Here is a 143,785-nt window from a genome sequence, read left to right as displayed (position 1 = left end):
CTCCTTGTGTGTAATTTGTCCAAAAACAGAAGTGTAACAAGTACAAGTTGTTGGTTTTACAAGTAGTTCAGTAGGTATTTTTTGTGTACTTGTACTGTTTTGGAATCTCGGACTTAGCGTAGCTGTTTCTCATTTTTCCAATCTTTAAGATAAGCTAATCATTTTTGGCTCTAATCTACAATCTTCCCATCTTCTCATCTCACATTTCTGTTTGATTATGAATTAATCATGAATGATGGCAGCAATTTTTCAGGCTGGAGTTAATGTAGCTTTATTTATTTAAATCACTTTAAAATGCATAACACACATAACACTAATGAATACACATTTTTCATATAGATTCCTCTTTACCTTAATTATTTTTGATCGGTTTAAATCTCCAGAGCTGCTATCATGAACAAATAAAAGCTAAAGTTTCCCCAACAATAAAGCTCTGATAAACCCACTCTAGACTATGTGCCCAGCACCAAATAGCTAACAGAGAAAATTACAGACTGGCTTGTGAACACAGTCAAGTATTTAGTTAGGACTTACTGTCATCAGGTAGATGGCAACCAACCTGCAATTGAATGCTAATGTTGCTGTGTCTGCTGGATGTAAGAGAAGGGAATTATTTTCCTAACTTTATAAGCTAGTGAAAAAGCTGTGTACCTGTAAGCTTGGTTTTTGTCTGTTCGCCAGTGGCCAAAAAATAATTAATGCAGCTTTAAACACACACGAGAAGATATTTTGATTTATTGTCACCCTGAAAAATGTGTATCACATCTTATTGGTTATTTGATTTCATTTTAGTGTAACATTACCACCACTTGCAACAATAATCTCCTTTTTTAAAGGCTCTTTTAGCTTATTTGAATTTTATTTCACTTACAGACGAAATAACAAATGGCCATTGAAGGTGGTGGGGCTATCATTATTATCAAAAGTCCAGGTGTTTGTCCGGAGAGAAATGTACACTTGGTCTCCCACTTCAAGCTGTAGAGTCATGCCATTGGAGACAGTCTCATAGCGGTTTCCAGCTGCATGGTTGAACGCGATAACCATCTGCTTTCCATTCTTCATCAGTTGCAGCCCTATTTGTTTAGTTGATAAACCATGGCCAGTGAAACTGAAGTAGTAGAATCCTTTGACTGGAGCCGTGAAAATACCTGTGGATGATCAACAGAGTCACATCTTATACCATTTTGAGCATAATAGCTGTTGTGCTTTCCATTTTATCCAGATGAACCCATATATCTATCAGGACACATTATAGTAAGTTTACCTGTTGTAGGGTTGTATGCGCCTGTGTTTGAGTAGATATTCTTGAAGGCCAGTATTATCTCAGCGTTAAAAGGTCCAACATTTCCAACATTGCCATAGATGCTCCAAATGCCACTCTGTTACCTTAAGAGGTTGCATGAAAACAGGAGGATATTATGTTTATTTTGTTTAACTAAATCTGAACCAACCTGAAAACAATGAAAATGGTACATAAGACAGAATAGAAATGCATAGCTTTATTACTGTAGGTTCTTACCTTGGATCACTTCAGATCCTCTAATTGTTTCTCAGTGTTTTTCAGTTTGGCCTCCAGTTCTCTTAAGGCACCAAGTTGGCAACAGTTTTCATGGCTCCCTATTATGTCAGGGGTAACTGGCAGCTGGGCCTCAGCCACACTAATGTAGAAGAGGGATAAAGTCAGCAAAGCCACTGCGGTCTTCATCTCTCAGTTACTTCTTGTTTGTCTTGTCCTGATCATCTCTCCCAATTGTGTTTTATATACCGCACAAATAAGGAAATACTTGAATTACTTCTTGACTTTCACAGCAACATTGTTGCACTGGGCAGTGAAAAAATTACAAGAATGAAGGAAATGCCTCTGTATTTACCTGAAAATAAAAACCTGTTTCTCCAGCAGTGCAGGGTCGCAAGAAGAATCTTTTTCTTCACTCGTGATCCCTTACAAAACATTGTGAGCACAAAAACAACATAAAGAAAAACAATGAGCATAATTAGGGAGTAGAAGGAAAATAGGACTGCACATGAACATGTGGTCAACAGTAACAGTGCTGATCTTTGAGAGTAAGTCAAGGCATTTGCCTTGCCTGAGTGACCACAGTGGCCTTCCACTTTAATGGTTTGAATTTTCTAGCAGCGTTGCCTTGCTGCTTGCAGGAGTCAGATAGTGCACAAGTGTGGATGAGTCACTCTGGTCTTGAAAGGAACAGTGAAGAAAAGACCTCACATATCCAGGGACTGAAATAGACTAAATGCTCTACGTCTTCCTCTTACACTGCACACGGAGTGGGAAGAAACAGCAGACAAACAGTGGTGCTCTCAGCTCCTCCACATTCATCAAACATCTTACCTTTATTGTCTGCCCATATGCTTGGATTAGGCCTGTGAATGAGTGATATGTGTTCCTGTTGGTTTGTTGGTGTGTGGGTGTGGGTGTGTGTGTATGTTGAGGTATCCACTTCCAAAAGAATTTAACTGAGCAGGCTTTTTTTTTTCTCGACTCTTCTATTTTTTTATTCGATTCTCTTCGACTGAAGCTTCAACTGAGCTCTTTCCTGATGAGGAAAGAGCTTGGAAATACTTGTTCAATGGGTTCTCTTAAATTACAATCAATCTGGCAAGATAGTGTTAGTTTTTTCTCAGTCGCTTTGGTGCATTTCTCAGATCAGAATTGAAATTCTCAAAACTAATTGTTCAACCTCCACATCAACATCTCGTCACTTGTGCACATCATAAAAGAACTTTCTCATTGTTTTGAACAAATTGCAAATGACTTGACACACTGACGCAAATGATTATGTACAATTGTCTGCTGTTTCCTACATTATCAATTGCTCATGTCCTGCTGATCACAATGAATTATACCAGTGTCTGTTGAATAATCTTACCCCCCAAAACATCTAGGCATAAGTTCATTGCATTAGTCACTACATGCAAAATGGTTGAACACGTTATCAATTAAAATACTTAATACTTTCACTTTCACTGCGTTAAAATACTTTATTCATATCCTTTGCCTACAAGTATATACTCTAGCTAAACGAAATGTTGTTTCTTAAGGACCATAAACAAAGTAAGAATAGTCCAGAACAACATCACAATAGCAACACTCATACCAATACTCAATACCAGTAAACAGTAACAATACACAGTGAGGAGATTATATATATATGTATGTATATATACATACAGTGCCTTGTGAAAGTATTCGGCCCCCTTGAACTTTTTGACCTTTTGCCACATTTCAGGCTTCAAACATAAAGATATAAAACTGTAATTTTTTGTGAAGAATCAACAACAAGTGGGACACAATTATGAAGTGGAACGAAATTTATTGGATATTTCAAACCTTTTTAACAAATAAAAAACTGAAAAATTGGACGTAAAATTATTCAGCCCCATTACTTTCAGTGCAGCAAACTCTCTCCAGAAGTTCAGTGAGGATCTCTGAATGATCCAATGTTGACCTAAATGACTAATGATGATAAATAGAATCCACCTGTGTGAAATCAAGTCTCCGTATAAATGCACCTGCTCTGTGATAGTCTCAGAGGTCCGTTTAAAGCGCAGAGAGCGTCATGAAGAACAAGGAACACACCAGGCAGGTCCGAGATACTGTTGTGGAGAAGTTTAAAGCCGGATTTGGATACAAAAAGATTTCCCAAGCTTTAAACATCCCAAGGAGCACTGTGCAAGCGATAATATTGAAATGGAAGGAGTATCAGACCACTGCAAATCTACGAAGACCCGGCCGTCCCTCTAAACTTTCAGCTCATACAAGGAGAAGACTGATCAGAGATGCAGCCAAGAGGCCCATGATCACTCTGGATGAACTGCAGAGATCTACAGCTGAGGTGGGAGACTCTGTCCATAGGACAACAATCAGTCGTATACTGCACAAATCTGACCTTTATGGAAGAGTGGCAAGAAGAAAGCCATTTCTTAAAGATATCCATAAAAAGTCTCGTTTAAAGTTTGCCACAAGCCACCTGGGAGACACACCAAACATGTGGAAGAAGGTGCTCTGGTCAGATGAAACCAAAATCGAACTTTTTGGCAACAATGTAAAACGTTATGTTTGGCGTAAAGGCAACACAGCTCATCACCCTGAACACACCATCCCCACTGTCAAACATGGTGGTGGCAGCATCATGGTTTGGGCCTGCTTTTCTTCAGCAGGGACAGGGAAGATGGTTAAAATTGATGGGAAGATGGATGGAGCCAAATACAGGACCATTCTGGAAGAAAATCTGATGGAGTCTGCAAAAGACCTGAGACTGGGACGGAGATTTGTCTTCCAACAAGACAATGATCCAAAACATAAAGCAAAATCTACACTGGAATGGTTCACAAATAAACATATCCAGGTGTTAGAATGGCCAAGTCAAAGTCCAGACCTGAATCCAATCGAGAATCTGTGGAAAGAACTGAAAACTGCTGTTCACAAACGCTCTCCATCCAACCTCACTGAGCTCGAGCTGTTTTGCAAGGAGGAATGGGCAAAAATTTCAGTCTCTCGATGTGCAAAACTGATCGAGACGTAACCCAAGCGACTTACAGCTGTAATTGCAGCTAAAGGTGGCGCTACAAAGTATTAACTTAAGGGGGCTGAATAATTTTGCACGCCCAATTTTTCAGTTTTTTATTTGTTAAAAAAGTTTGAAATATCCAATAAATTTCGTTCCACTTCATGATTGTGTCCCACTTGTTGTTGGTTCTTCACAAAAAATTACAGTTTTATATCTTTATGTTTGAAGCCTGCAATGTGGCAAAAGGTCGAAAAGTTCAAGGGGGCCGAATACTCGCAAGGCACTGTATATGTATATATATGTGTGTGTGTGTGTGTGTGTGTGTGTGTGTATAGCGAATGTTGTTTTCCCCTGAGAACGGGATAATTTTCTCGTGATCACGAGATAACAAACCATAGCTGAATACAGGGGCTGGCAGGTACATTTCTTTAGAATAATTTCAAAGCAATTACCAGTGTCACTGGTTAGCTCAGTTGGTATAGCACCAGGCTCAGTTTGATTCCTGTTCTGGTTGACTTTCATTTTCTTCTTTTGTGTGTATTATCCTCTTCAGCAAATTTGTTATGAAGAGATTGAGGGGAATCCAATAACACATTTCCCTACAGCTATTTCAAAGGTTCCGAAAGTGGTCAGGAAATGTGTAACGTTACATGGATTCCCCTGAATGAGAAGCAATTTCCTCTGCCTGGGAATGACAGGGAAATGAAAAGTCCATAGGTTGATGGATGTGGACCAAGAATGCACAGAGTCCAGCGTGTGCTTTACAGTAATGTGAGCATGTGAAACAGTCTTTTCATAAGAACTTTATTGAAGAGGATTATGAAAAATATAAAAAAGAAAAAATTTGCCTTCAGTGAGAATTGAGCACACAACCTTAAACCTATAATTACTATGCTCTACCAAGTGAGCGAACCAATGATACAACAAACCACACTATAATTACCATTATGGTTATCTCGAAATCACGAGAAAATGATGAGTAAAAATATTTGATTAGGGCTCTCTCTCTCTTTTATTTATATATATATATATATATATATATATATATATACACACACATACATACATACATACATACACAACCACTGTGTTTTCTCATTAATGCAATTATCTAATCAACCAATCACATGGCAGTTGCTTCAATGCATTTAGGGGTGTGGTCCTGGTCAAGACAATCTCCTGAACTCCAAACTGAATGTCAGAATGGGAAAGAAAGGTGATTTAAGCAATTTTGAGCGCGTCATGGTTGTTGGTGCCAGACGGGCCGGTCTGAGTATTTCACAATCTGCTCAGTTACTGGGATTTTCACGCACAACCATTTCTAGGGTTTACAAAGAATGGTGTGAAAAGGGAAAAACATCCAGTATGCGGCAGTCCTGTGGGCGAAAATGCCTTGTTGATGCTAGAGGTCAGAGGCGAATGGGCCGACTGATTCAAGCTGATAGAAGAGCAACTTTGACTGAAATAACCACTCGTTACAACCGAGGTATGCAGCAAAGCATTTGTGAAGCCACAACACGCACAACCTTGAGGCGGATGGGCTACAACAGCAGAAGACCCCACCGGGTACCACTCATCTCCACTACAAATAGGAAAAAGAGGCTACAATTTGCAAGAGCTCACCAAAATTGGACAGTTGAAGACGTTGAATGTTGCCTGCTCTGATGAGTCTTGATTTCTGTTGAGACATTCAGATGGTAGAGTCAGAATTTGGCGTAAACAGAATGAGAACATGGATCCATCATGCCTTGTTACCACTGTGCAGGCTGGTGGTGGTGGTGTAATGGTGTGGGGGATGTTTTCTTGGCACACTTTTGGCCCCTTAGTGCCAACTGGGCATCGTTTAAATGCCACTACCTAATAATCCTTTAGGTGAGTGTACAACTGCCTCTCATACTGCACACCAAGTGTGAAGACAAAGCACACAGACTCTCACCTCCTCCACATTCATCCAACATCTTACCTCTATTGTCGGCTGATATGCTCGGATTAGGCCTGTGAATGAGTGATGTGTGTGTTGATATACACTTCCAAAAGAATTTCACTGAGCAGGCTTTTTCTAATGATTTGCTTCTCTTCAGCCGGAGCAGAATTGAGCCCATTCCTAATGTGGAAACAGCTTGGAAATACTTTTTCAATGGGTTCTCTGAAATTATAAACAAGCATGCCCCAATCCGCAAAGTTAGAGTTAAAGTGTGAGATGATCCACGGTTTTCAACTGAGCTGTCTTCAACTACTCATGAATGCAATCTAGTATGGGCCAAGGAAAGGAAATCAGACTCTGCTGCTGATTAGCTTAAATTTAGGCAGCTGGGAAACATGGGCACTTTGCTGCTCAGGAAGGCCAAGTCAGATTATTTTGTTTCAGTAACCACTGAAGACGTACTTAGTAAGCTAACTCTCTTATCTATGTATCAATCAGGCTTCAGGAAAAGGCATAGCAGTTACAGCAGCTATGAAAGTTTTAAATTATATCACTACTGCTGTGGTGGCAGCCCGGCTGATGGTGAGTGTCCTGTTTATTTCTCCTTTTTTTTACTTGTGATTCTGTTTTCCCCTCGTGTTTTGGTCTACCTGTTTGTGTCTCCTCCCCTCTCCCTGTGTGTGTTCTCTCTCTCTCTCTGCTCCTGAGCCCAGCTGACAGTCCGCACCTGCACCTCATCAGCCACCTCCTCTGCCTGCCACACCTGCCAGCAATCAGCCTCATCTCTGCCAGTACTTCAACCCCGGTTAGCCACACAATCTCTGCTTGATTGTCGTTGCTCCTAACCTGGTGCCGCTTTATCACTCAAGTGCTTGTGTAACCTTTGTCATCTCTGTTTCCCTGTCCTTGGTTTTCCCTGTGTCTAACCCTGTCTGTCTGTCTTCCCTCCAGGTTCACTCACCTCCGTTGTGTCGGCTGGGCTCGCCACCCTGCCCTCTCCCCTCAGACCTCCTCCACGGCGTCCTCCCGGCTCTTCCCCGTGCCCAGCCAGTCAGCCTGCCACCAAACTCCTACACCAACCTCCCCGGTCAGTTCCCCCCGTGTCTCCTCTCTTCCTCGGTCCCCAGTGTCCCCCGGCTCCCCAGTCTCAGACTCCTCGGTTCCCCGTGCCCGGGTTTCCCCGGCATCCGCCTCCCCCTCACCTACACTCCCTCAACCCCTTTTTTCCTTAATAAAACCTGTTCATCCTGAACGTTGCTTTTGGGTCCTCTGTCAAACACACCACAACAACTTCTGCTCTTAATAAAAAAACAACACTGTTTTACTTTTACTTGATCCTTCTGAGGCTTTTGATACAGTAGATCATACTATATTGAAACAGAGGCAGTCAAGCATAGGTCTTTATCAGCATGCTGTTTATGGTTTGCTAACTATCTGTCAAATACAACTTAGAGCACACAATTTAATGGGTATCTGATCTATTGCCTTTTCTAAATGGTGTTAGCAGGGCTCTGTACTTGGCCCTCTTTTATTCACTATTTATATAAATAATCTACATCAGAATGTCCAATGGCACTCTTATGCAAACAACGCTGTTATTTATGTGACTCCACAACAGCAATAGCCTTTCACAATTTGCAAACTGCTTTCACTGCAGTTCAGCACCTGTTATGTCAGTGAAAGCGTGTTCTTAATGCAGACAAAACCAAACTTATGGTGTTCTAAAAAGCTAAAAATAGACCTCTAAATCTCCCATGTACCCCTGCTTACCAGGGAAATGTGATTGAGGCAGTAACCAATTACAATTGACGATGACCTCTCCTTTAAATTGAAACTTGCCAAAAAAACTTGTATTTTAGGAATAAGGCTTGTTTCTCTTTAAAAGTCAGACAAATGTATTTCAGCAACTTTTAACTGCCGTGAGCATTCTGTTGTCTAGGCGGCTGCTGGCCACTGTTGAACCGCGTAAAGAGAAGGAGCGACGGAGAGCCGGTTGTTACGGTGTCATTAGAGCATGGGAGAATAGTGTAACTACAGAATAACAAGTGGAGAACAGTCTGCATAGCTTATTCATCTTATGTACACAACTTACCTCTGTTAAGAATGAAAAGAAATACTAGGCTCCTCTGTACCCCGTTTCACATTCAAGGTTAGTTGTGTTTAAACTACCTTCAGTATATTTTGCATTATTACATTATTGTATAACTTGAGAAAGGTAAGTTTGTTTTCTATTCCAGCTTGCTTAAAGAGCTGCTGCAGTGCAGTATGAAGAAATAGACTCGTTTCTCATTATATTATTTTAAATCATGCAATAAGGTAGAAGAAATGCGTAATAAAAATGTGGCTGGCCTTCTGAAGGGTTTTTGATTGAATTACGTCTATTAGTATATTATTTTGGTAGCATATCACAACTGAGAAAAACACCATGATGAATTAATAGATGCCACATGATGTCATTCTTTATTGTAAACTGTTCAGCTCTGTTTACTAGCACTGTAACTTGTAGGTACCCAGCATTTTAAGCTTAATACTTGCATATTGCAAACCAAAAGGAGAGACCAGAATCAAACGGATGAATTTGTTGAAATGTAAATGTTTTATTAATTGCACATTTTCAGCCCCAGTGCCATCGTTCTTTAGTTTGGATTTGCTGCACCTAAAAAAATTTCACAACTGAATTAGATGATTCAGAGTCAGTTTAGTTTTCAATAAATGCTAAAGAAGTTGCCTTAACATCCAAATGTGTCTTTGAGGGTGAACTGATGAATGGCAACCCATCTGTTAATGATCACTGTTCATTCATTGTAGACAATAACAATGAACCCCAGGATGAAGCTGTCCACAAATGTATGCCGTCTTCTTCTTTTCATCCTCCTGTGAGTGATGAACACAGCATGCTGGCGTAACCTCGTTATTGAAATGGATTTGCCTCAGCTCTCTGTGCTCCTCGCTTAAAGTACTTAAGTAGTAGATGTAATGTTAAACAGTAAAATATCAAAAATGTACACTGCTTTTATTTTCTTCACATTATGTATTGTTTGGTTGGTTTGCTTTGGATCATTTGGTTGGCTGAGGGAGTGGTGGAGGTCATTTATAGTGGGGAAAAAAAAATTTAGTGATCCCAAAATGTTGATATTTTAGTATAAACAGCATGTACATACAGTGTTCCTTACAGATGAAATTGCATATTGGGTACCCTCTTCTCTCTCGGTCAGTTGTACCTGCCTGCCCTCTTGTGAACAGAGAGGATACAGCAGCTAGAGCCAAGAAAAACTTCAGTTTTACATTTTCATACAGTATCAAACGTGAAGAGTATCTGTACATTTTGTATTTTGCTCACACAGAAAACACACAGTCTTTCAGAAACAATCATGAAGATGGAACTGGCTGCATTTATACACAGACACAAACCAACCAACAGGAACACACATCTCTCATTCACAGGCCTAAGCGTAAGAGTATATGGGCTGACAATGGAGAATGAATGTGGAGAAGCTAAGAACACCTCTGTTTGTCTTCTGTCTCTTCCCACTCAGTGTGCAGTGTGAGAAGCATACAGAGAGCATTTAGTCTATTTCAGTCCCTAGATATGTGAGGTCTTTTCTTCCCTGTTCCCTCCAAGACCAGAGTGACTCATCCACACAGCAAGGCGACGCATGCTAGAAAAATCAAACCTTCAAAAGTGAAGGCTGCTGTAGTCAATCATGTGTCTTGACTTACTCAAAGATCAGCATTTTTACTGTTTTTTTGTTTTTTGACTCTTTGTTTGCAGCAAGCATGTATCTCTAGTCATATGCAGTCCTATTTTCCTTCTCCTCTCTACTTTTGCTTATTGTTTTGCTTCATGTTGTTTTTTGTTCAGACTTGTCTAAACCTATCATAAAGGGCCATCATTAAATTGGTTACATTACACAAGAAAGATCTTCAAATAATACCCTCTTTAAATATCTTCTTGATACAGCTGTTGTATTTTCAGTCAATTCAAGTTGCAGCTGAGAACAGAATCTGATCCACCTAGTTCATCTCTGTCTGAAAACATTTCCTTAAAGCAAGTGATTAAATGACAGAAACAGAAATTTAGCTAGGTATATTAACAAGATTATCTATTGTGAACACAGATAGAAGGATCTTTTTTAGAGGTGGCAACATGAAAAGTAAACTTAAGGTTACCATCAACTAGTGTTGTAGTACTTGAGACCGGTCTTTTTGATGGTCTTGGTCTCGTCTCGGACACTGAGGACTCGGGATTTTATTTCAGGACTAGTCAAGACCAAAACTTTGGGAAAATCAATGAATAGATTTTGCGTTGTCTGATTTATTTGTTCATATCCTTCCTTTGATTGGATGTAAAACATATTGCTTCAAATGCAACCAATAACCCTAATTAAAAATGTGTTCTTCCCGTTAACGACACCCTTCCCCGCGATTGTAATCATGGAAAAAGAGTGTTGAAAAAAGATTCTTACGTTGATTCCAGCTCTTAGTGTTTGTATGTGGGTGTTTTAATAGGAATGTGGATCTTTCAGTTCAATGTAAGAAGTACGCAGTATGATCGCGTTCCACATTTTACTGTGTCTCATGTAATGTGGTGAACTGGTCTTGGTCTTGACTAGGTATTGCCCTCCCTCGGTGTTGGTCTCGACTTGGCCGCAGCCCCTAAAAGTCTTGGTCTTGTCTCGGTCTCGAAAAACTCTGGTCTTGGTTTGGGCAGTCTTAACTACAACACTACCACCAACACATGGCCTTTGTTCATGGGGGGTCTGACCCCCCTACTTAAGGCTTGGAACCCCTCTAAAGAGGCAAAAACAACAGTTCACCTTACAACTTACCTGTAATTGAAAATATTACAGTATATTTCACATATTCATGCCTTATATTCAAGACTCCTGAAATACGATTTCAGACACCTCTAAAATGGACCATACTATTTCCTAACTTTGATGTTAGTTGAACGGCTTGCATCACTCGCAGCTGCTCCAGTCCAGTTTCGTATTTAGCCTTTCTTTAACTTAAAATGAGCCATGAGCCTAATGTTAGCTAGTTGATTGCCCACTCTATCGTTTCATTACCAATATAAAATGTCATATTTTTTATCTAATTGTCAGCTAAGACTGGCATTTAGGCGTGAGCAGTGAAATTGAGGATTAATTATTGTAGAGAAACATTTTGACATCAATATAGAGTTTAATATTTCATTTTAAGTCTTTTGTGAGTCTTTTTAGAATAAGCAGTCATTTGTTTTCACTGTGGATTTCAGAAGTTTTACCTGAAGCTATATAAATGTAAAAATCCAGGTTTGTTATTTCAAATGTAGGCCTATTCAATTTCAGTTTTATTTATATTGTGCCATGTCATAAAAGTCATCTCATTGCACTTTTTATATAGAGCAGGTCTAGACCGTACACTGTTTAATATTTACAGAGACCCAACAATTCTCAATTCCCCAACAATGTATGACTACTACTTTATTGAACGCAGATTACATTTCATTCACAGTGAACATGAGCAAGAGAAATTGAGATATTTGCAAAAAATGAAATTATGAGAATTAGGAATTAGAGATGATAATGCGGACTATAATTTATGGTGGTCTTTGGTTCTAGTTGAGCATTGTGTAGGTCTGTGTTTGAGCATAAATGATGGTCTGCTGTTGTGTGCCTGACTGACTTGCTAGCAGTTTTGCTCTAGATTACTTGGTGACCTGACAACAAAAGATGTCTGTTATGAGGCACCCATGAGCTGGTGTTTTTAATTTGATCATCATGGACAGACTGCAGACACACTGAAGCACGTGCCTGCACTGTACTGGGTTTCCTTATGACCTGGGAAAAAAGTTGACCCCGAATTGTATAATTCGCACCTTGCCTTTGTTGACAATTTGACAATAAACCAGTAAACCAGTAATAAAACTACACTGAGTGGATTTAATCTAACTGACCACGAGTATGGCTATATGGAGTTGTAAATAAAAATCTCTAGTGTTAAATGCCTTATGTATTTTAGATATTAAAGTGATGAGTATGCTGATTTTGAAAGAAGATAAGACATAATCTTCCTCTTACAAATGAAATGTGAAATGCAATAGCAAAAAAACGCATCCTTCCTTAGTTCAATACACTGGAAGGTTTTGCTACTACAGGCTTACAGGGTCTGGGATGACCAATTTATTGTTAATATAAGGGCTGGTTCATACCTAAAAGTCTGTATCCTGAATCGAACCAGTGTGAGGATGGTACATTCTTTTCATTTTCTGTCTGGTCTGGTTTGCGTTCACAAAGGCAAAACTCAAATGGTTCAGAAATTGTAAACAAAAGCCATGTGGTGGAAATGTTGTCTATATTATATATTGTATTAGTTGTTATCGTATTTTTATAGTATTTTTATAGTATCTCTTTCACATTTTGATGGTAATTTTTCTGTTCGCTATATTCACACTGAAAATCAAGATCAAGCAAGCGTTTGCCCTTCTGCTCCATGGGAGGTTTCTATCCTCCTTGAGCTCGCCTTAGGACACCTGCGTTACCTTTTGAGAGGTGTACCTAACCTACCTGATAAATATGAAATATTATAAAGAACAAAAACATTAAATAATTCAGTAATAGTACAATTTTAAATGGCACATACAATGGTAGCTTCCTGTGATTTGTTGAAATGGTGTTTAGACCAGAAATGAAGTGCTCTATGATCAATCGATTAGCTGACACTTTTATCCAAAGCGATTTACAATTGCTATATATGTCAGAGGTCATACACCTCTGGAGCAACTAGGGGTAAGTTTCTTGCTCAGGAACACATTTGTAGATGGGTCACAGTGTGAATCAAACCCAGGTCTCCCACACCAAAGGCATGCATCTTCTCCACTGGTCCATCGCCACTAGAACTCTTGACAGTGGTCTGAGACCACCTCTTCGAGGCTGACCAGAGAAGTTGTTTGGTCCTCACCAGAGTTCAAGTCTGTTGTTCACACCAACCCAAATGAACTGCACCAGTGGAATAAATGCTCCAGGGTTCGGTTTAACTGGAATAAACAAGGTCAGTGTAAACTAACCTTAATCTTATCTGATCTGTGTCTAATAAAGCAATAACCAAAGAAACCTTTGACCAGCTAATAAACTTATATTATATATATATACACACACTATGACTCATATTCCCGGTAGGAATTAGATCAGAAGAAAACAGCCTTTTCTGTATGTATTTCCTTCTTTGTGTGGTATATAAAGCACAGTGGGGAGAGTTGATCAGGACAAGATAAACCAACAACAAGAAATTGAAAGATGAAGACCCCAGTGGCTTTGCTGACTTTATTCCTCTTTTACCTTTGTGTGGCTGAGGCCCAACAGTTGGTTACTGGAGCAGGTGAGAGCAACAGCAAAGAGATTCCCAAAATCAAATCGCCTTCTCCGCGTGCAGGTGACATAATAGGGAGCCGAGAAAACTGTTGCCAACTTGGTGCCTTCTTAAGAGAACTGGAGGCCAAACTGAAAAACACTGAGAAACAATTAGAGGATCTGAAGGGAGTAATCCAAGGTAGGAACCTACAGCAAAGCTACCAGTTTTAACTCTGTGTATGTACCATGTTTGGTTCAGATTTAGTTCAACAAAATAAATATCATAATATCCTTCTGTTTTCATGCAACCTCACAAGGTAACAGAGTGGCATTTGGAGCATCTATCAGCAATGTTGGAAATGTTGGACCTTTTAACGCTGAGATCACACTGACCTACAAGAATGTCTACTCAAACACAGGCGCATACAACCCTACAACAGGTAAACTTACTATAATGTGTCCGGATAGATGTACGGGTTCACGTGGATAAAATGGAAAGCAAACAGCTACTGCGCTCAAAATGGCACAAGATGTGACTGTTGATCATCCACAGGTATTTTCACGGCTCCAGTTAAAGGATTCTACTACTTCAGTTTCTCTGGCCATAATATATCATCTAAACCAATGGGGCTGCGGCTAATGAAGAATGGAAAGCAGATGGTTACTGTGTACAACCACACAGCTGGAAACCGCTACGAGACAGCAACCAATGGCATGACTCTACAGCTTGAAGTGGGAGACCAAGTGTACATGAGACTCCGGCCAAACACCTGGATTTTTGATAATGAAAATAACCACAGCACCTTTAATGGCCATTTGTTATTTCGTCTGTAAGTGAAATAAAATTCAAATAAGCTAGAAAGAGAAGGCTTTAAAAAGAAGAGGTTAGTGAGTAAACACAACAATCTTCAGCCACAGGCCTCAGTATATTGTTGTGTCAGGTAAACTATAAGATATGATACACAATTTTCAGGGTAACAACTTATAATATCTTTTTGTGTGTGCTGCATCATTTTTTTGGCTACTGGTGAGCAGACAAAAACCAAGCTTACAGATACACAGCTGTTTCACTGGCTTAAAAAGTTAAAAGAATTGCCTATTTTTACATCTAGCACACACAGGGCAACTCTGGCATTAAACTGAAGTCTGGTTGACAGTAAGCCCTAAGTAAATGCTTGACTATAGTCAACTTTCTCTGTTAGCTGTTTGGTGCTGGGCAGATAGTGTAGAGTGGATTTATCAGAGTAAGGCCCTTTGATTTAAGAATATTGTGGAATCTGCCAAAACGCGGATGCATTTAATAAATATCTGGGCTTTCCCTGTGATTATAAGCATTTTTTTCACAATACTTACCGAAAAGATAAAAACTATACTGCTATGTTTTGGTGTCATTTATGGGCACTGCTTCTCTGCTTTCTCTGTTCACGGGGTTTCACCGAGGACGGGGCTCAGTGCTTCCTATGAGCACATACATACATACTCGAACAAAAGCTCAGCACTTTAACAAACTCTGACAAGTATAACCACATTGGCAGATGCAAAGGCACAAGCTCGTTATAGACTTTGTGTCTCTGTCAGTGGCGTTAGATATTTTGGTCTTTTAACTTGTTAACTGTCAGACCCACTTATTACCATGTGTCTGAGCAGCACACGGAAACTGTCCTGCAGAAGATCCATAGGAAGAAATGATCAGTAATCAATTAATAACCTATTTAATAGAGGGCAATTCACGGTATGTATTGCAACAATGCATTCAATGTGAATTGTCCCCTATTAAATAGTAATAGTATTTTAATATCCTACTTTTGCAATACATTTATTGTGAATTGTCCCCATAAATATACGTTTATACATACATGTGAAGATTTCTATGCATATTTGCATGATACATCAAAATCATTGATATTGATTAAATTTATTTAAATACTTTAATTGGATTGTTGAAACTTTATTAATTCACCACATGCTTACAGACTCTTTCTGATGACAAAATGTGCTTGAACTGTAAAACACAGAATTCAGAATTTGGTAAAAATTACAACAGAGGGGAATTATATAATGAATGTGTAAATTGAAAAATGTATATTTATTGATATCATGTTTGTCTTTATAAAGTGATTTTTACAAATAAAGCTACATTGACTCAAGCCTGGAAAAATGCTTCCATCATTCACAATTCATTTATTATCAAACAAAAAGGTGCGGTGGGGTGAGGGGAAACTCTTACCTTTGTGAAGTAGCAAGCTTTTTGTCCCCATACGGCTCCTTCCTCTCTCCTCTGCAGTCACAGGCTCTATTATCTGCAGTAGCTCATAGTCAAGCTTTACAGACAGGACCGAACGATGAGACGACTTTCTTACTTCCACATTTTCTCACATGGTAAACACATTCTTCCTGCTGCTGAGAGTGTGTGTGCATTGTCAGCTGTCACGTTGGTTTGAGTCCATGTGGTTCAGCAGATTTATAATAACAAATACATAAAAAACCTTCAATAGTCTACAGTGAGATGGTGTTTTAGGAAGAGGTGTATGCAGTGGTTGGAAGGTGGCAGTGTTTTGAAGTGTGCGTTTAGATGATTTCTTTGAATGTTACCATATATTTCTCATGTTGTCTGACTAACCGCTCATAGACAAACAGCGTGTCAACTACTGTAAATTAGTGTCATATGATCCTGCTGGCTTCTTTGCTCAAATCAAATCACATGGAGCCATTGCATGCAACACAGCTACACAAGTGAAAAATAATCACCCCTTCCTCATCTTGTCCCTCTCCTTCATTTTAATTCAAATGCTGCCATTCTTACTTTGATATTTTTACGTGTGAAGTTTGGCTCAAGTTTAATAGAGTAAAGGACTTCTCGGAGCATATAGGACTGGGGTCATGTCCTGTGTCATAGGCACCCGATGGAGGACAGGCTGTGACAACGCAAACCATTTATTTCTACATGATTAAGAGGAACTGCGTATCTGTTTTGACATGTTATAGATGTGAGGTGAAGTTACCGCAACACAGGAAGTGCCCTGTCATCCGCCCTTCCTTTCCTTCATGCACTAAAAAAGCCCAACGCATCAGTAAGCTGTGGCCGATGAGTATGCATGCAATGAAACGCTAATGTAGCAAAGTTTATAGGTACAGAGGCTTTAGACTGGACAGGAGAAAATGGATAAGCTGATTGGAAAATTGCTTTTAGCTTACATGCATTACACGTGTTGGATGAAATGCAGCTTGGGAAATTCAGAATGGACAGTAGGGACTGTGTAATATTGCAGTAAGCAGAAGATAGTTTCCAATTTTGGGCAAACCTCCAGCTCCAGAGATGTAGCAGAAGTTGGAAAATTGTTGCCATAATCCTATCAGCTACTTTTATCAACAGCTGTCAGGAAAGCAGCACTTTATTGTTGCAGAATATGACTGAGACACACTATATGTATTTCCACATGTTTTCAAAGCAGCGTGTATAAAACCATTTAGACTCTTATTAACATCCTTCTTTACACCAGCAACACAACAATAATGAGATCTAAGTGGAAATATAGGAGTTTTAGGCTCCACCCGTGTGCACACAATATATCTGACCTTCACAGAAAATGTGGGGTGTAAATGTATTTACTTGGGAAACTCCACCATGGTGACACACCTGCCATGTCATTTGATTGAAGGCCTGCAGTTGTGGAAAAATACATCTCATTATGTAATACCACTCCAAACATCTTTTCTGTTTTTATTCAGTCCTGGGAACAAACAGTACCTCATCAGGATCTTCTTTGGTGTCTGTATGTAAAACTCTTATTAAATTGTTATCACTGCTCAATGTGTGATGTGAAGGAATTTAGGGGTACTATGACACAGGTTTTCCCAGGTCATGTTATGGTCAATTGCTGAGCTAAAGTATGCTAAAAGTGACAGCCAAGGTCAGTCTTTCTCCTGCTTGGTCAACTGATTGACGCAGCTGTCTAGATAATAATGCACTGGTCTGCATTTGTTAAGTAACCCAATGTCAAGATTTTCTTTATTTTGTTTCATTACAGACAGACTGGCTCTATGTAGAAAGTGTTGCATGTGGCTTAAATGAGACACAACGTGTCTTGATTTGAACCAATATCCAATAGAATCTTCACACATGTATAGAGGGAGTGAACAATAACCTTAGTGAATCTCTGTAGGTCTAGGAAGGATAAATTTCCCAGATTGGAAGTATTCTTCAGATTTGGTGTTGGCATGTCGTGTCTTCACGTCGTAAACTGCCACTGTATCTCCTCGTCCGGGCTCAATAAACAAACGCTACGTAATCTTCATCAGTCTTTGAAACGTCTTCATCACACCTGGACCTGGCTCACAATATTCTCCTAACATGTAAGTAACATATTACTGCTGTAGCTGGTTAAGGTGGAGGTAATTTGAAGTACTTTATGTAGAGTTGGGTAGTTTAGTCCAGTTTAGGGTTCGGGCCCCTTCCAGGGGTGTCATGAGATGAATACAGGTGTCAGTCATGTCTGGCACATGTGAGGGGAACTCTGTCTCTGGGTTTTTGATGATGAGCAAATTTCTGAGCCCTAATTGTTAAAGTTAGGTCTTTAGTACTAGAGTTTGACACGTGATTCCTACCTATATTCATGTTCCTACAGTCACTATTACTGTATGTTCCACTTATTCATTCATCAGTATTCATTAAGAACGCACATATTTATTTATGTATTTTAAACTGCCAGTACATTTACATTTACTCATTTGGCAGTCGGTTTTATCCAAAGCGACTTACATCTGAGCCAGTACCTATGTTTATATTTGAACTAACTGGGGAAAGGCAGATGGAAATCCTTCTGTCAGAGCTTAAACTCTTCAGAAATTTAACTTTTTTAAAGTTGAGCACTTTATATTATGTGTATGAGTGAAAACAATAAAAACAATGATTTGGGGTTTAACAAAATGCAGGCATGTGGGAGTTTAATAGGACCATAAAGTCAGCGATAGTTGTTAGTAAATTACAGTAACCACTATTAAAAGGATTGAGTTATGAATTACTGTGCAAAGTGCTTTAGAGTTGTATCTCAGATTATTGTGACAGTTACAGCTACTGCAGATAGTCATTATTAAAATAAAGGTATTACTGGAGACTTAGTGAAGCAACCTTTTCTCTATATAGGACCTGAATGGTGTGAGCACATCCTCCTTAGGGCCCGTATCCACCAAAGCGTTTTTTTCTGACTCCGTCATCTTTTTTCCAATTCATTCCAATGAGAGCATTTTTTCCGCGCTGGCCGCTGAGTGTGAGTGTTTTTTTTCCGGTCGCCAAGAGTTGAAAAATTTTCAACTTTGAGAAAAACGCTGCACTCGTCACTGTCACTTTTTACTCAGCTGTCCAATCACAGTAGAGGAGTGACGGGACAAATACCACACCATAGCAACGGTTACTATCCTGGAACCGAGCTTCGTCGAACCTCAGCTCTTGGACCAAACGGTGGTACTCTCCGAGATGTTTCCTCACCCACAAAATGTCACGAACACACATATGGCGAGTCAGTTCTCTCTTTCTACCTGCTTCAGCCTTCCCTTTATACAGAACAAGGGCCAGAGCAAGTACTGTATTCTGTGTTGACATTTTTACGTCCAGTAAAGTTAGGTAGAACTGCTCGCAACAAATGTATCATAGCAACCAAAGCAGTCGTAAAAAACGCTGCGCCTCAAAAACGCCCGCTAGCACGCTCTGCTGGGCGTTTTCAGAACAGCAGCTGGCAAAAAACACTTTGGTGGACGCGGGTCTTTAGACTCAACGTGGTCATGTGACCTTGAATCACTGTGGTTAGAGGCAGCAGCTGAGTGACCAGTCTACAGCATGTATGGCTGACTGAACTTTGCTGCAGACACAAAAAGCTCTCTCTGTCCTCCACTCCACTGCCTAGAAAACATGCAGCGGGAAGAAGGGAAACGGCGCTCCCTGGCTAAACACTCTTACTGGAAACCCTACCCACTAGCCAAACAACTGGACTAAGACGTTTTTTAATCATGTGAGCCACGATTGATCCCTTACTGTCAAAAATGGCATCTATTGCCACATGATATCTGAATACTAGGAAAAGCCACAACAGTGGAACAGTTACTTAGTTGTCAATTAATCTATTTTTTAGATTAACTGATTAGTGTATAAAAAATGCATCACAAGTGCCCAGGGCCCAAATATATTCAATTAGTAATGATATAAAGCAGAGAAAAGCTGCAAATCCTCACATTAGTGAAGCTGGAACTGGAAAACGTTTGGAGTTTTTCCTTCATATATTAATAACTCACCACTCTGTTGTTGAAACTGTTGCTCCAGTCTGTATTGCTAAGCTGGTAAGGGGAACATGTCCAGCTGAACCAAAGCCGTGAACTTTCAGGGCCCACCCTACTCTGCTTCTGATTGGCTAGTAGTCCTTAACTAGGTACTGTGCATGTGCAACTCCCAAAAAAGATTTTATAGATGTAATACGCATTACTCCATAGCTAAAACGGAGAGTTAGTACAACCCCTAAATAAGAGTTTGAACCTGAAAATGCACATAATATGACCACTTTAACTGATCATCAAAATAAATAAAAAAATCGGTTGACTAATCAATCAATCGACTACTTGTTTCTGCTCTAAAGTTGTTCACAGGGACAATCAAATTCAAAGTAAAAGTAAAATGTAGACACTTTATGTTATCAGCAGACACAAGCACAGCACACAGTGTTACGTAAAATGCTTTTTGTATTACAAGTTTTAAACTGACAGGTGGATGGCAGAAGATTTGTCCAAAGGGAGAATTACAATTAGGTTTAGTCAAGAAAAGTCTCATTAAAAAAGGAAAACATTCTAGATAATACAGACATGGCTTGCCATTCACTGAACCAAAATCCTAGTAAATTAAAGTTACTCTGTTGTTCTTGTTGAGACTAGTACCTCGAGAAACGGCCTGAATCTGACCCTGAAACAGCAGGTCGGTTACAAGCTTAGCTTCCTGACAGTAAAATAGGAAGAGGGTCTCCTCACTTTGACACCAAATGAAACCAGAACGTAAACCGAAAACTACTAAAAAGTTCTGATTGCCATCAAGACGCACTGCAGAGGAAGTAGGGCTCATCAGTTGGCACAGTCACAGGAGTTTTCTTAGGAAGGCACTTGACATGGGGTTGTGTCGTTCCCCATGCAGCGACAGCAATGCACTAAGGTCCTTGTTTGTGCACACTGAGGAGGGACACCGTCAGCTAAGTGCAAGTTCCATGATAAATCCACTTTCACCAGACTGGAGAGGGGAAGAAAGAAAAATACGTAGGCGTAACACAACTCCACCACAGTCCACAGCCTCAAAGTATCTTAGTGGGTGGGTGGGTTCCTCTTGGATCACACTTGACCTTTTGGGGAAAGAAATTATGGAGGTCGGATTTGAGTAACCTGTGCAAGGCTTGAGTGGTGATTGATACGTTTAAGAGCAATTTTAAGCACTTTCAGGTCTCCACTCCACTCTCCAGGACAGATGGACCCAGCCCAGAAGATGCAACAGTACAACTCAACAAATAAATCCACAGAAATAAAAATAAACATTAAAACAAGTGTCTCTTAGGTTTCACAATAAGACATTCCCATTGAGGCACATTTCCAGAGAAGTGTCATATACAAAGCTATAAAAAAACATCCCCAAAACATTCAAGTACTTTGTCATGTAAACACTTTTCCAGACTACTATACATAATCGATTGTTGTTGTCGTCGATTTTTGTTTGTGTGCAACAATAAGACAACAGTGTGAAGAGAGAGAATGGTTTTGCGAGAAGCCTGCAGGACAAGTTATAAGCTCAAATTCAGCCCAGATGCACTGTTTTATGTATGTTGTTGTTGTTGTTGTTTACAACAGGACACATGAACAACACTGGTCGCCACCGCTGGGGACAGTTGAATAGTTCATCTGTCTGACTATTTCTGCAAACAGTTCGTCGACTGATCCTTTATTTTTGGCTGAAGTTTCCATAAACGGGCAGTTCCACTCCTGGGCCAGCGCCTTGCCTTCCCCGGAAGACACCTCTCTTTCTCCCTCCAGGTCCACCTTGTTTCCCACCAGGATCATGGGCACCCTCTCGTACCTCTTCACCCGGATGATCTGGTCTCTCATCGGTTTGATGTCCTGGAAGCTCTGCTGGTTCACCAGGCTGTAAACCAAAATAAAGCCCTGCCCGTTCTTGATGTACAGGTCTCGCATGGAGGCGAACTGCTCGGTCCCCGCCGTATCCAGGATCTCCAGCACCGACGGGGACGAGTCCACCTCGATCTCCTTCCTGTAGAAATCCTCTATCGTGGGGTCGTACTTCTCGATGAAGGAGCCCGTCACGAACTGGACCGTCAGCGCGGATTTGCCGACTCCGCCAGACCCCAAAACAACCACTTTGTACTCCCTCATGGCTTCAGGGGAAAAAAGGCAGACACCTCCTTTTTTTTCCGCGACGAAGCCTGCTCTCTCTCTCCCACCCGCTGACCAGCCCCGATGTTTTCAAAGCGAGCAGGCTGAGAAGGCTGTCCTCTCGCTCGGATAGGAGTCAAATCCCACGCCGGCAAATCCTGCTAGCCTGCTCTGTGACGGCCGCGGGGTAGAGATCCGAGGAGAAGGACCGCTCCTGGACATTAGCGTGGCGAATTAAAGCACATTTTGATCGCACTGTATTGTGCAACGGTGCTGGGAAGCGTGATCGTTTCTCTCCTCTTGCATGGCGTTTCCTGCCCACATCCTCTGCGCGTCAAACACCGAGGCTCAGTTCCGTTTTCTTAAAGGAGCCGCAACCCGGAATCTCAGTCAGAGCAGTGAGAGGACCGCACCGATACTGCGGGGTGCCCGGGTCTGTCTGCGGCTCAAGGCTGCATGACCTCTGCCTTCTTTACACAGGCACGGTCTTGAGGCTCCTGAGTTGCCCGCTGTCGCTGTATTTATGGTTATACATTCATGCTAATGAGGCCACTCATTACCTTATTATTCAATGTAAGTCAGCTTACTTGTCTTCATTATGTGGGCCAGTGCTGGAGGAAGTACTCTGTAGGCCATTTGAGTAAAAGTATGTACAAGGCGCTATAAAATGACTTCATTACCAGTGCTGAAAAGTAATAGCTGCGCAAAAATGTGAGTAGTTACCAGAGAACAAATGAGGAACTAACTGCTGGTGAACCTAGTTAATGAGTAATCACATTTTACAGAGTAGCCAATTAGTGATGGTTAATTATAAAGAGTGTGGAATGAATGAGGAAGGACTTACTAACGAATCGTTATACTTCTCTAATAATTCCTAATGGAGTACTATAGAGTAGACAATGATGAGTAACTAGAGAACAGACTGGCAGATCCTATATTAATGAATCAATTAGTAATGATTAGTTCATTAATATAGGATATCTGTGAATCCAACATACTGAACATGAGTCGTTCCTGATTAATTCCAGGTGAACGCACAAAACTAACTACTCGTTAATTACTAATTACATAAACATTTTTTGCGTACCCCAAGTAAAGTTATACATAATACTGAGTAGTTACTGTTTAGTCCCTAATTATGTGATCATTATCATATGATTACTTAAAGGTTCAGTGTGTTAGTTTTAGTGGCATCTAGTGGTGAGGGTTGGAAATTGCAACGAGCGGCTCACGGTGCATTCACGTACTCCTTGAATAGTCTCATTTCCCGAGTTGTGAAGTCATCCTTCCAACTTCAAGGTGTGTTCATGTGCTCTTAAGTCAGAATGTGGAATCAACATGGACGCTACTACAAAGATGTGTTGGATTAGCATTATCAGAGCATATAAACACATCTAGTTCACTCATAAATATAAAAAATAACTAAAAAAATAGGTGCCAGAACCCCCCAGCAAAATCCTTAACCTGAAGGAAAAACTAGTATAAATTACTGTTATAACATTAAATACAAAGTATAATGATAGTATAATATAAATATATTTACAGACCACACTTTATTTGGATAGTCTGCCTGCCTGTCATTCATTAAATGATTGTGCAAGGAAAATGCTCTACATGGTTTTTAGTCTCTGATTGTCTGATTATCTGATGTCTAGTAGTAACTTGACATAATCAAAACCATTCATGCAGAACAACAAGTTCAACATCTCAAAAGTTAGCTGATTGGGGCATCACTTTGTGTTGTGGTGGAGACATAAGGGCTGAAATTAGGGGTGTGACGACACATTTGGGTCACGAAAACAAGATGAGAAGATATTTATAAATATTTAATGCTGAAATTGTATGTTGTTTGAGTATTAAACACTTAATTTCCTGCATTCTGGAGACATTTTCTGCACCAATTTATGGTGGAAATAGCTTTATTTATATGATGGGATACAAAATTAAGGTGGCAGGTGACAATTCAAAATATAAAAATATGATGGAATATAATGCAGTAATCAGCTTTTGGACAATGCATTTGTTTCTTCTATATTTGTTGTTGCAAACTGTTTTTCAGAACATTTTTAACAAAAGCTTTCAAAAAGATACATTCTGATTCTGACATGGACCCACCGTCCCCAGTGTAAATGACACCTATTTGTCATTATTTTTAAATGTCCCCTCGGGGAAAAAAAGATTCTGATTATTCCAACACCACATGAATGCACCATCACGCACCAGTCACCCCTCCCTTTCTAAGCACACAGAAGAAGCGGTGGCCAACACGCTCTGTTGGGTCTTGTGCTAAATTATATGTGTGGGCCTCCATTTGTCCAAATTTCTCTTCTTTTCTTACTTATAATAAAACAGGAGATTACTACTACTAATATACTAACATTCCTTGCTCTTCTTCTACTCGGTATATATATATATTCAGCGTAGTGACGAGGCACGCTCTGTAGGTCTTCTGTAGAAACATGGCGGTGCAACATGGTGATGTCCATGTAAGAAGACCCGCAGTGTATGTAGATAGAAATGGCTCATTGTAAGGTAATAAAAACACACTGAAAACATAGTTATTTATATTATAATAATGCATTTCTGTCAATAGTCTGTCCTCCTAAATATTACACAGAGAACCTTTAAAGAGGCTATATGTAGTTTAATGAAATTACTTATCAATTAATCATTACAATTATTCAGAATATACAGAATTCGCACGCCAGTCTCGCAAGTATCTTGCTCAGGGACACATTGGTGGATGTCACAGTGGGAAGTTGAAGACATGCATATTATACACTGCGCCATCACCACCCAGTAACCACCTAGTAACCTCACATAAAAATGAACCACACACCTGCTTTCTCTGTCCTTGGAATAGCCACTATTCTGAGTCCTATGTGAATTTCTGCAGGCGTGCTCCCGAGCCTCTTGCCCACTGATCCTAAACTGTACACACAGCTCCAACACAAACTCCACGTAAGGATAAAAAAACAACAAAAAGTTGTATGTGCTGAAGCCTTTTAGGCCAAACGAGAATCAGATCAACCTCAGGCGAAAACACGGCCATTTTCTGAAATGCGTTTGAGTCATGAGAGACCGCTTTGTTTTGGATATAAATGGATATTTTTGGATATAAAAACCAACCCAGAGTTGTCATTCATCCTATTGGACAGGTAAACTGCAAAGCATGTAAAACATATTATTTTGTGCTTAGCTGCCTCAAGTTAGATAATGTTAGCTTGCCGGCAAACGCTGAGCAGTTGCTAACATTATCTGTTGCAAAGTACTACATTTGTAACTTTATGGCTTGCCACATTAGCTAACACGATCCATATCATGCTGTGTACCACAAGTAATATGTCAAAGTTTTGATTTTAACCTAAGAAATGATGTAACAGTACAAAGCAAATGTGGAGGGATTTGTTTGTAGGCTATAGAGATACAAGGCAGGGGCAGCCAGCTGACGGAGGGTGAACATACGTCCTCATTTTCCTGGACATCCTCTTTTTGGTGGCTAAAAACTGTGATCGGCCGGGATTTCTAAATTGCCCAAAATGCCCGGGATGCGGCTTTTGCTTTCTACAGTGGGCATTCATTGTATGCATTTTACATTGACCTTTCTCTTTAGGTTTAGCCTTCTCGCACGCCACCATTGGTTGCTCATGTGAGCCTACACATCCTTCATGCAAACATTGGTCAAAATGTATCTCAATCAATACCCTCAGCACCACAGCAACAGCCAAGAGACAGAGCAGCAGCTTGCTTGTCAACAGTGGCACATGCTGCCTGTGCTCAGACAGAGTAGGGACAAGAAGATGGGGTGCTTTTATATCCAAGCCTGTGCATAAAGATGCTCATCAATGTTGCTTTTGTGAACCAACCAATTACAGCCTGGATGGGGCGGGACATTAAAAACAATTTGAACTCCTTCTGCATGAATGGTTATAATTATTGACAAGTTAGCACTCAGCATAAACAAATTACAGACTATGTACAGTGAAAGTATTCAGACCCCCTTTAAATTTTTCACTCTTTGTTTCATTGCAGCCATTTTCCAAAAATCAAAAAAGTTCATTTTATTTCTCAGTAATGTACACTCAGCACCCCATCTTGACAGAAAAAAAAGAAATGTAGAAATTTTTGCAAATTTATTAAAAAAGAAAAACTGAAATATCACATGGTCATAAGTATTCAGACCCTTTGCCGTGACACTCATATTTAACTCAGGTGCTGTCTATTTCTTCTGATCATCCTTGAGATGGTTCTACACCTTCATTTGAGTCCAGCTGTGTTTGATTATACTGATTGGACTTGATTAGGAAAGCCACACACCTGTCTATATAAGACCTTACAGCTCACAGTGCATGTCAGAGTAAATGAGAATCATGAGGTCAAAGGAACTGCCTGAAGAGCTCAGAGACAGAATTGTGGCAAGGCACAGATCTGGCCAAGGTTACAAAAAAAATTCTGCTGCACTTAAGGTTCCTAAGAGCACAGTGGCCTCCATAATCCTCAAATGGAAGACGTTTGGGACGACCAGAACCCTTCCTAGAGCTGGCCGTCCGGCCAAACTGAGCTATCGGGGGAGAAGAGCCTTGGTGAGAGAGGTAAAGAAGAACCCAAAGGTCACTGTGGCTGAGCTCCAGAGATGCAGTCGGGAGATGGGAGAAAGTTGTAGTAAGTCAGCCATCACTGCAGCAATCCACCAGTCGGGGCTTTATGGCAGAGTGGTCCGACGGAAGCCTCTCCTCAGTGCAAGACACATGAAAGCCCGCATGGAGTTTGCTAAAAAACACCTGAAGGACTCCAAGATGGTGATAAATAAGATCCTCTGGTCTGATGAGACCAAGATAGAACTTTTTGGCCTTAATTCTAAGCGGTATGTGTGGAGAAAACCAGGCACTGCTCATCACCTGTCCAATACAGTCTCAACAGTGAAGCATGGTGGTGGCAGCATCATGCTGTGGGGGTGTTTTTCAGCTGCAGGGACAGGACGACTGGTTGCAATCGAGGGAAAGATGAATGCGGCCAAGTACAGGGATATCCTGGACGAAAACCTTTTCCAGAGTGCTCTGGACCTCAGACTGGGCCGAAGGTTTACCTTCCAACAAGACAATGACCCTAAGCACACCGCTAAAATAACGAAGGAGTGGCTTCACAACAACTCCGTGGCTGTTCTTGAATGGCCCAGCCAGAGCCCTGGCTTAAACCCAATTGAGCATCTCTGGAGAGACCTGAAAATGGCTGTCCACCAACGTTTACCATCCAACCTGACAGAACTGGAGAGGATCTGAAGGAGGAATGGCAGAGGATACCCAAATCCAGATGTGAAAAACTTGTTGCATCTTTCCCAAAACGACTCATGGCTGTATTAGATCAAAAGGGTGCTTCTACTAAATACTGAGCAAAGGGTCTGAATACTTATGACCATGTGATATTTCAGTTTTTCTTTTTTAATAAATTTGCAAAAATTTCTACATTTCTTTTTTTTCTGTCAAGATGGGGTGCTGAGTTTACATTACTGAGAAATAAAATGAACTTTTTTGATTTTTGGAAAATGGCTGCAATGAAACAAAGAGTGAAAAATTTAAAGGGGTCTGAATACTTTCCGTACCCACTGTATATAATTTTTTTGCACAAGGATTTAATGAATGAAAACAACATACCATAATGAAACTGCTGGAATTAATATTATACTAGTGGTAAGCTATACAGGATACAATTATCTGAAATGAAGACACGAACATTAGCCCTAATGAAACCTTAACAAAACAGAACACAGTTTTTATTTGTAGATCAATTGAATTGTTGAAGAAGCTGTTGAAATGTTGCAAATAGGCCTAATATAGGCAGAGGCCAAATAAAGTATAATAAAAAAAAAAAAAAATTTATTGTTACAGTATTGTACTAATACACTCATTTACAAATGCTCCGTATTTGTATAGCATCTTTCTAGTGAAACCACTCAAAGCGCTTTTACACTACATCTGCATTCACCATTCACACACTTTAACTAACATTCACACACTGGCGGAACAGCCAACAGGGGCAATTCGGGGTTCAGTATCTTGCCCAAGGATACTTCTACATGCAGCCTGGAGGAGCAGGGGATTGAACCGCCGACCTTCCGATTAACGGGCAACCCGCTCTCCTGAGCCACAGCCGCCCCTTGTGGCTCAGGAGGTAGAGCGGGTTACTCCCGCGGGTTACTCCCGCTCTGCTCTACTCCTCAGATAGAGACTCTGCAGTTACAGATGTAGATTTAGCCAGAGCCAGGATACCATTGTGCGAATATGTGCTCCTTCTAGCCGCCTCTCTTCACCCCTTGTTCTGTTTTACTAAAATTATGGTTAATAATATAAATTGTGTATGTGTGTCCATGTGAAGCAGAATGCATGACCTGCAACACTTGTCAGTGTTTAAAAAAAGGTGCTGACAATCTTGAAGCCCACATGTAGGCCCTTTTAATCAATAACATAGGCTAGGTTCACACTGCAGGCCTTAATGCTCAATTCCGATTTTTTGTCCCCTGATCCGATTTTTTTGTTTGACACTTCACATTATTGCTTAAATGTGGTCCACATCAGACTCCAGTGTGAACTGTCCGCGGCCTGAAAGTGACCCACATGCGCAGAAGAATAACACAAACTCACACGCAGCAGCACGCTGTTGTACAGAAGTAAACAGAGCCACAGAGGTTAGCTCCGGTTAGTGCCTAACGCTCCCAATTTTCACGGGAGACTCCCGTTTTTCATTGTCCTCTGACGGGTCACATTTCTCATGAATTATGACGTTATAAGTGTTCATAAGTTTGTGTTCTTTTCATTACGGTTTCTGTCGCTGTACAACACATCTGCCCCACAACTCACTTCCTCTCTATCTCGCTCTCTCTCTCTCTCTCTCCACTGTGTCTGCATGGACACAAGCAGCATAGCCCTAACTCAGAAGAGAGCTTGGTGGATTTCAGGTGTGAGAAAGGAAATTTGTGAGCAGATAATAGCAAGGTACACAAGAAGGAGAGCCACATATTTAATTATGGCTTTAGTGGAGCTTTTTCATTCACCGCGGCTCCATCTACAGCAGAACAGCTGCTCTAGAGTGATGTCAAAGTCGTGTCAATTCCGATCTGAGTGTCCAGTCTCAGGTTGCAAAAAGATCCGATCTGTATCGGATTTGGACCACATATGAAAGTGGCCCAATTCTGAACTGGAAAAGATAAGATTCCATGTGACTTCCATGTGTCACATATGAGCAAATAGATCGGATTTGTGTCACTTTGGCCATAGCAATAGTTGTGTGGTTACCCCCACCAACCCTCCCCACATACACATGGTGCCATGGTGCTACCACTTACTTGAATCCCCCCAGCCCCAACCTTCCACCCACTGTGGATGTCTGTCTGCCTCCTGCCCCCAATGTCCTCTTTTCTAAAAACCAAAATATGGTCACCCTAGCGAACGTTAGCACGGATTTGGCACTGTTTCCTTCGCAACGTTCTATTTAGATTTATTGTCGTTTTACCAATACTCAGGTACACAGGATCTTCGCTAGAGGCCACAGAAAACTACACATGGCCCCTTTAACCCCCTCTTGGATTAGCTGGAAAATGCATCGTCGCAAAGCTGAAAAGAGGGCTGTTTGGCTGAGCTCATGAAAAGTTGTTAGAGATACGTGGTTCTCACAGGACCGCAACGCTTCAAATACATGGTGATCTTACAGAATGCGATGCATTGCTGTAGATTAAACTACCCAATGGTATATAAAATAGAATTAGCACAGCCTTAAACATCTGCTGCAATAAAATTCAAGATACATATCAATGCAGAAGCAGTGTTAATTCATAAACATCATATAATAGTAAAACACTGAAAATGACCATTTCACTGCAAGTTGAGTACTTTTACTCTTGATATTTTAAGCACATTTTGCTGATAATACGTAAATACTTATACTTAAGTAAGGTTTTGAATGCAGGGCTTTTACGTGTAGTATTTTCACAGTGTGGTATTGACACCTTTACTTCTTTAAAGTATCTGAAAACGTCTTCGACCACTGTCAAAATATTACATGTGTCACAGTTCTGGGATGTTGATGTTTGTGTTGTGTCATGGTTCTGGGTTGGTTGTGTTTTTATGTTTTCAGTGTTTCCGGTTTTATTTGTAGGTTTTTCTGTCCCTAGAGCATCTTATGATGTTTTACTTCCTGTGTATGTATCTCACTGATTGTCTAGTGCTTTTCCTGTGTGTGATTCTGCTCACCACTGTCTTACCAGTGTGCATGGCGTACAACCCAGTGTTTCATCTCATGTCTTTTGTCCCCTGCCTTCCATATTATTACCTTTTGTTCATTGTCATTTTTGTATTAACACTGTCAGTTGGATTTATAGACTATTCACCAGTTTACACTACGGATTACTGTGTTCTAGTTGTCACACTTTAAAGCAGTCTCACCAGGTTTACCTTTTTGTAAATAAACACCTCACAATTCGTACCTGTTCAGTTTCTGTGTCTGCATCTGGGTCCAAACTCCTTGTGCTTAGTGTCAATTGCTGACTGTAACATCTTTACGTTTCCTGTTTTATTTTGAAGCTGCTCTGTCCCTGGGGTCATTGCCTTGTTTAGCTTTCTGTATGTGTGCGCCCTCATTGTCTGATTAATTTCACCTGTGTCTTGTTATCTCCTCCTCATTAGGGTACTTAATTGGTCTGTTCACCTCACTCTGTGCAAATTCATTCTACTCCTCAGTTTGTGTTTTGCCTTCAGCCCTGTTTCCTGTGTTTTCCAGTATCTACCTGTTGGATCGATTCTATGGATTTTGGATTATCACCCATGTATCTGGCTTAATGTTGCCTTATTTTGGACTGCCTGCCTCACCTCACTTGTAAATTCCACATTTGATTAATAAGTCCTGAAAACTGTATCAACTCTGAAGCTGAAAGTAACAACATATGCAGTATAACGGGAGGCGTGTTGTGACTTCACATGGACTTCATCTAACTTTTTAATGATCAGTTCTGACCCAGATAATGCACACAATCTAATAAAAATTTCCCTGAGCACATTCAGTTTAACCTTGCACATCCGTCATGAAAGAGTCTCTGCGGAGCTGCTCCAGTCTTGGTGACACTGTACCCTCAAGGTGAGGATAATTGTTAATGAGTAAGTTCAGAAACAGTATCGACTTCACTGCCCTAGATTGTCCCCCTCACATATGAATTGGGCCTAAACTTAACGGGAAATAAGCACTTACATGTTAACCTGCAAGGTATAACAGTTAGTAGGTACGTTTTTCAGCAGCAGAATGTTTATGTTAATAAATATTAAGTTGAATTTCAAATACACTGCTCTGAATATCTGGACTTTAACACTGAAATGTCCTATGTGTTAAGCTGAGTCACACATTCAGCACACACAGAGGCGGTGACCACAAGTGTTGCATGAGCAAATCAAATATTTGTTTTATTCAGATTTTTTTCATCCATACAGCAAGAGTCAATTATGGCAACAATAAAATGTGCATAAACAAATCTGAAGACAATATAGTACAATTATTGTGGCAACTGTTAGCAAATACATAATTGGTGGTTGCACTTACAAGTAGAAAGCAGTCAAAGCGTACATATGCCCTCAGCAGGGAAGAGAAACCTTGGTTCTAGCCAGGAGACCGAACATCTGGCTTCGAGAAAATGGAGCTTTGGTTCTGTAGCGACTATACATCAGCCTTGAGTCAGAAGCATGTTGACCGGTGACTGTTACATTCATTTCAAAGACTAATTTGCCAAATACGCATTTGGTGTGGTGAGCCTTCACCTGCTGAGTGCACAGCTTGATAGCAGGAACAACTTCCTGTGAGTCAGTGTCCACTGTAAGTATATGGCTATGAGAAAGTATCTGGGGTGGATGAGTGCTAATATTTTATCTTTAAATAACATGTTTGCTTGGAAAATATTTTATCACACAAGAGTAAGATGACTTGTTTTTGAAGTATTATTTCTCCCCACTGTGGATTTTATCTACTGTATGTATAATTTGAAAAAACAAACAAACATATTATTGTATATTCTGTAATCTGAATGTGTTATCTTTCTTTACATATCTACGCAGTTTGTATGTTTGTACTTTTACATGCAGTCAAATCAAACTATAATAGAATACAAATTTTGATAGTTGTATGTATCAACTGTACCATGGGAGCAGCAATACTGCATGACCAAATCCAACAAATGATATATGGACATCATCGGATATGCCATCCTACAGGAGGGGTGGAGTTAGCATGACATGGGGATATCTGTTCCCCTAAAACATTCCCTGGCAATACTAGCCACTGATAAAATAACACAAAAAGCGCATAGCTTTCTCTGAATGCATTGGCCAAGAAACTAGTGCCCTTCTTTGCAAGCAATTGTTTTAGCTGGTCTTCTAATTTAAGAATTTAAATTAATCTAGCAAAATTCCTTATAATTATAGATCTTTTTTTATTCAAAATAATATCTCAATATGATACACATTTTTTTTTCTCTGTTCATTTGACTATATACAGAAGTGCAAAAAGTCAACCTTCGTCCCTTAGGTTAGAACTCATCATCTGCAGCATTTCTGACTTCTCCAGTCTGGAAAAGTCTTTGCTTTCTCACTCCTAATCTCACATCCAAACACCCGTCAATCTCACTGCTCGTTTTGGCCTGACATTCAGGGCAAACTTAAGAAATATTCAAACAAAAGTACATATCTTTTTTTCTTCTTTTTTTTTTAGAAAATATTTTTTACTCTAAAACATGGACACTATATTTTTCAATACAATATGTTTTCAATATGATCTTGACATGTTACAAGGAAAATTTAAGTTGGTTAAAACATTAGTTTTTTGTCTACTCAGAGATGCTGCAGTGGCAGCAAATTAATTGATCTCATTCCCTGTATCAAAAACGTCTTTCATCAACAAAATTAACTGAGAATGTAACATCAACTGAAAAAGACATCCAGCTATATGAATGAAGTGAATATTTAAAACTGACTCAACACATTATCATTTATATGGTTGAAAAAAGTTATGAATGTCATTCTACCTCAAAATCTACAACGGCTATATCAATGTTGTCAAGTAATATATAGTAAGGCAAAAAAGAAAAATCTACAACTACATATCTCAAATAGATTCAAATCCTTAAGTAGTACATAACACATAAGTTCAATGAAATTTAAGAGAGTAATTGTTACTTCTACATAGACAGAACAAAAAAAGATCATAAGCGGCACGTGAGATAACTATAAAACATCATTGGTGTTCTTTACCTGCATGGTGATTGAAAGTACATTTGATTGGGCTGAGACCCATTAATTGTAATCTAAGGCTTTGTTAGGTACAATACAATCGGTAAAGACACACTACACATCTCTGTGAAAACAGAAAAGGGAAGTGATCATAAAACTAAGAGATGAATCAAAAGATGAAAAACATATTTCCTTAATTGTTTAAGCCTCTGGAGAGATGCCTCTGTAACCCTTTGTGAATATGAGAGACAAACTGTGCTTTGGTTTCTGTTGTCAGATCTACAAATTAATGAGAACCTTCATGTTTTGCTTGGAAACACAAACACATAAAGATGCTGAATTTCCCCAAAAGTTCAAGTTCAAGTTTATGGGTTGTGAAATTAAAACAGGGTGACCAGACAAACAATCATTCAAGTGCACATGCGGTTTAAATGACCTATAGACCTTCAGGTCTGTTGTTTTAAATTCCCATCAACACATGGCTGAACAGTGCTTCTTGGAGACACAGTTTTAGAGTCACTCCTCTTTAAAGGCGGGAGAACAAAGTAACACAATGTCAATTGAAGTTAGACCCTCAACTTCACCAGGCTTTGGAGTCAATGGACTTGAGCAACAACTTAATCCCAACCAACAATAACAACACAAGTCTATGAAAATAGGTATGACAAACTTTAGAAAAACCCTCAATTTTTGATTTTAGAAGAAAAAACAACAAAATAAAATTAAAAAAATGGCGAGAACACCACTTCTAAAACTGATTAATTAGAGAAAACAAAAGTTTAAAAAAACACTTGTAAAGGAGATTCTGAAAACTAAACAATACAAAAAGAGCCATACAAAACTTTTACCTTCGGTAAACAAATAACACTGCTGAGATAACACTTAGCTGTATGGCCTTGATGGCACATGACAAGGTGAGAAAAGCTAGCCTGGCTGTGCTTTCAAGGTACACAGGTATGTTGGTTTACCCAGAACATTCATATGTCCAAGACCATCATTTCAACATCTAGTTTCACTAGTAGCCGTAAAAACACAATACTGTACATGCGTAATTCTTTTGGCGGATAAAATTCCTGTTAGAATCATTGTGCCTTTCAGATTTCAATTCAAATTTAAGGTGCATGTTTGCATTTTACTCGTAAACTATGAAATATGGCTATTAATAAAAAATAATAAAGCAGAACAAATAAAAAAGGAAAGAAAAATCTTGGTCTACTAACGTACCAGACTGGATGTTGCTTTATGCAATCACGCTCTTGACCTTCGGTGCGTGCAGTAATGATAATATAGTTGGAAAAGATTGAGTGCTATGATTTAGTCAGACACAGAATACTGTGAACGATTCCCACAGAGGGAGAGACGCACTGACCCCGGCACCAAGAAATCCTCTTCTTTCTGCTGGACATTGCATTTGACAACAAATTTTTTCTTGACATTGTGGGAAGATGGCACAGATCATGTGTTGCACCCTTAATGTGTGATGAGACCAGCGTTGTGGACCGGCTAAGAGATGGTAGACCCTCCTTGTCCCATTTCTTGACATTCTGAAGGTTATGTACATAAAGGCTGAACTCTTTTGGCTTGGACGGTGCCAGCACACATTCATTTGATCTGCAAGACATGATGGATTTCACTATAAAAAATGCATTAATAGTCTGTAAATTTTGCTACTGAAAGAGACACACGTTGTTCTCTTTGTGCGCACAAAATCAAGTAAATCTCAAACCAGAGCTAAAATTATTCGACACAACACAAACAAACTTTGTAATGAATAGAAAGTATGTGAGGATTGAAATAGGAACTCACTGTTCTTGAGAGGAACTACATTTGAGTCAAGTACTTGTGACTACTCAGATGATCTGCAGATATTATTGGAATCTGGGGGTAAAAAACAGACAGAGATCAGCATCCCAAATCAAAAACACTCAAAAGGGGACGTTGGGCGACAAACAAACACAGATAAACACATTTTAACCAGTTTTAACCACACCCTCTCACATTAAGATGAGTTAATTACTGGAAAAGGACGAAGATGACAATATAAAAAAAAAAAAGCTATTTGGCTACAACAGACAGTTCTGCACAGCAGGGAGGGCAAGAGGATGGAAGGGAAGGGAAGGGAGAAATGGGGGGCTGTCAGTGAGGTGGCTCCCCCATGCAAACCTAAGTCCTCCATGTTGTTGACCTGCACACATCGATAAAATGCAAAACTAGTCCTGGATTAACACTTGTAACATGATGCGTTAACCTACACTTTCATAAGACTACACTTGCAATGTAGCTAACTGCTTACATAATGCCTTCAACAGAACTGAAATCAAAATGTTGGAAATCTTGCAGAGTAGTTTTAGAGCTTTTCTGACTTTAATAATGAGTATGTCCAGCTTTTAAACACGAGGAACATTGTAAAACTTTGCTTTACGTGCTTGAAGCAGCAGTGAATAAAAAGAAAAAAAAGCAAAGCCCCAAAGGGCACAGATAGCGAACTGTTGCACAAGCGGTGCGAATGGCTCTCAAAAATGTGGTGAAAAAACACTACCTCATACATACCAATTGCATGTATTCGTTGGTAGTCAACTTTGATAAGGAAGAGTCCTCAAAATGGGAAAGGACAAAAATCGAGGTTACAATGAGGACAAACATTATATACAATACAGTATGCTGTTCAAGAAAGACAGATAGTTAATCTAAGAAATGAATATTGTGATTATAGTTGAAATGGATATAAATGTATTAAAACTTGTCACAGTATGATATGCGTACACATGTTGGACTCTTGTGTAGGCCAACAAGAGGGAGTACCGCCTTTTACCCAACCCACCCCTTGCTGTAGGATACAAGCACCCCACATCGTCCAGGTGCATTGAAAGACAGAGGTGATGGAGAGAGAGAGAGTGAGAGACAGAGAGAGAGAGACTAAGGCGGTAAAGGTGCAAACCTGATTGGTGGAGGCAGTTGCGAAGGGAACGCTTGTGGCAGATGTGGTGGCTGCAGACACAGTGGCTGGATTACCACCGTGCATCATGGGAACTTTGTTGGAGGGAAAATCATGTAAGCAAAAATACACAGAGGAGCAGTGTAGCCACATACACACCAGGCAAATGAGCGAAGAAGACAGAGGGAGTCAGGGAGGGATTCGATTTAACTGGTTCCCTTTCGTCCCTCTGCCAACACCAATAAGAGGTCTTGTGATTTGAAAACTTGATGTGACACAGTGCTGTGGCAGCGACTTGCTTCCACATTTGTCTGTATTATTAGTAACAACGACATGATCAATGTCGCACTTTCTTGGTAAACACTAGATGAGAACTAATAATGATACATGAGAGTTAAATAGCTACAAAGAAATAACACAGCAAAACTGTCGCCACATAAGTCTTAAGAATAGAGTCATTAAGGCAGAGGAGAAAAGGGGGGGCGTTATAATTGAACTCCCTCAGTTTTTTAATGTTTTTAAAATGGTTTCAAGAGGTGTCAGGTTAGACCAGCCAAAAGCCACGTTTAGATCGAGAGCGGTCAAGCAAATACAATAGGTGTACACAGTGAAATTAACAAAATAAAGGTCATTTAAATTTATATTATGAACAATAACTGCTGTCAAACAGGTAATAAACATTTTACTATCACAATATTTGTCTCCCCTTGTGTGTGCTACTGCTTATGCTTCAAATCACAAAAAGTATCTTCACGCAACCACAACAGTGGCCCTCAGGTCAGCAAAATCTCATGTAAAAATCACAGAGTTACTGTAACTACAGTAAATTTACGTAGATGGTTTGATTTTGATGACGTGTGAGTCACAGACAGGAGTTTACAGATAACTGAAGAAGGAAAGCTGGAACCTACCAACGCTGGCTGCAGGTGTCATGCACAATATTGAGCCTGCCCATCATGCAGTGCAACAGGAAGTGGATTGGACAGGGAAGAGAAATCAAAACAGCCCATCACAAGGTTCGTTAGAGTGAGGGGAGAGATAAGGTGGGAAAAAAAGGTTAATATCTATTGGACACAGTCATCAGTGATTGGAAAAGGCGAAATGATGAACTCATCATAAGGCAATCTGTTAATCAAATCTGAGTGTGAATCTAAACTTTTGTCTGAAGTGCAATGCATCTGAATGTGTAATACAACAAGAGCAATAGCGCGGTTATGATTGTAACTATCAAGAATTAAACATTATTTACACATTCTAGACAGAAGTGAGAAGAACAGCAGAAGCCACACTCTGAAGCCTGCTGCTTATTGCCAAACTGAGGCGGAAGATACCATTAACCAACCCATCGGCCCTGTTCATCCCAGCCCAAGCCAAAGCCCCAGCAATGGTATCTCATCATCTTGAGTGATCACACCGTGGACACTTTAATAAACTGGTGAACAAGTTCTGTCCTCTCTCTTACAAACATCCAGGTCTTCCTCATTCACCCTGCATGTACTAGTAGGAGCAGGTAGCGATGTGGCTTTATATTAAGGCAATTAGTAGGCAGAAAGACTAACCCATTCTTAACACCCAGTGGCCATGCAATGCCATACAAAGCATAAAGCACAAATTTTTAGCCTCTCAACTGCACTCTGACAAATGTTCAACCTTCACTAGCCTAGAATGAAATCTAGAGCTTTTATGTTTGATTGTCTTTGGAAGTTCCCTCTATCATATGACCAAAAAAATGTTGACCGCAACCAAACTGCTCTGTACTGCAATCTACCACTTTTCCCAACCCCAGCATTGCAGGAGCCAGGTTAGACTGATCCAGGCATCCTCTGCGTGGTCAGAGCACTGACGTGGTGGTTTCTTTGGGAGCCATACCTGATGGGAGGAAAGCAGCCTGCTGCTGAAACTGCATGCTGGCCAGGGCCTGTTGGTACTGGAGCATGCTGGTGTTAAACATGGCAGAGGCCCCGTTGGCTTTCTCCAGGGCTGCCCGCTTGGGCAGGGGAGCCATGACATTAGGGGCGATGCCCTGCCCAGCCAGATGGAAGGAGGTCAGTGAAAAAGAAAACAAAAAACAGAGGTAGAAAGAGAGAGAGAAATGTGCGTGGACAGAGAGAGAGAGGGTGTGTTGGAAAGAGGCAAAAAGAAAACAAAAAAAGGTACATATGTTAGAAAACATTATATAGACAGCATCAGAAACATCCTTGTGTATACAACAACAACAACAACAATATCATCATATCATCAGTAGCAAGCAAGCAGCAATCTGACACAAGTACTACACAAGCAGGAGCATGGTGCCTACTGGAGCTACTGGCTAACAAGCATTCATATATTCATTATTTCATCAGGAAGCTTACTTGGATTATTAAGTTTGTACTCCTAGGGCTGACTAAATGCAACATAAGCAAGCATTAACTATAAAAACAATAAGGCTGCTAACACGAGGTTGAACAGGTAGGAAGCACAGAGAAAGGGAGGCTGCACTGCTAGCTCCATGATAAACTGTGTAAGCCATGTTTAAGTGATGGTTCACTCTCAGACAAATGTCAAAAATGGTCTCACGCCAAGGGACACGAGTCAGATATTAAAAAGCATTTTTCCCAGGTGTCAATATTTACACCACAAAACACTCTGTATGTGGGTTTTAGTTTGACATGAGGCCATCTTTGAGGTCTGAATATCTCTGATTTGATGATGGAGTGAACTATCATTTGAACTGTAATCATTTGTTATGGTGGGATCAGAGCTATATGGTTTTAAAGGCTGTTCCTCTTAGCCCCACCCGTATCCATCTGACATGCACTACTAACACAGACACATGCACACATTTGATTGAGCTGCTCCACAACACTGAACACTGACTTGGACGTAAGACTGAAGCCATGCCACCCTTATAGAAGCTCTATTTCCCTAGCCCTTGCTGACTTTTGTTAAATAGACTATAGGTGATGAATTGATTGTGGCTCCTTGTTACAAATTCCACATTTGAATTAGTTTGGTTTGGTGCTGGATGCAACATAAACCCCAAAGAAGCCACAATCATTTTATCACAGGCAATAATGACAGATCAACAAGAAGAAAAAACAGACATTGCACTTAGACAACGACAACAAAAATAGCTAGGTATCTTTGGTTAAAACACTGCTCTACAACAAAGCCACATGCCAAGCTAAAAGGTGAAAGGTCATAGTACCAGGTCAAAGGTTGCGTCGAGGGGTCGCTTCAGTGATTTGACAGCCGACTGAGTCTTAATTAGCAGGCAGCGAGCACATGATGGCAATGGGCCAATGGGGTTCAAGCGCATTAACATAAACCAGCAAGCAGAGGTGCATCATGGGGGCAGCAGTGCAGTTTGGGTATAGGTGAGAAAAAACAAAAACAAATAAAAAAACAAATCATTGGAATGCAATATACAAGGGGATAACAGGACTAAGGCATGCACAGTGTGGACACTAGCTCTACTGCTCAACAGTTAAATGATCATCAATAATCAATGGTAACTACCAATCTACATTAGTTATTGTCACACAAAGATGGATGAATATAGCGATGAGAATATTATTCAATCATTACTTTGAGTGGGTCTCGGTAATCTTATTGGACAGAAAATTACATAAAAGCACAATTCACAGGTTTCTGTTTGACTGTGCACATCATAGTCGGTGTCACATTACAATGATTCACCCCAAGCTCTCTGCCACGCTACGTCGATAAGAGCATGTAGAAAACACCGTGATCAACAGACTGATCTGTGGCTGTACTATTATTCACAGGTGCTGTCACTGTGAGACAGGGCTGAATGCACAATGAATAATTTTTTAATAATGTCAAGAGGAAGAGAAGTAATAGAAAGGAAGCACAGAAACAATGGTGTCACAAATAAGACCAGGCCAACAGAGAGAGAGACAGAAACAGAGGAACTGACTCTCAGCTTGTGGTCTGAGATGACATGAACAAGGAACAAGGAAGACAGTAAGGTTTTGGGTTTTTTTCAGATTAGGAAGACAAAAAGCTAAATGCACTCATTGAGAGCAATGTACCATTGTCTGATCCTTCTTCATGTCATCCCATTTAAAGCAGATTTTACCCAAACCAACTTGCAGACCTTTAAATTTTGACCTGGCAGAAAGCTGAACTTAAAAAGCTACGTAATACCAACCAGGAGGGTGAGACATTGAATTTATAGCCCTGAAATGTAAGAACTTCCTCAAAGTTGCTCCTAAGCCTGCTGTGTGGGTGTGAATGAGAGTGACCACGCTTGTACAGACTGCTCACCATGGCCGCGGCGGCTGTGGCCTGGTTCACCTGGTGCTGGGCAGCCTTAATTTTGGCCTGCAGATGGGCCGGCGGGTGGAAGTACTTGCACTTTTCTCGGGAGCACCGGCCCTTGATGTAGTCCATGCACACGGTGACGGTGTTGTCATTGGTGTCGATCATGGTGCTGTCTGCGGGGTGGGCGAAGCGACAGTCGTTCTCCCCCCGAGAGCAGTTGCCCCTCTGATATTCCCTACACACCTGGAAACAACATGAGAGGAGAGAAATAATGAAAAGACATGCACAACAAGTTCAGTATAGAACATATCCACTGTTTTGTGTATTTGTGTCTTCATGTAGAATATATCCAGTATGATTCACCAAGCCTTTACTTTGTCATTATAGAGGATGTATAGTTACAAACGCACATTAAACTTAAAAAATGTATGAGACCTGCAGTCCAATAAATTGATTAAAATGCTTGGCAAGACTGTATTCCTCTTGCTGGGTAAAAAAGGCCTTCCTACGCAGTGTACTTCCTGTTTAACTATTACTGTTAGATATGGAGTTCCTGAATAAATGGTACACTGAGGAAGGTTCAGACTATGTTGAAGCATTTGCTTCAACAGAGTCTTATGAGTTTTTCATTATAAAGAAATGTGTTTGTTGGTGCGTGAGTCTGAACATTCTGAAAAGTCTGTATGTGAGACACCAGAGGGCAGCACCTTCTCCTAAATTTGAGGTATGGGTATTACATATCTGGTATCTACGCTACTTTTCTTGCCCTGTGTGTGTTAGCAGTGCGTGGTTGAACTCAGATAAATGTGTTTTCCTCAGACAATAAAGTTAACAGTTGTACTTAACTTTTTAAATTTTTTATAACTCTTCCAAAAACACTAAATTGCTTTTTGATGATGTACCTTGCATTTCTGAGTCTACTGTCTGATTATTTTGTTTATGGACAAAAAAAAGATGCTACAAGGAAAGGGGATATTGAGCTATTTTAGATATTTCCAGTGCAGCAACAACAACGATTAATTTTGGTGGACTTTTGCTGGACAGAATCAGAAAGAAAACGCTTCTTTCTAGACTCAATACTGTAACAATCACATCATCAGCCAGGGCAGAGGAGGAAGACATTTCTCTGCTGACAGTAGCCTCGATAGCCATGGGAATACAATGCTGCTACAACAAATGTTATGCTTTGAGCAGGGGTTACAGAACATATTCCTTTGCTGTACTGGTGTTTGCTGTACTGGAGATTATTATTATTATTATTATGGGAATCGTTACTGCTCTTCCCACTCAAATAAATATTCAACAAGTTCAGGCTAAACACTGGTGCTTGTCTAATGGCATTTTGTGAAGCACACTGCACGAAAGCCCGAACTGTACTAGAAACTAGACGAGACAGATTAAGTGAGAGTGGGTTCATCAAAAAAGTAAATATCTCCTAATTACACAGCAACTCTTGGAATGCACTCAACCTCATAAACTGGAATATTACAGCTATTGTTGTTATTATTATATACTTTATGCAAGTCCAATAAAGGGTGCCATTATTGTTATACTCGTTAAACCACTTAAGACTCATTGTCATGGGCGACTCAACTCCACTAAGAAACACATCATTAATTTGAGTTTTCCTGGAACTCTTTGGAGTGGGATGATTTTATGCCACATAGTGCATCCTCACCCCAAGTTTGAGAAAACGAGGTTCTACTACTACTGTTACCTCAAGTCTATCCGTTCTCAGCAGTTTCTGGGCTGCAGCAGCCGCAGAGTTGGGGACTTGGCTGACAGTGTGGCTGGAGGCCATGAGGACGGGGGTGCTGGGCATGATCTCTTGTGGCATCAGGCCTGGTGACACAGGGCTCAGGTAGGGATTAAAGGCCGCAGCTGCAGCTGCTGCACTGGCGTTGGTGGCCAGACCTGGCGTCATTGAGAACATGGGCTGGAAGAGAGCAAAATAAAAGTGGAGGAATGAAATGACTGTGGAAAAAATGTACACACAAACCAGGAGAAAGAGAGGGACTGATAGAAAGACAAATCAAAAGACTGAAAGAACCACGCAGAAGGAGAAGGAGTTGTATATGTGTAAGCTTTTACTTGCATGTAGTCTCACCATGTGGAGTAGCTGTGGTATGTTCATACGTGTGTGTCCCCTCACCATAGGTGGTAGCTGGGTGCCAGGCATCATAGCATTGGCGAGCTGCATCTGCTGGGCCAGCATGGCCATGTTCTTCTGCTGGATCAGGTTGTTCCTGCCATTGATCTCAAGCTGGGTCTTTAGGTGGGGAGGAGGGTGCAGGTACTTGCAGTTCTCCCTGGAACAACGGCCCTGAAGGAGTTATGGAAAAGTGACAAAATGGAGCAACAGTCAGAATAATACATACTGTAAGCTGGACCACATTCACATTGGAAATATGGTATCCATACTATTTATGGATAAGTATTCTATATGTTGAAACAACCAGGGTAAAGGTTTTGTGCGAGTATCTTGAACACCGAACTTCATTGGCTGGTGTTGTTTGTGAGTTGGTGAAGTTTACCTGCAATCTGTCAAACATTTAGCAGGTTTTTACTGTTTAACGCCATGCTAGTGGCATGATTTTGTGAATGGTAATGTTGGTCTGTCAGTGGAGCCAACACTTTGGTCCAGCCTGAAATGTCTCAACAACTATAATATGGATTGGTACAACATTTTGTACAAACACCCATGGTTCTAAGACAATGACTTTTATGACCTGACTTTTCCTCTGCCACCACCACAGATTTGACACAGAGTTGATGTCTATTGAACAGAGTGCTATTACATTTTCATTTTTATTTAACCTTTTCATCTAGTACTTGACATATGAAATACCTGGAAAAACTCATGACATTCTCATTAGCTTCAGCTGTACTTTGTGTTTAGTGCTCATTAGCAAATGTTAGCACGCTAACATGCTTAACTAAGATGGTGAGCATGTAGAGATACTTGCTAAACATCCGCATGTTACCTTTGTGATTATGATGTTGCCATGCTGATATTAGCATTTAGCTCAAAGCAATATTGTGCCTCACAGGGCTGCTAGCATGGCTGTACTGGCACTCCAAGGTCTATGTCATGCAGACTAATTAAAATAGTATTTTGAGCATTAACAAATCACACAGTCCTGTGTGAATATGGCAGAAGAGAACATCATCTCAAAGAGTGGGATTATACTCCCAATAAAAGCATGCTACCTTGTATCTGGCTCAATGTCAGACACTCAAATTAACATTAGGTCTGGGCTGAGTCTAGCACTAATTGTTAACAACTTGCTATTTCTGTCAGTTCCAGCAGGGCAATGTGTACGTGTGTATGTGTGTGTGTGTGCAAGCCCCAGGAGGCCATGACTGACACTGTGATGCTGCTCTCCAGACGTCCAGCTTAGCTACATGTCCAACTAACACTATAAATACTGTCCACTCATATGATCCCAATATATTGTATCAACAGTCATCCGGAGGTCACGCTTCAAAGTCTTCGAATAATTATCTAAGACAGGGATCCTTTTTGCTGCCTGCTCTGTATCCAATTATACATTCAGTCAGGAGAGGAGGAGTCTAGGAAGAAGTCTGACACACATGCACATTCCCATTCAAGCGAGAATGTATACACATTAACGCATGCATGTAGGGTCGTGTTCGTATAACAGGTGGCAGATACACGTCACACAAACATAGGCCCAACACACACACAAACACGTCTACCGTTTAGGAAAGACGTGTATTTACTTTCAGCTCAGTGGCACAGCTGAGCTGACTGTGGCAGCTTGTGCTTTCCCTTGCTGACAGAGATGTCCCCTTGGGATTCATCTTTATTCCCTGTCATGACTTCATTCCCCTTTGCCATCTCCTTCACTTTCGCTGACACTGGAGGACCAGACAGGTGCGAGGGGGAGGGGGTTAAGGAGCAGAGAGGGGAGCACTAAAAAGGCAGGGGGGCCTCTTAAAGATATTTTGTTGTGTCCACTTGTCTGAAGTTTGCTATCTCAAGTTCTCATTGGATCTCTTTTTAAAATTATTTCAGGCAGGTGACAGCAATGCAGAGTCCATTAATTACAGAGGCCTCTATTCTGTGCCCCTGTTACCTTTCCTGCTGCCTCAATAACAGAAGGGAGAACATGGACGAAGAGTCTGTCAGTGGTCTGTTTCCATGTGAAATCTTGGGTATTGAGCTAACTGACAGATAATTTTACCTATCAGGATATCTTTGTGTCTCCTTATTTTTAAATCCTTGTGGAGATCTATATTCTAGTTGAGTTTTTTAAGTTGTTAAAGATGTCTGGGCTAAAATATTGTACATGAAAATGTGCATAAGGTAGAGACAAAAGCACAGATATACACATAAAGGTACAGCCATAAATAATATAATAATGGCATATCTGGAAATAATAACCACTCATTGTGTGCATGATACACCTTCAGTGAATCAAATATACAAGCAATATGTCATAGTTTTGAATAGTATGAAATAAAATGTGTTTTCTATAACTTTGAATCCATTTCAAAGGGGAATTTAGGCAATGTTAACTGATTAAAGGGAAATTCAAAAGAGGCTAACTTTCCATGCCGAAGTGAAGACACAAGAATGACCAGGTTGTGTGTACATGTGTGTGTGTGTGTGTGCGTGCGTGTGTGGTGGGGTGAAGTGTGCGAGTGTGTTGTGCAAGTGTATGGGACGAGAGGCGCTGAAAGATGGTTCTAATAGCACTCATCCAGAGAGTGACAATGGCATGCAGCAAAGGGGGGGCAAGAGAGTGCAGAGCGATAGTGTATGTTTGTGTTACGTGAGTTTGAATGTGTGTGCAGAAGGGGTTACCAGAGGCATGAAGGATCGTGTTGCGTTCACCCCATATGACCCTGTCTGTCGACCACTAGATTCACAAGTGCAGCAGTGTGCATGTAGGTGTGTGTTATGGTGGGGAGGGTGATGTTTGAAAACGTGGCTATGACTACGTTTGCCGAATCAACCAACACCGGCAGCCATTTTGAATAAAAGATCAAGTCCCTGAAGAGGAAACGTCAGGTTTCATGAGTGGACGGGGAGAGAGAGAGAGAGTCATAGTGACTTTAGAACGAGAGCTGGGCTGCGTCAGGGAAATTTTAGAATTTGCAGAAGAGGTGATTAGTGTGGGCCATCACATGCAGGGAGGAGAGAGAGAGAAATGGAGATGCAGACAGAGGGGAGTAGGAGGAGGAGGAGGAGGAGGAGGAGGAAGACGTCACCTCTCTCACATCATGTTTGTGGCTGTTATTGTGACATCAGCGGCCTTGAGGAGCAGCCAGAGACGGTGTCCACGGCAACAGAGCAGCCAGACACTCCTGCTCTAACAACACAGTAATTCCTGGATTCTTCCCAATCGCTGGAAGATACAGGAACTCAGCAAAGAAAACACTACAGATGCTATGAAGAGGAGAGGGCATCCAATTACAACCCCTCTCTGTCCTGTGCCCTGGCCTTTTTTTGTGTGTCTGTGCTGCTTATACAACCATCATGAAAAAGCTTTTTTTCTCACTCCATATGAATGATAAAGATATCATCTTTAACATTTCTTATCGCTGATGGGCTCTTTCGTCTCCATTGAAGGATTCAAAACTGGAGCAGAGAATTCTATTATCTCATTATAACAACACAGTTTAGGTTAGGTAAGGTAATTATGCAAAATAAAAAATTGGATGTGCTATGGAGTTCCATAGAAGGCTTCAAATCCCATTTTTCATGGCACAGTGAGAAAATACCTGATGAGAATGTGATTAGTGAATAAAATGATTTGTCACTGCTCTGTGCATACGACAGAAGTGATCAAATAGCTTCAGAATGATTCATTCACATCATTAGTTGTTAGTGCAGGTTGACGAGCAGAGTTGTAAGTTGCTGCTCTAAGATATTATAGCAAGAATATTATGACAATAAATGCTGGCCATATTGTTTTATCAAGGGCCAGGACTTCAAAATGATAAAATTGAAAGATACAGTAATATTAAATGAATAATTCTAAGAAATTGTTGATAAATAAAATGTCCAAATTGCAATCACAACTAAAGAAGTCATTGGTAACTGTCTTAAACTACAGTACAATACATATTACTGAATAAATACAGTAAGTAAATATGCAATTGTTTTGTTGTTTCATTTTGTAAAATATTTTATTTAGTATTTGCTTTTTATTATTACTTTAGATAAAATTATTGTAAAACATAACTTACTGTAACTATTATTGAACTGACTATTAGAGCTATATTTTGAACTTCTGTTTTCTGATTATTTTCTTTTAATTAGCTTCTACTTTACACAGTGGCAGCTACTTATTACAATTCAGGTTCAGAAACAGTTTATGCAAGTCCAATAAAAAAAATGGTGCTGTTATTCTTAAGCTTGATAAACCACTTGATCATAAAACCATTAATGATGAAGCTAATCTATTACCAAGCCCAGTTTCTTTTAAAATACAATAGGATATTATGTTGCTATAATGCCAACTCCAATGCAAAGTGATCCTTGTTTTTCTCCACATGTTCCTGCTGTCTTGAACGTTCAGTTTCAGTGTTTTGTCTTAATAGTGAGGGTCTGTTTCTCTTGGTGAGATCAGACTTGCCACACTCCAGGCCAAACAATAATCCCACTGGCTACCGTGCAATCTCATTGATGATAAATTATAAAAACATGTCCCACCCTGATCTCTCTCTTTTCTATCACTTTTTTTACCCATAGACACACACACACACACACACACACACACACACCATGCTTTTGTGACTGTGTGGGATTTAAACAAACAATGAACCAATGTATAAAGAATGCTGGGTGGGGCGGCGTCCCATCCCTTTGAGGATAAGAGATGAAGCATGCAGCAAGATGTATTAATGCGCATGTGTGTACGAGAGAGGAAGAGTGAAACAGTGGAAAGGTGAAGAAAAACTGACTTCTACTTAAGGGTTAGAGTAAAATATATCCAAAAACCAGTGTTTACCTACCTTTTTGACTTGCAAGCCCTCATTACTGTTCATTTATGAAGCTCTGAATTGTTTACCTGACCTCTCAGGTAAACCTGACCTCTCAGGTTTACTGGGACAAAGCAAAACATGCAGAAGCAGCGTCCAGTTTCTAGAAACTCTTACTGCCTTTAAATTAAATTAAAATTGGGACTGATCTTCTATTTTAATTTTACTGTAAGTTGTATTTTAATGTGTCTTAATATACCACCTGTTGCTGAAAACTGCTACATTACTTGGGATCCCTTCATTCATCATTGTAACATATCAATTCAAATTTAAAAACTCATTCAAATCCTTTTTGTTACACCAAAGAGCATTAAATTAACTGTGAAGTTACTTTATTTCTGTTTTATATCACTAATTTGAAGCATCATCTATCAATATATATGTATGCTGTCATAATGCCTATAATATCTCATCTCATTTACTTTCCTTCTTAGCTTTGATGCTGCAGTGCTGTGGTGTGATGTTATGGTGCGAAACTCAGCCATGTTTGGTTCTGATGTGACTCTACACTGTTCTCTGCCCTACGTCCCAATTATTTCTGTCTAAACATACGCAGAGATGAAAGTCCTTTCTCCACACACACACGCACACACACACACACACACACACACACACACGCACACACACAGTGAATGAAGCTTTGTTTTGCTGGAGAGCAGCGGAGACTCAAAGGGCCAGGGCCCAGTGGTTGGTCTCTTTGTCTACTGTGCACTCAAATATGGCATGAAGTATAAAACCTCAGTCAATATACTGGCTATGTGCAGATCATCTTACATGGCATGCAAAGTGGAATTTCCTGAAAGTCAGTGAAGTAGCGTGCACATTACTGGCAACAAAGCATACCAAAAACTAAGAATATTCAGACATGGTGGTGTGCTCTTAATTTTGGTGCATTTGCACGCATTTAGCTAAAAAAAAAAAAAAGCAATCTGAAATTCACAATCAATAATACCCTTTTACAGTAAAGTACAATTGATTTTCTTTTTGTTTTTAGCCACTCAATTAGGCATTAAGTTAGCAGTAAAGTTTTGGAAGACAGTGAAGAAGACATTAGAGATCTAAGCAGTGTTGTATGATGCAGGGTCGTCTTCTGGCCGTGGCTTGCTTTTCTATATCAGACCATAAACACACACTCATACCCTTGTGATTATGTCTCTATCTCCCTGCTGGGACTCAATGTAAAGACTGATCCATGCTGCAAAGCTTAGTGGACAGGGAGTTGATGTGACCAGTGGAGCTTGTGGCGATATGGAGGAGGGAGGGAGTGTTACTCTATGATAATAGTTGCAATATGCCCCCGGTGACGCATTACCACCCTCACAAAACAACAGAGAAAAGGATTACAAGTCGGAGTGGAGCTACAACACAGACCACACAGAGAGCAATAAGGTTAGCCAGATAAATACAACATGTTAGTGTGGATGGAAAATGTGAGTGGCTTTTTAGGAAAACATTTAAAGAAGTGCTGTGCAAATTGTAGATGACAGTAGGTAGACACATATGCATTCGACACAGTTGCAGGCACACAAAGCCTAACTTATACACACACACACACACGTGCACGCGCAGCAATGAGTTATTCACACTTGAGATGGTGTTGGTTCTCAGAAATGCCTCAGGTCAGATGTCACGTACACAGGAGATCTGATTCCAAACTTAGATCTCTCTGTCCTCTCTCCTGCTATCTCTCTCTATCTCTTTTCACACAAACACACTTTCATGTGACGTTAGATAAAGCAAAGTTTCTGCACAGTCTCTGATGGGCGCAGTGCTGCTTCTTCTCCTGCAAGGGCTAACAAGGTTAGGGCTGTACTTTTCATTATCAGTAATAACAGAGCAATCACGCAGGTATCGATTTGAGCCGAAGCACTTTATGAAAGCCATCCAGTACTTGCAGTGTGAGTGCGTGAGGCAACCCGGGAGCGTTCATTTAATCATCTCCATGCTCCGCTTTCCAGTGGGAAAGTGAAAGACGAGTCATTGCGCAGAAATCACAAGGTCCAGGTGGCAGTGAGGCGTCAATAACAACGCTGTTTCTGAAATGACTGAGGTACTCTTTTCTCAATGTTTGTAGGCCTCATGGACTGAGGATCAAAGGCAGCCATTTATCTTAATCAACCATTTCAAAACTTAAAAGACCAATAATCTAGTGACATGTGATACTAATTGTTAGACTTTGCTTCTAGTACCTCAGACGTTTCATTGAAGAACATCATCAATAGCAAATAATATAGAGGAATATAAAATCACTACAGATGCATGCTTTAAGGCGAGGATTAGACTACCATAACAGTCCTGAATATCAGTAAAGATCACATGAACTTTATCAGTCAGATAGGAAAAAAGGAGAAAGAAGGGAAAGTGATCCTATAAGGCAGTAACACAGGCACACCAAAAGAAAAATCTTGACTAAGATTAAAAAAAAGAACTATATGCCTTCCCCATCTTTCTTTCATCTATCTTTCCATCTCTTTCCATCCTTGTTTCTACCTCTTCAGAGTGTCAGCTTTGCGATGCATCTTAAAACTTCAAAAGCTGAAATAAAAGTGTAGAGGTATGTACCTACTACTGCTTTTTCTCTTTTATAAACCTTTCATGGATGCCCTCCCTTTCTAACCCTCGCCACTATCTGCACGGGGTTCATTTCCTTATCAGTTTTGTGACCTGGATTGTAAAAACATAGGAAAAGTCCCTTCCATCAATGGCCAGGTAATAACCACCGGGCAGATGATTAATTTGGTCTGCGGCTCTAACAGATTTAATCTGGCATGTATTATGCTAATCTGATCTCACAGACTGTAATCCTATCCATAGCTCTAATCCCACTGTCAACTGGCCTAATCCTGTTTCTGCATGCAATTATCTCCTTCAGACTTGGCACTAGCACAAGCAGCATGCTTACACTCTCTTCCTCTCTCTCTCTCTCTTATTGCAGTTTAAGAAGTGATTCACCAAACCACTTCTATCTTGAAAAGTAAGAAAAAAACAGTGGAAGTTGGATGTTTCAATTTGTTTCTGAGGCTATTTTACTTGTGTCACTAAATCTGTACAGATGTTGGAGGAAGTTAAAATAATAAGTAATTCTTATTAATCTTATTCTTTTCTACTCTGTGAGGGCTGCTTGCAAGTTTTATAACAACATAAATGTATTCTATTTGCAGATGTCTATAAATAAATAGTCTGTCTCCTACATAACTGAACTGAGAGTACTTACAGTAACGAATGATATTTAACCAGATATTCACCTATCAAATCAGCCCAGTCCAGTGCAGAAGTCCAGACCTTTTCACTGGCAATAGTGTAAATAATCTAGAATAACATTTAGAAAGTAAGCCGGCATGAAAAAAAAAATGAATAAAGACTTACTGCTAGTGAGATAAATTATATTGCTACATTTAGGAAAGCAGTGCAATTAATGCTAATGCAAATTCTGCTAGTAGTATGATATATAAAGCAATGTGTCTAAGTAATAGAAAATGTAGAGGGTGCAGTGCAGTATAAGGCAGTGTAAACAGCAGTAGGTCTGGTAACATAAAACCAATCAGGACTAAAACGAATTGGACCTCTCGTGGTGCCACTGTTTCAGGTCAAAAAACAAGGACACACGATGCCAAGCCAAAATATTGACATCATTTGTGAGGATGATGTGTTTCCTTCTTGTTTGAGTTTTAGCTCGATGTCTCATGACTTGATTGAGTTTTAGCTCAATGTCACATAATAGAGCTTTATAAAAGTGCATTTTAAGGTCAGGGTCCATGAGGCCTTTCGTGATACAGGTGCTGTATACTACAAAGAGCACTGAGAAGAAACAGGAACACTGAATGAGAGAAAAAGAGAAAGTAATAAAACCAATGCTGTACGTTTGACAGGCCCAGACACTGTCATTCTGATCAGGAATGCACTTCACACAATCTGTTTTTACAGAAAAAGCAATTGAGCAAGGGAAAAGCAGATGGACAGCCGTCAACTCTGTTCTTTCTTGTTGGCTCACATTCACGTGTTTTTCACAACTGCCACCAGCAGGCATCTCACCATGTATCTTATCTTTCATATTTTGGCATCAACATAGAGATAAGGGGCAGGGTAAACTTCACTGATGGACCTAACAGCTGGCGAGAGGGAGGAGCAGCATGAAAAGGTGTTGAAAGAGTTGAGTCTAAGTGAGTAGCTGTGCCCTCAAGCTCCTCTCTCACCTGTCTAATGGCAAGATAATGGCTGAGCTAACTGACTTAGTGAACCTTAGAGGGAGAGATGAATATAGGTTATTTAGGAAAGCCAGATCAGTTATAAAGATGCAGGAACGTTGAAATTAAAACTGTTTTACCCCTTATCAACCCCTCCCCCTCTTAAATAGCTCTTAAAGTTATAATCCGTATGCCTTCCATGAAATCAAACCCCAGTTTCGATTTATGGTCAACACTTTTTCTGCAATAGCAACAAAATGCATTCACAGTAATTCAGTAATTGTCTCTCTATATAGTAGTTTTTATTAGCAGTGGCGGAGTCCCCCATTATTGTGCTGGATTGAGGTACCTAAGCACAAGGGATTCACAGGAAAACGATGCATGCATGTAATCCAGGAAACATGATGTGTTTGTCATCACAGTAAGCGCTGACCACGAACAAGACAACGGACAGTTTCCTCATTTTTCTTCTGTTAAAACAATGTCAGTTTGTTTGGCTGAATGGTAAACTGTTACATCATCTTCTGTTCAAGTAGCTGCTCAGCAAGTGTTTGCTGTAGTATTTAACTGCACTTGCTGCTTCCATCATTTCCGTGGTTGTCGCCAAATCAACCACAACTGAAATTGTAAAAGGTTGGGAAACTCGTCTAATTCCACACTGTCTGACAGTATCATATACTGTATATATATAAATAAGACGCCATCCACCATTGTGTCCCTGAGCAAGACACTAAACCCCTAGTTGCTCCAGAGGCGTGCAACCTCTGACATGTATAGCAATTGTAAGTCGTTTGGATAAAAGCGTCAGATAAATAAATAAATATATATATATATATATATATATATATATATTCTGTGGTGTATTTGGTATTATCGAAAACTTTCGGATCTCCACCTTTTGCGGTTTGAACAATTTTGGGCTGCATAGGCGTTAAAAGTGCTGAACACAGAAAGGTTTTCAATCTTATGTCTGCGGCCAACCAAAACTTCTAGCTTTAAAATTCTTACATCTAACGTTAAACTGGTATGTATGAAGCTTTCATAAAAATATTTTGAGGGCTGATTCCTTTCTACAGTATGAATTGATATAGCTTTACTTTAAAAGCGTTTAACTAATAAACGCCTGCATAAGATAAACTCCTGGACATAAATCCACTAATGCAAACCACGTGACATCCACAAGACCTGTTAGAATGTATGTGATTATATGAGTTGTAGATTATGTGTATGTAATACTGCACTCCTGGCTTTGATCTGTCAATATTTATTCATTTGTGAGGTAAACAAACCCTCAGGCTATGTGAGGTCTTATGGTATGTCTGTATATGTTAAAGAGAGAGACAAAGAGAGAGAGAGAGAATAGAGAAGTAATCATTGTATCAGTGGTGTTATAAAGGGGCCCAGTGTGATGGAGGGACAGGGACGGCTGACACTGAGAAGAAAAGACAGGCTGTTGTCGCTGATCTTCCGTCACATAAGCACACAGAAAAGACGGACAGTTGCACTGATCTGACAAGGATGCACACACCATGGACTGAACAGACCAAAGAATGTCTCTGTGTATATGTCTGTAAGTGCATGGAGGCCTGGATCAGACTGGTCCAACCACAAATCTCTCTAGCATGAAAGTGAGAAAGACGCAAGAATAAACACCATCAACACCAGCAGTCAAAGACGTAAAAGATATAAATAAAACTCCCTGTAATATGACTGAGCTCTTATCTAGTGACCATTTTAATCAGCTACAAAGAAGACAAACAGACCACACTGTGATATTAACAGTTGCTTTCTAGTAAAAGCTGAATTTTATGGATGACTAAATCCTGGCCACGTTCATTTAAAAAAGGGAAATGTTCATTGTGGATGCACCAACAGATATTCCATTAAAAATCCAATTAGGATGGAGATCCCATGCGTCGACTGCAGAGGAGAGAAACCCATGTGGATCCAGGAAACTGTCTCTGAATTAGGCTATAGCATAGCTGCAGTACGTTGACTGCTTAGATCAGCACAGTGCTACTGAAAACAAACCTTCTCTGATCACAGTAGTGATGAAACCTTCATCCCGAAAACAAATTTGTCTTGGTCAGAGTCAGACATTATAACACAGCACAGCACAGCACAGGTGTCCCATTTCCTTTTCTTCTCAATGTTTCTGTGGGCTTGTGATTTTTGGGTGAAAAGTCAGTGAAGCCAGCAATGTGAAGATCGCATGTCCATGAGTGGCTTTGGATTCCACGAGCCCATCTGCGGCTGTTGCGCAGAATAACTGTGCATTTGGATCTTGTCTGAATGGGACATAGATGTATTTAGACAACATCCAAGGAGGAAATTTGATCTGTGTATGTCAAATACTGCAGACAGTTTAACACATCAGATCATTCCCTCTCAGGTTTATTTATTCTCATGTTCAGTATGGTTTGCAGCATTCAATATGAACATAAGAAAAATTTTTCATTAAATACTGTACAACCAAAAGACATACTGTAATAGGAGACTTTAAAAACAAGCTTTAAACTAGGATAATAAAAAAAAAGTATGCAAAGCTAAATTATTAAAACTAAATTAAACTAAACTGTGCTCTGGTTTTTATTAGTTCATCACAGAAATGACAACTGCGTGGCCATGTGCAGTATCTTTTAAAGTACTGTGCAGCAGTGTCAAATAAACATCAGCCTTTTGAACTCATAACCGTATGAATAGACACACAGAGAGCATGACGTGTTGATTTTACTGCCCAGAGATTGGCTGGATAATTTGTTTAAAATTGGGAAAAAACACTGTCGACTAGCAACGCAGCTAATATTTACCCCACATGTCTGTCTGGCCAACCTTCGCTCAGTATATGTGTGTGTGAGTGTTTAACCTGGCTGTTCCATGTAACCACTGAATATAAATATGCTGTCAAAATATGGTCAGCAAAATGAGAGGAAAGACAGATAGACACAGACAGTGAGAAAGAAAGAGAGAAAGAGAGAGAGACAGTGAGCAATAAATAAGAGGTATTTACCCGCCCTCTGCTCTACAGGAATGTAATCTTGGCTCAGAACAGTGTGGTAACACAAAGAAACCCGCTGCAACAGCACTACTAATACAGATATAACCCGCACACACACACACACACACACACACACTTGGTCTCTTTTCCTCTGAACTCAGACATGATGACAGTGGGTGTGTCATGCTGGCAGGTAGACAGAGTACAAGGTCTATGCTGTGTGCAAGTGAGTGTTTGTGTATCATATTATGTGTAGTATATTGTAGACGGTTACCACTCCTTTTTTATGACATGGGCAGCAGTGTTGGGGGTAAACAAGGACCTGATGCTGGGTTCACACAAGGTCACTGGTGATGTCACACATGCCACACAGTTTTATATTCATTATGTATATATATACATATATATATATATATATTTTATTTATATATATATATATATATAAAATATAATATATGTATGTGTGTGCGCGTGTGTGCGTGTGTGTGCGTGCGTGTGTGTGTGTGTGGGGGGGGGTGTAATGTGAACCAACCATCCTGTCCAGGGATGGGTGTGGCCTGAAGTAAATGAGGCACAAACCAGACTGTGCGGGAAAACAAGTACGAGGAGCTATCAAGTCGGGAGGACAATGAAAACAAGCAACAGAGGAAAGAAAAATGAGTGAAGGAGAAGTGGGCTAGAGTAGGCGTGCATCAAATAAAAGTAGGATGGAAGGACTTGAAATTGGCTCGCAGTTCCCCTCTGTGTGGGTGGACTGGAGCTGCAGTTCATTTACTGTAGTGACTAACCTATATTATTTCAGACTCATTCTAGTATAAACTAATGAGGCAGGCATTAGCTTCTGCAACCTGAGCTGACCATTATACTCCAATCTGATTAGAGTGCTTTAGTGAAGCAAGTAACACAAGTGATTACAACTACTGAAGTTTAAAAGTAGGTTACTTCCTAAACATATCATGTGCACTGTTTTTTTTGTCAGATACCATATGTCAGATATCGCATCGCACTTTTCCACCTGTCTCATCAGTTGTATTAGAGCAGTTCTAAATATTTAGCTGTAAGTATGAATCTTTTATACAGATTTAGAATCAGCATATCTTTCCTAACCTGTCTGCTCAGTGGTTAATTATTAATAGACAAAGTTAAAAAGCTGACTTTAAATCAGGGAGTTCTGGCAGACATTATCCTTCTCCAAATATTTACCCCACTTCAGCATAGCTGAGCTGTCTGTGCTGCACCAACCAGATACACAGGCAACAGAAAGGGCTGTGCTCTGAGGTTAAGGCCAAGTCTAAGGCCAGTGAACACCCCCCCACACACACACACGCATGTATATTGTTAAGTGCATGGATGCTATGCGTGCGCACACACACACACACACACACACACACTCACACACACACACACACACACACACAGACAGACACAGACAGACAGACACACACACACACACACACACACAACCTAGTAAAACCTTAGTTTTATTTCTATGGCCTATATGAAAACGTGGTTCTGATTGATTGTCTTGCTTGGGGGTATATCATCCACATCTGATTACTGCTATTATGATTTCCCCATGAAAAACAGCAATTGAACTCTTGTTTTTGCTATTTCTGGTACAAATATATTCCCTGCTCTAATTCCCTCAGCATGGACTCTTCAAGCGTGGTTTAGTGCAGGACACATGCTTTTTTGTGTATGAGGCTGTCTACGTGTCTACGCATGTATTTAGTATATAGTTTTTCTATGGTGCGCGCACCATGCAAAAAGGAGGCCAGAGAGAGAGAGGAGAGAGAGAGTGGCTGTTGGGGAAATGACTGGGTTTGGGTGTGACCTGCTCAGCTATGCAATGGTGATCATGTGAGACCTGTTCTAATTATACACCTCTCAAGAAGAAGGCCGATCCTTTCTCATGGGCAGAAAGAGTGCGCACATGTGTCCAAGAAGGTGCGGTGTGTGTAAGTGTGTGTGTGTGTGTGTGTGTGTGTGTGTGTATATATGTATATGAGCAATGTGGCTTCATCTAACACAACTAAACTGAAAATTTATTCTATTTCAACAACTCAACCTGTGTGAAAGTGAAGTAGGTTATCCAGCGTGTGGGTTGTGGGTCTATGTGAGAGAAACGTGTCTCTGTGTATGTTTGTTTTATAGGTCTCATCTTTTGGTGTATACATACAACTAATGAATCAACAGCCTTCGCTTCTGATTTCTTCCATCGTCTGTTGCTCTCTCTCTCTTGCTTTCTCCTGCTCTTTCCACTGTGGGTTTTTAGAGACCTGCTCTGTTTTTCATTACCAGTGGAAAAATAGGGCAAAGAGTTAAAAAAAAAGTACCACCCATCTCCATTAATACACAAGTCCTAGTGGAAAATGAACCCAAATCACTAAAATAGGACCCTTGGTTCCTTTAAAAAGCCTCCATATATCTGCCAGCTACTCCTTTCCACTGGCTGAACTTTACCTTAGTGGCAATTTAAATACATGTTCACGCATTGGGACCTTTCTGCCTATAGATAAAAGCTCCACTGTGTTGTCAGCGGATGTCTACATGTGGTCACTATATTGAACTGAGGGGCCCAAGACATTTGTGTTGTTTTGTAGCAGTTACATTGCGGCTGGGAGAACAGTTTGCTAGGTTCTTATTTGTTGATTATTATAACATTTTTTGCACCCAATTAATTTCTGTGATCAGCGAACAGAGCAATATCACTTCAACAAAGTCAGACAGGGACAGAAGGTCAAAACACAGGTTGCAAACAAGCCAAGAATTTAGCCTTATTGCCTACATCTTTATGAGCAGCACATAATCACTCACCGGACAACTATTTTAAGTATGATAAATCAAAGTTGAACCAGGAAGTGGGTCTGTAAACTGCATTGGATGTTTACAGCAGACAGTTTGTGTAAAAATTTTACAGTCTTTGTTTTCCTTTCCCAATAAGTTTTGCTAAGCTGGGCGTTTGTTTGTGGTTCTTGCCCATTCTGACTTCTCTTTAGCAAAGTTGCTGTGTTCCCAGATCTTTCAATTAAATTGGAACGTCTTAGGAGGTTGGGGAGAAAGATGGTGGCAATCTCCACCGAAAGGAATGATGACCTCAACTAAGAAAATACGACTCAAGATGAGATAAACAAGAAAAATTAAATTTAGCTTGTAACACATACACATGCACAGGCGTTAGCATATTGTGAGGAAACTTGGGAAGAGTTCAGCTAGGGCTTGACAATGTTCCTCTGTCCACATCTGGCTATAAACACTGTTCTATGAGTCGACACACGCTGTCCTTATCCTAACCCTGCCCTGCTCACACACTGCCAATGACCACGAGTCACCGATGTCTGCAGGGGCAGAAAACAAACAGAAGTACACAGCCAAACCTGTGTGGGTGTGTGTCAATGCTGGAAACTTTGGGTTGAGGTCCACCCAGCTCTAGAGATCATGTCCTCCGATAAAAAGACAAATTGTGAAAGAGAGAGAGAATGAGAGAAAGGAAAAGAGGTGTTTGCTTTTCTGCTGCTGCCTAAAAATGGAAAATGACTGCATGCACCGCCCCAAATCTGCCCCCAACTTTGCTCTAAAAAACACACACATACATGCATATAGAGATACGCACACACTCACAGACGCCCTCTTACTGCCCCTAGGCCTCTGCACAGGAAGTGGTTTGACTGAGTGAGATCTACATGGTGACAATATCGCCTCGTTCCTCTCTAGCTGTTGAAACGTGTTGCGCTCAGATCATCCATATGAGTCTGTACATGTGACAGCCTATTCATTTGCAATTTCCCCATTCGAAAGCTGGCACACAGCAGTGTTTATCAGTTCCAGAGTGACTGTGCTGACACAGTAAATTCAAGCAACAGTGTTTATGTACAGTGTAATCAGTCAGAAATGCGAATGACTCCTAAATGATTCCTGTTTGAAAGAAAAGGGCAGTCAAAACACCGCCTATCCTAGAAAATTCCACAGTGCAGTGTTACAAACGCCTGACTTCTGCTTCCTGAATCTAAAAAGCTGCAACCCCCCCCCCCCCCCCGTGCTCTTGATCACATGTTGCAGTCACCTGACCAGAAATAGGTGGGACCAAGGAGAGCACATGTCGTGGCCAGATGGTGCGCTCTAGCATGGTGTAGACTGTAGACAACTGCTATTTGTAACTGGTGTTTCCAGTTTGTAACCCCATATATTCCCTCAAACTGCCTCAACTGTCTGAATGTGCTCAGTCTCTTATCTGTGGCCTCTCCGTCTGTCTGAGATCTGACCTCCAGACTTCCTGTCCACCGCCTCTCCTTCCTTACCTTGAGTGAGTCGAAGCAAGCGATGACCCGTCCGTTGTCCACCTGACAGCTCTTGGCCGGATGAGCGAACTTGCACTCCTGGTCAGAGCGCGAGCACGTGCCCCTCTGGAACTCCCTGCATACCTCAAGTGTCAGCCACTTTGTGTCGCGGATATGTGCCATGTTCATCGCCATGGCGACACGCTGGCAAAAAGGTATTCCGAGCTGAAATCTGTTCAAGCGCTAATAAAAGTACCTCTAGTGTTTTAATCCACAACTTTAAGGTCTTTTTTTGTTTGTTTATTTGTTGTTAAAGTCTGTGATATGTGTGTGTAAAGTTGAAATGAAACATTCAAAATAAAGTTCCTATTGATGGTATAGATCCAGAGTGAAATGTTGCAGGACGACGTTATGTTGTGAATGTTATTGGATAACGTTCCTGATCAGACACAGAGTTTATATCCAGGAGATGACTTAGCCTTACACTTGACTTTTCTCCCTCACTGCTGTTTGCTGAACGCTCTCAACATTTGCAAGCCAAGGAGGCAAACAGGCGAACAGACCAAACCCAGAGCCCTCTGGTGAGGTGTGGTGAAGCAGGCAACAAAGGTGATAGTCTGGGTGTCGCCTGCAGGAAGGTTAAGGACACTGAGGGCCGAGTGGAGGCTTAGAGGGTCGAAGGCGAAGGTTAAAGGCAAGGTGGGTGAGATGCTGCGTGGGCCTGGAGTGTGTGTTGGGCTGCTGTTGGAAGGCTGGTAAGGCAGTGGGGCCGTCTGGTGAGAAGAGCTGAGGCTGGAGCCTGGCTGCGAGGAGTGGATGGTGATGGTGATGGACGGACGAGCAGGTCGGAGTGTAGGCTGCGAGGAGGGTGTGGTCACTGTCCTTGTACTCGTGTTACTGTGGCAGCAAGCGAGCGAGGCGGGGGGGGGTGGGCGGGGGTGGAGCTTTAGCTGTAGAAGCAGGTCAAAGCTGCAGCAGACATCAGGGAAGGCACTTCCTCTGGGGAGAGAGAGAGATAAAAAGGAGGGAAAGACAGAATGAAAGATTAGTCTGATGATACGAATCCAAAGAAAACTTTCCGGTTTATTTATCATTCATAGGAAGTTCTGACTGGCAGTATTTTTTTAAAGTTGTGCCACTGCTAAACTATGCAGCTGTGGGAATGAAGAATATGTAAAAAATGTCAGAAATGCAGAACTGTCAGCTAAAACAAATAAAACTTTCACCCACCCCATGCTCTAAACACACATGGTGCACACGCGCTCATCACACCACACCACGCCACACACACACAAATGCACAAAGCAGCCATTCACAACTTTCAACCTCTTCTGGTCAACGCAGGAAAATCAGATCAAATCCTGTATCACTTACAGTCGAGTACAGCAAAGCCGGCCATTGCAAATGTGTTTAGAGGTGAAAGAAAGGAAGAGAGTGAAAGCAGAGGGAAGTTGAGGCAGGGCATGAGGGAGAAGAGGTTAGTCATTTCCCTTCTTGCGAAGCGGTGTGAGAGTTGGGACCAATGAGAGCTACCAGAGTTGCAGCAACATTCTGGGCTGAGCGCCAGGTGAGAGCAGGGGGAGGAGCAAAGAGGAGGCTGACCTGCCTGCTGCTAGAGGGAGACAGAAAGAGAGAGACAGGCTGAACTGTCTCTGCTCACTATTTCTGTGACTACCTGATTTCTCGCAAACAGATGAGGAATTTCTTTCAAACAAACAACCTTTCATGAAAGATCCTAGATAATATTATTTTCCATGAAGTCAAGCATTTCTAAATAAAAAAGCACCATTGACGATCTCACACAGATTTGAACGTGTGACAATATCATGTTTATTATTTCACTCATAAACCAAATTTCCCCAGACATCATGGGTTGCGGAGTGTTTTTTGCTCAGAGTTGTGCCAATGTTGCCAGTGGTTTCTATTTTTGGTGTATTCATTGTACAGAGGTTTGCTCAGGGAATTTGAATGACTGGGCTCCCGGGGGCCCATTCTGCTCTTATCGCAGAGGCAGAGTAACTCACCACACCCTGAGTGAAGAAATCACCTTTCCCACAATGAGCATATGTACCTTCAGCTGTGCTTCGAACCGCTGTTAAAATCATGACACTGCAACACGCTACATCAGAGCCCTGCAGCAGCACAGCCCAAGTCACGATGACCCAGCAATGTGGATCAATATTACAGAGAAAGAGACTGTAGTAGAAAGAAGGAACCGCTTAGTTTTACCTTGGGTGACCCCTACGATAGCAAAAGTAACATTACTGCTAGAAATGACCTTTGGAATGCAAACATAATCATAACAAAAACGCTACAGCTGCCCTACCCCCACCATACACATGAACACACAAACACAGCAAATTATCTCCCATATCATGCAGATCGTGTTTAGAGGGGACACTAAAACTTAAAAAAATAAAAATATATATATACATATACACAAACAGAAAAGATAAATCACCTCACTGCTCAATATTTTCAAATGACAGATAATGACATTTTAGTAAATTCTGCTATTTTTTGTAATTTATAAGCAGTAATATATCCTTGTCAGTTTTATAGTCATTTCATGCCAAAAAACATTTTGACTATGAGAGACTGCATTTGCTTTGGAATGAAACTGGTCCAACATGGCGGTATTGTGTTTACATTACTAAGGGCATGTTTCTATTCTCATTCATGTGAAAATGTCAAGTCTAATCTTCCTGTGTAACCCTGTATACCCTAGGACCTGTGTGCTTAATATCACATAATGTTGATGCGACATGTATTTATTGCTACAGCTCATAGTCTGATAGGGGTGATGGCAACACCCTTTTACGGTCTGAATATCCATTGCAATAAGTTGAGTTCAGGTGAGCAAGGATCATCTCTGAACTCTTCAGACTGAACTCAAGCCACAGCTGGACTTGGACTAATGAGGTGGAATAGAGACACCTATTATCTATTTTTTGAAACTGAAGGCGCCAGGGGCTGTCTTCAATCAAATGAGAGAATGTGATGACTTGATGCATGAGAAGCTGACGCCCCCTGCGTTCTGTCTGGCTGCCTAATCTGTTTCTATGGTTTCTATTAGAGTCAGATGAGCACATATCTCTGAGTGAGAGACGATGGAAGTATGGTGCAAGACAGTGCCAGAATGATAATGAGTGCTCGTTATGATCCATCATGTCTGGACATGGCCGTCCTTCTCCTATTGATTTCTTCATCTCTTTGGTCTTTCTTGTCAGTATGCCACTCCCTCTATCTAATTCCACTTTAACTGTGCTTTTTGTCTCCAAGGCATCCATTCAAATAGATGGCTGTTTAATATGATCTACTTCTCACCGAAAGTATGCTGTATTAGCAAGTGGATCCTACTCTACTTTGGTCTTCCTGCTCTTTCCACCCTCCTCAACTCCACCATGCCTCTGCCTTTGTGCCCTCAATGTGACTGTCTGGCCTGCGTTCTCTTCCAGCATCCTCAGCAGCACTCCCTCAGACTCCAAGGTCTTACAAGCTGGTGCAAGGTCAACAACACTGGAGGAAGGGAAGAGGGCTAAAGAGAGAGCGAGTGAGAGAGAATGTGTGCCTCCTATCACCCATTAGGACACGTGGTAGAAACATTATAGGGCTACAAAAAGAGGAAGTGTGTCTTCAATATCAGCACATCATCATCAGCTTATGGTCATGTGACACCAACATGTGCCTCAATGGCGCTAATAATTTCTGACATGAAAAGCAAGCCTGCCCGTCTTTTACTTTCTGTTGCTTATGAGTCACAAAACAAATCTGTTCTCATCGAGTCGAAGAGGCTGTCGAAATCCACTCTTCACCTCCACCGAAAGCGCAAACTATGCATAAAACCTGCCAGTGATTTGCATGGTGGGCTGTGATGGATGGCACTCAGACATTATGAGGTTGTCTTGAATACAGAGAGTTGTAGCTATTAAGGCATGTCTTAACTGATCGAAAAGTAATCAAAGCAACATGATCGCTGCTAATCTGGGCTGGTTCTGAAGTTGTCACTGTGACTAACTGCTAGAGACAACAAGAAGGAGGGTGTGGTTCACAGTTATGGTAAGACTTCCTGAAAAAATGACTGAGTGGCACATAGTAGTCTTGTTTAGCATAGCTTAACACCACAGGTCATGAGTTACTGGAGGCTCTATTCAGCATAATCACATAAGAAATAATACACTGGGATTAACTGGTGCAGTATGAGTGGAGATTAAACAACAGATATGCTACTTGTTATATTGCAGCATCTGCTATGGCAACCTAACTAAAAAACCATTGACCATTGACTGCAGAGAAAGAGGCGTTGGTATCTTTTGGTTTGCTGCTGTTCTGTAAAAGGAGTGGTTTCAGCATATTGACAGAGGTGGAGTCAGGGTGACAGTGTGCTGAGACAGGTCATCACAGTGGAGGACGCTGGAGGAAATGCACCCCAGGCCTCGCTGCTGTTGCGCCATGTGCTCAGAACATAGCATGTCAATACTGCCCTCACTGACCTTTATGTAGACACATACACACGTGAGCATGCTCTTCTCTCTGGCTCTTGATCTTTTACGTACTGACACACACATACCGAGAGGCTGAGGGCTGCTACTCTATCCACCATAGCCCTGCTACACCACATGCATCCCTGAGTAAACTGCATTTTCTTTGAGGATGGGACCATTCATGTTGGTTGATAGATCACACCCAGTAAGGTCTGCAGGGCTAGGGCAACAGCACATTGCATTAAAAGGAAATGATGAGTATACTATTTATTTAACATTGGTTTGTTATGAATAGAGGTTATTGATGAAAAGAGCTCACATGGACATATTGCAAACGCAAAATCACCGCCATTTCTTTTTTGAGTATCACCATATCGTCATCAGCATGAAATCATCATCTCCTCTACTACTCTAACTATTAGTTTAACTGGCTTATTTGTCATCGGATTAAATAACATGGCTCTGAAAGTGAGTCTTAGGCTAGGAACGCACAACAAACAATGCCCATTGATTCCTCCAAGAGCAAACCTCTGGAGACAATTAGATCTCTTGTTTAGCATACATGGACAGAGCTCTGCACACACACACACACTGACAAGACACACAAAACCTATTCAAACACACAAACCTCTATGTGTCTTGACACAGAGTATTCTTAAGCTATGGTGAATATGTGACTGTATGCAACACTGCATCTTTGTGTGTGTGTGTGTGTGTGTGTGTGTAAGGATGTGGTGATGTCAACGGACAATGAGGATAATGGCTGGCCTTATGGTTTGATAAGTGGGTCATTGGCTCGCATTTATGTTGTCTGTGTCAATGTGGTGAGACATGGTCAGACTGCTTAAATGAGATGAGAAACAGCACATGCGCAAAGGGCTGAATGGTTTGATTTGACTATTAAAATGTTGTGAAGCACATGCTAACACCTTAGCAGTTACTATTATATCTTGGGTGGTGTTCATGCCTCCAGCAGAGTTTAGAGATGTGTAAAATACCTTACTAACAAACTGTTTATTAGGTGGAAAAATCGATACAGCATAGTATCGCGATAATTTCCGTGGCAATATTGTATCGATACACCGGGGTCAAGTATCAGTCTTTTATTATATAAATTGTACATGAGAATTTTACTTTTTGGTACTATAATAATAAAGAGTAATAATAATAATTGCAGTCCAATAGAAAAAGAGTTTTTCTTTTGGGACACAATTTGAAGTTGGAAAAAAGGTAATAAATTGCAATATATCGCAATATTTTTAAAATCGCACTGATCTCATATCATGACATAAGTATCATGATAATATCGTATCGTGGGGCCTCTGGTGATTCCCACCCGTACTGTTTATGATCTTTAACCCCTTCTATTTGCACCCATTTGTCTATATACAGGTACTGCATAACCTAGTGGTTATTCATAGGACAAAGACATTAACAGACATAAACATATACAGTAGGCCAATTAAAAAAACACTATATTTTTGATATAATTGTGCGTGACTTTTGGTCTTTTCCAAACACATTATAGCCGTTGTGTGATTAAAACTTTCTGAAAAGTAGCACAAACTGTCTACACATACTGATACATTCAAATGTTTTCTTTTTGAATCTATCTATCTTTTTCACTCCTGAGCATACACCACAGTGCCTAATCATGTATGCCACTACCCAAAAGGCGCACACAGTACCCGTTCAGTTTCTTTATCAGTATATTACATGCAAACATACTTTGCCAGTGACCAGTTTTATCTTCGGTGAGTTATCTGTGTAATTTCCATTTAGTCAATCGTTTCCATGACGAACGGGCCATGCTAATGTACCCACATCCACTGGCTTGTGTTGGGGTCTGCTTCTAATATACCGAGGCAAACTGACCCAGTGCAGTCCCAGACACAAAAAAGGCTAGGTAGCGAGGTAGCTTGAAAGAGACCGTGAGTGAGAGAATGAGACTATTGGGGCAGGAGCGTGTTATTAAATATCACAGCCGTCTGTCTCTGCTTCAGAGATGTCAGGGCTGTAAGTAGGAGCTGATGCAAATGGGGTGAAGAAAAACAAGAACAGGCTTGTGTTGACATGTGTACCTCTGAACAGAACAACAAAGGAATAACTGGACACTTAATAACTAATTACTAACTCCACAGACAGCAGCTTCAACATGCTGCTTATTAGCACTGTTGTATAGTTCATAGGTAGACACTGACTTTTCCCTTTATACTGCAATAGCTGATTATTACAACAATTATTACTGGCTACCTGAAAGGAAATAGATGCACATAGGTTAATATTGGGGCAGGTTAAAGATTCAACTACGTCTCCGACAGTGGTTGAAGTCAATTTATTTTAGCTTAGCTTGGACTTTTGTTAAGTTTAATGTGTCTTCCTCAGCCAAAGCTGTGTCAAACTGTTGCTCAGAGGGGTTGAAATGTGGTCATGACAAAGTAGGAACATACAGAGACGCACTCGTGTAAAAAAGGCTTAACCTGTCAGCACAAATTCACTCATGAACATAATCGTGTCTGTGGGGCAGGTTGTAGATCATAGGAAACACACATAAATGCAGGGCAATTTGCACCCGAGTTCACACACTCCATATATGTACAAGAATACACAGAGAAAGCAATATTTCACTTTGACATTATTAGCCATAATATTCACAGTGACAACAGCAGCACCTTCATCTGGCTTCTGCTAGACAGAAATGAAACTACCTGCAGCAGAGCTACCATGAGGATTTTAGAGTCTCAACAATGCAATCTGCCACACATCTGTCTGTGCACATGCTTGCATGTGTGTGTGTCTGTGTGTGTGTGTCAGTGCGCTACTGTCTGAGCCACCCTGAATCCCTCTAAGTCACAACAACAACATTCCTCATCATCGCCACAACCACGGACACACCACCAAGAGGAAACCCAGAGAGGCGAGGGTGAGGGTGGGGGTGAGGGCAGAGGTGGTGAGGAGAGGTACAAAGAGGGAGAGGAGGGAAGGAAGGCAAGAGTTTAAAGCTATGAAGATACTCTGGCTTTCTCATACCATATGTATTTTACCACAATCATGTCCTGCTGTTATTCAAACTGTTTTGAGACTCTGAGAAAGAATCTACGCCTGCAAAATAATGTTGAAATCATTGTATTTGAGTCTGACAAACTGCCAGATATTATCGCACGTAAGAAAACACTTTGGGTCTGTTTACCATAGCATGATACAAATAGACAAACTTAACTCCTGGAAGAAACAGAAACATTGCAGGGAAATCTCGCGTTATCTCCCAAACCCGTCAAAGTACGAAAACTACTTACTTTCACTCCAGTTTAAACATCGACAAGTAAAATCCTTCCATTTACTGGGTCTCCTTCTCTCTGTCTCTCTCTCTCTGTCTCTGTCTCTCTCTCTCTCTCTCTCGTTCTTGTCCCCTCTTTCCTTCTCTCTTCAACTTTCTTCCTCTCTCTCAGTTACTCCCCCTCTGTCAGACGCATGAAAACACTCACTTAGTCACACACACACACACACACACTCCCACAGACAGAGTCACCCTCTCACACTCTCTCCTCCCGCGACCCGGAATGCTTGGCAAGATCTAACTGTACTGAAATACTGTGCTCACCATATAAGGTAGCAGCAGCTTCACATGTCACACATAATTTACATGCAGTGGGGCGGGAGTTTGCCTTATACAGAACACACACACACACACACACACACACACACAGACACACAGACACACATGCAAAACCATGCTTCCCCCTTTAGGCTGATGCAGCAAAGGAGGGAAGAGGTAAAAGAGAATGATATTTTTCTCCTTGTTAACCAAGCCCTGCAGGATAACTCCCAACATGTCCAATGTTGAGTCAGATGGAGGGAATGAAAGCTGAGTGGGCGATCTATTGATCCTCTCCACTGCTTCCTGGAACAACCGCGGCCCTCCAAACATACACACACACACACACACGCACGCACACCAGCAAATTTTCTAGCTAACTAGCGCTACCCTCAGGAAGTAGCTATTGTGTGTGAGTGTCTGCTTTGAGCCAAGAATGTGTCTTTCTGTGTGCGTCTGTACGTGTATGTGTGTGGTTATGTGCTAAAACAAGCCGTAACAAACAAGACGTTAACCCTGTGGCCCATATACTAAACACACACACACACACACACAGCCAGCAGGCACTAAGGCAAAAAATCCCCATATCTCTACCTATGCTCCAATGCACAGGCGCTTACTTTGGAAAGTAAAGACTGCAGTACACACACAGGAAGAAAGATCTAGATAAACCAATGAGACAAGGAGGAGGGCTATGAACCAAGCTCTTACCTCTCACATTGCTCTCCAGTGTGTGTGTGTATGTGTGTGTGTGTCTGTGTGTGTCTGTGTGTGTGTGTGTGTGTGTGTGCTTCCGCCTGTCGATTGACTCTGTGTTTATGCGTGTGTTCAGACAGGCCGAGACAGCAGACCCCCAGGCACCGGCTGGACCATTCTCAGGCAGGCAGGCAGGCAGAGCGCAGCAAGGCAGAGCGACTGGCAGAAGAGAGGCAAGCGAGTGAGCGAGTGAATCAGCAGCAAATGAGTAGAGGAGCTGTGCGGAGCCGAGCACCAGAGTGAGAGAGAGAGGGAGAGAGGGAGGAGGAGTGTTTGTCTGTGTGTGTGTGAGTGTGTGCGTTGCAGTGTTGGCTGTGTGCGCTAGTGTCTCCCCTCCCCTGCCTCTTGAAGTGGCTGAGCTGGGCTGTGCTGAGACGGGCTGGGCTGTGTCTCTACTGACTCCCCAGCCTCTGGATCGTCTGTCTGCTGCCCGAGGAAAGTGGCGCTCGCTGGGTGGCAGTAGCAACAGCTGTGGAGGAGGAGGAGGAGGAGGAGGAAGAAGAGTAGGAGGAGGTCCTGACTGCACTGGGCATACAGATCCTGCAGTCCTCTCTCCCTCCCTCTCTCCTTCTTCGCTGAAGGCTGGCCACGCCCCCCTTCCCCCCCCTCTGAAAACAACACCAGGAAGTGCTGGTTCAGTTACAGCAAAACTGCCGTTGCCTATCAAGTGAAGCTGAGGAAGGAGAGAGGAAGGAGGGAAGGAAACATTGGGAAAACACAGCAAGAAGATAAAGAGGGAGAAAAAGAAGGGAAATTAGTAACAGGATAAACATAGAAGGAAGGAACGGCCATGCAGAGTGTCGAAGGATGTAGAAATAAAAAGCTGGGATTGTGCAATTAAATACGACCAGAGCGGAAAGAGTAAGACAGAAACAAGTGAAACAAGGGATTTAATGAAGTAAGGGTGAATAAGAATGAAAAACAGCAGTTGGAAAGAGTGAATAGATTAAAGGGGTGTGGAGGAAAGAATTATGGAAAGAAATTTAGAAGGAGTTTGTGACAGATTAGGTCTGGCTTCTGTCTGGATCCACCCTCTCTCTTTCATACTGCTTTTCTGCTGTGGAGTACAACACCAACACCTCAGCTCAGCCTCACACTCTCACAGCTCTTGCCCAGACTATAAAAGCAGGATACATTGAACTGCACTAAATCAAACTGGACAACGTAGTGGTTATACATTCAGAGTAACAGCGCGTGTAAATACTCTGCAAATGACAATTCAAAAAGATGCAGAGCAGTGCAGTTTGGTTGCAGGTCAGCAGCATATTATTTTAAAAAAGGCTAACCGAGGCAACACTGAAGCAACTGCTGCTGCCATCTCTCCTGTATTGTTGTTGACTCAAGGCTTCCGCAGCCACAGCCAGTGCATCCAGGTGAAAGACAGAGAGGCTAAAGGAGCCTCCAGGAATGTGATTTGGACCTGATGCTGCAATATCCTGTAGCCATGGAGATAGTGGCTTTGGCATCTGTAGGAATCTTTACAGATTTGGAGCTGTGTGCTGACGCCAAGTTTTCTGCATATTGTCTCTGACTCACTTCATTTGATTGTGATCAAGGAGAAAGTGCATTTGTTATGCTGCCTGTTTAGAATATTGAAAATAGCCTTACAATGTATTTGTTTGAACCCTCTCATTCTTATGTGTGCATATACGTATAATATAAAATAATAAAATTATTTATAATATGTATAATAATAATAATAATAATAACAATAATAATAATAAAAATATCATAAAAGGCTGTCATGCGTAAAACTATCACGCCTGTCTTTCTGTTCCACCCCTTCCTTCCCTCTCTGGACCAGTTTCTACTGCTGGAAAGCTCTGTTTAATACAAAGCTGGTGGTAAGTCATCTCTAATTTACACAGCAGGCCCTTAAACCCCAGGTGACAAGCTGCGGTAAAGCCCCAGCTGCAGTGCTAACCCTTTACCAAACCAATATTGTGGTGCAATGAGCCTGTGTACTCTGAGAGAACAAAACCAAACGTGTTGCATACTATATGGAATATGTCATAGCACTAGTTTTCCTGAGATCATGTTTTGATAGACAACGCCATCATTAGCTACAACAGCAAAGTGCATGCCTTGATCTATATCTAACCGTCATTCATTAGTGATGGTAGGAGATCTATTTCCAACCATGGAAACAGCCCTGCTAGAACACACGTCTTTTAGATTAGTAGAGCAATCTGCTTGACCGCTGATCAGTGGAAGCAGCAGGTCACCCTAACCTCCAAACTGAGTTTTCCTTGACCTATAATGAAGAAGCAGGGTGACTGATGCTGCTGTGGCTCAATAGGAGACGCGTTAGCAACGCCTCCAAAGATCTGGGCTCTCTGTGAAACTCAGACACTGACGTGGAATTTCCCCTCTTCTGCTGCAGCTGAGTGAATGCCAGTGCTTCTGCTTCTTTCTGTCTCTGAATCTTTCTTTTACTCCTCTGCCCTGCTAGTTCATATTTCTTATTCATTATCATTCTTCATAGGTTATCTATGAGTCTGTCTTTTCACTTTGTCTCACTTATGACTAAAATATCCAAAAAAACAACCACAACCACTTGTCTGTTTGTCACAACCCACAGAGCCATGTTCCCCTAGTCCAATTAGAGGTATGAATGTAGAACCAAGCTTTACAGTTACCAGATGGTTTGCTCATTCAGTTCCTCAAGTAATAAGTTTTGTTCTGCATCTTTTCTAGTTTCTATTTCTTTGTTAGCTTCCTGCTCCACATGTCTTGTATGTCACTGGTAGGAGGCTGGTGTGGCTGTCGTTCCCTCTAGGAGATCAACAAGGTTATAGAGCTGTTTGAATCAACATACTGGGGTTGAACAAACTGTTCACACACATACTAATGTTAACCAACCGAAAACAGGAAGAGGTGTGTGTGTGTATGTGTGTGTGTGTGTGTATGTGATGTAGTTAAAGGGGAATACCGCCTTTTTTACAGTTGGTGAACTACCCACTGAAAACAGTTGTATACAGTCGTCTGTGGCTCTGGAGGGAGATTTGTGAAGTCTTAGAAAGCAACCCAAATAATGTCAATTGTCTGCTTGTGGAAAGTCCTAGAAATGTATAAAATCTACACAACAGAGTAGTTAAAGTAGTTTTACAAGGATCCTGGAATATTCTCACACTCTTAATCTTCATTAGTCCCTAACCCTTAACCCTAACCCAACATACTCTAGTATGGGTGACCTCTCTGCCTCTGTCAAACCATCAAATCCTAACCCTTCACCTTCATCCAGCCTTATTTTCTCTCCCTCCTCTCCGTTGAATGCAACTTTCCACCTTAAGTTTGCATATCATCTCAGCGCTCTGCTATTTCTCAGCCCTCTGTAAATGACACTGGCTGGCAGATGTGAACTCTCACTCTACTGAGGAAATGTCCTAGAGCTTTCGTGTGCCAAACTCTGACGGCTCATCTATCACTAAGGCCGCAAATACACATTACACTCCCATTACAGACCATCACAGCAACAACTGCAACAGTACACGGTCTTGCATAAAGCCCCACATTAGACTATGGCTTATTTTAGCGGCTACAGAATGAGAAAGCAAAATATTGCTTCGAGGTACTTTTTTTACCCTTCTGCTTATGTTATGTGCTTAAAATATGTGAAGATATATGTTATAACTATCCTACACATTACAAAATATGTACAAGAAAGTGGGACACGCTGCAAATGTGTGTATGCTGACAAATACTCCTTTACTGGTGTGAATTTGCAGTCATGTTTCACTGCTGCGTACTTTGTGGTTTTCTCTTAACTTCTTTCCACTTTGATGCAGTGAGGGGAAGCAGGTGCAATTCAAGCTGTCAGGTTTGAAATACAGAGAGAGGAAATAGCACACTGTCTTGTCCCCATCTGACACCAACGTCGGTGTGTGTGTGTGTGTGTGTGTGTGTGTGTGTGTGTGTGTGTGTGCGTGTGTGTGTGCGTGTGTGTGTCTGTGCACCACCCAAGCATGAGGCTTATCTTGGAGATAAAATAAAAAACGAATGGAAACACCCTCTGCAAAGAGGCTTTTCACTTGAGCTTTCAGCAATTTTTCTGTCTAATTGCAGCCGGCACATAAACTGTTGCAAATATTAAATTAACTTTCCCATATATCCCATACTTCTTACAAACCCTTCACAGTACAGAGACGCATTACACAAAACTGTATAAAAAGAAAAATACTGCAAATGTTGGCTTTCCTACAGCTGAGAAACTTTCCGCTTTTGTAAGTACCAGAGAAACGTTTGTTTGTTGAAAAGAGAGAATTATCACCAATTAAACAGTATAAGACATCTCATAAAACAAGTCAGTAGAAAACGCTGAATAATACCAAAAGCCTTTTAAAGTTATCAACAGACATTAATCCTACAGATAGTGACTTTATAGCCGGTGAGCTTACCTGTGTGTCTGTCTATCGCTGACGTGCCACTGGGACAGGCGAAGCCACTTCAACAAGGGTCACACCGACGCAATGCATTGTGGGATGAACTAACATCTTCATTTCTCTCTTCCTCTGCTCCTCTCACACATCTCTCTCACTCTCATAATAGCACGTTCTGCTTGGCAACGGCCATACCACAAATGTGGTCAGGTTTACAGCGAACCATCACTGCGCAACATCAAGTCTCCATGACAACCACTCCTTATCTCATTTGCATCTTCTGCTTGCATTATGTCCTGATGCCAAATATGGTCACTGTGTTTTTTCCCCCGCCTCTCTCTGCATCCCCTTTTTCAACTTCCTCTTTCCCTCTGTGTGTATGCGCGTTGTGTCTAATCTGTATGCGCACACACACATGTATGTATGTGAAAGCCTGTGTGTGTGTGTATGTGAAAAGAGGAAGTGCCTGTGACATTAGACCAGTTTGCAGCCTGAGAGATAAGCAGTGAAACTGCTTTTTAAATCAGGAAGTGGGGTGTTGTAAAGGATGCTGTTATGGGACAGGGCAGAAAGGGTTTTCATAATCCTCCCATGGCAGGTACATTGTCACAGGATTTCACTTATCCCCTCAGTTCTTCTACTGTGAGGTTGGTGCGGGCATTTGGCCTCCTCCTCTTCCTTCCCCAGGCACCATGTCTATCAAACTATCACTGGAATGTTGAACCAGGCCCCTGGAGCCCACACACAGCAACACTCAGCAGCACTCAGCACCTGTCTCCGACTGCCAGCACAGAGAAAGAGAAACGGTCAATCACACTGGACAGCACAGCAAAGAGGAAAGTGCAGAGGAGAGTGGGAGGCACCATTTTATCATCAGAAAAAAAACATTCTGAGCAGGGTGCACGTTGTGTGCAACACATCACAAGATGGTTAAAGCACTTAATTTCTTGAACGCATATTTACCATAAATAAAGTTGCAGCTGCTGTCTCATGCCAGTAATACAGTGTTTTTCAAATATATATTCTGCATGTTGAAAATCTGCTGCTATCACACTACATACTTCAAGCTACTAATACCAATAAAATGGACATAAGGGAGTTTTCATATGTAGTGACCTTCCAAAATAAAATTTCAGAGACCTTATTTCTGCCGTTTTGGTGACCTTTTATGCACAAAACACGACCTCGGGCTTGGGAGGCAGACCTGCTAACAAAGACACTAAAACCCACTGGCACATCTCTTAAGGCGTCATGGTGTGAGGTTTACTAACTGCACAGCCTAGCTGGCTAACATTAAATATACACATACACCTATATAGTTACAATCAATTAACACCTAGCAGAAAGTGGAGTTGAGGGCAATAATCCGTTGATGTTTCATTCGTTGAAAGTTTAGCAGACTTCCACTTTAATCCAATATCTTTTTGTACCATAAAGCACTGGTTCCCAGCCAAGGGGTCTGGACCCCGATGGTGTTCCATTTTAAATTGGAGGGGTCACTAAATGATTAAAAACATCTAAAGATCTACAAAGATTACATTTCTATTCTGTTTGTTTTATGTTAACTGGCTAATAACCTGTGACCACATTAAGGCCATAGCCTGTAATGTGGGGTCACAAGTAGATGCCTCATTTTAAGGGGTCAAAAAGGTTGGTACCCACTGCAGTACAGCAATAGAGCAGATTTATTTTCACAAAAACCAACAGAGCATATTGTGTTGTTTGTTTGCACTTATTATACTAAAACAAAAGTTAATCTGGTTATGATGTACTGATGTTTAAATTCTCACATAACCTTCATGTTATTCATGTTTCTTTTTCCACTTTCTCAGAATATTATCAAGAGATGCAACCTCTCATCTCAAGCTTTTTAGACATATCATCCATCTGACACTTTAACTTACCAAGGCAGCGGCTGGAGAGGCCCCGAGGAAACATCGGAGGCAATGAACACCAGCCTACCTCCCCTCCTCTGTTGGGACTGGGAATGGAAGTCAATGAAACCAGGCCTAATTTAGCCTCCACTGCTCCACAAGCTGCCAAGAATCAGAGTGAGACTCCTTCCCTTTTTAGGGCCCTCTGGACACTGCAGTCTGCAAGTGGCACTACTGCATACCTAGCTACACTAAGGAGCTGGAGAGACAGACAGAAAGAGAGAGAGGTAACAGCCAAAAGTCACACAGAAGTGCAATTTTAATTATTATCTAGGTCTGAAAGTCAGAAACTTGCATGGCGGGAACTACGTAAATATTTTAATACAGCTCTTATTTATTGAAATTACTCACACTGTGAGCTTATTAAACTGCCAGTTTGGACACTTTGACAATCATCTTATCTTTACACCACTTTCAGTAGATACATGGACAACTCGGTATTGTAAACGACTGACACACATCGTCCACTGTCACAACTGCTTGCCATAAAATCACACCAGTAATTAGGTGTGAAAATAGGACTAATCTAGAGTCTATACTTACGCTATCCATTCAGCCAGGTCCTGACACTGTCACTATCTGTGCAATGAAACTAGATGCTGGCGGTCTAGATGCTGGCGGTCTAGAAGTGCATTTTTTATCAATGTGATCTGGCTGATTTTCATGTGGCAGAGAGAGAGAGCGAGTAGACAGTCAACATCACTTCCACAAGATACATACTATTTTATTTTAGTGTTTACATTTTTTTAAATTATTTGGCACATAAACTGATTAAATTACATGCTGACATGCAATCATTTGCTAAAATAAAATAGCAACATAAAAGTCAACAAGTTGATGAGTGTTTCCTTTAAAGACTTAAAAGACTAAAAGGTACCGGGGGGGGGGGGGGGGGGGGTAAGGCAGCATTATTCATGAAAATGATAGACATGTCACTATTTATTAACCGTGTCAGCCCATGTATTTAAAAATAAATGGATTAGATGAGGATTACTCAATGAGGCTCTATTCCCTTCCCATCCTTGTGTTTTCTACTTGTGAAATGACTTATTGAAAACAGTGATCACATAAGCCATGGTATGGAATACACAATAGGATTATCTGGTGGTGGAGAGATGTCTCATCTTCATCTCCCACCTCCTATGGGGAGCACATAAAGACATTGCTGCTGTTTTACTGCATGGGTGGGGAAAAACCCGATTCAAAGTGACATAATCCCATTAGTCTATTTAAGGTCCCTGTCTGTCCGCCCTGCATAATGAGGAGATAATGGCTACTATGGCAATATCCATTAGTAACTGTTTTATAAAGAGAATTAGTCATGCCTCTTGTGCCATGGACAACTATTAATTCAATTAATCTCCCCTCGCAGTAATTCCATAATTAAAATTTTATAGAAAGTTTTTGGCTGTAAGTCAACCCCCCTTCACCAACGTAAGATGTTTGTTGAGAGTTGTTTATTCTGTGTCTTCCATATCTGTCTCCAGCCTTCTCGCCTCCATATATAGTGCAGTTCCCCAGAAATCTTTGCAGCTCCTTGGAAATCCTTTTATCGAACATTTATGTGAACGTAGGCTTAGCAACTATGATCACCTCAGAATGCAATCAGATAAGGAACTTCATAACTTGAGGCTATTAGTGACATCAATAAAACATTTTATTACAGTCCTCTGATTGGTATTTAAGTTGCATCTGTCTTGCCAGTACATTCAGATAAAAGCCAGTCATCCAGTGTTACAGAAGTCACTGAATAATAAACGATAAATTATGAACCTGATGGGTTGTTTTAAACCATCAGTCACTCAACTGCTCTGCTATTAAAATGCGAACTTGAGTTCTATTGTGCCTTGTGCTGCTTCACATGTTTGTTATTATATGTGGAAAAGAGCAGGGCTTTTCACATCAATTAATTTTATCTAATATTTTCTTCAACAATAGGGCCGGGTAATAATGATGTAGTCAAACATCAAATATTATACTTCTGATCACACATCAGTCAAATTATATTGCTATGCATACTGAAAACATGGCAATATTGTGAGGGTGACTGTAGGTTGGTGCTTTAGAAGAAATTTATAGATACATTTTGAGATGTGATGCCGCTTCTGTACACTCCATAACTTTAATTCACCTGTAACTCTGGTGTATGATTAGTAGTAGCGTTCAGAATTTTTCCAGACTGTCTCAGTCCGAATATGAACATGCTTCCAATGTAAGTGACAACGGGACAAAATTCACAGTCCTCGTTCTGTGCACAATTGTGAAACTATCCTCGAACACAAACAAAATCCCAGACTGTATCTAGTCACATATAACAATATCAGTAATTAATTACATTGCCCACTGTTATGTAACTATGCCTCATTGGCCTGAGGGGTAAGCACAGAAAAAGGGTTCAACCACCAGAAATAGGTCTACTATATATCAACATTTTCTATACACTAAGACCCTCCACTTAGTAACATAGCAACCAGTGAACTCAACATGGCACCTATTGTAATTCTAAAACTAGCTAAGCTGTGCGCCAGACATAATTATATCTCTCTTCAACCAATCACATACGCCTCAGCCATGAATAACAGACTGCTCCCCTACAGAGCACCAGTCTGTGCCGAAAAGTCAACAAACACTTTCTCCAGTAGTGGCTCTTGCTCACTACTGGATTCGTCTTGCTCAGAGGAGGACAAACAGAGGGGGGAAGAGAGACAGAGGGCTATAGGTTTACAAAAAAGAAAGCGCAAGAGAGATAGAGAGAAGAGAGGAAAAGAAAAACAAATGCAGCCTATGATTACTGAGTCATAATGAATGGGAGTGTGGCTATGAGCTATGTCATTAAAGACAGTGCAGAGTGGCTGGAAAACATACAGGTCTCTATTTGAAACACTGGCTTGCTGGAAGGCAAGGACGCATAGACTCAAAATGTCCTTCCGAATGGCTTCATGAAAGTTATTAAAACATTTCACAAATATTACACTAATTATGTCAATAACAGAAGCTCTCTTGTAAGCAGCAAGGGCTTCACTTTCAAGCCTTATTACCCTGAGTGTGTTTTTGCCAGACAGCTACCGCAGCGCTCTGTGAAACAGCTTAGTCTCTGGGGCCTTATATTTAGATTTTACGACCAATATTGAATTCTGACCCAAGATATTTTCACCAAGGTGATTTAAGTTATAGCCGCAATTACGATCAGATCAGATCACATCACGTCAATCACTTGGCTAGAAGAGGACATTTGGACATTTGTTCCGTCCGGGTGATGAGAGATGGGATAGGGAATGTGTCTGCACATACGACATTACCAATGTGTTACAAAGTAACAGGGCACATGTTTTACTTAAGGGGTTTGAGAATGTATCTAACCTCTTAATGTCATATCATCGTGGTGACAAGTCACAATGACAAAATGGCTGCATGTACACACAATGTTTGACCAAGTAGTATGACCAAGTAGTTTCTGAAATATCAGTCAATATGTCCTTTTCTTCAAGGTTTTTTACAAAACACTTTTTGAGGTACATGTGATCTTATCAGCAGAGATGACAATGCTTCTAAAGTCTTGTCACTTATCTCCTGCAATATGTAAACATGACTGATAAAAGGACCATAAGACATCCTTGGCATGTATCACATAAAGAAAAGTAGATCTGTCCTACATTTCTGCTCCACTCATATGCTATTTGTTTAATTTAGCGCCTCTCTTATGGGGAGGTGACACTCTCAAGACCTCAGTGCGACATATCCAGTGAGTCATTAGCTTATCCTTGTTTGTGACATATAAAGCGTATGTAGGAGCACATCTTGATCAGGATTAGGTCAATATTGGTAATATCATATGTCGCCATGATGGAGTTACCTCCCTGTCAACAGCTGCAGTCTCTTCCACTTTGAGGAGGGTAACATTTCTGGGGAAGCAAAAGCATTGCATACTTTTTTTCAAATGTTATGCCTTGAAAAGGGCCAGATTTAGAGCACAGTACTCTTTTAAACCTTAGCAGTGACTGTAACTTTTTATTTTAAGATTTTATGATTGTATCATTAGGATGTTATATAGTCATGACATTATACACAGAATCGTCTGACAATAATTACAGTTGGTAAACCTAAAAGGAAGCAATTGATTGGTGGCATTATCATATTATCTTTCATAGGCAGTACCTAATGCCTTAAAAATAAGAAGAGTCAAATCTCTTTAATGTCTTTATGCAAACCTCTAGGACAAAACTATTCCTGTCGAGTCGAGGAGAGAGCGTGTGATGCTACAGGCACAACAGCATGACCCCACTCTCAGCTCCCAGGACGTTTTCTTCAAGCCTCCCTATTGGGATTCTTGTAGCCTACATTCCCTGCTTCAAGGTCGGCAGCAGTGGCAAATTAAATTACTTGTCCTGTTTTGTGGTGTTGGCGCCGGGTCAACAGCAACTTGGCTAAAATGATGAGTGCGGGACTCTGGAGGGAGCCGCATTTGTCCTGAGCCCAGTATCATGTTTGCAAAGCAAGTAGCAGCGATGAGAAAGGCTGAAATCAAAAGCAGGGTATTAAATTCTGCTTCTGTAATCACTTTGCAAAAAATTCAGTCACCTCTGCTTTGCACCACTTTGTAGAGTTGTCCTTTGGGTTTACCTGCTGCTGGAAGATGTCATGTGCTTGCACATGGAGTGATGCTGGAGTACCGTAGGCCCAATATTTTTAAACTCACACCACCGCGCACGCCACCTGCTGGTAAACTAAACGTTAAATGTATTTTTTTATTAATGCTGTTGTTATCACAGTTGAAAAGGATGACTTTGTGTGTGCCCATCCAGTAATATAACTATTAATTGGCAATACATTAATTTAAGATCCCTTTAGACACGCATCTTTCACTCAGCAGTCTTCATTTCCACAATCACAATGCATTTCTGTCATGTAAGCTGTCTCGTGTTAGCTGTCTCTACAGCAGCATGTGGAGTTTATCTCTCAGTTGCTGAGGGGGTTGTTATCAGCAGACAAACAGCTTACACACCACGCTGTGGAATGGGAGTAACTTAGAGTATGTAATGTGGTGTCAAAACATGACAGAAGCTAATAAGCAACTTGATATTATCGTACACTCGGCTGCTTAAATGTGTGGGATAGAGGTCTGCTTACAATGTCACCAAGCAAAATTATAGGAAAAATAAACGATGAGCTCACACATCACCAAATATTATATATAGGAGTGTTGTATCTTAATGTTTGGAGGATGAAGTCATGTGTAATTTGCTCATCATATGACATTTGCTCTGTTAGATGCACTACAACTGACAAGCCGAATTTACAAAGCTACAGGTCAACACAGAGCTCACCCTCCACAATAACATGACTTCCAAACACACAGATTATAGTTATAGCTGTAGCACTTCCTGTGCCAAAATCACAGTTCACAAGACACCATCATTATTGACAATATCAAAAGATCAGAGGATGCACAGCACTTTCTTATCTAGTTTGTAACTAATTTTCTATAATGTATCATTGTTACACAAACCGTGGCTAGGCTGAGGACAAACATCATGACGGGTGGTCAAGTATTCCCAAGAAGCATCTAATGGAAGGGTCTTTCAAGAGGAAGAGAGCCAAACATGAAGACTGAGTGGACAAGTACTGCAAGCACAGGTAGCATTATGCATAATGTGTGGCCATTAAGGTCTACCAGAAGTACAGTTCTATTGTCACCTCAGACATCCACATCCCCGAAAGCTATGCACTAAGTTTTGGTCATAAGATATAACAAATACACTGTAGCAAAGTTGAAAATATGAACAACCAGAAACACCCACTGGTGATATGTTTAACTGCATCAGAAGGTGCATTTAAAAACTATATAATACTACACAGCCTCCTGGTTGAATTCGGAATAATGAATCTACAAATGGTGTGTGATACTTTAGATCAAACAACTCTGATGTTGCAATATTATGATCTTTTGTATTTGTCTGTAAAGATGGCATTATACTTCCAAACAGTACTACCTTCATCTGTACTTCCCCTAAGTGAATCGACTATTGTTTCTAACTACTGTAACCAGTTGAGATCGTGGAGAGCTTTGAGTACCTCGGAATTACCCTTGACAATAAACAAGGTAGATTTAGGCTATTTATCATTTCACAACACAGGGTTGTATGAAAAGATTAAGTTATAGTTCCCTTTATGCTTTTCACAAAATACAAACGTTTTATAAAAACATTATAGTAGATGGGTGGATGTATAATAAGTCATAGAAATAAAGCAATTTTACATGGTGGAGAGCTGAGGATACTTTTCTCACAGCCTGGGGGGGGGCTGTTATGGATGCTTAGCAAGATCTCTTGGTGTCACTTTTTAAGGCACTGGGTACCCCCTTAGTGTAATTTCTGGATGTGCAGGGCAATAAATATGCAATGTCCGGTCAAGTTAGAACTAATAAATATGCAACATCGAGTTAACTTTCAAAATAAAACATGGTTAGGTTTAGGAAAAAATCATGGTTTAGGTTTAAATAAATTGGTTAGTTTTGTAAGTAAAATTACCAATGTCACATAGCCTACTTACATTGCATAGCTTAACTTAAGTTAAAAAGATTGGTTTCACACAGGAAACAGAAACTGGCCTTCTAGGTGTTTGATATGTGATGATACATTACATCTGGTCTGGTGGTATGACAGGGGATACTTCTGTGTCTCTTACCAGACAGCAACAGGGTGAACAGTACCCACCTCAGCTGTGGCTGGCTCATCAGAATTGGGGAAAGTGCCACAGGGCGGTAGTCGTTTACAGATTTTGTAGCTGCAGGGATGATGGAGGCTGTCCTGAAGCAGGTGGGCACCATCTCTTGTGACAGTGATGTGTCAAAAATGTAAGTAATAACATCAACTATAGCTGATTGGTACTTGTTTTTAGTACATGGACAGGGATATTATCAGGTCCAGCAGCTTTACTCATATTCACTCTCAGCAGCATTCAGTGGCTGTTCTGGAGATGGACTAGACTTTACTGACTCTTTTCTGAGCATATTAAAGAGAGCATAAAATGCGTTTAGCTCATCTGGTGATGTGGCCAAGCACATGATGCGGCACTCCTGCATTTGTAGCCTCTGATGTTTGCCATGTATCTTCTGTGTTGTTGTTGAGGTCTCTCTCCAGTCTCAGCTTGTGACTTTGCCTCCTTGATGCCAGCTTTCAGTCTTGCTCAGGTGGTGCTCTGTGCTTCCTTATCACTTGACCAAAAGGCAGCTTTTTTGGCTCTGGAAAGGGCCCTCACTTCTCCATTGATCCAGGTTTTCTGGTTGGGGAATGAGTGTATTGTCTTTGTGATTATCACATCATCAGCATTTGCTGATGTATGATCTCACTGATGATGTATATTCCTTAAGATTGATGTGGTTCTCCTGGTTTATGGCCTCTTTGAACAGATGCCAGTCTGTGCACTCAATACAGACATCTGACCACACTTTAACTGCTTTTACTGATGGTTTGTCACTTTTTATCATCTGGGTGAAAGTAGGCAGGGGAAGCAAGGAACGACAGAGGCTCCCTCAGTCACACCCCACCTTCTGCTCCTCCTGCAGGAAAATCATAGAACCCATTCTCCCCTACTATTCCACATGCTTCCCCACCATGTTCAGTCACCAACAGGAACAAACTCCTAAAAAAAAAACACACTATGCCTCTAAAATCATCGGTCTCCCTACTCCCAACCTCTTAGACATCATTGACACTACCATCAAGTATTCACTATAGCACACAACCTCAGCCATCCCCTGAACTCATACTTCATTCTACTCCCATCCACCTAAAAAAGCATGTTACAGTAAAAGCTGCCATCACTGCCCTCAACAAACTGTAACAATAAAACTCTAATAGACTCTAGTGTTCTTGTGGCTGTTTGTGTTCCTTGTGGCCATGTTGCTGTGTTAGTTTGATTTGATCTATCTATCTATCTATCTGTCTATCTATGTGTAATCAGACTGACATCACTGTTAGTCTGAGGTACTACAAACTTGACTATTTCAACCAGAAGAGGTCAGAAAAACAGTGGTTTCCTGCTTGGTGTTATGCCGGGACTACTAGACACTAGAGAGCAGCAGAGCACCACCAAACAGACACTCTCTGACTCCTATTCTCTCCTCTGGATACTGTACTACAGTGCACAGGTGTTTTTATTTTAAAGCTTCACACATTAAATATACACACACATAAACACACATAGCAGTCATCTTGTTATTCATTCATGAGTTTAACTGTGTGCGTGCAGTAATTAAATTTGTGTGAATGCAGTCTGCATGAGCCCTAATCATAAAGAGGATATCTGGGTGTAAATTGACAGGTCTATTTTGATATACTTCATATACTAAACAAATTTGGGGCAGAAAGAAGAAACTGAAGGTTTAGATACAAAACAAATAGATGTTAGACAAATGTAAATAATGTCTTGTCCATCTTTATGCATTTCAGCCACAGTGAGGAGTAGTTTGAAGGAGAAGCAGTTCACCCTATCACCTTGATACAGACTGCTAGACCCAAGGCCATCCCTCTCCCAAGGACCTATTGTTGCTTTACGTTGACAGAGTAGATGAATATTTAACAGGAGGAGGGAAAGTGGTAGGCATCAGATCACTAAGAAGAAAATAACACTCTCCCCATCATGTGACCAGACTGTCAATGGTCTGCTGACAGACTGCTGCTCTTGAGTGGCTCCTCATTTCTCTGTTGGCCAAATATTGGGCTTTGAAATTAACTCTGAATGAAAAAGGACATCTGTGTAGACTGGTGTGACTAGTTTACACCTATAAATAGAGATGGGATGTTTACAGGTCAGATGGGGTCGTACGGTGGGTTGGATGCCATTGTGAGAGATGCAGACAGGGCAGAAATATGTTAGCACCATGGAGAGCGAACAGAGGCTTATCCAGGTGATCAGAGCAATGCGGTCCGAAATCAGAAAGCTGGAGCTGGAGAACATGGGCCTGAGGAGGATAGCTGGAGCGAATCTGCGAAAGAATGCAACAGTCCCCACCATGACAGCAGAATGCAGAGGTAGACTGTATGTAGATATTATTAGCACTATGTAGGCCTATTGATGAAAAATCTAGTAAAAACCCAGAAATATCCTCATTAGACAGTAAAATGTGATCATTAGTTTTGAGGTTTTGTGGCTGAATAGCCTACTCCTACTCAGGTTGGTTTAATATTCTGAGCCTAATGGTTATTATGCTATTAGAATTTTTGCTTTGAAATGAATGTCTTTAAATGTTAGAGTCTTTATGTTTTCGTATGAGTTCAGTGGACTCACCTATTTGTCGTTGTTTTTTCCTTTCTCTCATTCAGAGAGCGTCGTCATGACAGTCAGAAGATATTCAGTCTTCCAGCCGTTACCCAGTCATCGAAACTGGCAGTTGAACACTGCCAAAAGTGAGCGGAGGACTGAAAAACAGCAAAAATGAAAATTAGCATGTCATTCTGTAGTTTATCTGACATATAGTGGTCGTGTTAAAAAAAGTTCTAGCACCTGGGGGGCAGGTTTAGCTAATAGCGTCATCTCTATTTTGGAATCTGGAAAATAGTGTATCACGTGCACCAAATAAAGTATTTTCTCTTTTAGTTGAACTAGTTATTTTGTGACTAAAGGGTTCTTGACTACTTACAGCTTTTGGTGGAAATATTAATATCTAAATGTAATACCAATGTAACCGCTATGATATGAGTGAGCAGTTATCAACCTGTGGAATGCACCTGTCAGTGTTCTCTCGCGAGATTTCAGCGTTGCGCAGTGGAGTACAGTCGTCCGCCATCACTGCATACAAGCTAACATTAGCCAAAAAACCACTGAGAAGAGAACGAGTGACAACAACATAACAGAGCGACCTAATTCCCAAAGGGGAGGTCATTGAGTTTCCCTGCCGCTTTCCTGGCGTAGAAAGCAAACTAGCAGATGCCTTTCATGTAGTCTTTAAGTCAACTTAGATACGAAAGTCGTTCTAACTAATCATGTCCAACCTCAAAGGCGGCACCAAGAAGGACACCAAGATGAGGATACGAGCCTTTCCTGTAAGTCTTTACCGGCTCTGTAAGCGCTGAGACGCTAACTATGAGACTCGAGTTCCGTGGATGACAGGTCTTTATGCTAGCAACTGCCTGCTAGCTAGCTGGTCAGACGAGTAAAACATGCCATTGTCATGTGAAAAATGCTATTAGCTGGACACATTAATGAAGCACATTAGTTAGCTGTGTTATCAGTTCAGTTTATTTAACGTTAGCTGGCGTCTTGGTTTTAAAATGCTACCGTCGTTTGACATGAGCTACTGTTAGCATATATAAGGAAACTTCCTCAGGGATATACTAGCTAACACTAGCTAAGTAGCAGGCCCGATGATAATGTTAGCTGACTTGACACCAGCTAAGTTAGTCAGTCAGCAAGTATTGTTATGCTATGGTAACGGCACGCTCTTTCGGCTGTTCGTATTTCATTTCACCACGCATTTTGGCTTTGGCTGTTATAGATCCCAATTAACACATTATCATTAGTGTTAGCTTGGGAGCTAACGCAACATCAACCTATTGTGAGACCAACTTGAGTAGTTAATGTTGTTGACGCTGTCAACCTTAACTAGCTACTAACTTACTGTCACACAATGATCACCAACGACCAATGTGTTCTGTGTGTATTTATGTATATTGAACAGGAAATCTGTTGTACTTTCTGTGTTCGTTTGTGTGCTATTGCTTTTGTACTGATTTTTGTTTCCTGACTACAAGTCAAGTTTCCCATTTGGCATGATAATAATTACTAAACTGAATTCCATATTCACCCATTGTCAGTTATAAACACTGTTGTCATTTTGTATGCAGTCTTGTCCAACTTATGTAGCTCTTGCAGCATCCTTCCATTTCTTGTTAAGATTGTAAGTGTGAAACAGACAAATGCGTTTTCTTCTGTAGGATATTCAGGTTTATGAGTGGGTGTCTGGCAGAATGAGTCAGTAAGCAAATGAGTGAGTGAACAGAGTTAATCCTTTCACAAATGTTGAGCTTACATGCAAGACCAGCCATTAATCCACAGTGTTGCCACAACTGGGTGGTGTAAGTCAATATAATAGTAAACTTGAATTCAGAAATTTATATTATTTAACAGACTGGTGACCAGCCCCCCGCGACCCTGTACGCAGGATAAGCGGTTGACGATGGATGGATGTTATTTAACAGCTCTTGAATTTGTAGTAGCAATTGAGACATGCTCATCATGTGATCTTAAAACTCTGACTAACAATTTGACTTGAGCTGGAATTTGGGCAGGTTAGCTGTGAAGCTAAAGTTAGTTTTCACTAGATGCATCTATCCAAATTTCTTATCTCCTAATTCTAGTTTTAGTGATTACTAATGTAATACCAGTGCTCTCTTGCTTTTCCAAATTCAAATCTGTATGTACCCCGTACATGGAACTAATCCATTGATTGTATATAAAAATAACTAATCATAATGATTTTAATGTAAAGTAACATGAGGCCAAAAACTGGCAGCCCACATGACTGAAATGGAAGTAAGTAATAACTGAAACACTAAATTTTATAGTGACATGAAATAAACCGTTTCATGAAGATCAGTCACATCTGGGTGATGCCCAGTCCGCTTAATAAAGTCTGTATTGGCATTGATACATGCATCCCTACTTTTGTTAGATTTATGTGTGGCAGACAAAAGGTCTTCCCTTCAGGTCAGGTTCTCATCTGCTTCTTGAATGAGTTAAAGAAGTTAAACAATACACTGTGCTTTTCTTTGGTGAAATAACTTGTATGTGACATCTGCACACCTTCATTGTTATTGTAAGGTAGAAATCACAATATATCATGCTAAAAATAATCATTTCAAGATATTAGAAGGTTAACTGTGGTTAAGTATTTTATTTTAGGTTGAACATGTCAAAGTTGGTAGAGAAAATTGACACACTTCGTGGCTGGTTCGCTACCTTCTCTCATTTCTCTGTACAGCTTTGGAGGTACAGTTTGGGAGACATGTCAACACCCAAGGACTTAATGTCTTGGTTTACTGACTTTAATTAAATTTTTTAATCCTTCATGACGTTCAGCAAAAGACTTATGTTGCCAAGGTGTTTGGTTACCTGCATGCTGGAGTCGAGCAGCACTTGATTGTCCTTGGGATTGCAGAGCTATTCACGTTGTGTGTTAAAAACAGTGGCACGGTATTCATGGCCTCAGGTTTTCAACACAACTTGTTATGCACATTGTTTTGATTTCTGTTGACCATGGATTGCCAAAATATCATCACACTGCCGATGTTACCACACTGCCAAAATGTCTGCTTTTTACTTTGCTTTTCCTTCCTTTCTGTCTGCAGCAACAAAACCAAAAGCATGGTGTGTTGGACTTGTACCACAACCTTAACGATAACATGTGTGGAATGTGGAAATCATATCAATGATAGCTCTCTGTTTCTGTTGATATGACAACACAAGTATAAAATAGTGATTTCATGATAACCTTCTGCTTACCAAAGCTAACCGTTCCTGTGCTATTGCACTGAGATGCTTGATCAAATTGCTATAAAATGCAGGCAAAGTTATCTGATAGCAGACAGAATAATCCAGGCATCCCATGACATCACCTGCATTGTGTCACAGAGAGAATTGCAAGTAATAGAAATGTGCCTTGTTTACATCGTTGCTACACTTTAGTTCCCAAGCTTGGCTGTGGAAGTCATCAATAACGGTTTTCCTGTCCACACTGCAAGGTAGAAATTGCTTGTTTAGTGTTTTGTGTCATTACACAACAAAGAACATGTGTTGGACCTGTATTATTCGTATGGCTCTGGTACATTTTTTTGCAAAGAATAATCACTGATGTTACTGTTGTCATCTACTAATGCCATGCGGAAATAATTTTCTGTCCCTCCTAGATGACAATGGATGAGAAGTATGTGAACAACATCTGGGACCTTCTAAAGAATGCCATCCAGGAGATCCAGAGGAAGAACAACAGTGGGTTGAGCTTTGAGGAGCTGTACAGGAACGCATACACGATGGTGCTCCACAAGCACGGAGAGAAGCTCTACACAGGCCTGAGGGAGGTTGTCACAGAGCATCTCATCAACAAAGTAAAGAAACATTTCCATTGTCATTTTTTGGAAAATAAGAGAAATTTGCGGTCATCAGTAATGTGCATTACTATAGTGTCACTTTGTTTTAAGTTTCCATTCTTCTGGCTATTGTCACTTAGAGATGTCCCTTTCTGGTAAACAAAGAGATGTAAAGCTTTAAACAGTAAAGCACAGTTTTGAATGATGTTTGATTATATTAATAACAAAATAAACAAGCTTACATCCCTTTTACCAAGCATAATCCACAAATGGACCGTGAATGTACTTTATATACTTTCATCTGCTTAAATACTTTCACCTGCTTAACTACTTGATGTGCAATACTCTGCTGCTACTATTTATTCATTATTACTGTTCACCATAACAATTCATTTAATTATGTAAATATTGTACATATCCACACTCCCTTATATTTTTCTTTATTTTATATTTTTACTCGGATATTTATATACTTCTTTATATACCGTTATCTTATTTATATTCCTTTTGCCTTTGCCTGAGCAATGTGTGCAACTGTGACACAGAATTTCCCCCCGGGGATCAATTAAGTATTTCTGATTCTGATATATTTCTAGACAACTACAAGGTCCAAAGCTGTTCACCCTCTCTTTACATTTGTCCTTATCACCTGATGTTTACCAGTCACACCAGAGATAACTGAAATATCTGTTTGTATTTTCAGGTACGGGAAGATGTCCTAAACTCTCTTAATAATAACTTTCTGCAAACACTGAATCAGGCCTGGAATGACCATCAAACTGCCATGGTTATGATAAGAGACATCCTCATGTATATGGTAGGTGCGCATTGTTTGTCATATAAATTTATTTTATAGTTAAATCATTTTCTGTGTGTGTGTGTGTGTGTGGTGTGTGTGTGTGTGTGCACGCGTTTTTGTTTGGGAGATGAGAGGGAGGTGGGGGGAGGTTTTATTTGGTGTGGTGTGTTACAGCAACATGTTCTAAATAAATAACAAAATGTTCTGAATAAATGAGAATGTTTAAATTCCAAAGTTTGGACTTATAGCATTGTTTGCTTCGTTGTTAAGTTTATACAGTTATGCGAACACAGGACATTATAATACCATTACACTAGTATATGCTTCTTAAAGAAAACTAAGACTATACTATACAAAAACACTTTGTTAAAAACGTTGCATTTTAAGAAAACACTTTCTTCCTGTCATTCCACTACTCACACACTGGACACTCAGCCTGCCATGCACTCCCTGTTCCCAACCCACATGCCCCCAGACACACCTGGTAGAGATCTGCACTGTATTGAGTTGTGGATGAATTTCCTGTACAAAGATCTCTCCCGTTTCACAATACAGTGGTTGCTGGTTTTTTTTGTTTTGTTTTTTGTCAATGGGAGAAGACCAGAAGTTTGATGTTTCTCCCATGGGTTCTTTTGCCTCTGCAAGTGGATTATGGTGCTTGTTCCCTGTCATGAATAATTATGTGCTTATTGAAGAAATGGTCTTTTGTTTCCAACTCTGGCCAACCTTCACCTACATCCTCTTCTGGACTTTGATTGTAAAGTGCTGTTTTATTTGTGCACTAAACAATGAACCTTTTGTTGCTGTATTTATTTGTTTTGTTGGAAAACTGGCAGAACTAAATGGTTTACCTCAGCCAGCAGCAAGTCCAAAGTCTTCCTGTGGTTGTGTGTGAGTGAGTGAACCCTTGAGATAGACACAAGTGTAGGCTAAACAATGGCACAGTCAGTACAGAGACAACACGGCTCTCCTGGGGATCTTTTCTTCCACACTCTCATTTTTCCTGTCCTGGCCTTACCCCAGGCAGCTGGCCTTGTGTTGTTTGACTACGGCATACTCACCACGTCTGAGCAGTGAGAGTCTGCTGCCTGCTGACCTCTAGAGGAGAGCCAGACAGATGCAGCAAGTGTGACTTTGCTTTTCTCACCAGGTGTATTTCCTTGTTGGAAGCCACAGCCTTTCTTTAGGTCCTGGAGACATTATTTATTTGTCTAGGAGAGGTAGGGTGATTGTACATTTTCACTCTATCCATTAATTTTATTGCTACCCGGAAAATGCATGTATTTTGTTTTTTCTTTAATTTTAGCCCCAGTTACATGCTGTTTTTTTTTTTTAATACAGTAATTTGATCTAATAGATGCAAACTTGTTTACTACTCTAATTAAGCATCAGAAAGCAAAACCCAGTCAAGTTCATAAAACAGCATCTTGGAAACTGGCAGCAGTGAAAGTTAGGTTTTTTTTACACATGCAAAAAAAATGGCAATGCAAGGCACATTATGGTCCCACATAATATCCTGGAAGTTAGTTATCTAGTAAAATCTACCTCCAGTATTTTGGCACTGGCTAATATTTGTAATTCTGTACTAATTTAGGACATTTGTGATGTAAAATCTTGCTACTGAGTGGGAAGGTAAATATTTTATCACCTACATCCCCCTTGAATATTTATGCTTTCTGGAAGGAGCTTATATTGTAACTTTATGTTTTCTGGAAACAATTCAAACACCTACCAGTTATTTATTCTGACTCTCTAATGACCTTATAAAAAGCTTTGCAACCCGTCAGTGGGATTGTATAATGTTTAATGAAAGGTTTGCTGGCATATCCAGCCCCCATAAAAAAGTACTTTGCAGGACATTGAATCACATTGGATGCTCAGCATACAAACCTACATTATACACTACACATCCAAGTGAGGTAAAGTGAATGTCTTTCATACAAACAGGATACTCTTAAATATGTACCTGCGCTTAAAGTTTCTTAACTTTCTGACCATCTCTCGTCTCCCAGGACCGGGTCTATGTTCAACAAAACAATGTGGAGAATGTGTACAACCTCGGTCTCATCATATTCAGGGACCAGGTGGTGCGCTACGGCTGCATTCGAGACCACCTACGACAGACGTTACTGGACATGATTGCCCGTGAGAGGAAGGGAGAGGTTGTAGACAGGTATGCAGGAACACTACTGCACTGTTTGAACTGTGGGCCTGCTCCAGTTTGTTTTAGTTGATCTTAATATTGCAATATGTTATTTTCTGAGCATGTAAACATGGACATTATAATTGTCATTTGAATAATTGCTAATATGGGAGCCTTGCATATTATTTATTTTTTTATCATTCACTGCAGGGGCGCCATCAGAAATGCCTGCCAGATGCTGATGATTCTTGGCCTGGACGGCAGGTCTGTATATGAGGAGGACTTTGAGGGCCCTTTCTTAGATATGTCAGCAGAATTCTTCCAGGTAAGTCTACAGAAGGTTCTCAGTGTCTGTATGTTTTTTGTAACCACTGAAAAATCGACAGCACACAATACCTGCTCTTTCAGATGGAGAGCCAAAAGTTCCTAGCAGAAAACAGTGCCAGTGTCTACATTAAAAGGTAGAGGCCAGAATCAATGAAGAGATTGAGCGAGTTATGCACTGCCTGGACAAGACTACGGAGGAGCCCATTGTCAAGGTGGTGGAAAGGGAGCTCATTTCTAAACACATGAAGACCATTGTGGAGATGGAGAACTCTGGCCTTGTCCATATGCTCAAAAACGGCAAGACAGAAGGTAAAAGCATTTCCTAATAGATTTTTCTCTTTTGAATTAATTCTGATGATGATGAAAATGAAATAATTTCAATCAAGGGATTATCAATTTTCGGCCTTGCCTCAACAATTCTCATTGTTTTTCCCTCTCATGTCTCCCTCTCAGACCTGGCATGCATGTACAAGCTGTTCAGTCGTGTGCCAAATGGCCTGAAAACGATGTGCGAGTGTATGAGCTCTTACCTGAGGGAGCAAGGCAAAGCTCTGGTGTCAGAAGAGGGAGAGGGCAAAAACCCTGTCGACTACATCCAGGTATGCTGGTTTTTATGATTCTTAAAACACAACTTTATGTCTGAAGACTTGCAGAGCCCTGCGTGAAACTGTAAATGAGAGGGAAATGTCATAATAGAATTTATCACCTCTTTGTAATTGCGTCCTTAACAGGGCCTGCTAGACCTGAAGACACGGTTTGATCGCTTCCTCCTCGAGTCCTTCAACAATGACAGACTCTTCAAACAAACCATAGCAGGAGACTTTGAGTATTTTCTCAATCTCAACTCCCGCTCACCAGAGTACCTTTCACTCTTTATTGATGACAAGCTCAAGAAGGGTGTCAAAGGGGTATGTAGCTCCTTTGAGTTTTTTTCAACACAAAGTAAATATAATTATTTTTTTATTTTTTTTTATTTTGTTTTGTATGTCCTGCACGTTGCCTCGTTCATTTTCTCCCCATCTGGTTTGAGCAGTTGACAGAACAGGAGGTGGAGTCAATCCTTGACAAGGCCATGGTGTTGTTCAGGTTCATGCAGGAGAAAGATGTGTTTGAAAGGTACTACAAGCAGCATCTGGGCCGCAGGCTGCTCAGCAACAAGAGTGTCTCAGATGACTCGGAGAAGAACATGATCTCTAAGCTCAAGGTAAAGGGAGTGAGACAGTTTTGCAGCCAGATGTATGTGCACATCCCTCATACTGTTCCCGTCAGTAGTTTCAACTCCCTGTTCTCTGTCTTTCTCCTTCACAGACAGAATGCGGCTGTCAGTTTACCTCAAAACTGGAAGGGATGTTCAGAGACATGAGCATCTCCAACACTACCATGGATGAGTTCAGGCAACACATACAGACCACATCGGTAAGGCAGTGAGACACCCTTTCAGAAAAACTCAAACACAAGTGACTCTAAACAGGGCACACTTAAAAACCCATGTTTGATATGAAGCTATTTTTTGCGCAATTTACATTTATTAGTGCATCAGAATGTCATAAAAAGTAACCCATAGTTGTGTACCACTTATTTTGTAACTAAGAGTCAGTTAGCTTTTATTAATTTCTATTTAACAGAATTTCTTTTATCTCTTTAAGGCATCTCTAAGTGGTGTAGACCTCACAGTAAGAGTCCTCACCACTGGCTACTGGCCTACACAGTCGGCAACACCTAAATGCACCATCCCCCCTGCTCCCAGACATGCCTTTGAAGTCTTTAGAAGGTAATGCTCTTAAATTCACTCAATTTATTTTTTACTATACATAGGCAGGCTAAATTTTGTTGGTTTCTAAAAAACTTGCTCCTGGCTTTTATTTCACAGGTTTTACCTCGCTAAGCACAGTGGTAGACAACTCACACTGCAACACCACATGGGTGGGGCAGACCTAAACGCAACTTTCTATGGAGCTATTAAAAAGGTAGAATGGCATTTGAAAATGCAGGTTTATTGTCAGCCACTTTATTCACGATGCAATGATGCTGTTTAGTATTGGAATCGGGAAGCAACTCGTTTACGTCAAGGCAGTATCATCATTCACAAATCTACTGTCCCTTCTACTTTATCTGCAGGAGGATGGTTCAGAAGTGGGAGTGGGAGGTGCTCAGGTGACCGGCTCAAACACCCGGAAGCACATACTGCAGGTCTCCACCTTCCAGATGACAATCCTCATGCTCTTCAATAACAGAGAAAAGTGCACTTTTGAGGTGGGGACACAGCAAAGCACCTATACCTGGCCATCTTGACCTCACTCTTCAATTAGATCTTTTTGTCTTTGTAGAGGTTATTTTTGCTTTACTGTATGACTTACATGCATCCTTCTTAGCGAGGAAAGAATCTTACAATGATCTGCCCGTTTTTACAACCTCTTCGCCCGTTTTTGTCCCCCCTCTACAGGAGATCCAGCAGGAGACAGATATTCCTGAGAGGGAGTTGGTGCGAGCGTTGCAGTCGTTGGCCTGTGGGAAGCCAACACAGAGAGTGCTGACCAAGGAGCCAAAGTCCAAGGAGATTGAGAGCGGCCACGTGTTTACAGTCAATGATCAGTTCACTTCCAAACTGCACAGAGTCAAAATACAGACAGGTGGGCAAACTTTGTGTGCGATGCCACATATCGTCACTACAGAGAGCTCAAGTTCAACCTCACTTCTGGGCGAGGTTCTGTCCACTACTGTCTGTATACTATGTACTGCGTCTTTGGTTAGAAGGTTTAATTTTTGGAAATCTGAAACATGATACTGTGGAATAACCTTTTCTGTACTGTAAGCTAAATGGTTGAGGACTACTGCACTTGTAAAAGTTGATCATCCTGTGATTTTTTTTAACAAATATAAGTTATTATATAACTACAGTATCAATACCTGGTGTACAGTAGTACATACGTTCAGCTAAGAATATGAACGGAATGCCCCAGTATTGTTTCAGCCTAATGGCAAATGAAGTCTTCTGTTAAAAAATATATTGTGACATGGAAGTGGCCTTTCTGCTAAGATTAAACAGTACATCGAGAGATTTTCTGCATTTTCTCTTCAAACCTCATCTTGTTCCTGTATACTACTTTCCCAGTTGCTGCTAAACAAGGAGAATCAGACCCCGAAAGGAAAGAGACGCGGCAGAAAGTGGATGATGACAGGAAGCATGAGATTGAGGCAGCCATTGTCAGAATCATGAAGTCGAGGAAGAAGATGCAGCACAACGTCTTGGTGGCAGAGGTAAGGAACCCACATGAGAACATGAATTTAGCTCGGTTTCCCTTTTTAATGTATAGCTTTCCATCTGTTCCACTTCTTGATCCCAAAACTTTTAAATATTTTATTGTGACTCCCAAGTTCTGCAGAGAAGTTGTAGGACAGGTGCTGTTTCTTATATTTTGTGACTTTGTCTTCAGGTGACTCAGCAGCTCCGGGCACGTTTTCTTCCCAGCCCTGTGGTAATCAAAAAGCGTATAGAAGGACTTATAGAAAGAGAATACTTGGCGAGGACGCCAGAAGACCGTAAAGTGTACACCTACGTTGCGTAGAAGATGAACTGGTGATGAGAGGAGGAAGAGACTGGATGGGATTTGTTTGTTTTCTTTGGACTGTTGTTACGCATGGACTGGAAGTTTCTTTTAAAGACAAATTCTGGGAACCTGATTCATCGTCCCTTACAAAAACACAGTAAACACACAAATGGGGAATAAAATGTTGGCTCAGAAAAAAGAAAAGAAATCCAACAAAACTTATATTGATGATTTTTAAATCAGGCCCAGTCTTCCTATTCCCTGTGAGTTTTAACATGGATGGATCCAGCTTCAAGCTTTTCACTGTTTTACCCATGTAGAGATCAAACTTGCAAAGAATCCCTTGGGAAAAATGTGAATGCACCACATTTTTTTTTTTGTTTCAATACTGTATAAAAAATAATAAAATTATTAAAAACAGCAAATGTGGATTGTTACAAAAGAAAAATAAAAAAAAAATGAGTATTGATGCTCTGTAGTTTTTCACAGAAATGCTTTGCTCATCTACATTTGACTCTTACATACTTACTTTATTGTGATTTTCACACTGCAGTCAGTATGAAATGTCTGTTCTGTCCAGGTGCTATGTCCAAAAAGGACCCAGAACTGTTATCTACTCTAATTAAAACTTCATAAAATATTACATGAAGAAAATGGCAATATTGAGACCAGTTTTGCTCATTGTGAAGATCGTGCAATTTCTCACATTACATTCATCAGACTGGGCTTTTAATGTTCCATTATAATTACCACTTAATGCAAATATCTAATAACTTCAGAAGTGTCAGCACAAAGCGGAACAGTAACTACTGCACATCTAAGATGTCAGCACTGCAGACTACTGTTCAGACACAAATACACTTCCATGTGTGATCCTCAATGGAATCCTGTTTTATCACATACATTACAGACATGCACGTGTTTACAGGTAACCAGATATAACCATGTTTTGTCATGCATTGCACATGCATTCAGTAACTGCTAATGAGATGTTAATTCCAAATCAATGACTTTTGTCTACAAATCAATAGTTAATTACATGTTCAATGCAGTCCAGATGACACGTTGACATCACAGATATAAGGTGACACTGAGCTATGCACTGTCCTGAAAAATAAGTTTTAAATAAATGGGTAAAATTAGGAGGTGCATTAGACAAAGAAGAATAAGCATGACAAATATGCCAATAGTTTCAGATATTGATCTTACTGTAACTAATGCTTTACTGGATTCGTGACATATGGTGCAACATTAATATCACAGTTCAGACCAAGTGAGGGCTGGAAGAGCTGTCAGGCTTTGCATCAGGTTGTGACTGAATGGCTTTGGCCAGAGTCTCCAGCTGAGTCATGAAACTCTGAATCTCCTCAGCAGAACTGTGAGTCCAGGCCAGAGGCAGGTGGGTGGGAACAGGCCTGCGATCTGCAACACAAACAGTCTGTCTGAACAAGTGATGGCAGGTGATGGAGATTCACCTATGAAGATTAAATAAAAGGGACATCTCCGTTTGCGTAGTGAAAGAACCTGTCAGACTTTGTGCGGCTCACCTTGAAAGAACTGGCCGCTGGGTGTTCTGGCAGCAGCTCTAGACAAGGCCAACCACACAACAGTGTCAGCTCCTTGCTCTACACTACGCAGCCTCTCCCCCATCCTCTGGTGGAACTGAGGCATTGATGTAGAAACAGCTAGAAACCCAAAGTGGAAAATGCATTTTCAAAATTCACTTACTCTTTTCATCAAATGTGGATGATAGGGAAAAAATTGAAATAAAAAAACATGTTCTGCTTTGTAAAGCACTGTAATTCAGACTCATTTACCTTTTCAATTTCAACAATTAAATGATACAAAATGTAGCAAAACTATTTTTAAAAAGTGTAAATACTTCATCTACCTCGTGTCCTCTGTCTCAGCTCAAAATCATAGCTATTAGGTAAATATTAATTTTACCTGAAGGCGGATGTTTATATTGGGGTTTATGTTCACAAATTTGGTGTGTTACAGGTTCAAATTTGGGAGTTTCAAAACAACCACACAGAGTATTTACTAGTCCAGGTCTCAAGATTATGTTTTTTGAAAAACGAAAAATAAGACATGGGAAGGGACAGACTGTATAAATGCTACATTTCTCAGTTACTTTTAATGAAACCTGTTGCAATCGAAGCGCTTCAGATTCTCCCCCTACTGTAATGTCCGGTGAATTTTGGTGTGGTTCTTTTGGTCTTTAAACATTTGCTATAGCACCACCATCAGGAGAATAACTGCTGTGCAAGTGCAATGTGTGCGATTTTCTGTTCATTGAAAGGCTTTTTTTTAAAGATCAATGACAAAGAAAAATATCAGCAGCAAATATAGTTTCCAGTAGTGAGCAAGTACCTGGTGTGTCTACCCAGCCTGGATGCATCACAGAAAAGTGAATGACCGGGTTGGCTTTGGCCCACTGTTGTGTCAGCACCACCTGCTGTCTCTAAGGAGAAACACACACATTGTCGCCTCAGTTTAGGGTTTTACCGCTCCAACTACTACTATAGTAAATGTATTTTGCATTACTACTTTATGTTTCTTTTCCTTCTGTTCAATTACGCAGACAAATCCCAACCCATAGAGATAGTTCATTCAAACTATTCATAAATATTCAGATAGCAATACTAAATACTCAGACGTAAATCAAAATGCATTCAAAATCTTACTTAAGTAAAATTAAAAAGTATTAGCATCAAAATATAATAATTAATTTATAATTAATAAATGTACCAAAAGTGCTCATTATGCAGAATGGCCCATTTCAGAATCATATTGGATCATTTAAAGTTGCAGCTGGTAAAGGTGGGGCTCATTTTAATTACTTTACTGCTGGCCAGTATAATCTATAATAATATATCATAATGGAAAGTACAATACAAGTACCTCAAAATTTTACTTAGGCACGGAACTTGAGTAAAAGTTACATTCCATCCCTGTTGGTTTAGAACCTGTATTACATTCTTCTCTCCTACCTTGTTCTGGGCGTAGACCATGACACCATCAAAGCGGCCCCTCTCTGACTGCAAGTCATTAACTCTGAGTTCCTGGACCAGCATGCCTCCCGAGGACACAGTGATCTAACAGGCAGGGATAAGAGAGGCACAGTGTGCATAGACAACAGCCACTAACAGCGTGGACAGAAGTGGCATTATGCTGTCCACATGATGCAGATGAGCACTTTGCTTGTGTCTATTTGTGTGTGTGTGTGTGTGTGTGTGTGTGTGTGTGTGTGTGTCTGTGCTCTTACCACCCTCGGATCCCGGCTCTTCTGTAGAAGTGGTATGAGACTCTGGGTGAGGATGTACACCCCTGAAGAGATGGAGGAAAAAAAGACACTAATTTAAATCTATACAGCAGTGTGCCGCTGTTTGACCGTCAGAATGAGGTCTCACCCATAATATTGGTGGCAAAGTTCCTCTCCAGCCCCTCAGCATTCACCTCTCTCTTGTGCACCATGCACCCTGCATTATTTATCTGTCCCAAGAAAATGATTTCAGAAGATTTCAAATAGCGGAGTCCACATCAATGTTATTAGTTGATAAAGAAATTGATAACCAGATTAAAGGAGACCGGCAATACCTACCAACACATTCAAGGATGGATACTGCTTCTTGAAGGCCTCTGCAAACTCCCAGACTTTGCGTGTCTCTGACATGTCCACTACATGGATGTATACTTCCTAGAATAACCATGTTACATATGAGTCTCTCTCTCTCTCTCTCACTCTCACAAATCATCATTTTCCCTTCTCTTTCCCTTTTATTTTGCATGTTCAAGGCGAGCAACCCTCACCGTATTCCCAGACTCACTGACAATGTCCACCCTGGCCTCTTCTGCCTTATCTTTGTTCCTGCACACCAAGTGGACTGTCCCGCCTGGAAACAAAACATGAGAGTTTAATTTCTAGTAATTTAAGGGGCATGACAAGAGAACCGGCACTTACCTTTCTTGGCTATAGCCATGGCTGTCGCTCTGCCAATTCCGCTGTTGGCTCCGGTGATCATAAAAGACCTTCCCACTACAGACACATTCAGGTCTTGGGGGTTGAAGTCTTTAGACGCTGTCCCATGTCCCTTCCTAAAGGCAGGCGGGAAAACACACAAATCAATGTGAGCCTCAAGTTAAAATGACCCAAAACATTTTTTTAATCAAATTGTCACAAGACTGAACATTTGTTTTGGTCTCTCCATGTGTTAGCTTCACTAGAGTCAGGTGATGTACATGTCATCCTGAATACACATCAGCTGTCAATGGAACTATTGTAACTGGATATAAAGGCCAGTTTGTGCAGTGATGTGTGCCATACAGTGATCAGACCTTTGATATTCTGTTTAGAAGGTTTCAGGCAAACATAAGATTTACAAACAATAACTCATACAGCCCACTTATAGTCAACAAGCAGGACAATATAGCCTACTGTGTACACGGACTGAAATTCACAAAGCCTCCCCTGACAGCCATTTCTTTAGATCTCTATTAAGCTCCAAAGTAAGGACTGGTCAAAGTAGTGTTGACTGACCTTGTATATTGGTGAATTCCATTCAAAAACCAGATAGCATTTCGATACAGAGACATGTTATTCCCAAAAAGTGTACCAGCTTGCCAGTCCCTGTCAGCCACTGTGACAGACCAGTAGGTATCACATGAATCAGGCAGATGGAGAGAGCCTGCGCTGCTCTCTGCCGACGCTGCGTGGAAATAACACTCGCGGCTGACAGTCAGGTTATGTCAAAAGTTTTATCAACTCATTCATTAAAACGCTTGGCACATTTACGTCACGTGGTCAACCTTAGCATGTCGTGATGGGCTGCTGCTCGGGTGAATCCCTTAACACACATCTGCAATAACCAATCCAGATGGTTGCGAGGTCTGGTGACGCGTCCGACGGGCACCGCTCCTCCGGCGGTCAGGAGGGCGGAGTTAAGCAACTTTCACACTGAGTGGAGTGGACGACGGACAGATATGCGCTCAGCCGCACCAGTTGACCCGCTGTAAGGGTTAAAAGTGTCATATTTTTTAATCGTTTGATGTGTTTATATCTTTTGGCGCAGGTTCAAAATGGTAAGTGTTTGTTTTCTACGCGTGACTATAGGCTAGCTGATAGAGTCAGGCTGTTCACCTGTTGCACCTGTTGTCGCCGTCAGGTAGCTAAAGCTAGAAACTACGCCTTTACACCACTTCCTGTAACGCTGAGGCCTGTTCGCTGTTGTCTGACCGCCTAACAGCAGTTGTAGACCTATTTTGGTTTTTACTGTGAGTTTTTAATTGTCGTCTTCCCCACTTTAAGCGACAGTCGGAAGTAAGGTGTGCGTTTCCTCAACCGGTCCCCTCAGCAGAACAGGTTTCGTCACTTTGCGTCGAGTCCTGCCCAGGTGGCAGTTTAACGCTTTCCACATTGATTTGCCTATCTGTTGGCGCAGGGTTACACACCTGGAAATACCAGTTTTATGGGATTTTATGTGCGCCTGTTTTTCTAGTAGCCTATAGCCCACTGTGGTTTGTGGTTTTATTTTCTGGGAACATTTATTTGGCGGCCTAATCACTCATCTTCATCTTGGTTTTATCAAACATAGGCTACTAAGATTTAGTGCTTAGCTGTGGAGACATTGGTAGCATTCAACTGATCTTTGTAAGACATTAATATGTAGGCTATACATATTAAACCATGGTCTTGCATTGTGCTTTTGTATCTAGCCTAATTTATTTATTGTAATCTCCTATGATTTATGTAGAACCTAAGTCTGAAATAAAGTTTCAATTCAATATACAGAAAAACTGGTATGTCATCTTGAAACCAAGTGAATTCTGACATCGTCCTTAAATGGGGGGGGGGGTTCCCTCACATCACAATGGCCCATATGGTATGGCTGCAGCATTACAACAAACAGGAAATATCTTGTGCTTGTGCATTAGAATGTGCACAATCCCTTGTAATTAGCTGTTTTAGGGGAGTTTTAGTAGGTCTTTAACCATGATTTGTTTCACATCATGAGCTTAAAAAAGATCTCTGCTCTGGTGGGTCTGTGAGGGCTGAAGAGGATTTTTTATTTTACATAGATATTCAAGTAAATTGTTTAAATATTTATATTGACCAAAATCACAAATTTAACTCAGAGGTGCGACACAAAACAACCAACTGCCTTTAAGCTATTATTCCACTTAAGGACAAACTCATATACCTCAACAATTAGAGGAAGACCTAAAGGAAATAGTGTCAGTGTGGTGTGAGGGAAAATTAATGTCCATTTTGATATGTAGCCAAATCTCTTTCTGATGCTAGGAAGCACATTCTCTAAACATCCGTAACTCAACTTTTCCTTACCTCTGTGGAAAATTGTAAAGGAAGTTCCAAACTACCTCTTCCTCAGTCATGTGTTAGCCGACACCCTTCTCCCCCGTTTAGCGTTTGGTCAGTGGAGTTACTTTTTAATGAGCCATGACAACAGCAAACCACTCATTTGACCCTTGGTTTGTGTGTTCGAGGGTAGTTAATAATGTCCTGTGCAATGACTTTGTGTGTGTGTGTCCATACAAGTCATCCCCTCGGTTCGTGCATGCCAAACTAACTCTACGGTGTGTCTGCATTGATAGATGCGCTTCCTGCTGCTCTTCAGTCGCCAGGGGAAGCTGCGTCTTCAGAAGTGGTTCACGCCCATATCAGAACGTGAGAAGAAAAAGATCATCAGGGACATGACCACCATGGTGTTGGCACGCCAACCCCGCTCCTGTAACTTTCTGCACTGGAAAGATCTGAAAATTATTTACAAGAGGTGGGTGCCGTCCCCTGTGTGTTGGTCTACTTTATCTGCGTCTTAATCTACCCCCCACCATCCCACCCCTGGCTCTTTTCTATTCATAGTTAAACCATTAAAACCATTTAACTTCTATCTATCGGCTGAAAAATCACCACTGTCACCTTTTCCTCAGGTATGCAAGCTTATTTTTCTGCTTGGCCATAGAGAATCAGGAGAATGAGCTGTTAGCTCTGGAGGTTATTCATCGCTACGTGGAGCTGCTGGACAAATACTTTGGCAATGTATTTCATTCAGTTTCCCTTCTTTTATTCAGTATGCAACTGTAGCCTGAAGTGTAACTGTTGAAATGCTATGGTAGCTTAAAGGTTCAGTGTGTAATATTTAGGAGGATCCATTGACAGTGAAATGTAATATAATACCCATAACTATGTTTTCAGTGGTGTATAAAGACCTTACATAATGAACTGTTATGTTTTAATTACCTTAGAATGAACCATTTCTATTTACAGACACCACGGGTCCTCTTACATGGACATCGCTCTGTTGCGCATGTTTCTACAGTAGCCCAAACGGCTCTCCAGAGTGTGTTTCATCATTACGTTGAAGACGTACTAAGAGGAAGAAGAAGAAGAACGTTAGTAGTAGTAGTAGTTGTAGTCGTAGTCCAGAGGTTTATTAAATGTAAGAAGAGAAATTTGGACAAATGGAGGACCACATGTATTATTTTGCATAAGAGCTGAAAGAACGTGTCGGCCACCATAGTATCTCCTGTGCACTTGGAAAGCGATGGCTGACCAGTGCATTCATGTGGTGTCGGAATAATGAGATTTTTTTTTTCCCTTCTTAAATCTTTAGTGCAAAAAGAGAAATAATTTGCATGTTGTTTAAATGCTCTGATAATGCTAATCCAAAAAATCTTTGTAGTAGCGTCCATGTTGATTCCACATTCCGACTTAAGAGCACATGAACACCCTGAAGTCAAAAGAACGACTTCACAACCCGGGAAATGGGACCATCCAAGGAGCATGTGAATGCACTGTGAGCTGTTGGTTGCAATTTGCAACCCTCACCACTAGATGCCACTAAAACTTACACACTGAACCTTTAAATCAAGAGCATATTAACTGTTGAAGTAGCCATAAAGATCACAGCCATGTTTATGTAAAATGTTAATAATCTATGTACATTCTATTATTTTATAATAATCGCAATAATAGCCATCATACCTCCTCTCAGGTGTGTGAGCTGGACATAATCTTTAACTTTGAGAAGGCCTATTTCATCCTGGATGAGTTTCTTATTGGAGGCGAAATACAAGAAACCTCCAAACAGATGGTGAATCGCTCCATTGAAGCTTCAGACATGTTACAGGAGGTGAGAAGCGCTGGCACACACTCCTTACACACAACACAACACAAGGTGTGGCTTGTGAGTATGTAACATGTGTTGCATGGCTCAACATAATTAAAGAAATGGTGACAAGTATTGAATGTAGTTCAGAGGTGATTATATCAGCTTTGCAAGTCTCAGCTGTTGATTACTTAGAAAGGTCCAGATGCCTGAAATCGGTTATATACATACATTTAGAAGCAGCATTCTCAACAACATCACTTATGAATGATGCGTCCACCTCCAGTGTGGGAACTTGTGTAGTGTGAACTTACCAGCAAGTGTTGCAAGTAGCCTAGTCATGAGTTCAATTAACAGTGGCGCTGCTAAGTCTCTGGTGTGCCTTCGTCTTTCTCGTAGCTTATAGGCTTGTGGATGTTAGCTGTGGCTCCTTTTTCCATAGATTTGTGTTTGTGCTACTGTTTTTCTGAACCCTCTGTGTGTGAGTGTTTGTGTGTATATTTCTCTCTCTCTCTCTCTCTCTCTCTGCCAGCGTTATTGCGAGTGAGAGACAGATTTTCCTGTAACGTGCCGTAGGTTTAGTATCTGGCTGGTGCTTCCCGCTCTCCCTGTAGGTCCGTGGCTCTGATGGTACAGTAGTTAACTGGGTGTGGTGTTCTGTGATTCTGAGTAGGGCTGACTAACACCATTTAATCTAGAGTTGGACTGTGTGCAGTGTAGCCTCCCATTCATTTTGACCATTATCGCTTCAGGATGACAACAGTGATTGGTATGAGGTGGAGCTGTTTGGATGACCTTGAATATGGACAGAAAGGTTAGATGTTCTGCTTGTGTTAGTTACCTTTTGTTGGTGTGCTCAGCATTCAGTTACCAGCGATGTGTGCCTGTGAATATTAATTGTATCATAATGCTTTTGTGTTTTTACATTTTTGCAACCCGATTTTTGCTCTTCTGCCTTTTTTTTCTAGACCATGGAGGAGTATATGAGCAAACCTGCATTTTAACCCGTGGGGGAAAAAGGACTTAAAGTAACAGCGGGGAGGAATACAGGAACCAGATGTACTGTATATGAGTCAAAGAAGTTTCTGAATATAAAAATAGGATTTACTTTGATTCTATTTTTCATTTTCAAAAGAAGAAATGGGAATATTGAATGCCTGCTTGCCTTCTGCCTGAAGTGTTGCTGCAATGTAACTTTTTTTGAGAGTAAGTCTAATATTTGTTCATAGTCATGCTCTCAATTGAAGGGGGGGGGTTTCTTTGATTACTATTATTAAATCCAAATGAAGCAGTAAAATAGGATAGGGGTTCATAACTATTAAGTGATTTTAGATTGATGAAATTGTTGCATTTATATTTAAACAACCATGTATTAATATATTGGAAGGGAATGGTTTCATTCTGACGCACAACTACAAAAATTGTGTGTTTCTCTGCAAATCCACTAACTGTGTGGGGGGCGCAAAGTTCAGTCTCAAAAACACAAAACGTATTTTAAATTGATGGCCTTAAGATGCTTTATAATTCCAATATGAACCGATAATGGGCTTTGCTTTCATACCGTAAAACAATTCATTTTGAATGAGACTGATTATGACAGTTTTCTTATCATTTTGAATCTGTGTAACCTATGTGTGGCACCATGAGTCATCTCCACGAAGAAGTTGCTGATGTGGATATTACTGCTTTTTATAATGTGCAATTTATGATGTTGGAGCTTATGATTAAAATATGTATTTTGATAAACTGAGTCTGATCTGAGTAATCATTCTTGCAATAATTGTATACTGATGTTTGATTTCACCAAAACCTCATGGAATTTAGTTTGTACTAGTGTCAACATGATTTAAAAAAGTTATTATTTCCTCCCCAGAAAAATGTGATGTGATTTTTTTTAATAAGGCAACACAACTCAGCAAGAAGAAAAATAATACAGCTGATGCTTTATTCATCTGTTATTCATCACACATTATTGAACATGTACAAAATGGTTTAAAAATGAGCATACATAGCACAACCACTGGTAGGCCAACAATACATAGCTTCGCAGTATGAAAGGGTTGGAAGGCAGGCGACGGTCTGATATTAGACTTGGAAATTATCCATAATAACATTAAATCCACTAACCCTGAATATATCACAACAACACTCGTTCTCAGTGCAGCACGCTGCCTTAACGAAAAATCCCTATAATATTCCAGTCATTATACTGTATGCTTGTTTCAGAGGCCCAGTCAGCATTATACTTTGTCATTTACAGATATAAACACATATGTAATTGATGATGAAAAATAAGCATTTTTACCATTACTAAGTTGATTATAATTGAAAATATAGGCTTGTTTTCTGCTGTTTACAAACACTGTTAATGTAAACAAACAAGTAACAACATCACAAAAATTTAATAACTTGGATTTCATTGTAATTTGATATTAGTCATTGAATTTTTTAGGCAATTTAAGAGTGGTGAGGATACTTTTTCCCCTCATTTGTGCACGAGTTGCACCTTTAATCTCCTATCATATCACTATAATATTTTTATAATGTTCTTGCAGCAAGTAGGGACTAGTATTTTTTTAATGCATCGGACCTGTAAGACTTCTATAGTTCATTTTCGTTAGGGTGATATTAGTAATACCAGCTATAGTTCATACAATAGAAATTTGTAAACTAGATCACGTCCACCAAACTTTTATTTTTGAGACAGTATAAATACTATATTCATAATTTCGTGCGTCTTGGAGGGCATCAGGCTACATCCCAGCCACTGTTTTTTCACGGTGCTCCTTCTCCTCTTCTTCATTTGCGGTCTGTGGAGCCGAGGTCTTGGCCGTTATCTCCTCTTTCCCTTCCATCTCTGTGGGATTAACGTCCTCTGTGGCCACCTCGGTTTCCCGCTTTGCCACTGGCCTCCTTTCAGTGTCTGCTTGCCCCAAGTAGTCCTTCAGGGCCCGCTCGTACAGCTCGTAGGGGAACTGTCCCTTCAGCTGCGCCTGGGTATCCCGCTTGGTGATGGTGTTGGGGTACTCTGTGAGGATTTTAGCCGCCAGGTAGGTCGTCACCTCGTCTTCCACATCGCCGCCATCATCATCTTCATCATCAACACCATCGGCCTGACGTTTCAGGGGCATTTTATTGAGCTCGGATAAAAACAGGTTCTCCCTGCGCCCGGAGGGAGGAGGGATTTTAACTGGACTTGAATTTGCAACCGGGTTGGGCGCCGCTGGGGTTCTGTCCGAGGAGGGAGAAGTCTTCAGGGGCCTCTGCACCACAGGATACTCGTTACTAATAGTCTCCACGCCGATGATGTCTAAAAAGTCCTCTCTGTCCATGTCTTCGGGGGTGGTCTTACTCTTCACTGGCAGTCTACGGCTGAAGTACCTAATCTTGGGGGTCTGGCCGGTCGGGTATCGAGCTGACGCGTGGGGAGCGCGGTGGAGCTTCCTGAGCTCCTCTGTGAGCAGCATATCGATAAGGTCCTGCGGAGGGACGTGGAGCTTCAGGGAGAGCTCCAGCAACTCCTTCACTATCCGAGGATCCACGATGGAGGGGCGGATCAGTCTCTTTCTCTGCTCCCCGGTCTTATCCCTCTTCTGCGTCTGGTCGCTCATCTCCAGGACCTTCAACAGGTAGTAATCTACCAACTTGGTGTCATCATCGGCGTCCTCTTGGTTCTGGCTCGCCCGACGTTGTATCTCATCCCTCTCAGCTTCCTCCTGGTCTCCGAGCGCCCTGTCCATTTCTTCGTGGCTCCCGTTGACCATCTCTTCCGTCTCCTCCCTCTCCTCTACGGGGACCCACTCCTCTCCTCCGGCAACATCCTCGTAGGCCTGGTTTCTCAGGCCGAATCCGTCGTCGTCCTCATCATCATCGTCGTCCCCGAACACGTCTCTCTTCTGGCCGGCGACGGAGGGCATCCTCCCAAGCTCTTCAAAGATGGAGCGTAAATTGGCGAGGCTCTGGGGTGTGTACTGCTCGTCCAGGTCCTCTGTGGCCCTCTTGGAAGCGTCTGTGTTCTCCTCATCCTCAAACATCAGCGGGTATTTCTTGTGGGGCCTGGGGAAATTACCGTAGTCTACGGGCGCGCTCTCGGGGACTTCAGTGTCTTTGGTGCGGTGCCTGTGTGTGCGGCGGTCGTTCCTGGGCGCCGATGCGGGGCTGACCTTTGCGTCTTTCCCGGCCTGATCCTGGAGAGACTTGAGCAGGGCTTTCATAAGCTGCTCAGCGTTAATGTCCTGCCTCTGCATGCCGGGGGCAGGCTGACGGTCCCCGGGACTCTCGTCCTGCTGCGAGGCGAGCTGAAGCAGAACCCTGAACTTGTCCACTTCGTCGTAATCCACGGGCTCTGCTCGGCCCCCGTTCCGCTGCTTCAGGTTCTCGATGTACTCCAGGGCTTTGATCATGTCGGAGCTGGGTGGGTAGGCAGCCGGCTGCCCCTCACTCTCCCCGCCTCGGAGCCTGTAGTGGCGGGGGAGAGACGCAGCCTGCACGGCGCATCCATGGAGGAGGAAGGCGAGCAGGACCACGGCTCCCCCCGCGGGCAACTTGTGGTGGAAATGCAGCATTATAGGCTATTTATTACCTGCAATATCAAGAGAGCATAACATATTAGTGTAAGAAGTGGGGGAAAAAACCAACAAAGTAGCCTACATTTACTCGGATTTCTGTTTCTAATTATCCCGGACAAAAACTTACTGGAAAGCAGCGAGCACGAGCCTGAGCGAGTCTGTTTTGTTCTGGGATTTGTATACCGTATACCTACCAGGGAGTCGCTCTGCAAATTGAATGATATGATGCTGTGATGCTGTGCGCGAGGAGATACATTCACAGCACTGGATGAGTCACTCCCCCCGTTGTTATGGGCAACCTCAACATCCGATTTCGTCTTAATAACACAAGCCTTCATTAAAAAGCCGAATACCTTTTGAGGATGCTTTTCATCGCACTGAAAACCCACATCCAACATAGGCTACATCTGCGAAAAGCGAGTGTGGGAAAACAAGGCTATCCTCCAATCTAAGACATTGGGATGTTCATTTGAGCTAAAAATAAATAAATAAATAAAAAATAACTAAAATATAGGCTATATTGTTTAAATTAAAAATATTACCTTTGGCAATAAAGCTCAGACAGCAGTGAAGGTGTATGGCATCTCCTCTGAAGCGGTGCTGTTCTCTTCTGTTTTCAGCACTTGGACAGCTCCACTCGTTATATGAGGAGAACACCTGACCACCGCGTCATCACACAACACACGCAATAGTCTGTCCTTCAACACCCATGATTCAGGTTTATCATATGGCATAGACTACTTAAACCTCGCTGTATTAAAAATAGTTCTCTCCGCTGTCTGTTGTACTGCACTGCTCTGTGAAAGCTACAGACTGGAGAAAAAAAGATCTTTAAAAATATTTACTTCAGGACTGCTGACCATGTCTAATACAGAGCGATATGTGTTTAGCCTATGTGAATATTCATCCATCGAGACATTTAAACTGTTCACCCTGCATGAACATGTTTTTTTATTGAAAGGAGCTCTTATATCGGAGGAACAAGATCCAAATGTTCCTTTCCAACTAACGCAAACATGAGAAGATTAAGACACCACTTTCATGAGACTATCTTAAAACTATATTCCACATGTTCCCAAAATTACACTTTTCCTTTCACATGTCACACACACACACACACACACACACACACACACACACACACACACACACACACACACACACAAAAGCACTTTTGGTCATATCTGTGTAAAACAACATGCTGTTTTTCCATCACTGCCACCCCTTTCCGTGGCAGATGAAGAGTTAAACCCTCTAGCGATGACTCACAAGCTAAAACCACCGCGGAGTTGCTGTCGCAGTTCAGCAGCTCTCTCGCTCTCTCTCTCTCTCTCGCTCTCGCTCTCCTCTGACAGACAGGGCGATAAACAACCTCCTGTCGGCTGGGGGCCAAAGCTCTGGCATTCCGCAGGTCGACAAGATAAAGGGGCCACAGCAGGGCACCTGCCAATAAAAGGTCAGGGATGGGTGGTGGCGAAGTTTGTTGGGAGATCAAAAACCTGACTACTAACTTTCACCAGGTATCACTCAGTGAACATCTGTGGCTACAATCATGATATATTTTGAGTAGCACATTTGCAGTAGATGCAAATAAAGAACAACATAAGACCCACATCAAAATAAAGGCAAGGCCTCTGTCACATTTGGACACAATTCCCTTTTCTCAATGTAATTTCTATGGAATAAATCTTCAGTGTCCAAATCATTAATGCTTTAAAAGTAATATTAAATTCAATGTAGTAGCCTATTCACATTCCATAGGCTTTGGTGGTATCTCCTTACAAGTCAAACAAATGGCCAGTCTATATGCTCCACTCCAGCAACATCTCCTTTATGCTCTTTAAGTGATTCTATTTCACCTAATGCCCTCTGAATCCACCCCACCCCCACCCACATAGCACATCTAATTGCATCCAACGTACTCCATATTTATTCCATGTCCAATTGCCCTCTTAATCTTCACTTCACCCTTGCTGCCAAGCTCACGCTGTATCATCATCTACAGTAGACAACAACGTTGGAGGTGCTTAGATGCCTGCTCTCCCGGGGCTGAAGAGCTGCAGAGACCCTCCTGACGTTAGGAGACACACCTATCTATCTGCCTGGCTGCTCTGTGTGTGTGTGCGCACAAAAGAGAGGGAGGAAAGGGGAAAGAAAACATGAATCACAGATCAAGAGACTGATAGAGGCGTGGTGGTGTTAGTGAGATGTGTTGTATAATCCCACAGCATCACTCCTCTGACATCACATCTCTCCATTCAGAAACAGCCTCCACCCCGAGAGATGGCTTCACCTCCAGAGGTCGTGAACGCCAGCACACTGTAGTATCAATCATTTAAAGGTTACATTCTCCGGCGTGCCCATTAAGGGATTGTTAATAGAATATGCACATTGTCTCATGTCATTATGACTGAGAATGAACTATAGGGCTATATGAAGATGAACTTAGTGGTTATTTTATGGCCAGGTCGTTGACTGATTAAAATGTCATACTTGTGTGGACACAAGAGTTAAAGTGGTAGTGCTGGTGTTTTATTCAGAAAATGAAATTAAATATTTTTTTAAGCTTTCTTGGCAAGATTGAGGGGATATTTACCCAGCTCAAGAGTTAATCTTTGGTTTGTGTCTATAGAAATGCAGGCACACGAATACTTACTTTATTTTAACATGTGTCTGAGTCAGAAATGCTGGAATGTTGTGCTCTTTTCATTGCTAAATATAACTTGTCACATGGTTCCTGTGATGCGTGTGAGTGATTATGCACCACAACAACAAACAAACAGAAATGCATTTTGGTGGGCTGTTATGATATTTCTTCAAACTTTCCTCTGCTATTGTCTTAGCCAGTGGTTCTCAAACTTTTTCACGTCAAGGACCCTTAAACTGACACAAATTAGACCACAGACCCCCATTTGATAAGATTTTGTCCTAGCATCGCCCATCTGATCAGATTTCAGATTTTAGATGTTTTATTCCAGAAAGTGTATGAAATCCATGACCAAAATAGTCATGCGTTCAGTCACTTTGTTACTTATGGATGGAATTACAGTAAAAAAAAAAAAAAAGATTCCTCTTTTTGCTGGGGACCCCCTTGAACCTCCTCAAGGACCCCTTGGGGTCCCCAGACCCCACTTTGAGAACCACTGGTCTAAACTATGGATTAGTTAGGGAAAAGTCTTGGTGGTTGGATATCCATAAAAAGACTACATGTGTGTCTACATCCAGTGGTGGTAGAAGTATTCAGAGCCATTACTTAAGTAAAAGTACCAGTAATGCATTCCGAATCCTACTTATACAAGGTAGATTAATTTGTCACATTACAACAGACTATAAAATGAAAGTGAGTTTGTAACACTCTTCTGCTACATAGCAGACAATATACAGTAATATAAAATCAAATATAAAAATGGTAAACAGAAATAAACTATATTCAGTGGAGCAGTGTTGAGGATTTGAGTTTAAAAGTCTGAGCAGGGTGAACAGGCTGTGGCTGGGGTGGGTACTGTCCTTTAGTATCCTTTGGGCTCTGCGCAGGCACCTCTCCTCACAGATGGCACTGATGCTCAGGAGATGGGTACCAACAATCTTCTGGGCAGTTTTAATCATCTGTTCCAGAGCCCTGAGGTCCTGGGTCATGCACACCACATGCATCACATAGTGATGTTTCCAGTCAGGATGTTTTCTATTGCTCCTCTGTAAAAGCTGAAAAGAACTTGGCACTGAAATTTGGCCTTCTGAAGCTCAAGAAATACAGACATTTTTGATCTTTCCTTACCAGCGTGAAGATGTGAGATGACCATGTCAGGTTCTCTATAATGCTGATTCCCAGGAACCTGAAACGGTTCACCCGCTCCACCTCAGCTCCACTGATGTAGACAGGAGTGTCTTTATGTATTTTTTCCTAAAATCAAAGATCAACTCCTTGTTTTTGGTTTTGCTGACATTGTTCTCTGTGCACCACTCTGCAAGATTATCAATTTCCCCCAGATATGAAGTCTCATTGTTGTTTGAAATCTGGCCGATGATGGTGGTATCCTCCGCAAACTTCACAATAGATGAACAGGAGGGCTGAGCACAGCCCTGGGGGGCTCTGGTGTTGAGTGGAGGATGTGTGTCCACCAATCTGAACTGTCTGGGGTTATATTAAAGTACATACGCATTATCAGCAAAATGTGTTTAAACTACCATGGTCAAAGTACTTGTAATGCAGAAGAATGTTGTCATGACTGAATTATTATTATTTATATTTTATCGTTAGTCCAGATTCCTCTTTACATATGTAGCACTTTACTGTTAGCTCATTTTAAGAATTTTACATAGGGAGTCAAATCTACAGTCACTGCATTGTATTTTTCATGTTTTTGAAGTAAAATCTGAAAAATAACTACAGCTTTCAAATGAACATGATGGAATAAAAAGGACATTTCCCTCTGAAATGTGGTGGAGTGGAAGTATAATGTAATTGTATGAAATAGAAATACGCAATCTAAAGTACAAAGTACAAGCAATCTCAAAACTTAAGTAAATGACTTTGACTCATGTAGAGAGCAGTGGAAAGTGTGATATCTGTTTAATGTCTGGTGTGGCACCTTGAGACTTAATTAATTTGGTTTGCATTTCGATGGCAATCAAACAGAATTAGGCTGATGCCATTAAAAGGCATTTCATGTATCTACCTTTGTGTGAAACCTCAGCTTGTCTGTAGTTCTGTCTGTTGTTGTCTAAGTTATATCATCCCTCTGGGCACCCTGATTCCGAGTGATGGATCAGAGGTTTTTAAACTCAAATCCCAGCAGGTTCCTGGTGGTGTAGGATTCACTGGCTGAATCTGTGATTCCTCTCCGGGGCTTGTGATGTGCTGTCTGTGCGCATCGTTCCATACAGACCCACACAGTTACTTCAGACATTACAAACAAAGAAACATTTCCTGTGATTGCTTCTGCTATTGATGGGAATTAAAACAGGGAAGAGGGAACCATGGTAATTAGATTAAGAGTCCTTAGTGCCACTTTGACTCTCTTTTCTGGTTGGTTTACATCGCTTTATTTAACTCTCTCTCTTGTTTTGATCCATAGAAATGAGCCCTATGAACACTATATATAATCTATATTAAGTATTAATGACATGATTTGTCCTCTCTGTTTCTATTGGTTACACAGTGGTATATACTGAGCAGCTCCCTTTCCTCTCCAAGAAATAATAAAGTTGAATGTTGGGGCAAGGGTTTTTAAGTTTGTGATTACTGTTATTATGACATCTTGCTTAATATTTTTGCATTATATGCAGTGTAGAAGAAATGCAGCTGTGTGTCTTGCTGTGTACCTGTTTCCACTAAGTGTTCAATGAGTCTGTATGTTGTTGAGTTTCTTTCTTATATCAAGGTCAGTCACAATGGTCTCTGGTCTACCACTGTGACTGAAATGGATGTCTATTTTATTCATTTTGTAGCTTATGTTCAAAATTGCAGGAGAGCAGGAGACCTGCAATCAGGTATACCTGAGGTCCAAGCACCTGACACAAGTCAGAACCAGAGGCACACCATCTTGCCGGGCTCAGTAGGATGAGATCAGTGAATAGGGCTAAACAGCTGGTGTAATACGCACGTGTCTGTATGCGTGGGCAGGCTGACGCTCTCCTGCAGTGCACACTGCCAAGATCTGCTCCAGCCTTGGACTTCAAGGGCCATGGAGTGTGCGCTGAAACTAATTTCAACTTATCTCAACAAATCAATTTCGCACCTCATACACAAGTGTTGAAACGTCTCCTAGATTAGGTGCTGTTCTGGGGGGGGGGGGATGCTTGTGGTGGGATTCTGTCTGGTGGTGAACGTGCGGTGTGGGTCACGGTGTAGCCTCCCTATGACCTCCTTCACCTTCCCCCCTTTGGTCATGTCTCACTACATACACCCTTAGGACACTGGGGGGTGGGCAGGCTGCAGGGCATTTGGTGGGTGGGGCTGCTTTATTGCGGCTTCGCCCTTCTTTCTCCCCCACTGGCCGCCCCTCAATTCTAATTACACATTAGACACAGAGGGCTTGGGGGGTGGGAGGGGCATGATGGGTTGCTCCACTACCTGACAGTTGTGGGGTGCCTGTGTCACAACTACCCTCCAATTTTAACTGCACCTTAGTTACCACACACCTTATCTTTACTCCACCATACAACACTTCACAATCCATGACATGCATCCAACACAAAACAATGCATTTACAGAGGCAGGCAGAGGTGTTGACGCCCTGGAGCCCCGGGGCATCAGGGGTGCCGTGGGGTTGGTGTCCACCTTGCCTGGTCTGGGGTGGATTGGGGGGGGGGGCTCCCCTGGCATCCCGCTCTGGACCTGGCTTTAGCTCATTTTTGGGAGGGTGGTGTGTCACTGGGCCTGGGGGCCCGTTGTCTCCTCTCCTCGCCTGGGCCCTCTTCGGTAGGGGTAGGGCTCCCGCTGCTTCCCCCTGCCGGCTCTCTCACAGTGTGGGGCATTCGGGAGTCTCTGGGGCACATGGCTGCTGTTGTCGGGGTGGGTTTTGGTGCTCCTCCTTGGGGATGGTTGACTGGGGGGGCTGGGCCCCTGTCCGGGGACGAGACCAGCCTCGGGTTTACGGGGCTCGGGGGCTGCTGGCTCTGCCTGCACTCTGGGGAGGGATGCCTCTGGCTGGGCTGGGGGACTATTGGCCTGGTTCTCCCGCGTTATCGCTCCCTTTGCGTCCCTGGTTTGCTTCGTTGGCCTCAGATCCATGCTTCCCCATTTCTCTGTCGGCCAGTTGTTGGACCCCTCTGGATACTGAAGTATAAAGTTAGTTTTCGGGATGTGCAGTGTGGGTGCGGGGTAGGGCTGTGCTCTAGTTTATTCTGGGCTTGTGCCTGGAGTTCTTGGTCCTTGACGAGGGGGTGGGTTGGTTTGTTTATTTATTTTTTTATTTTTTTTCTTTCTTCCACCCCTATTGGCTATTGGGGTTCTTGCCTGCCTGAGTTGTGGCATCCCACTCTCACTAACAGCTACATTCTTTAACAGGCTTATGCGCACCCGGACCGGTGACAAATCAATACATAGTTAAATAAATAATAAAACAGACAAAGGAGTATATTAATACTCTCTTTTTAAAGTAAAATCTGTCTGGCACAATATGGTATCCAGCTCGTCATACTCTATACCAGGCTGCTGGGCAGGACAGGTTTAAAAAAAAAAAGAAAAGAAAAAAATATATATATATGATATATTCTTTGTGTTTGGTAAAGACGTGGGCCAAATGAACTGAGTACGGTTCAGTGATCCCAGCATGATCTGGGAGGGGACCCTTGTAACTGCTCTTCTTTCAGCATTTTAAGACCTTGTAATGATTTAAGTCAGGTTTAATAATTTTATTGGGGTTGTAGAATTTGATTGCTTTTTCTTGACTTGAAAATGAGCGTTGGAAATTGGCGTTATCCTGCCCTGTATGCATTGTTCTTTTCTTACAGAAAGTGATTTGCAGAATTCCAGCTGCACATTTTCAATTGGACACATCAGTATAGTTTTGTTGCATATTTCATACACCATTTTACTCTTTTTCTCCCTCTCTCCAAAAACCATTTGTATACTTTTGTCTCTTTGATCATTGTATAATATCTACAGCACCTCCCGCCTCCGCCTTCAGTCTCTAAACCCACCACAGTCAAGTGGGACACTGCTGCTGTTTATCCATGTGTCAATCAAAGCTGCGGGGAGAGAATATCATCAGCTCAACGATGGCTTGTGTGCGTCACAATGGCACAAATTGTTTTTCTTTTGTGTGTGTTCTGATTTCTTTTATGCTTTATCAACTCAAGGACCCATGCTTCAAACAGTAGCCAGGGTTAGAGAGCTGCAAACATTTCATTGCTTCAACCTTGGATTTCGTCTTTAATGGTGTAAAAAATCAAAAATGATGCTGTTACACTGAGTTGTGTATTAAAAAAATAAATATAAGAAGATAAGATGATCACTGTGACAGAGAGAGAGGCGACAGGGCCACAGGTCGTTCTTTCCCCACTCCGTGATTGTTTTCATCCTCCTACTCACCTCTTTACCCCCCTCTCTCCAACATGAGGCGGGGAGAGAATGGCACGCCTTCTTTTCAGCCATCATCTCCATGGTGACGTTGCCTCACGGCCCTTCTCTCCCTCCTCTCCTCCATTTGTCACTCCATTTCTTAAGCTGTCATTTTCTTGCATTCATTACTTTTCTCCTCTGTTGTACCCATCCGGCTCATCTCTCCCCTTGTGCCAATTACTGTGGGTTTAAGCATGGTCCTTGTCTTGAGGAGGCAGGTGGTTTCAGACGGAAACAGAGATGGGCGTGATTAGAGCTGCAATATCTTGTGTGAGCCATTAGGGCAGAGGAGCAGAATTAAGGACAGAAGTGTGCTGTCTTGAGCCACACAGGGAGGAGAGATGAAAACTGAAGGCGAATGTGAATATGGCCTTTTTGAAATGTCCACGTAATGCCACAGGAATGCTGCAAAAATACCTGTGGGAGTGGGCCGATTACCTCTAAATAAGACCTGCTAATGGTCATCTTTTGACTTCTTCTAAAGAAAGAAGTTCAACATTTCTTGAATGTATTCACTTTCTTGCTGAGAGTTAGATGAGAAGTTTGATACCACTCATATTTCTGCAAGGTAAGTACGTTAACTGTAGCCAGCAGCCAGTTAGCTTAGCTTAGCATAGAGACTTGGAACAGGGGGTAACAGCTAGCCGCACATATTTAGTGTACAGACATGAGAGTGGTACCGATATTTTCATGTAACTTTCGGCAAGACAGCAAATAAGCAATATTTCATAAGCATAAGCAATATAAAGACATGCATCTCCATTTATTATAGATACATTTTTTTGGACATTTTGTGCCTTCGTCAGATTAGACAGTGGAGATCTGACAGGTGATGAGGTGAGAGACAGATTGGGTATGGCATGCAACAAAGTTGCCCTGCCAAACGTGAACCCTGCAGGGACATAGCGGATTATGGTTGGAGCCTTAATCCCGAGGGCACCAGAGCTCCCTGAGCTTTGCTTTTGGTCATGAAGTTCCACTCCTGAGCTCATTTTAACATTCCACCTCACTTCTCTGCATTAAAGTCACTATTTCAGTCACATCTTGCCCCCACCGTCGTTCTTGCTCTCTCTCTCTCTCTCATTGTACCAGCAAAAATTCCCCAATTTCTATTTTCGGCCTTTCCCAAACTTACATTCAGGTTCAGCTCCTTTTCTGCTCTGCCACCCACTAACCTGTCAACCTCCATTTTGTTCTTTTCTGCTCATTATTACTATTATTATTATTATCCTCCAACCCCCTCTGCTTTTTACCCTGTACATATCAATGGCTGCGAGTCTTCACCTTGGTGTTCTGAGTCATCCCTTTTCAACACACCAACAGTGTGGTTGTGTGTGTACATGAGTACATGTGCACAGATTATGTTAGTGTCTACGGTGAGCGTGACGCACCGGCTGACGTCATCAGAGGCAGAGGCAGGGTGTGTTTTTTGATGAAGAAATCCTGTCAATGAAGAGAGCGGAACGAGAAACCATATAGGAAAATCGCTTTTTGTCAAAACTGAGGCAAGTTCAGTCACATTTATTAATGTAATCACACAAACAGCTACAAAAATACCAGTAATAATGCAGATATTTAAAGCAGGAATGACAGATTATTATCCAAATCCAAATAGTCTTTTTGCCACACTAATTGGATTTTGGTATTTTTGCCTCCCTAATTGGCTGTGCATATAACAGCCTTACTGAAATCGTACAGTGTCTAGGCAACCGGGTGATTTTTATGTTCATTAAAGTATGCCACCTTCCCCTGTCCTCCTCTGCATGACTCCATCTGGCCAGTGTCTGTGAATGTGAGACTGCAGGGAGGTGTGTGTGTGTGTGTGTGTGTGTGTGTGTGTGTGTGTGTGTGTGTGTGTGTGTGTGCGTGCGTGCGTGTTTTTGGCAAATGTGAATCAGTAAATGTGTAAAGATGTTGGTCGCATAACAGCTCAAATGCAGAGAGAGACATTGTACATTTGGTATCATATCCAAAACCCAATATGCCCGCATGTTCTGTGTGTTAACAAGCAGTGTGGCACGGCCAGTGAGATTGTTTTGGGATTTTTTACAGACTCTTTCTCATGCTCTATTTTTGTCTCCTCTTCTTCATGGTTCATCCTCTCATCTTTCCATTATGTTCAGGCTCATTCATCCACCACTCCCTCCCTCCCTCCTTTCCTCCACTTTGCCTGTTTTCCAACCTCCTCCTCTGCTTTGTCCCTCCCACCATACCTCTATTTTTCTTTTCCTCCTCCCCCCGTTCTCTTCTCTGGTGCTTTATCTCTGCGGTCTCTGTCTCTCCCTCCACCGCTGCCTGCATGCGGTGCGATGATGCTGTCCTGGCCGCCTCCCAAACCATTTGCCCCCTCGCTCCTCCACCCCCCCTTCTTCCCTCCTGATGCTATAAATACTAGGCATCGGTGAGTCATCGCCGAGACGTATCGTTTGCCTCTCCCTCTGCCTCTCCCTCTGCCTCTCCACCCAATCCTCCCTTCAACTATCCTCCTCTCTTTCCTTCAAATTTCTCTCTGCTCAATCTCATTGCCAGATCTCACACGATTTCCCACCTCCACTTTGGCCCTCACAGCTGAGCTAAGTCAGGGCCCCATGCCTGGCATGGTGCAGCCAGTGTTACCGAGCGCGGCCAAAGGTCAGCTTGACACTTGACTACCAAAAACAAAATCAGCAGGAGTGCGCACGATATGGGAAACACACAGCAAAAAGCAGAGGATCACATTCTGTGATAGGGAATGTGGCCAGTGCTCTCCTTAAATGCCCCTAAGTAGCTTCAAAGTCAGATGAAACATTTTTCTTATTAAACAACATCAATTAAAAAAAATATATATTCGGTATCTGCATGTTCCAGTGCTTAATTGCTGCTTCATGTGATACTATCATGGAGTGAAATACTGAAATCCAAGATTGCATTAATAGTAGGCTCCACTGAAAGTCTCATGTTTATTATACTGTATTTCAATACATATTTAGTATCTTTGGAAGCCTTTGAATATGGATGGATGGAGTTTGTAATGATGGACCTGCCAATGATGTTCTATACGTTAAGGGGGTTAGTGCTACTTTAGACACAAAATTACATTTTATAAATGAAAGGGTGGTGGAACGAGAAAGGGGGCAGCTCATCATTCCCTATTCTTCCCTTTACATCCACACTTCTTACATCTAATCCATTCTATCCCTGCTGTACCATAGTGTGTTTTACATGTAATTTCAACGGCCCAACATCACATCTCAGTCCCACTCCTCGCTGTAACACCATCTTTCAACCTCAGATGTAATTATTCTCACTGTTCTCCAGCCACCACCCACCTCTCAAGAGATATGAGGCAACTCCAATTCAGCTCCACTCATCCTTGGGTAAACTCCAATATGGCTTATTGGCTCACACTGCATAAAGCACAAACAGAGATAAAAGTTTTTTTTGCGCACTTCTGAGTCATGAGTAGACAGGAAGAGGGAGAAAGCAAGTAGAGAAAGGGAGACACACTGAGAGTGAGACAGAGAGACAGAGAGAGAGCAGGAGAAAGAAAAAAGTTGGTGTCAGAGAGCAAAGAGAAGACAAGCACAGCAACACACACACCACATCCATACAATAGGGAAAATGTCCTTCACAGTTTCCTGCTGCTCGGTGCTGTTGTTGTTGTTGTCTTTGTGGTAGAGACACTGTGTGTGTGTGTGTGGCTGCGTCAGAATCAGTGGGCTAATGAAGGGAGCATTATGCCTCTGACGCACTCGCCGGTCCCATAGGGTTGGATGGAGGGAATAGAGAGGAGAGGAGGGGTTAGAAGAATCGTTCATCTCTCTGTGGTCTTGTAGTCACTGTTTTATTTTAAATGAAATGCAAAAGTAGTGCGGACAGGACCATCATACAGGATTTTAACCACCCATGTTCTTTCCGATTGCCTTAACATTAGAGGTTTGTTTATATGAGAACTGGTGTCTCTCTTGAATACATTACATTGATTTCATTGTAATATGTAACATGGCTTCACATGTATTGTTATGTTTATTACAAGTCCAAAATGCAGTGTGTATTGGGCACTGTAAGCTTTATGCTATATACATAACGTAACTTGTATAACTTGTATTCAAATTCATATGTATTCATTTGGATCAAACCTTTCATAACATCAAACCTTGAAGAAGTGAAGCAGATTAAGAGATTCATTAATCTACTAGTTGATTGATGAATGATTATCTGACATTTTAAAATAAAAAACCCTCATCTCGCATAAGCTTTTCAAATGTGAATTTTTCTTAGTCTAGTAAATTGACTACATTTGTTTGTTTTTTAGAGGGGTTTTGGATCTTTGTCAAACAAAAAAGCTATTTAAATATGTCAACTTGAGGGCCTGGCATTTACCACTATTATGTTTTTATGGACAAAGTCAATTGAGAATATAATCAGCAGATGAATAGATAATGAAACGAACTATTAGTGTCAGTTACTGCTGATGCCAGACACTGATGTACGATCAGAGCCTAATATGCAAGATTATTTGATTATTTACTGTGCACAATCTGTGTTTATTCAGATGCATATGGCAGCAGGATAGCAGGTGTACATGGAAAAAGCAGGAAGCCAAGCTTCTTTAATATATCGAGTGATTACACAGGTCTGTGATTCAAAATAATGTTTACTAGTTTACTAGTTTTTATTGAAGGTTGACTCCCAGAACTGCATGTTCCGTTGGTGTCGATGCACCACACAATATTTCACAAACCACATTTACTCAGACACACACACACATTGGCCTTCGTTGCCATAGAAACTCAGTTTCAGGATGATTCTAATCAAGATCGTATCAGTCACACGTTGTGCCTCACAGATTGCATTCAGGTGTTCAACACAGATTAACACACAAACCACCAGTAATTACAACACACCTTTTATTTCATTACATCATTTTCAAGGCCAAATCACAAATAAATAAGGAAGGAGACACTTGCAATAGCCCAGCTTGCAGGGCCACTTAACCACACAAAACAATGAGACCCCATTCAGAATTATTAAATATGTTAACAGGAGACTTTAACCTGTACAATTATTGGTAGTTTGAATGTACTTTGATTATCGACCCCCTCCCCTCTCAACCTATTTACAATGCAAGTGAAAACAACAGGAGTGGTGAAATTCACCGTTAGGCCACTCCACTGTCTTTGCCTTGACATTTGGGATGTACAAATGAATGTAGCAGGACACGGCATGTGTTGCAATCAACAAAAACACGAGGGCTTCACATTCTTAAGACCCCTGAAGAAAGCTCATGTGTCAGAAGGCAACTAGTCGCCTCTATCCAGGCAGAGGAGAAGCAGCACAGCACAGTAAGCTACTGTCCACAGAAACTTCTGGAGAGAGACGTGTTATAAAAAACCAGGGAGGGGGGGAGTGGGTTTCCACCTCATCATGATGGAATGGTCAAATTTTTACATGCTAAAATAACCCTTCCACATTGAGCTAGTAGACATATGATGATAGAATTAGTTAGAGTATCTGACTGTACCGGTTATTAATGCTAATTGCCTTCAATGAACGCAAAGCAGGATTTGCACTCCAAGAGGGTGGCTGCGGCACAGAGGTCGTCCTTACAAAGGACCAATGACCAAACACTATTTAATCTTTTGCTCATAAAGAGAAGAAAATCTGAAGCAAGGGTGTCCCTAGTACTGATGCCACTCAGAGATCCCCACCAATCTGGAAACCTACAGTAATTAATGAATATGTTATACACGAGTTCAAATAAATGGTTGACAAAACCGTAGACCCTTTTTATATACATTACACATACAGCATCATACACATAAACCAATTTAAAGATACAGAAATGTAATTTGCACTCTATGAGGTCAAGTGAGCTTATGCTATATACTCACTATTAAATAAGGAGTGTATTTATAAGAATATTTTTCAGTTGTTTGAATAGAGTCTGATTCTGTCTTTCTCTCTCAAATATATATTCAAGTGCTTTGGTACAGTTGCACTTTCCACCATGCAATTTCCACAATGCCAAATGAAATTTTCACTCTACAGTTTTACGTTACATTGTTTAACACAGTATGTTCAAATCAGTGTCTCTCTACAATCCACTTCTTAATTCCAATGCTTACATTCCCACAAGTCTTCCAATATGCGCTTAAGTTGAAAGTAACAGGCTTACACATTCATATACACTACGGAGGGGCTACTGTCTGTGCGTTTTTCCTTCCTACATACTTTATACTTGAGTTTAAAATTTGTGTATACATATTGCACATTCATTTTGTATTTCATATTCATAAGTAAAAAAAGTTCAAAGTAACAGTAACTAGACCTATGGCAAAAAGGATAACATGAAACCAATGAAAGGCTAACTAATGTAACTATTTTTCTATGGTAGGTTAAGTTCCCTTGGAGACATCCATATGGTGCATTGGTCATGACTGGAGGAATACGTGGCAGATGTGGCAGGGCTACGGTATGTCAATGAACCACCAAAATAACCAATAAGACACAGGTTGGGAGGCATCCAGGGGCTGCTAAGGTATGGGGGAAAAATTAAGCTTGGGGCAAAGAGCAGGAATGGTAAAAAATTCCCATTAGATGCCTTTCTACAATTGATATTGGACCCTGCTGCAAAGGCTGACAGCAGAAGGGACTGGAATCTGGATCGCTTCCACTAGTCAAGTCAGTAAAAAACACTCAAAAAGGTACCAACTTTGGGACACAGGCAAGTAAAGGGAGAAAAGGACAAAAAAAACAATCTTGTAAACAAAGCTCATGAAAGTACAATAAGCGTAAACAAATTGGCAATAAAAAAATAAGAGGATAAAGAAATACAAATCCCACTTAATAATGCAACCACAAAAGTACAGTAAGAAAAGCTATTTTAAAAACATCTTAACGCTCAATCTCTCGTGGCTATACAACACTGATTCCTCACACACAGAAATACTCATCAAAATGGGTTTTCAAAGCTGAGAAACCAAACACCAAAGAAAAACATAAATTAAAAAAAACATTAAAAGATAATTCAGATCCCTGCATAGATTCCAAGATCAATGTTACTTAAATCCCAGGCTGGGATCCCTCTATCAGGCTCATGGCTAGCCCATTTCCCTGCCAGGTATCTGCACTACCAGTCCACGTCCAACTGGTGGAAGGCTCCAGAGAGCAAGGGAGGAGGAAGAGAAGCGGCAGAGAGGGCGCGCTGACATTGATCCCGAGACATCTAGCCTGACATTTGTTTCACTTCGAGTCACGCAGACATTCCGGCTTCATGTGCCGCCTCGGTTGTCATAGCAACTCAAAGGGCTAGATCCATCAAAAGAGGGACGGCAAGTGCGTTGCACCGTGCGCGTCTGGGTGGTTCAGTTATCTGTGAGGGGGACCTCTTGTCTTTTGGTCTTGACAGAGAGCGTAAAGCTGAATTCCCCCCCCTCCTTTGATCGAAGCTGGTCGCAGGGAAGCTGAGGAGGAGGCGCATGAGACGCTATATGTGTCTGTATTAATGTGTGGGTGTTACCTGTATCTAAAGTACAACTCCTCTCAAAGTAGTCCAGGTAGTGGCTTCTGAGCTCCTTGTATATGTGTGCAAGTATATATGTGTATGTGTTTCTGTGTTGTTTGGAGTGTGTCTGTCTGTTATTTTCCACCGTACATCCTCTCAATGTCTTCCTGATAGTGTGTTTTCAGCTCCTTGCGCTTCAGCTTGAATGCATCAGTAACCAAGCCAGTCTCTGGTGTCCACGGCTCAGCGCTCAGACGGATCTTCTTGGGGATCTCAAATCGCTCCAGTTTTGCTGGTTGGGATGAGAGCAGAATTCACAAGTCAGAGTGACAGATAACAGTGTAATACTATCACTATCTACTGTCACTGTAATACAGACACTATCGCGCACCAAAACTGATAACTTGACAGAGCGTACCACCAGTTGCGCCACTTTAATTAGACATTTTCTCTGAGTGCATAAGCAGGATGAATATGAGTGAATAAGACAGAGAGCCCCCCCCCCCCTTTTACCTGAGATAGCAGCCTCAGTAATGATGCGGAGGACCTCCTTCTCCATCTGCGAGTTGTTGCAGATCTCCTCCAATGTGCCCCTCACCTGCATCTGCTCCGCCATGGCCATTAGCTGCTTGTGGTTAGGCACCACAAAGCTGATCACATACGACTGGTCACTGAAAAATTAGTACAAAAAGTTTAGCGAGAGAGACAACAGGTTATGAATAGACACCAAGAAAGAGATTTAACTTGAACTGACGTCTGGAAGAAATGGATTCAGCCGGACTGTGTGCGGGACTGTACCTGTTGGCATAGGCACAGATGTTGTCTATGAGTGAGCAGTTCTTCAGAACAGCCTCCACTTTTCCCAGAGAGACATACTCGCCTGCCTGCAGTTTCACCAGGTCCTTTTTACGGTCTATTGAACAAGAACACACGTTACAGTCCTAACAGATGTAGCACTTGTACCGTACACGTGTACACTAGTGTGAGGATTTACTTACCGATGATCTTGAGGCATCCGTCGGGGTGGAACTCTCCAATGTCTCCCGTACAGAACCATCGCTGGCCGTTCCTATCCACGAAAAAGTCATCACAGTTCTTGGTTTCATTTTTGTAGTAACCCATCGTTACATTGGGACCGCCAATCAAAATTTCCCCCCGTGGGTTGGGCTTGTCTGTGCTGTAGTAACCACCTAGAAGAGCGAAAACCTAATTAGATGGGAAATTTCAACCCTTTTGTTGGCTTCTCTGAAGTTTGGTTTGCTGGCATTTCACTCACCCTCCTCCCAGTCCTTCAGTGTGATCTCAGAACAAACCAGTGGAGCACCAACCCTCCCTGTGCTGTAGTCCCAAACTGAAAATAAAACACCAGCAAAAAGTTGTGCATTAGCGTGCTAAATGTAGGCAATAACTGCAAATTATCCGCTCCCCTCTTAATTTCCCAAAAGGCATCAAAAACAACCGCTATTTCACATTTCCTTCCTCCCTTTATGAAACCCATTCTCTTACTCTCACTGATGGTGCCAGCTCCACAGGTCTCCGTCAGGCCGTAGCCCTGCCCCACAGGGCAGCACATGCAGATGTTCATGAAGTGCTGTGTGGCTGCCGAGAGCGGAGCTCCGCCAGAAAGCAGCACCCGCATGTTCCCTCCCAAGAGCGCACGCACCTGTTTGAACACCAGACTGAGGGGGAGGTGGAGGATGAAAACAAAAATATACAGCATGGAGATGATGAGTGACGGGTACCAACAACACCTCTAACAAAGACTAAAAAACCATTCGACAAACTATAGCAATAAATCTACTTAGCATCTGGATATTGACTTATAATGAAGAATGCTCTGTGCAAACATAATATGCAATGATTCACATATGCTGGAGACACAGGGCCCTGTTGTAACGATAGGGTATTGTAAGTGCATGGCTTGAAGCGCGTGGCACAGTTGCTTTTGGGGCGTGTCCAATTCCAATATTGCTAGTTTAAGCCAGATGTGCTTGTACCTTTGCGCATTGCTATTATAATGGCAGATGAATCACGCATTATTAAAACCATCAACTGATTGACTGAATTGCAGACTCACAAGTAGGGGGAGGGGGATTCAGACAGAAGTGTGGACATGATATAAAAACTGTCTCTGAACACAAAGCCTAATGTTACTGTGCAGCTCTGTGGTTTATAAGTGAAGTGTCTGAACTCCACTGCAGACAGACAGATGCTGTCTCCTCTATGAAATGTCTGGATCCTCACTGCGTTGCGTAATTATAAACTATGATTAACCGGTTGTGGGTCACCACTGTTCCCTACACAAGTTTCTTTATTTTGTGTTTTATTGCTGTGTAAGGGTCTTTAATGATTTACTTTCATGATTAGAGAGGCTGCTGTCAGTCATTTTAAAAGCTTCCATGTGCGCAGTAAAGTCACAGCAAATATTGTGGGGAATTTAAGCAGCAAAATAAAAACTGTGTTATAAACATACCATGACAGGACAGAGGGAACTCTCCAGAGGAAACAGAATTCAACTTATAGCTTCTGAAATAATTTAGATGCTCTGATGGAGGACTGATCAAGAAGACGGCTGCTTTGCTACAAACAGAACCTGGACTGTGTGTGCAACATTAGATCCTGACCGATCCTGTCAGCGAGTCGAGAAATTTTAATAATGAATGAAGTTATGCTGCTGTCCCTCGTCCTTAAATTCGCACAGCGTCTCTCTTGCCATCAGAGTAACACTCACCTAAAATAACAAAATAACGGGAAATACTGCGCCATTGACTTTAGACCTTTTTTTTGGTCAATGGCGCAATTGCTCTCTGCTGCCTCAAGATAGCAATGCACCAACAATTTGCCCGACCACTTAAGACCAACACTCCCATGGGCGCACAGATGGACGCAATTGCTTTTGCTATTTAAACAACGTGGCCGCTTGGCATGAAAATGACAACTGCGTCGGTTGGAAACTAGCAATGACACTTGCGCTGAGCTGTGCATTGGATGTACTGATAGGGCTCTCAGTGTCAACAAGAATTTGTACTAGGGAAGAAAACGGCAACTGTAGGGGAAGACTTGTCTATATGGAAATAGAATATGTGTACTACCTGTCACAGAGAGGTGTGCTGTAGCCCCTGGAGATCTGCTCCATCTTGTAGTTGTAAGCCAGCACAAAGAGCATCTTCTGGAATTTGCTCATCTCCTCCACTTTGGTCATCACATTCTTGTAGATTCGATCCATGATCTCCTACACACAACAGGAAGGAAAACTCTAGTTAAATACTTTGTCAAATATATTTCAAGGTCTGACTGTAGCATGATACATAATATTTAGAGGCCATATTACTAGTAAAATTGAATCAATGGGTTTGTGCAGTGATAAAAACAGACTTACTGGTACAGCAGCCATGAGAGTAGGTTTCAGCACGCTGGTATCCCCTTTACTGCCCTTCTTTATCTTGGTGGACTGTTAAAAAGAAAACAAAAATAAATTGGTCAACTCTGAGTGACCTATTTATCTCAGTTTATAGTAGGTGCAGGACCATGCAGAGCTTAAAAAGTTACCATAAGCATCCTAAATGAAAAGGAAAATAAAAAATGGATAGGATCTGTTTTGTTAAGGGAGTTTAAGAAGGAGCAAAATCATTCCATCTCAGCTGGAGATCCAGAGGACCTATGTCTTAGTAATATGTGACTGTAATGCATCCAGGGGAGACATAAAACACTGACTGTGACAAAAACATGCTGGCCACAAGGTGTGTGTGTGCTTTTATATGCTGACCTGGTCGGCGAGAGTCTGAGGGGAGGAGTAGCCAATGCGACAGCCATGGGAGATGCACACCAGTTCGGCGCTGAGCTCTAAAACATGCGCCAGCGGCAGGTAGCCAATGTAGGTGTCTGCTTCACTGCCAGCACAGAAAATAACAGCAGCTGCGGTTAATTTCCACAAAGGACGCAGAAGGCAACACAGTGAGGTGTGACACAAAGAGAGAGCAGATGGTAATTGAGTACATGAGGAGCGATAGTGATAGCCTCTGTGTATTAGAGAGAAACAGTGTGATTGTTTGTAGATTTAGGAGAGTTGCAGAGTGCAAGATAAAGAGGGGGGGGGAGTGTCAGAGAAATAGCAGTGAATGGGATATGGGCATACTTGAGGTTAGGAATCCGCTCAGCCATGCCAGTGATTCCAGCAATGATGTTGCCATGGGAGATCATGACACCCTTGGGGATGCCTGTGGAGCCACTGGTGTACATGATGACGGCGATGTCCGAGGGCTCTGGCTGCCTGCGGTCCACTGCTACTGCAGGAACAGAAGAGCGGAGAGGTGATGGTTAGAGAGGAAACGGATCACAACAGAAAACATTATTAACTGTAATACGTTATTCTGAAGAAATGTCTGCTTCTTTTTAACGGCTGCCACTAACGACTGATTCCATTAGTCTGCCGATTATTTTCTAAATTGATTATTTAATCTATAAAATGTCCAAAAGCCAAAAATATTTAATTTCCAATTATATAAAACAGATAAAAGCAGCTAATCAAATCATAAATTGCTTGATAATTGACTTATCAAATTCAAATTAGTTGCTGGTTAATTTTCTGCCAATCATATAATGAATTGTAGTTTCAGCCCTTATGTTTTGTATAATCTTTTAGAATCTGTATAAAGTGGGAGATGCCTAAAACATACAAAGGACAGTCATGTCAGAGGGCTCTGGCTATGGGCAGGTTTGAAGAAAAGTACTTCTGTTCTGAATTTTCTGCATATACTCACCTAAATAAACACTTTGATTATGATTTTGTTTTAGCTAGGGCTGGGCCCAAATATTCGATCGTTAAGTTCACATTCAATTTTTAATAATGAGATTCGAATATTGAGGTTTTTTTCCCGCGCACCTGACCTTCGCACACAGCAGTGAATGTAATGCCCCAGTTCACATCAAAGAGAAAACAAAATGAAGCCCTCAGCTGTAAGGCAGCACAACTGAGGGATGACAATGGCAGTGTGGCAGTTAAAAAAAACAAACAACAACATAATGAACACATTCAAATAATTATATTTGGCTGATTATAGAAGAAGAACATTTAGTATGCTATAATAATAGTTAAACGTGAATTATGCATGATAACATGTTGTTTAGTTCCGCTACTGGAAGTAGCGCTCATCCCGTCTGCTCTCCCTGGAACCCTACCAGGCTAAATTATTCACGGATTCTACTGTGGACCTGCTCGGATCAGACTCTCTCACTCTGGATTCTCATCTACGGTTCCCCCTGCTCTGTACCTTCGATTATTTGCTTTTAATTACTACTGAAGCTTCAAAGCTCAAAAAAAAGACATTCAGGCCAGCACTAGTTTTAGCCCGATCCCTTCTTTCTCTGAATCTTAATGCACACATGGTTTAAATGATTGCAATCTTCTATGTAATCTTCCAAGATAATATTGTGTTTTCTTTATCAAATAGTTTAAAAAGAAAAGTATAAACTTGGCTCCAGTGACATCCGTAGCACAAACAGAACTTCTGTTTCCCCTGATTTTCCTGAAAAGTCGACCAATGTCATTGGGAGTTTGGCAAGTGGTGATTCGACCTCTTGCTGACGCTGTCACGCACAGCACATCACTCCAATTACACACCAGGGTGTTGGCTTTGTATTAAGCCTCCATCAGTGTGCTTCCATTTCCCTGACAAAATTAGAAAGCTTTTTAATTACATTGTGCAAATACTCACTATTTTCAGGCTTGGATCCCATCTCCATCACAGCATCCATGCTGTAGATCGTGATACCTCTGGGGATGTTTGGCCAACTTGTAGGTTTACTGTCCACTACAATGACATACTGCAGCCTCGGCACATCACACAGTATGGCCTGGGACATGGAGTGGGATGAAGTTGGGGGGAAAAAAGTAATTATGCAAATGGCCTAAGCTTTGTATCAAGTCCTAATGTTACACAGAATACACAGCCGGTAATACAGTGACATATCAGTGAACTGAAAGTGCAGGGCCTTGTTAATGACATGGGGACAGATGATGACACCAAAGCAGGTACCTTCAGACGGCTCTGAAGCAGGTCTTTGCTTGTGATGATGTGCGTGACCTCGGTCTCGTTCAGGCCGTGGGAGATGGCCATGGGTCCGAGAGTGGCATACAGGGTCACAACTGTCAAAATTCAAATCCAGCTGGTCAGTCATCTCAAGTGCTTTTTTTTTTTTTTTTTAATTGTAGGCCCAAGACTGTCTGAACACACACATCTGTCACTCACGTGGGAAATTGTACATGAAGCAGGCCTGCGCTGCCACGATCCACTCCGCTCTGGTCTCACAGAAAATGGCGATGTTACACTGAGGCTTCTGGCCGAGAGCTGCCAGACCGCTGCCGAAACACTTTGCTGCCCGGTAGGCGTCTTCGTACGTCAGCCAGTTATAGTTTCCTAGAATTACCTGCACACAGCATGCAAAGGTATATGCAATATATCAGGATTGTTTCCACATACTTCACCACACACCATGAAAACTGATGTATATGCATACATTCTACAGGTCTGGAAGCTTCAGAGCATCTTTTCATGAGCTGTTTACAACAAATATAAACAGAATGCTTAAATGCTTAAATGTATTATGATTATATGTATTATTTGAACCTTAAACCCATGGTAACCACATTGGTGGAATTAATATGAGCACTGTTCTGTATTGCAATATAAAAAGGTTATCGCGCAATACTGACAGCGTTGAATCTGAAAGAGGTCTGATGTTACCAGTCAAACAACATCATCGTTCATATGCAGTCAGTTAGCGCCATCTACAGGGCTTTTTCAACTACGCGGGTGTTAATGAGAAGGCTCTCAGCTGTGAGACAAAGGACCAGTAACACTGCTGCTCTTCCACCCACATTCCTCACACTGTGCACAGTGGCAGACTGCACTGGCAGCCTCACAGGCACAAGCGAACTTTCTGTAAACCTATAACACTTGAATACGCCCTTGCTCCTAACAAAAGACCACACATTTAAAATAATAATGAAACAAGGTGATAAACAGTTTGGTGCATGTGTAACAGGAACGCGGTCAGCATCTCTCACCTTCTTGAAGACCTTGCCGTTAGGCTGGAGCTCATCTTCCTCACTGAGGACCTCCCTGGTGCCCAGACAGTCTCTCTGTGGAAACCTCTCTGCAGCATATTCAAACATTTTGTCCAGGGTGTCCACCCCGGGGTGCTGCCATGCCACCAGCTTCTCTTCGCTGTTGATGGCCCTATAAGGCCCTGCTGGGCCACTAACTGAGCGTGCCTTGATCCTGCGAGCCCGTTTCAAGTTGCTGCCCGCTCCGGAGAAGAAGTACCAGGGTATGAAGGTGATGACAGAGTAGACCCAGACCGCAGAGCGGAAGACATGAAGCAGCAGGGGGTTTATGTCCTCCTTCAACTTCATCTTTGAAGAGCAATGATACACTGCACTTGTCAATGCTCTTTAAGTATTTTGACTGGCTGCTGAGGCTGAAGGTTGTAGGCTGCAACAAAGCAACAGAACATGAAATTTTAGTACACTGTGTTTTTATCAGCACATTTTGGAAATATCTAGCTGCAGCAAATGTGATCTACTGCCATTAATCCTTGCTTGCCTGAAGACCGCCTCTGCCTATTCTTAGGCTGGGTTCTCAGTCAGCCCAATTTACATCTGGCCCTGCTGCTCATGATTCCAGCCATGAAAACATGACACTACAACACTTAACATAATCATGTTTAGTGCTTTAGTTAATTAATTGATTAGTTGATGGCACATTAATTGTCAAGATTTGCTGCTTTTCTTTCTAATACATACAGCTGAATCAAGCAGTGGTTGCATTTAAGCCAAGAAAAGACTAGTTTGCAACCTATACCATGATGTTTAATATTGTTTGCAAATGCATCTATACAATGTTGTACTACAAAAACTCTGACCGTCTCCTGGAGAGCTCAGCAATTTCTAGTGTATTCTTAAGGCCAGATTGTAATTTCCAGTGTAGCTTGGTAGCCACTGATCTTGAGCATGCTACAGCTAGCGGCTGTGACTCATTCTGCAGCAGCTTAGAAGAGAGGTCTAGGTCACATGGGAGGTTAGTATAACCTGGCCAGTTAATGTAACATTACTGAGAAGAATCTAACACTTACCGAGCTGATGTGGGCTCCTCCTGCCCTTATGCAAACACAGGCTACAAGAAACAACCTCAGTATGTTTAGCAGCACATTCAAGAACATTTAATGATGCTCTTATTTAGATGAACAGTTTTCCTTCTTACATGCTACACTTCTATGGTAAACAGAGACACAGTTCGAGTCCTCACTATAGGTCAGTGTAAGGGGCCAACGAGGCTACTGGCCACCTGCACTGCACCATACTCTTGTGCTCCTGTAAGGACTGTGATACCATCGCCAGTACAATATTACACAGGGTCCAATCTGTTTCTACACAACAATAGACGATTGCCTCTCACTATATGGAGGTCATATAAATTCAAGGCAGCATGAGTATGTGTTAGCACGTGCACATGGACGTTTATGCAAGTCCTAAACTTCCTCATTTAGAAACTAAAAACAATCATTTCAAAGTGAGTCCATCAGTACGTCTGCCCATATCTATTATCAAACTGTATTTATACAGTATTTATAAGTATTTAGTACCACTATAGGTAAAAGAAGCCAACTATTAGTGAAGGGTTTTATGAGAATGCAAATTGTCAGATTGCTCAGCTTTAAAACAGTACCTGACCTCACTATTAAGTATGTAAAGACATATTGCACAAACAGAGTCAACCTTACAGGTGAAGGCTGTTTCACCTGTTTTGCAGCAACTCACATACCATAACCAACGGACACAGTTCTACTGTATTTGGGCAAAGCAAATACACAAAGAAGTCACAGTGAAACAGTGAAACCTCGTGCTGCTTTGGTTCAACCCATGTCATACAGATATTCTAGTCCTTGTATCCTTTAATTTGAATAAAGTGGACACACCTGCTTCTAGATACTATTTCAGCAAGGTGGCACTATCAAAACAACAAAAAACACATTTCGAAAGAAAGCAATCAGCATGTAACACAGTTATAATGGTTAACCAGATATTCAGCTTAACAGCCAAGACTTCATGATGAAGTGTAACTAAGTGTAATTAACTGTAACGTCAGTCCACCTGCTTATTGTGATGTGCATTAAAGAAACACACACATAAACAGATGCATAAAGTTTTAAGTGACCAATGTGAGGTATCTGTGCTTCCTTCAGCCACACCTAAGTTACTCCACAGTGATGCTAAATTACAAACGCTCCCTCTATGCTTTGAATCCGGTGATCACTTCACGCATTTTCCTCCATGTTATCGTATCAATCACACTGTTTAATCAAACAATGAGTCGTCATTTAAGTTACCATAGGCTGATTATTCTGCTTTCACTTGTTAATTGGGCTGTTATTGACGTGTTTCCTTTTTTCTCTGTGTCGTTCTTCTTCTGAGAAGCTCTAGATGCGGTGTCGTGTGTCAATAAGCTCACAACACATTGCTGTTATTATAACCTGCACAGGATTTTAGATATAATGTGCTACGCTATCAAAGTCTAACTACGTGAGCACATTTCCATGCTTATCAGCTAATAACAGGACATGTTCACTCCACAGGTCCGGTGTCTGAGGCTATAAAAAGGCTAGCGACGAAGCAGCATCAACATTAGCAGCTAGGGGACATCTCAAAGACGCGCTAGTAGCTAGCAAAGCTGAAAGCTAGCATTGTTAGCGCTCCAGCTAACCACTGCAGCTGTTGTTGGACCGCTGCTGGTGTGACGTTTGTAAAAATCAGTTTATTCATCAAAATGCAATCAAGAGTTTAAAGGCAGCGCACGCATCGTATTCTACACACATGTATGGCTTATTAAAGGCGATATGCCGCGCTGTTGAGCAAACCGGTCGCTAACAATCAGTCCCACTCATCAACATCTGCAAAGCGTTCACGCAGCAACACATTCTCACCTCTTTTCTCAACCGCTACGTCTGAGTCGCTGCGGGATGGGTGGAGTGTGTTTATCCTTGTAACCACAGCACTGACATCATGTAGATACCATCTATCAACACGGTGTGTTTGGTCACAAATCACAACGGCAAGTTTGTTATAAAACGAATAAAAAATAAAGTAAAAAATAAATCTGAGCGTCACCGGGACATCGCTAGCAGCCCGGAAGCTGTTGAATGACGTCACGAGATTTCCCTGTCTGCGATTGGACCACTGGAGGTGGCGCGTGCTTGTCGCAGCGGGGACGTCAGCGAGGTTACTAGCGGTCAAAACTGTCAGGCCCGTCACCGGCAAAGCGAGGTGGGTTGAACCCATAATTAAACCCGCGTTGCCGGTTCATTTGAATGGGTCGGCCATTATGCTACCTGCGGTTTTGCTGTGTATCTTTTTTTAAAATTCAGTGGTGGGCATATTCAGCATTAAAGCTATGGCAGGCAATTTATTTCAGAGGCATTCTTTGCATCCCAACAGCAATCATTTAATCAAATGCTCTGAAACAAAAATGAATCTGTGCCCGGGCGGGACTGTAATAACCATGAATGATTGGCTGGCCTACCTGCCTGCCTGTGTACTTGCGCGCTCAGTGCCCATGCACTCACTCTGAAAGAACATGGCTGTTTCTCAATCTGCCTTCTTGTCTGTACTTGTGTTCTTGTGGACTTGTGAAACGTCATCAGTCGCAGCCAAAGTACTGTTCCAATTCAAAAGTCCGCATCCAGCCAAGTACAGTCAAATACCCGGATGTGTTCTCGCCCCGCCCCTTTTACCGAGCCTGCATCGGTGGTGACTTGTGTGGACTTCGGATCGCCAGATATCCCAGAACTGTAATTTATAATACTGCTGTTCTTGTGTCACATATAGTAGTTTTAAGAGTTTTTTATGCGGGAATATAGTTGTTTAAACTACAAATATGTGGCTGATTTATCAAGACAGAGCTGATTTAAAAATTTGCTAGGACGTTTTCGGAGATGTGAGGTCCCGCCCGCTAACGGGTCCGGCCGTCATTAAGTCCGCTGCTGTTCCAATAGCTGAATGACTGACTGCGTGCTCCCGTTCCTGTGAGTTTGTTCTCCCGAGCCGAACTTGCCAAGTCCGAGCTTTAAAGAACAGAAGTCCGAACATGGCTAACTCCGTTATGAGAAACAGCCCATGTGTTTTGGGGGAGTGGCTTTGGAGGCGGTGGATACTTTCAAAATTCAGCGGTCTGTTCTTGCTAGTTTCTCCAGCGTCGCCCACCCCTTAGCTATAACTAAAGAAAGGCAGAGAACGAACGTATGAACGATAGGCTACAAAAAAAGCCGTATTGTGAGTTACCTATGGAGCATAACATACTGAATATGTATCACAGTTGTGTGGGTAATTCATCTGACTGTGTGGGACTGCATACTCGAGTGGTGAAAAGTCATCATCGGATCCCTTTGCCTTTCCTGTATGAAGCACGGTATGAAAGTGTTAATATGAAAAGCACCGAAACTCCAACTTCCCTCTATCTGTGGAGAGGCTTGGCCATGACTAGTGAGCAGATACAGTCCATGCTAGTGACTAACGTCAAAGCCTGTACACCAGAAATATTACCCAAACGTCTCTGCATAACCGCACCTAGCAATGGTCCTTGAAGGTACCATAGGTACATTTTTGAATGGCGCACCATTCATAAATATAATAAGCCATAAGAGTCTGAAGTAAGGTAAAGTAACAGTAGTTGGCTTCATTTCCAAAACAGAAAGCAAGTGAGAACAGCAAAAAAATGCATATCCCCAAGTACAATATACAGTTTTTAAACTTTATGAATATTACCCTGTTGTGTTTTGAATATGTCAGACACCTGCACACCTATTTTATATTTATCCTATTAATGTGATATTTTCTTATAACAGTAGATTTAAAATGATTAATCAGAAATTAAAAGACATCACTGGATGATAAAAACAATACAAATACAAACAATAGAAACTCAGTCATACCAAATAAAGTTGATCATAGGAGGTGTCTGCTTAAAATCCCAGTGGGCCTACAAAAGACTACAGAAAATATTAATAAAAAAATAACTCTTGCTCTAATAATGGTCACCCACAATCCAATATAATCCAAATTATATCCAAGACATTTAGTCAGATTCAAATAGGCTACTGTTTATTGAGATGGTATTAAAAAGCCCCCATAAACAAAATACATCAAAACCGTAACAGTAGCTTTATGTATGACTTTAAATGCTTTAAGTGCAGAAAATACAGTATTGGCTTACCATTGCAAAATTAACTTTCAGCAGCTGGTGGTGCTAATATACATTTCCCTCAACTCTATTCAGTAATACCTAACTGTAACTCACATAGCTTTTGCAATAGCTTCCATCATTTGCAATAGATTTTGCACAACAGTAACAATTGTATTAATTAAATAGACATAAAGAGGCTTTATCACAATTAAATATCATAATAACTGTTGAAGGTATCTTTAGCAAGAGAGACTTGTTCAGGGAATGTAAGAGATGTCTACCCTGCTGCCTTGACTTGTAGCTCTTTGTACTCTAGCCTTAGCCTCTAGCCTTATATATTATCTCGGTCAAGTTCTGTCCTCTCATTTTTCAGTATGGGATGATGAGAGAGAAGAGAGCGATCCAGATGTGGGTGATGGGTGGAGTAGATAAATGGAGGAGGAGGAGTTTGCCCTCCTTAACAAAAAAGTTAATACAAAGATTTAGAGAAATCAGTTCCTTTCCCTAGACTGCAGTCATCTGACAGACACCATCCCCAATGGAGCCATCTGATGTGTTGATTAGTCATACTGCTACTGTTGAAAATATATATAGTCCCCTGTAAGTGGTGGCCATTTGAAAAAAAGAAGATGTAATTGGGCAGAATGCACCGCTGACTGCATAGTTTGCATAGTTGCAACACATAATGAAGAAGCTACTAAAAACAGTGGATGACTGCATCATCATCATTACTCTCCCTGTAAATTTGACCAAGAAACACTGAACCCTAAAATATCTCTTGGGTTGCTCTACTTTGTTGTGTTTTGGCCACTCTGATAAAATGTATATGGGTGCATGTAAAAACTAAATAGAGTGACAGCTAGCGGCAGCAATTAAAAAAAAACCAATGATTTATTATATATGTATTTTTTTTTATATAATTTTATAATTTACACAGTAGGCTTGTGTTTCCTTTTTTTTTCTTTGCTACATTCTCACTTATGTACACTAGAGGGAGTCAGTGAGCAATTCTTCTCTATCTAGGGCTGTTCGCTGCACTTTCACAATGCTATTTGTTTCAGCTTGACAGAGCAAGGATCCAGCAGTGTTTGTATCTGTGTTCAGGACAGAGGAAACTTTTCTTTGACTTCTAAAGAGCGGCAAGATGAAAGTGAAATGACGAGGTAAGCCATGTTTGACACTTTGACCCTGGACATTGATCCCTTCTCATTGGCCTTTTCTAGTGCTTGCATGCTTGTTAGGCCATACGTCTGTACAGACATCGTCTGACAAATATATGCACGCGCAAACTCACGTCTCTTCCTTCTCATGGACACACGCTTGGGCACAAACATCCATACAAGCGTGCGATCACATGACGAGCCAGAGTGCGCTCAGAGTGGTGATAATCGCTCTCCTCAGGCTATGTCTTTGAGGTCATCTTGATGGGACACAAAGCATCAGAAGGCAGATGTTTGGGGCAAAAGGAACACTTTCATCTCCTCTGTGAAATGCGTGTGTCCAATCTGATAATGACACAAGGACACACTTTGCACACACTTAAGGGCAAGACACAGGAAGAGAGGAAATGTATCCTGTCTGTTTCTGGGCGACCCTGTCTTTCTTGACAGCCTGCACAGTGTCTAGTGGCTGTTCCTTCTGGATCCACCTATGGCAACCACTGACCAGTGTCATGTGACTTGTCAGGGAATTTACTTGTTGATATGCTCCTTTTATGTACTTGCTCTCAAAGAGGCTTGCGCACACTGAAAACACCAAAGTTAAAAAACTTCATTGAAATCAATGTGCCTTTGCGAGAGGTGTATATAAGACATCACTGTTGCATATATTATATACATTACATATACTGTCTTTTAAAGTCAAACAAGTAAACTAATAACTTTTGAGCCCCTGGCTGATCAAGGAGCCCTTTGACGTTGTTAGACTTATAGGGAAAAGGGGGGTGGGGGGGGATTAGTGAACAAAAGGATCCTTCTCTGTCATCAAAGAGGATCTGCTCCCAACTCATCCCCTGCTCTGTGGCGACAGCTTCTTATTTTCCGGGAGAGGGAGTGATGGCTCCAGGGAGGAGGGAAGGTGGGCAATAGTGAGAGAGTTTGATGGTAGGGGATGCAGATTTCAAAGTAATCTTTAACTTTAAGCCCTGTGGACCCTGTGAAATGAAGCTCTCTGCCCCAGACAGTGTTGCCTATGGCTCCCAGTGGGAGCCTGCCACCCCTTCTTTTTTCTCAAGCTTTTGTCACGGTGGCATTTAAGTGGCATTACTCACCGACTGGATGACCAAATGAAGCAGTCCCTTTGAGAGACCTGAAAGAGATCAATTTTAACTCCTGAGACCAGTGTCGCCTTTTAAAACAACACTAAGTGGAGCCAAATACCCACTGTGTTATTGGGATTCAGCAGATACCTGAACTAAATGGAGACATCTTCTTGAATCATTACTGAAATAATAACCCAAACCCAGTGAATTGAGAGCAACTCGTCTCATTACATTTTCTCAAAACAAAAACAAATACAATTAAGCATTCTTTTATTTCACACTTCCCTGTAACCTAAGACCTGGCCGTGGACAAAGTCGTTAGTGGAGGTTATATTTTTTTGCAGTTTATATGACTTGGGAAAGCAAACATAAGCCCATCAGATGATTTAAGAACCCTAGGAAGTCATCTGCACTTCCATTGTCTCACTACTTTACAACACTACTTATTTTGGCCCCCTACCCCAAAGTTATTTCTCTCATCTTGTGAAGGCTCATGTCCCCTCAGGGTCATTGGCCTGGGATCCCCCACTGTCCTAGTCCACCACAGGGAGTCAGTGTAATCACAGAGAGGTGGTTATGGGGTTAGCAGCTTCTGTTATTGACACAATAGGTCATGTTGTTAGAAAACAAGAGAAAAATAGAAAACAGAGACTGCAAACAGACTAACGTTTTGACACGACTGCATCATTAGAGTCAAAACTGACAGAGACAGGAAGCAAACAACGTATACAGTCAACCGAGAACAGGTGTACTATCATGATTGGATAGTTGAACAGGCTTTCAAATCTACTGAATAATGAATCCCAGAGTTGCCATAGCCACTGTCCAAGTACCATACCCCATGCATTAGAACCACATCAGAGACAAAAGAACACATCTTAGAGTAACAGAGATGAAAATGACAGAATACTAAAGAGGAGCTGCACCTATCAAGTACAACAAAAAGAGGAAACATCACTAATTCAGTTCTTCATTTAAGCCAAAAGGCTCAGCTGGAATCCAACATGCCTCTATGTGGATAATGTTAGGTGGTTTTCTACTGTTAGAACAAACTAGTCTGTCTCTCGGATTTTGAGAACGTTTGACTGTGATCAAGGAAGGCACAGAGGTGATATTATTTAAGATACATGACTTTTGAGGACATTGTAATGTACAGGGATAATGTTTTTGACCCTGCGTGGAAGAAGGGATCCGTAAGTAAGTAGTGTACCTCTAGTATTCTTGACTAACTGGGATTCCCTATCTGTATCTAGAGCCCTCTGGAGAGATATATGATGTGGGGTAACCACTGTACTGAGAATACTCTACTTTTCAGCAGCTTTAAATCTGTAACAGTATAGGCTACTGCAGTTTCTGTGCAGTCTTAAAGATGGCCTAATAGGAGTGTTGCAGATGAGCTGTTTTGGTGATTACTCTGAGCTCTCTGAAAGTGTGTTCCTGTGTAAGCCTTTACTTTACTTTATTGCAGCCTCAATAATACTGTTATTTTCTCTTGTTTCCCCTCGTGTAAAGTCTAGAAAGTGAACAAAGGTGTCATGCTGTTCCATAGTAAAAACGTTAGTAGTAGAATTTAAAATAGTGTCGAAGGCTGTAAATGAATCAGTGTTCTCCAGGCTCTGTTTTTCCTGTGGATGTTTGCTGTAGTCCTCAAACTGGGAAGCACCTGCTGTGTATTGCTTGGAGATGTGCAGAGAACCCTGTTTCAACTAGGATTATAGTAAATCATCCTGATAGCTTGACTCATACATACAGTATACACATACACCTGCTTGCACAGTTGGAAAATACATCGTATAAATAATTTAAGTGCAGGAAACAAATATGGGAGGAGATTAAGTATTACTATCATTAAAGTGAGTCTTTGCTAAAGTTTCCGATTGCATGACTGGTTAAAGTGTTCTTTCTCCTAATTAAGCATTTGAAATGTTTTATGGACATTGTAGATAGTGTACATATTTTGATTGAGCCATGATCCTCATAAAACCATCCATTTAGGTCACAACAGAGATTTTGAGTCATAGCAGGAAAAGCAGTGTTTTACTAATAACATTAAGGATGGCGCCTTTCTGTCAACGGTGTCCCAGTATGTGACAGTGAGCCAGCATACACTAACACTAGGACCCTGCCACTGAAGTAGCTAAATGGAATTTAGCCATCATTCTTTTTTACACATGTGCTTTGTCCTACTGTGACATGCAATCATCAAGGTATTCAAAAGGTGCATGACAAGAAACTGGTTCAAACCGGGGATGCTACATGACCTCAGGACGATTTACACAGGCTCTCAGAAATTGCACTAACCAAATTGAAACTGAATGGTCACAAATTGGAACCCATTTTAAAGTAAAAGCCACAGATATTCACAGATACTGAAGCTTACAAGTGACAGAGAAATAAATAAACAAATGTCCCTTTTATTATACTGGCCAGCTTATAGCCTACGTTTGTGTGTCTTAGCTCTGCAGCCAGAGGATCACATTATATTTGGTGAGGGAACTGAAGTTGCTTGCTTCAGGTCAGTACTTCAACATGCACATTACCCAAGTGGGAATGAGAGAGAGTAGGGCGAGGCCACTGGCAACAAACAGACAAGGCCGACGGGCGGTGTGTTGTTAAAAAAAACTGAAATCGACAGTTATCGTAGCCTATGTGCAATGATGACAACCAAAATTAAGAACACCCCGATGGACAGGGAGACGAGGATGGCACACACGCAGCAGGTCACACACATAAGACGTTTGCAAGTGTGACAGCTGTCGTTGCTCTCTGGGGAGGTGACCGAAGAGAGGGATGGACGCGGCTGGACGTCTGCGTTTGATGAGTCCGCAGGCTCGTGCGTTTTAGGCGGGAGCGCTTGAGCCACTGCGGTGTTGTCGGGGAGGTTGTGAACCCGATATTCCGGTACCGGTGTTGGGTGGCGACACACGGGGCAACAGATTCTCCCCCCTCCCGGCAGTGCAGAGCGTCGAGGCACTGCTGGCAGAAAGTGTGGGAACAGTAGAGCCGTTTGGGAGTGTGGAGGTCCAGGTCGAAGCAGTTGTAGCATATTTTGCACTCGTATTTCTAGCTGGGAAACGTGTCGGTCACGTCAGGCGGAACGGAGCCACCGTCGTCTCCTGTATTGACCGCCTCCGCCATGTTCCGTCTTACTACAGTGTCAAAATTCCCAGAGCATATAGGCCTGTTGCTATTTCCAGAGGAAAAAAGGCCCGGTTGGCAATACAACGTTGTAAAGTGAAAACAGTTCTCTCTCTGCATTTCTGGCAATGAGTCAGTACCTTTAGCTTCCGTGGCTCCACCCGGTTGTCGGACTCTCTGCGTAACCGGCGTGGGGGGCACAGCTCATGCACAGGGACCGACTATAGGCTTCATTGTGATCACATTACCAGAACTAAAACCCGTTCACCATACATAAAAGTACGGTAGATACTCGTTCAAATTGATTTCCCAACTTGGTTTAGGACACCTTGTTGATGTGTCACAAGTGTGGGTCATGTGTAGCCTATTAGATGAATTTAATAGGTCCATTTGACCGTGTAATTAGAATTTAGCGCCTGAAGAGACAGTAAAGTGCGCGGCGTATTTTTTTTTTTTGGCCCTCTGCTTTTCAGCACCACGGGCAGTGGACAGCGCCGAGCTGTGCGGTCAGCAGTGACACCTTCAGCTGCAGCTCAGCACCACTGTAGATGTCAATTTATGATCCGCCGTCCTTCTTCGTGCTTAACTTTAAAAAGTTTAAGGTTCAAACAAAGTTATGCATGAAAGGAAAGGTACTGGTTAGCACACATATACACTCCTTCAAATGATGACCCAAACCACAAAAACAAGACCCAAGCCATAATAAATCGAAACTGTTCTTTAATGGATTACAAGGTTTGGTCTTTGAATGCCTTGACTTTAAAACGTTAAGCATGAAGGACAGACATTTGGAAATTATGTTCCCCATTCATGCAAGTGCTATATTAGGCCTCATCTTCTACATGGTTTCGGCATTCCTTTACTTCCCATAGCTCAGTACCTCTGAGTATAAGTATTTCAGTCACAGTTTGATTCTAAACGTGATCTTTTGCTTTTATGGGGACTTTTATGGGGTAACAGAAAAGAATCTTGACTGAATATTTAGGCCACTATTTTATTTAGGCCTTGTTGCTAAGGCATGTCATGGCACAGATGCACCTGTGCAACACGGTTGGACAGAACTGTTTCATGTCTGTAGTCCAGACACGTTTTGACATCACCTGTAGCATCCATACCATAAATAAATCACCTAACATTAAGATTCTTTGGGGAGGTCTGTGGGTGTCATGGTATCAGGCATACTGCAAACTGTATGAGCTGTAGTATGTGTCCACATAGATTGAGCTAACGTCTGCCCTCTTGTGGCTGAATTTATGCGTGCAAGTTTGTACAGTGGTAGTACCTGCACTATGCAGGGTTGGGTAGTAGCATATTGGGCCTAACTGGATTACAGTTACATACAATTACATGTAATTGTTTACATTTGATTGAGTTATTTACATGAGTTACATTTAGTAATGAAAACAGTAATCTGACCGAAGATGTGTTGTAAAGGTTCTTGTTACATTTAGTTCTCCTTTAAAAACCTTGACCGATGGCTACTCCATCGGTGTATGAATGCGTGTGAATGTAAGTTTCCATTTGACTTAGGATCAGTGTATGAATGTGTGTGAATGGGTGAGTGTAAAAGCTCTTTGAATGGTGACAAAGACTAGAAAGGTGCAATACAAATACAGAGCATTTAAAATAACTCACAAGCAATCAAATGTAATCAAGTATGGAAATCCAGGATTCCATAGCATGCAAAAATATAAGTAAATATAAGATGAATATCAGAAGAAAATATAGCCAAGATGACAAGATTCTTTATGTTGACTAAATTAATTTCAACTGAGTTCAAACAATTTTTATGTAATCAATATTTAATGCTACAAAAAGTCTGTCATGAGATATTAGAAATGTTGTATTTTGTTTTGTATGTAATGTTTTATAATATGTATGGACATATAATGTGTTATCCTTGAAAATATGTATAGTACTTGATAAATGGCAAATTGCAAACATTTCAACAAAGGGCTGGATCATGTCATATGTATTTGTTCATTTCAAAGCAAAATATTTTAGTCATTTTTGCAGATATGCAGACATTTTCTACATCACCTATCAGTAACAGTATTCTTCACAGTTGCAAATTTACCCATTGCTCAACACATTTTTTACATTACATAATGTAAAATATATTTATGCTTTTTTTCAAAATGCATCCAGTTTTTTTAGGGAAGTACTATTGGAAATCCACCTCAAGGTGTGGTCACAACACCAGGCAACATATCTTTCCTCCCTTACAGACAGACACACACACACACACACACACACACACACAGTGAAATAAGGGTGTAGTACAGGTAAGAATCTTACAGGAGATAATACTGCACATCATGGGACCATAACCTATTAGCTCACAATTTTCAATCCTCATTTACTGAACTATTAAAGTAGCCCTGCATGCCCAGGGGCTGTATGGTTAACAAACGATCTGCTTATCTTTTTCTTTTCTCTCGCTCACCGTGGTTCACCTTATGAGTCTTTGTTATGGTAACTGTGCTCAGTTTAAGTTCCCACTGAAGTGTTGTGGGTCACATGTTTGATAAGATCAAACGCATCTGGAAAGCAGTGCCCCTTTTGGAAGTACCTTGTAACGGTAACATCCCAAGGCTCCTAATCGCAGAGTGGATCTCCTTATACTGAAGAGGCAAGCGTTTCTGAGATGCTTATCCAAATGTCGGCCTGGCCATTCTTCTAATCTGTTTCTCCTATTTCAAACAATGTCCGCTCTGTAGTCTTTGTGATGCAGAGCTCTTTTGAACTGTCATCACTGAACTGCTGCTGGTTAATAAAGACAGAACAGCAAACATTACTGATCACATATCACAAACCAAAATAAAATCAGATGCCGTCTTATTATTTTTGAAGGGCATAATAACCACACTTCCCTGTAACCTCTATCCATTGTTAAAACATAGAGCGTGTTGCATTTAGGTTTCATACATAAAGAATCAAGGCATTTACACAAGAATAATGCATGAAAAAACTTATTTAATGATTGTCTTATTTTAATTAATCACTAAATACAGTGTAAGACTGCATATTAACCTCAACTTTATTTAGGAACTGTGTGCCTGCATAACATGTGGCTAAGAAATTGCAGAGTGCACTATTTCTAAGTCTGCGTTTAGAATATTATGAAGAAATAATTGGCAGAACTCTGTGTCAAAGCCTCAACTATAATTAGACCACAGTGGGTGACTGCAGTGTAGAAACTGATATTATGGCCCATTATTCAACAATTACGTCAAAGCAGTGTCATGATTCTCTGAAGATGAATAAAGGTTAAACACACACTGTTTTACAGCTGACTGTTATTCTAGCATACTAAAGCCACAATGAATACTGCAAAATAAGGTTATCAAGTTAGGAATCTATCATTCTGCTTGTCACAGTAAGCTATAGACCTATTTTCTACAGTTACAGTGTGTCTTACAGTAAGGAACACATGACTGACTATTTTAATTCTGAGAATGAGTTGAAGCTTGTTAGTTCAAGGATTCACTCCCTATAGCTGATGATCAGATAATCACTGTGATGATCTGGTTGCAGGCAAATGTCTATCTATATTTGATCTGATGGTGTTATTCATGAATACTGAGCAGTATTATAAATTGTTCTGGAGATTTTTTTAGTGGTCTAAATAGGCCTAAGTCTGGCGTAGGGTAGGACCATATCGCTATTGGGCCACAGGCAAGATCAAAACTGGCTTTATATTAGGCTATTAGACTAACTTTATCTTT

The 143,785-nt window shown here is 41.3% G+C and overlaps 9 protein-coding genes and 2 long non-coding RNA genes across 37 annotated transcripts; 4 read left to right on the top strand and 7 right to left on the bottom strand.

The window, feature by feature from the left end:
• Positions 1-300: 300 nt before the first annotated feature.
• Positions 301-1,382, bottom strand: LOC119903018 (complement C1q-like protein 2; the record flags this gene model as incomplete). Its single annotated transcript, XM_038719411.1, has 2 exons — positions 301-1,148; positions 1,265-1,382. Coding segments are annotated over 2 exons (399 nt in total), but the record flags the coding sequence as incomplete, so codon positions are not given.
• Positions 1,383-13,499: 12,117 nt separating this feature from the next.
• On the top strand, positions 13,500-15,189 carry LOC119902176 (complement C1q-like protein 2). The gene is made up of 3 exons (XM_038718185.1): positions 13,500-13,983; positions 14,102-14,224; positions 14,338-15,189. The coding sequence occupies exons 1-3, from the start codon at positions 13,731-13,733 to the stop codon at positions 14,616-14,618; spliced, it is 657 nt and encodes a 218-aa protein (XP_038574113.1). The 5' UTR covers positions 13,500-13,730; the 3' UTR covers positions 14,619-15,189.
• A 5,246-nt stretch (positions 15,190-20,435) lies between these two features.
• On the bottom strand, positions 20,436-22,533 carry LOC119902175 (ras-related protein Rap-2b-like). The gene has a single exon (XM_038718184.1). The coding sequence runs from the start codon at positions 22,191-22,193 to the stop codon at positions 21,645-21,647; it is 549 nt and encodes a 182-aa protein (XP_038574112.1). The 5' UTR covers positions 22,194-22,533; the 3' UTR covers positions 20,436-21,644.
• A 9,077-nt stretch (positions 22,534-31,610) lies between these two features.
• On the bottom strand, positions 31,611-72,626 carry LOC119902170 (muscleblind-like protein 1). Of its 22 annotated transcripts, none has more exons than XM_038718155.1 (12): positions 72,361-72,626; positions 59,150-60,127; positions 42,763-42,978; positions 42,373-42,591; positions 40,659-40,898; positions 39,577-39,630; positions 38,256-38,409; positions 37,298-37,333; positions 36,390-36,481; positions 36,002-36,046; positions 35,258-35,329; positions 31,611-35,062 (listed from the first exon to the last, which is right to left on the bottom strand). In XM_038718155.1, exons 2-11 carry the CDS (start codon positions 59,321-59,323, stop codon positions 35,273-35,275), a joined length of 1,287 nt encoding a protein of 428 aa, XP_038574083.1. In that variant the 5' UTR covers positions 59,324-60,127; positions 72,361-72,626; the 3' UTR covers positions 31,611-35,062; positions 35,258-35,272. The 22 variants fall into 22 exon arrangements, with proteins under 22 accessions (XP_038574083.1, XP_038574084.1, XP_038574082.1 ...); XM_038718156.1 differs by lacking the exon at positions 72,361-72,626 and adding an exon at positions 67,919-68,224; XM_038718154.1 differs by lacking the exon at positions 72,361-72,626 and adding an exon at positions 66,909-67,184.
• Positions 72,627-82,394: 9,768 nt separating this feature from the next.
• On the bottom strand, positions 82,395-83,861 carry LOC119902173. Its single transcript, XR_005444306.1, has 3 exons — positions 83,781-83,861; positions 83,565-83,695; positions 82,395-83,262 (listed from the first exon to the last, which is right to left on the bottom strand). It is a non-coding gene; the product is annotated as an uncharacterized LOC119902173 (long non-coding RNA).
• On the top strand, positions 83,153-83,872 carry LOC119902174. Its single transcript, XR_005444307.1, has 2 exons — positions 83,153-83,308; positions 83,600-83,872. It is a non-coding gene; the product is annotated as an uncharacterized LOC119902174 (long non-coding RNA).
• A 170-nt stretch (positions 83,873-84,042) lies between these two features.
• Positions 84,043-94,598, top strand: LOC119902168 (cullin-3-like). The gene is given in 17 exon segments (XM_038718153.1): positions 84,043-84,319; positions 87,182-87,379; positions 88,065-88,178; positions 90,173-90,333; positions 90,514-90,628; positions 90,712-90,757; positions 90,760-90,939; positions 91,084-91,229; positions 91,362-91,538; positions 91,664-91,834; positions 91,939-92,046; positions 92,277-92,401; positions 92,501-92,597; positions 92,749-92,883; positions 93,074-93,260; positions 93,743-93,888; positions 94,065-94,598. Coding segments are annotated over 17 exon segments (2,298 nt in total). The 5' UTR covers positions 84,043-84,259; the 3' UTR covers positions 94,197-94,598.
• An 89-nt stretch (positions 94,599-94,687) lies between these two features.
• LOC119902171 (dehydrogenase/reductase SDR family member 12-like) lies at positions 94,688-99,022 on the bottom strand. The gene is made up of 10 exons (XM_038718178.1): positions 98,719-99,022; positions 98,143-98,276; positions 97,992-98,074; positions 97,783-97,878; positions 97,592-97,673; positions 97,447-97,508; positions 97,172-97,276; positions 96,552-96,642; positions 95,726-95,863; positions 94,688-95,600 (listed from the first exon to the last, which is right to left on the bottom strand). Exons 1-10 carry the CDS (start codon positions 98,772-98,774, stop codon positions 95,443-95,445), a joined length of 1,005 nt encoding a protein of 334 aa, XP_038574106.1. The 5' UTR covers positions 98,775-99,022; the 3' UTR covers positions 94,688-95,442.
• Positions 99,023-99,113: 91 nt separating this feature from the next.
• On the top strand, positions 99,114-104,054 carry LOC119902172 (AP-1 complex subunit sigma-3-like). Of its 3 annotated transcripts, none has more exons than XM_038718179.1 (6): positions 99,114-99,260; positions 100,791-100,969; positions 101,127-101,235; positions 102,191-102,328; positions 103,057-103,118; positions 103,273-104,054. In XM_038718179.1, exons 1-5 carry the CDS (start codon positions 99,258-99,260, stop codon positions 103,096-103,098), a joined length of 471 nt encoding a protein of 156 aa, XP_038574107.1. In that variant the 5' UTR covers positions 99,114-99,257; the 3' UTR covers positions 103,099-103,118; positions 103,273-104,054. The 3 variants fall into 3 exon arrangements, with proteins under 3 accessions (XP_038574107.1, XP_038574110.1, XP_038574109.1); XM_038718181.1 differs by having other exon boundaries at positions 99,171-99,190; XM_038718182.1 differs by lacking the exon at positions 103,057-103,118 and having other exon boundaries at positions 99,117-99,260.
• A 172-nt stretch (positions 104,055-104,226) lies between these two features.
• On the bottom strand, positions 104,227-107,532 carry scg2b (secretogranin II b). 2 transcript variants are annotated; one of them, XM_038718151.1, is made up of 2 exons: positions 107,415-107,532; positions 104,227-106,886 (listed from the first exon to the last, which is right to left on the bottom strand). In XM_038718151.1, exon 2 carries the CDS (start codon positions 106,867-106,869, stop codon positions 105,058-105,060), a length of 1,812 nt encoding a protein of 603 aa, XP_038574079.1. In that variant the 5' UTR covers positions 106,870-106,886; positions 107,415-107,532; the 3' UTR covers positions 104,227-105,057. The 2 variants fall into 2 exon arrangements, with proteins under 2 accessions (XP_038574079.1, XP_038574080.1); XM_038718152.1 differs by lacking the exon at positions 107,415-107,532 and adding an exon at positions 107,000-107,102.
• A 12,277-nt stretch (positions 107,533-119,809) lies between these two features.
• On the bottom strand, positions 119,810-132,632 carry acsl3b (acyl-CoA synthetase long chain family member 3b). 3 transcript variants are annotated; one of them, XM_038718148.1, is made up of 15 exons: positions 132,405-132,632; positions 129,490-129,916; positions 128,672-128,849; positions 128,459-128,568; positions 128,138-128,276; positions 126,559-126,709; positions 126,190-126,313; positions 125,803-125,874; positions 125,516-125,655; positions 123,930-124,102; positions 123,700-123,774; positions 123,422-123,613; positions 123,222-123,336; positions 122,937-123,094; positions 122,558-122,715 (listed from the first exon to the last, which is right to left on the bottom strand). In XM_038718148.1, the coding sequence occupies exons 2-15, from the start codon at positions 129,835-129,837 to the stop codon at positions 122,558-122,560; spliced, it is 2,133 nt and encodes a 710-aa protein (XP_038574076.1). In that variant the 5' UTR covers positions 129,838-129,916; positions 132,405-132,632. The 3 variants fall into 3 exon arrangements, with proteins under 3 accessions (XP_038574077.1, XP_038574076.1, XP_038574078.1); XM_038718150.1 differs by having other exon boundaries at positions 126,559-126,706; XM_038718149.1 differs by lacking the exon at positions 132,405-132,632 and having other exon boundaries at positions 119,810-122,715; positions 129,490-129,837.
• Positions 132,633-143,785: the final 11,153 nt, after the last annotated feature.

This window comes from Micropterus salmoides, unplaced genomic scaffold, assembly GCF_014851395.1.
Source record: "Micropterus salmoides isolate LMB-PRFRI ecotype aquatic unplaced genomic scaffold, ASM1485139v1 Ms_hic_scaffold_14, whole genome shotgun sequence".
Lineage (NCBI taxonomy): Eukaryota > Metazoa > Chordata > Actinopteri > Centrarchiformes > Centrarchidae > Micropterus > Micropterus salmoides.
Note: the sequence above shows the minus strand (reverse complement) of the source record. Positions and strands in the feature narration are given on the sequence as shown.

Bases quoted from the DNA above. Each gene is read 5' to 3' on its own strand.
- LOC119902176 (XM_038718185.1), top strand. From the start codon at position 13,731: ATGAAGACCCCAGTGGCTTTGCTGACTTTATTCCTCTTTTACCTTTGT. The intron at 13,984-14,101 runs GTAGGAACCTAC...CAACCTCACAAG, and splicing joins TCTGAAGGGAGTAATCCAAG to GTAACAGAGTGGCATTTGGA. The intron at 14,225-14,337 runs GTAAACTTACTA...GATCATCCACAG, and splicing joins CGCATACAACCCTACAACAG to GTATTTTCACGGCTCCAGTT.
- LOC119902175 (XM_038718184.1), bottom strand. From the start codon at position 22,193: ATGAGGGAGTACAAAGTGGTTGTTTTGGGGTCTGGCGGAGTCGGCAAA.
- LOC119902170 (XM_038718155.1), bottom strand. From the start codon at position 59,323: ATGGCGATGAACATGGCACATATCCGCGACACAAAGTGGCTGACACTT. The intron at 40,899-42,372 runs GTAACAGTAGTA...TGTTGTTTCCAG, and splicing joins TGAGAACGGATAGACTTGAG to GTGTGTAGGGAATATCAGAG. The intron at 36,047-36,389 runs GTTTGCACCTTT...TCCCATTTTGAG, and splicing joins CAACTGCCTCCACCAATCAG to GACTCTTCCTTATCAAAGTT.
- LOC119902171 (XM_038718178.1), bottom strand. From the start codon at position 98,774: ATGTCTCTGTATCGAAATGCTATCTGGTTTTTGAATGGAATTCACCAA. The intron at 98,075-98,142 runs GTAAGTGCCGGT...TTTTGTTTCCAG, and splicing joins CATGGCTATAGCCAAGAAAG to GCGGGACAGTCCACTTGGTG. The intron at 97,509-97,591 runs GTGAGACCTCAT...CCATCTCTTCAG, and splicing joins CTTTGCCACCAATATTATGG to GGGTGTACATCCTCACCCAG.
- LOC119902172 (XM_038718179.1), top strand. The intron at 100,970-101,126 runs GTGGGTGCCGTC...CCTTTTCCTCAG, and splicing joins CTGAAAATTATTTACAAGAG to GTATGCAAGCTTATTTTTCT. The intron at 102,329-103,056 runs GTGAGAAGCGCT...TTATCGCTTCAG, and splicing joins CTTCAGACATGTTACAGGAG to GATGACAACAGTGATTGGTA.
- scg2b (XM_038718151.1), bottom strand. From the start codon at position 106,869: ATGCTGCATTTCCACCACAAGTTGCCCGCGGGGGGAGCCGTGGTCCTG.
- acsl3b (XM_038718148.1), bottom strand. From the start codon at position 129,837: ATGAAGTTGAAGGAGGACATAAACCCCCTGCTGCTTCATGTCTTCCGC. The intron at 125,656-125,802 runs GTAAGTCTGTTT...TGTTGTGTGTAG, and splicing joins CTCTCATGGCTGCTGTACCA to GAGATCATGGATCGAATCTA. The intron at 122,716-122,936 runs GTAAAAGGGGGG...CATCCCAACCAG, and splicing joins TACTGAGGCTGCTATCTCAG to CAAAACTGGAGCGATTTGAG.